The 144179-nt window shown below is 39.8% G+C and overlaps 1 protein-coding gene and 2 pseudogenes across 9 annotated transcripts; 2 read left to right on the forward strand and 1 right to left on the reverse strand.

The window, feature by feature from the left end:
- Positions 1–6627: 6627 nt before the first annotated feature.
- On the reverse strand, positions 6628–82819 carry Phf3 (PHD finger protein 3). 9 transcript variants are annotated; one of them, XM_076557967.1, is made up of 16 exons: positions 82530–82818; positions 71363–71631; positions 49035–49196; positions 41477–43202; positions 35728–36037; positions 33013–33196; positions 26410–26554; positions 26174–26330; positions 23074–23190; positions 19724–19855; positions 18655–18790; positions 17387–17582; positions 16347–16494; positions 13804–13893; positions 10445–10640; positions 6628–10230 (listed from the first exon to the last, which is right to left on the reverse strand). In XM_076557967.1, the coding sequence occupies exons 2-16, from the start codon at positions 71604–71606 to the stop codon at positions 8132–8134; spliced, it is 6042 nt and encodes a 2013-aa protein (XP_076414082.1). In that variant the 5' UTR covers positions 71607–71631; positions 82530–82818; the 3' UTR covers positions 6628–8131. The 9 variants fall into 9 exon arrangements, with proteins under 9 accessions (XP_076414082.1, XP_076414083.1, XP_042122174.2 ...); XM_076557968.1 differs by having other exon boundaries at positions 71363–71539; positions 82530–82817; XM_042266240.2 differs by lacking the exon at positions 82530–82818 and adding an exon at positions 81907–82027.
- A 21686-nt stretch (positions 82820–104505) lies between these two features.
- LOC102913763 (large ribosomal subunit protein eL6 pseudogene) lies at positions 104506–105590 on the forward strand (annotated as a pseudogene).
- A 21928-nt stretch (positions 105591–127518) lies between these two features.
- Positions 127519–128192, forward strand: LOC102912188 (U2 small nuclear ribonucleoprotein B'' pseudogene; annotated as a pseudogene).
- The last annotated feature ends 15987 nt before the right edge of the window (positions 128193–144179 follow it).

Genomic DNA, 144179 nt, shown 5'->3' on the forward strand with positions numbered 1-144179 from the left:
CGTGGCTGGTGGCTTACCAGTGTCTTCACATGCTGCTGGTCATGGCGGCAACTGGCAGTGTCTCTCTGCCTCAGCCTTCCGCTTCCCAGAATTCTCCTCTCTCCTTGTCCCACCTACTTCCTGCCTGGCCACTGGCCAATCAGTGTTTTATTTATTGACCAATCAGAGCAACAGATTTGACATACAGACCATCCCACAGCAATGGGTGCTGGAAACTGAACTCCAGTTCTGCGACAGGCTCCCAGACCTCTTTAGACCTTAATATGACTGACTCTATTAAGAAAGTACCATTCAGGCCATAAAATTCAGCACACACTCACTTGCCAAAAGTAAAACAAGGACCTAAACCATCCAAGTCTATAGTTCTGGGAAGTCTCTAAATGTACAAATCTTGTTTTCTGTTTTTTTTTGTTTTTTTTTGTTTGTTTGTTTTTTGATTCTGTAGTTCTGCTTCTGGCTGTTATTGTTAATGTTATTGTTAACCCAGGGTATGGTTTTTGTACTTAAAAGCTAAACCCTGTCTCGAAAAAACAAAAACAACAACAAAAACAAACAAACAAACAAAAAAACCTCACCCTGAGAAAGGCTAAGGACTACACTGGAATTCAAAACATCCAGTGTAGTTGCTGTCCAGCTAAGAAAGACTTTCTTTGGTTTAAACTCATGTCCCAGTAGTCTTCTCTGGTTGATACTAGAGAGCCCACAACAGCTCTCTACAACAGTAACAATCACCTTTTTTTGAGATTATAATTATTACATTTCTTCCTTTATTTTTCTTCTTCCAAACCCTCCCATATACCCTTTCCAGCTCTCCTTCAAATCCATGCCTTATCTTTCACTAATTGTTATTAGATGAATATATGTATATGTATATATGTATGTATTCCTAGATATAACCTGTTGTCTGTATAATAATACTTTTGTGTATGTTTTCAAGGCTGAGCATTTGCCACTGGACAACCAATTAGTGTCTCTTCCCTGGAAAAGACCACCTCTCTCATCCTCAGCTTTCCTCAGTTGCCTACAGTTTTTTATGTAGGGCTGAGGCCTCCTGGGCTTTTCCTTGTCCACTTGGGTATGTCCGTTGGTGTTATCCTTGTTCAGCAGTCACATTGGTGAGAACTTATAAGTGTGGCTTCTGATATTACTAGAAGAAACAATCGCACAGCAAGCTCCCTGATCCTCTGGCTCTTAAAATCTTATGTACTCTTCTGCAATGTTCCCTGAGCCTATGTGTGGGAGTGTTTTGTAGGCATATCCATTAAGCCTCTCTCCAGCCCTCAAGATATTTTTAAGAGAGATTTTGTTGGCAAAATTAAAGATGCACTTCTTCAGGATCCAAAAAAAGATTGGGTTAATTAATCAGAAGGACATGACATTTATAATGGAGATGAACAAGATTAGGCATGGAAGTTAACACTAGAGACTTTGCAAATTATGAATAAATGTAGTTAATTTGACAATCTTGTTATAATATTAATGGGGGAATTAGATGTTTCCTATCACCCAAAGTAGTCAAAGTGATGCATATATATGCATATATATAACATATATGTATTTTATACACACAGATATATTACATACTTGTAAATTGCAGCTAAAGATGAGACTTTAGTTGTCTTTCTTACATTTGATTTCTAAATATCTTTTTTAGAAATATTATTATTATTATTATTATTATTATTATTTCTAATATTCTTTTTTGAGACAAGGTCTCTCTACATAGCCTTGGCTGTCCTGGAACTCACTATGTATACCAGGCTAGTCTCAAACTCACAAATCTGCCTGCCTGCTGGGATTAAAGATGTGTGACACCACACACAGCTAAATATGTTGCCTCAGATATTAAGATCCTTAAGTACTTATTCATCTGAGAAATTTAAGAATAAAGTTCAGATAGTAAATTAATGATGGATATTAGGAAAATGAAAAAGCAAAAATTTCTAACCAAGAAAAATTAATTATACAATGAAATGAACCCATATTATGCTGCTTAATTCACAAATGTGAATATTTTCATAATTGTAATACAGCAAAACTTGAAGGCAAAACAAAAAACATTGCATAACTAAGAAGAGGGAAATTGAGGGAGACTGAGCTAAGAGATAAATCTTTGTTTTTCATGGTAAGATAGCAGATATTGTCAGTATTTGGCAACTTTAAAAAATGGCCTGTACATGAAGACAAACGCACAAGAAATGCCTAAAGGACTGAGTAGCCTTTAATGGTGCAGAGGGCAGTTGCTGTTTATAAAACCTTCCAGAAGACCTGACTTTAAAAACCATGCACTAATAGAACTGATCAGAATTAATGTTAAGCTTTACTTACATTTGTTTTCAAGTCTAATAATGCCTCAGAAGAGTACTAAACAGAGCTGCTCTGGCCTTTGGTTGTATTTTGTTCCTGGGGATTGAACCACATGCTGGGCAAGCCTCAGCTGACTGTGCTTTTCAAAACACCTTTCTATTTAGTGTTGAGTTCATCTCTTTCCCTCCGTCAACCCATCCCCCGTGTGTGTGTGTGTGTGTGTGTGTGTGTGTGTGTGTGTGTGTGTGTGTGTGTGCTCATACAGGTCAGAGGACAACTGAATGCCAGTGGCAACCTGCCACTGACCTGGAGCACTGATGGGTAAAATAGGTCATGGCCAGAAGCAGCTTGTGAAGTTTAAAATAGAAAGTCTGTAATTGTCAACCAAGCAAATGAAAAACAAAGGACACAGAAAGGAAAAGAGAACACATGCTGAGTCTAGACTCCAGCCTGTGCAAACCAGCCAGGCAAAGGGACAGCACTTCAATACTCGAGAGTCTGGGAAATTTTATCATTGCTCTATTTGGTTTTCTTTCTTTGGGTCTTGGTATTTTAATTACTACAGTCCAAAGAGGACATTTTAGACTGTGTTGAAAGTACTTTAGTCTACACTTGTTTGGTCAGTGTACAGAACTTGAGACACTGAGATACAGATCGATGTCGTAAAGGTTTTTCAGGAATTAGAGGTGGGTCAGTGGTGGAGCACACGAGGCTCTGTGTCCAAGCACAGCAAGGGGTGAGAGTGGAGATGTATATTGTTTGGCAGCTGGTACCCAAACCTAACCACATTTCCTGAAGACAATAAATCTGTTCTGAGGAAGCTTTATAAGGGTCAAGAAAACTGCACTTTCATAATAGACTGAATGTTCTTCCCCAGTTCAGCAAGCTCTTTCTTTGAAATAACACTTCCCAAGGTTGCTGAAAGGACCCCAGGGATTCACTGACTCTTTTCAGGGGATCAAGAATCCTCCCCTTTCCTAAAGACTCTGTGTTAAAACAGATTCCCCGACCCTGCATTTCCTTTTGAGACAAGATCTCATTATGTAGACTTGAGTTGGCATGGAACTCACTATGTAGACCAGGCTGACCTCAAACTAAAAGAAATCCTCCTCCCTTTGCCCACCGAGTCCTGGAGTTACAGGTATGGACCATCATATCTAGCCCTAGATTTATTTCACATAGTGTTATATGTCACTTTTCATTTGTAAAAAATATAAAATGTGGGAGATTAAGAAAATAAGATGGCAAGACCCCATATTGAAGATACCACTCTCGTTAGATGCAGAACAGAGAAACCAACTTCAACTGTCCAGGGAACTTTCTTCCTGCTGGCTAGCTTGTATGGTGCTAGATGCAAGCTGCTGGGCTAAAAAAGATATCAATAGTTGAATCTACACTCGAATTTGCATGGTACCATACTGAACCTCCTAGCAAAACATGTCCACTGGCTCAGTAAAGGCATAGTGGCTATGAGGTAAACCAACCGTGTTCTAATTAGATATAAAGCTTACTCCAAAGGAGGGAATTCATGCCTGGTACTGTAAACCTAGTCAAAAGCCAAGAAAGGCCACTGGCCCTAGGAAGGAACCTTAAGTTTTATTAAACAGCCATACTGTCAAACTGCCTTCTCAATGTTTATACTCATGGGCTTGTGTTACCCTCAAGGTTAAAAGAACATTGCAGAAAAAGGGGGTGGAAAGAAAGAACTGGCCAAAAGGGAGAAGTGGAAAATACTGAACTCAGGACATGACATAACTGATGTATTTATCTATGCACAGCAGCTGTGATTACCTGTACAAAATCAAACCAGTCAAAATTGCAGCATAGAGATGACCCCACCCTTGGTAATTTGTAATTGATGGCTGATGACCTAGGGAATCACTCTGCTTTGAGGACATGGATGCTGGAGGCACTAAGGGGGAGTTGGGAGGAAAGTGGTGGTGATGAATATAAAATATATTGTATGAAAAATATTTTTTACAAAATCAATGACATTCTTACTAAAATTAGTGTGGAAGCTACTTTTCATTTTTAAATGAGTGAGAGATGAGTCTCATATACCCCAGCTGGCCTACAACTCACGTTTCCACTCCAAACTGCTAAGATTACAAGGGTGCAACCCCTTGTCTCGTTTATATGGTACTGGGGATTGAACTCCAGGTTTGCACATATTAGGATTGAAAAAAACAAAAAAACAAAACCACCAACTGAGCTACAGCCTCACAGAAATGCTGCATTAACAAATAAGTGGACTATAACTAAAATAATTAATCACTAAAGTGCAAGGCATTTACCCACCAACCCCACAGTTCCCCAGTTTTCTGGAGTGCGAGCAGCAGGAAATATTGGATAGAAGGATTTAGATTGTGGAGATAAACATAAAATAAAGGATAGCCTCAAGAATGAGCCCTGACTGTCTCTGCCCCAGGGTATTTATAAAAATGCCAAGGGGTGGAGCAAAAGACCTCCCCCCAGCACAGCCCAAGTGTAGACCATCTCAGACACCTGCACTCAGGCCTGTGGTCCAATCCTCCTCTCTATGCAGACCTACTTGGTAAAGCCACGAGGAATCTGAAAACAGGCTCCCACACTCAAGAGTGCTAGAGATATACCTCAGTACAGCCCTGAGTCCTTGCCTAGCATGGACATGGCCCTAGGTTCAATCCACAGCAACATAAAAAGAAAAAAGTGAAGTTTTTCACTAAGCTTTGGTGATCTCAACAAGCTCCCCACAGCTGCAGTCTCTCACTCAAATATCACTGCCTCCCACCATGTGGCAAGCTCTGCCAGCTTGGGAACTTCCAATAACACTCAGTAATAAATTCCAAGTACCATGCAAATGTCTGCAGAGCAGGTACATTACAAACATCGAAAAATTTAATGCTTCCTGGAGATGGCCCAGTAAATGGATTGGTAACTTTCACTTTAAAACTCTGTACACTTCATGTAACCATGAACATTTCTGCTTTTGCTACCATGTGATGTTAAACAGGTCCTATGTGAATATGCTTTGAAAGCATGAAACAAAAATAACTTAGAAAAACTCAACATCTTCATTTTCTTCTATATTGTTGGTATTTACAATGACCTTATTCTGTATTTCCAGGCTAACAATTCAACAACTACAATTTGTAAGCCCAGCTAGAATGGTTCTCTAACCTCAAAGATACCTATCTTCATCTTAGTCCTTGCAAAAGCTGTAAATGTCAGATTAAATAGCAGAGAAATGAGGTCACAGATGACACCCATTCAGCTTTCAGATAGAAAGGCTATCTTGGATTATTTATTTGGATGGGCAAATGAAATCACACACACCTTTAAGTGTAAGGGCACCAGAAGAGAAGGTCTGGGATGGTAACATAAAACTGGGCCTCTCTTCTTTGCCTTTAAATATGGGGAAGTGACTACGAGCTGGGGGGGGGGGGATCTTGAAGCTAGAAAAGGTAAGGAACTAGATATAGTGTAATGGCTATTCTTAGTTAACTTGACTACATCTGGCTAGGTATACTTGTGAGGGATATTTTCTTAACTTGAAGTAGGAAGACCCACTTTTATTCCAGGTCTTTTGAGGTGGGCAGAAATATCTTTAACCTTTGCCAAACTCTGCTGGCAGCCTTTTTATAGTGCCCTCCACTTGATTGCTCTCACTATAAAGTCTATCCCTTCATTAGCCATTAGAGCCTACTTCTCTGGCAAGTCTGACATCTACTAAAGACCAAGTGACTTATCTAGTCTTGTGGACTGACTGGATTCTTTAACTTTCCATTAGTAAATAGCCACTGTTGGACTAGGTGGATCACAGTCTATAAGCTGTTCTAATAAAACATACATTCTTTAAGTTCCTTTCCTCTAGAGAACCCTAATATACCGAGACCCCCCAAGGAGCGGACTTGTGGCTGCCTCCCTCTTAGATGTGTGTGTGTCCCTTTCACAGCAGGAACAACGAGCACTGCAGTTCGGCCATGTGGTTAATGTACTAGCCCGTCTGTATGGACAGATGTGTGGGCACAGTTGTCTTCCTATTCCTGTTTGAGTGAGGTTGCTGAAAGGGGGTTTGGGAATGCAATGGAACGATAGAAAGGCTATTTATGTTTTTGCTTCCCTCTCAGTCTCAATTTTCATAGTACAACTACTGAACACGTGATGGTGGAGGAAAGCAAAGCTTAACCCACATACATTAGTAAAAGCAGATTTCCTGACACATGTGGAGTAAATAACCCATTTCTTCACAATCATGTAAACAATGATTAGCCTTTGGATTGGTCTTGTGTAAGGACTTGTCTTTTCCCTAGCAAGTTAACTTCCAAAATAAAAGTAGACCAAAGTTAAAAATACTTTATTTAAATGAAAACCCTTCATTTTAGAACTTTCATGATGATGATAAACTTCAGAGGCAAAGGTGAAAGAAGTATACTGTAATCCTTGCAATTCAGACAAAATGTTTGACTGCTCTTTTCTCTAGTGAGAACAGCAAGGTTAATTCCGTTTCAAAAACCTGGTAACGCCCCTTAGGAACAATTTTCTTAATTTTTGTGGAGTTACTGGCATTCTTCTTCACGGGTACAAGTAGGTAAGAACACTGATCGCTCTTGATTGGGTCTCAAGTGTGAACATCATCTGGCAGCTACCGTAGCTTTATGTTTTAAACATCAGCACATGATGTATTTCAGGGTGTAGGTAAGTTTAGATCTGGAAGAACAACAGTCTTGTGTATTTTCTATTTCAAGTCAAACTGGCATATTCAGTTTTACAGTTGCCCTACAAACCAATCATTTTACAAAAAAAAAAAATTCAAAATACATTTCACTTAAAAGTTCTGCAGTTTTACAATGATTACTGAGTCTGTATAACAAAGTTTGATCATATATAAGTGTTCAGAGTCATAACAGCAACTTAGCGGGCTACTGCAAAGCTCCCTGCTGGCGGTCCTAAATACTAGCCTCTTTAGAAGTGGTACGTCTAGGATTGAAAAACAGCCATTCCTCTTAGGTAATGTCTGACATTATGTCTCCATATCCTTGCTGAGTAAAAGAATAATGTCTCAAGGAAAAGAAGATTTGAAGAACCTCTTTTACTACTGAATTTCAAATCACACACACAAAGTAGGTGAGAAATTCTTTTATCATATTTAGAATCAAAATATCCCTTAAAATATTTACATTTTACAGTAAAAAGTATAGCAAAACACAAGATCATGTACAAGCTTAAGTATTCAAGTTTCTGAAGAGCCAGAAAGGAAAGGAATATGGCCTACCACAAACTGCAGTACATGGTAAGAAATGCCTTCAATAAGTATAGATTAGAGCAATAAATGGACTCCTTGGGCTTCCGATTCACGGTCAAAAGCTGCCCAGCTAGGTGATTAGTATGGTCTGATTAGGAAGTCGCCTGGCTTTTGTTGCTCCTCTACATTTTCTTTAAAAAACAGTGCAATTGAAAACAATGTACAGAGCACAGATTACTTTCAAATTAGTCATTATATAAAGGACATTCACTAGAGGCAGTAAATATATTCCATTGTTAACCATATTTGCCAATTAAGGAATAAAACTAAAATTTCTAAGCTTTTATTGCATTAATAAAACAATCTTTGAATATACAGCATTGTAAAACTTTTAAAAATAGTAAATTCCTGTAAGTAGGACAGTGGTGTGAAGGATGGTGGGCACTGGTGCAGACAGAGCACTCTGCTCTGGCACAGTTTACTGCTCTGCAAACCACCAACAGTGGAGACTTAAAGATGGCAGTCCTACCAGGCAATCTTATAAAAGATACACAACATGGAACAGTTTTTTGAATGTGATGTTGAAGCAGCCTGCAAACTTCACCTTTTGCTTTTTGCTCTGTCAGTGTGGTCCCTGTCTTTGTGGTACCTCTCTCTGTCCTTCTCCCCTTCTCTGTGTTTATTCTTCTCTCGTTCCTTCTCCTTTTCCTGGTCCAGTCTCTTGTCCGTGTTCTTACTCTCTCTGCCTGCTTTCCCATCTGTTGCTCGATCACTATGGGATGCCCGTGCCCTCTCCTTATCTTTGTGTCCTTCCTCCTTACTTTTCCTATCTCTGTCTTTTTCTTGGCTTCGGTCTCTGTGTCTGTGCCTTTCGGATTCCTGCTCCCATTCTTTGTCGTGACGCTCTCTTTTCATGTGGTGGGAATCACTGTAAAATCTCTGACGGTCCCCTTTGCCCCTGTTGAACGGCCTGTCTAGTTGTTGTTGGTCTTGCCTACCCCAAGGGTCACTATGGCGCCTTTCTGGTCTCCGAATGTCTTTGACCTGATAAAAATTTTGTGGGCCCATATACCTTGATGCTTGTGAAAGGGGCCCCATCATACGTTGTGGTTGGCCTGGGAGATGAACAGGTGGCCAAGGAACCATGGGATTTTGAGGAAAGCCAAAGCCTGGAGGGGGAAGTAATGGAGGTGGCAAATGTGGTGGAAATCCAAACACACTTTGGGGAGGGAAGTTTGGAGGGCCTGGAAATGGGAATCCAGGAGGACTAGACTTGAGATGCTGGAGACTGGGCTGCTGTGGCCTCATAGGTGAAAAGTTTGCACTTGCCCTGGGGCTGGTACTCCTAGAAGTAAAGTTGATGCTTTTAGAAGGAAATTCTGATTGGCATGTACTTCCAGCTTCAAACTGAGATGATGCTGTAGTCGGTCCTCTTCTAAATGGGTGGACGGTTTCAATATTTTGTGTTAAAATATCCTCCTGTAAAGGATTGCCTTGCTCTGTCTGTGAAGAATTGAAGTTTTCTACTGAAGATGAGTTTTGTGCAGCCTCAGAATCATCATTCTGCTCTCCACATGAGTTCTTCTCTACAGAAGACAGCTTTCCCTCTCCACTGATGGGCTCTGCTAAGAGCTCCTGGTTGTGGGATGGACCAGGCAGAGCATGCTTGTCTCCATTTCGGCAGCTCTCTGCGTCTTTGCTTTCTGAGGTGGCCTGCTGATTTCGTCCTGCTGCTTGCCTAGGATCCCTTTTCAGATTGATAAACTGTGGGGACCTTGTGTTAGCAGCAAGATTTTCACTGCAACTCACATTCCCATCTATGTTTCCCTTTCCTGTACTAGGCCTGCATGGAGAATTACTTGAAGTCCGATTATCTTGCAAATTACTCTCTTGATCTTGGAGCAGCTGTCTTTTTAATGTTCTCTCTTTGTTTTCCACAGTTTCCTCTTGTTTTGATGGAATTGATAAATTTGTTAAGAATGCTTCTGTAGAAACATCTGGCGGTTTCCCTCTCAGACTAAGACTCACCAAAGGCCCTGGAGAATTGGAAGAGGATCCCACCGACGAAGATTCTTCTGCTCCTGAATTTTTACCTGTAGATTCTGAACTATTATCTACTTTAACTTTTATCTCCTTGGCTTCGCCACCTTCAGTTACCTCCACTTTATCTATTTTCTCTACTTTCGGGTTGGTTTGATCACTTATAAAAGGAATTTCTTTAAGAGGGCTTTGCTCTACAGCTGGCTGAGCCTGCTCATATACTTGACCAGTGGTGCCCAAAAGGCTCTGGAGAATATCGTCCACAGGAAGAGGCTTATTGGCTAACTCCAGAGTAGAAGGTTGATTTTCCCAGCCTATGAGGACCCCAGGAAGGAACCTTAAGGGTTTCGGTGGCTCCTGCTTACTGACTTCCAGCAGGGGTTCGGCTGTTGCTGGCAGGTCTTCCTGAAGCGGCTGCGGGGCCTTGTTTCTCTGCTTGTGTAACACAGTTGTAAAGGAGTTGAAGAAGTCACTCTCTTCCTCGGCGGCCTCCTCTGTGGAGGACTCCATTTTACCTTTTTTGTCAGGTGGCAAGGCTACTGGAGCGGTCTCTGGAGCCTCAGCGGTGTGGCCAGGGCCGGCACTAGCAATGTGCTGCCGCTTCAGCTTCTGACGAATGATCAGGCCCAACAACAGGTTAGGTCTGTGCAGCTCAAGCCCTGGAGAAAATAAACATCAACAGTCATTTTCAATTCTTTCATAAAAGGGTACATTTTACAAGCAGTTCACCCCAAGGTATCGAATGGTGGCTGGCCCTGTCACGCCGTCTCTAATGGTCTGGATTTGAAGACAAAAGGCAGCCATTCTTTTTACTCTGGACTGACCCCTCCCACTTTACTTCAATCTTATTCTGTTACCAAAACTTATACCTACCAGGTCCATCAAAAGGCACAAGAGGGTGTGGAATTTTATCTGCAGCACCCAAAGGAATAAGGTACATATCTTTAACCTGCTTCATGTTGTTAGCAGCTACACCGTAACGCTTTCTGCTACTGAAGTATGCAAACAGCAAAGTGTAAGAAATTTGATCTTCTTCAGTTACTGGTGTGAAGCGAACCACACAGATTTCCTATTCAAGAGAGTAACAAACAATTGCTTAGAATAGTAACCTAAAAAGTGGCTTAATTTTAAATACAGTTTATTAATTAGTACTAATCTAGTTTTGAGTTTTATGATGGCTGCTGTCAAGTAGCAGTCCCCAACTTAAATAGAAACTAGAATACTAAAAGGAAACAACCTCTAAGAAAATACAGTTCCTGCTTCATTGAGGATTCTGTACTATTTGAAGGCTTTCCATAACAAACTGAAACATGCCAGGGATAGTAGCATATACCTACACACCTGTACTCCCAGCCACTTGGGAGACTGAGAGGCAGAGGATCCTAAGTTTAATGCCTGCCTGGGCTACAGGGTGAGTTCAAAGTGAGTCTGGGCAGTTTAGGAGATGCTGTCTGGTGAAAAAACTGGTCTGTGGAAATAGCTCATCAGCAGAATATTTGCCTAGTATGGGTAAGGTAGAAGAGGAAAAGAGAAGGAAAGACCCAAGGCATTTGGATACAGTGAAGCTGTTCAAGGCCACACAAATTATCAGTGGCAAAGACAATGTTGAAATCCAAGTCTTTTTGTATCTGCACAATTCCTGATTTCCAAAGACATTAACCTCCGGAGAGCAGCCTGTGTTCTAAGTAATAGTGCCCCACACCACTATCCAACCATGTCATAGACAATGATCCCATATTGTGGGAGATACATCCCAAGATCCCAATAGATGCCTGAAATCACAGATAGCACTGAACATTATATAATCATTCCCTATATGTACCTATGATACCAATGATAAAGCTAATTAATGAATTAGACACAGAAAGGCATTAACAATAATGGAAAATACAAATGTACTAAAATTGTTAGTATCACTAATTTTATGTTTTGAGGCTATTAAATAAAATAAAGATTATCTGATGATGGAGATGGCTAGCATGTGGGTATCACACATAGTCTGAAAGCTAGACTGGACATGGTGACTCACATCCTTGATGGACAGAGCAGCATGCAAAAATATTTCTTTCATCATACGCCTTAGAACTAAAACCTCAGAGAGTGGAAATCAATGATAAACGTGGACTTACATACACAAACACACACAAGCCTTGTAATCCAGCCTACAGAGCCTAGACACAGGAATGAAGAAGACTTGGTTTTGACAAGACTCCAAAAACACATACACTGTATATGTTGATCCTGTTTTTAAGGTGATTGGCTAACTCAATCATTTTGTTGCCCATATCTGGAGTTCTTGGCTTTATTTTAAATAAAAAGATACTCATAATTTTGTTATTTCTTTAGTAATGGAGGTTTCTTCCTAAAGGTTTTCAGTCAAAATGGCAAAGGCCTGCTTCACTACAAAGTCTAATATAACACCAGAACAAGAAATATTAGTAAGCTAAGCTATGGCTCTGCCTAGATATTTATATACAGGTTTTACATCTCCAATCTGAAGTCAATATAAATGCTCTCAACTCTGAAATTTGGGAGGCCAACATTTAGAAAATTCCACACCTGCCTACATGTGATAAGATACAATCAAAACATGGTTAGCTAAAAATATGGCATGAAATTACCTTCAGTCTATGTTTATAAGGTTTATGTAACCCATAAATGCACTTTACATTTATATGTAAATCTCCACTCCCAAGGTATCATCTTATGTATATGCTAACATTCCAAAATTCAAGAAAGTTCAAACTCTGAAATATTTCTGATCATAAGAATTTTGGATAAGGGATATCTAAAATGTCTTAGTAACATCACATTACATATAAGCTAACTATTCTTATGTTTAAATCAGTTCAATATGAAGGCATGCTATAAAGTAGTGGGCAATAATATATATACATATATATGTATATGTATGTATGTGTATGCATAAACATACACACACACACACATATGGAAGTGATAGCAAACAATGTAATAACTGTTTTGTTTTATTTTGCTATGTAGACCAGGCTGGCCTCAAGAGATCTATCTGTCTGTCTCTACCTCCCAAGCTTAGTAACCTTTTAATTGCCTCAAAGTACTGTAACATTATTATCACTTTAATTTAAAAACCTATATTGGAAAAAGAGATCTTTCAGGGTTTAAGACTTTCTATTTTGGGATACTCTAAGGAAAAACAAGAAACTTCTACAAAGAAATTGTTTAAATTATTCCTGTGCAGTACCATTCTTTATGCGTTTAAGAAACCACAGAGAACTATTACCATGATAGAGGGTGATTATTTCCCAGTTTACAGTCTCCTCTTCCTGTCACTAACAAATCTTAATTTTTGGCTGGCACATGGCCATCCAGTAGAGATTACATATACCAGTTTCCTTTGCAGTTACATATCGTTGTTTGACTGTTCTTGCCCATTAAATTAAGTAAAATTAAGTGATGATTGTAATTTCTGGGGTTTGCCTTTAAAAATAACTTGACAAACAGCCCCCACTTATCCCCATCAGTTGCTGATAAATGAGCTTTAAACATTTTTGCCTGATGAAGGTGAACACTCTTGGAAACAATGAAGTGACAGAAGTAGCCTGGTTCCCAAATAATCCTCCCAGACCAGAGCCCCAAGCCTCACAACATCCTAACTGGCAAAAGAGGACAAGCGTCTGCAGTATCTGAACCACTGGACTCGAGTGCAGGGTAAATCTCCACATTGACTCTGACACCTTTTCTTCCACAGTGCTGACACGGCTAGGAGGAGACACGCCAGCAGCAGAGAATGAAAGGAATGTCACACCGCTCTGAGCCAACGCTGGACTTCAGTTTGTGTTCCCATGTGCAGTCCACGGGTCAAAGTGTCATTTCTAAGAAGATGCTATCGTTCTAAAAGAGTCTCTAGCTGGGACCTGGGCTCTAATTAGGCTTGGTAACTGGCCAAGCACCAAAAGTCCACACCTCTGTCTCTCTAGTGCTGAGATTATAAATGTGTGTGCGTCTCCACACCCTAGATTATTAAGTGTGCTGGGAATCAAACGAAGGTCCTCACACTTGCATAGCACCCACTTTATCAACTGAGCTGTCCATCATCCCAGGCTCTTTATCTCCATTTTGTAAGATAGATTATATACATTTCAAACTTTTATTAGCTCCCTTTCCTCAAGAAACACTGGATCCTTGTATAAGACTCTAAACAGTTTGATTCTGTAAACATTTCACATATTGGTATTATTAAATTTACACACCTTGGTTCCTGATGCTTTTATTTTTTCCACATAATCCCAAACAGTCTGTGGTGATATCCTGCCACCTACTTGAATACTATCTGGTAGATCCTATGGTTAAAAAAAGGAAAAAGAAAAAAAAATCAACAAATATAGAATATCTTCATTACAATATCCATGATACATACATATTTAGCTTTGAGAATAATTTGAATGATAATACAAACAAGTAAACAGGGCTAAGAGCACAGTGGTAGAACTTGTGCTTAGCATGTATAAGTCTCAGGTTCAATCAGTCTCCATCAGAACACACAACAGAAAATGAAACACAGCAGACAGATAGCAACTGAGCCTATCTCAAATGCCAACTTCAAATAAATAAAACTGAAAATGTAGTTTACTAAGGAGGGTAATGTTAGGCCTGGTGGTGGTGACACATGCTTTTAATCCCAGTACTTGGAAGGCAGAGGCAGGCGGATCTCTGTGAGTTCAAGGCCAGCCTGGGCTACAGAGTGAGTTCCAGGACAGCCAGGGCTGTTACACAGAGAAACCATGTCTCGAAGAACCCCCCCCCCCAAAAAAAAAAAAAAACTTAGATACAAACATAAATACAGTTAACACTAGGAAAAATATCTGAGGTCATGCCAGGTCAGACTAGACAAGCACAGGAAAAAGAACCAGCAGCCAACCCAGCACAAAGCAATTAAGGAAGAGCAGCACACTCTGGGACAGTCAGAGACAGGCTCTCTGCTCTTCAGTGGTTGGGGGGGGAGGGGGAGTGGGAAGGGGTTTTCTTTTGTTTTGTTTTGTTTTCAAAACAGGGTTACACTATGTAGCTCTGGCTGCCCCGGAAACTCACTATGTAGACCAGACTGGCCTCGAACTCATAGAGATCCTTCTGCCTCAGTCTTAAGTGTTGGGACTAAAGGCATACGCTACTATGCCTGGTGCTTTTTTTAAACTTTTTTTTTTTTTTGAGGTATTCTTAATTATTAACAGCTGAAGTTCAGATATTAGCCAACTTAATTACAATATAAATATATATATATATATATGTATATATTGGTTTTTCGAGACAGGGTTTCTCTGTGTAGCTTTGCGCCTTTCCTGGGACTCACTCGGTAGCCCAGGCTGGCCTCAAACTCACAGAGATCCGCCTGGCTATGCCTCCCAAGTGCTGGGATTAAAGGTGTGCGCCACCACCGCCTAGCTAACAAAGTATATTTTTGCAAAGAGAAAATTATATACATATATATATAATTAATAGACATTTATTCAGCATATTCCTTTTTTCTCTGAAGACCAAGGAAAATCATAAAAGTAGAATTAAGTTTAAGTTTATTTAACTCCTTAGTTGCTTTCAATATTTTGAGATTTTAGCTCTAATAAAACTAAGTAACTAAAAAGCAGAGATGAAGTTCCAGAAAATAATAACATAGAAACTGTGGCACTGAGAAAAATAGCTTCATTCAAAGTCCAGGACCTAATTATCCATGTAAAAGAATTACCTTCAAAATGATCTAAAGAAAAACTAAAAATCCAAGACTTTTTTTTCCCAAAAGACCATCACTGGCCCATTAATTTTTCTCTAACAAAATTCACATTCCTAAAAAACTATTAGTCAAGTAAATTCTGTAACAATAGCCTTGTGTATTAACTAAAAATACTGGCAATGTAAAGGACTATGGCCGTAGCTAGGTGGCAGAAAGCTTGCCATGCACACAGTGCCCTGGGATGGGCACCTAGGACACCAGGAGGAGAAAGAAGGGTGAGACAGACTCAGTACAATTTCAGCCTAATCACAAGAAACCTTAACATTATAGAGAATGGTCATGACTTAGGCTTGTGAAAATCTGAAATGAATTGTTTAAATAACTTTTGTTTTTACGATCAGAAGACTGAAAATAAATGAAAAGGCTAACCTAACTAAAACCAACAAAAATAATGTCTATAATACATGTACGCTGGTTTTGTCTCCCTTGATGTAGTTGTTTAAATGTCATACTTGGTCACTAATTACAGTATTATTCTACTACTGTTTATTTTCTACTAGTTAACATTTTCTTCCTTTGGATATACAATCTACCACAGGAACCACTACAGTGATTGGTCAGTGGTCTCCTGAGACTGCCAATTAGATGTAAGCTTTACTTCCCAGTCTAAACAGTGACAAAGACAGTACTATGATCCTGAAACATAAACAATTCCATTTAACAATTAAGACACCTTTTCAATAGGCTAACTCTGCCATAAACATGGCAGTCTTTTACATAAATCTCTACTTAAAAACAAATTTAGATAACCATGGAAACACTGGTTTTTATTCTGTCTCAGTGAAGTATGTTTTAGAAAAAGGTATCTAAGTTTAAAACTTTCAGAGTACAGTTTTCTACTAGTCTGCAAATTCATTTGTGAATTAATAATTTCATTAATTGAGCTGTTTTAAGGCTCATTAATAAATGGGTTTAGAACTTTTTAAATTATTATTAACTGTATGCCTCCCTGCCTACTGCTTTCAGAAACACATGAACTCAAGCAAGGAAAGGCGGAAAAGTTCACCGTACCTCTGTCAAGTACTCAGGGGATCCAGATACAGGGTAAGCTTTAGTAACAAACTTTGCCACTGATGGCATATTTATAAAACCTTTCCAGATGAAGTTCAATCGAGCCAGGAAGGTAGACTCAACTTCAACAGTTCCAGGCATCTCTGGACTGAAAAAAAGATACTAAAGTTAACAACAAGGCAAGCCAGGTGGTTCAGTGGGTAAAGACACTTGCCACCAATCCTGAGGGCCTGGGTTCAATCCCTGGAACCCACATAAAGGTGTAAACAGAAAATTAACAAAACTAAGTTGTCATCTAACCTCCACCTCAGTGCTATAGCACACACACACAAATAAATATCCACAAATCAGTCAATTTTCTACATAGTCATTCAAAGTATTTTATGTCAAGAAGACTATCAATAAAAGTAAGTATAAATAAAGATCAATAAAGTTTCCATTTTCAATTTATAAATTTACAATTACAACCACACAGTCATGATTTACAAATCATTCTTCTGGGCTGGCTTGAAGTAGACTATGATCCAAAGATGTGCAAGCATATAGCAAAAGCTAGATCCCCTGCTTTGTGGGACCGGCATGTCTAACTCATTTTGTTTCTGGTGTGGTTATAAAGAGTTACTTGCTCTTATTCCATGTGTCTGGGGTTTTGCCTGCATGTTTGTCTGTGTATAATATGCATGTCTATGGAGGCCGGGGGAGGGCGTCAGATCCTTTGGAACTGTAAGTACAGATGGTTACGGGCTGACCTGTGGAAAGCAGCCCTCTGGAAGAGTAGCCAATGCTGTTAAATGCTGAGCCATCTCCCCAGCCCATAATTAGAGTTTGAAAGTTGTTCCTTCATCTCTCAAATCTCTTAACTCTAAAACCCATTCAAAATAAAGTAACTTTCAGAGTCCTGTTCACTTATCTCAACTGGCCTGGAGTGTACATAATTGACTTTCTGAAAAGTCCCTAGTATGTCACTTATCGATCTGTGTTTGCACACTGGTAAGTACAAATAAGCAATGGTTATAGAATCATGACTGAGAGAAAGCTACCGTGGCGTAGGAGAGAACGTTGATTTGGGAGACTCTTGTTTCTCCTCCTCAAAGAATTCAGAAGCCAGAATATTTGTAGTTGAAGACAATGCATCTGCTAAATTTTCTGCTTCGTTGTCTGAATGTTTACGAGCTCCTCCAACAACAACTTTCACGGTTTTTGGAGAAAGATCATCTACAGGTGGTGCCATTCGACCTGAAGCCAAAAGACACCAAAACAAACTTGTTACCTGCAATTTTAAAATCTGCATTTTTACTTTTACATGTTTTTACTTTCTCAAGTGATTTAGTTTCTCTGGTTCAATTACTAAGTAAAACACTTCCTGGGGTAATATCTACCTATAATGCTTTCTCACAGAAAGCTGTTACACCAGTTCTAAGAAGCAACAAGGAATTGTTCCACAGAGAACAATTCCATCTTCCACAGAGGCCTAAGCTAACTGAAATGCAATTTCCAGCACACTCTAGGGTTCTACCTGTACTAACTTAACACCCCCTTTGACCATTTTGTAATTATTACCAATGTTTAAATAGAAAACATCACATATAAATGATGAGATGAAGGTGTTGTCCTCACTTATTAATGTGAAAAAATCAGCAAAAGAATGTTAACTAACCAAACATGTTGGCATACACCTTTAATCCCAGCATTGGGGAGATAAAGGCACGTGGATCTCTCTGAGTTTGAGGCCAACCTGGTTTACAAAGCAAGTTCCAGGACAACCAGGGGAATTAAAAAAAAAAAAAAACAAACAAACAAAAAAAAAAAACACCTAAAACAAAAACACTGTAATAATCTAAAGTAATCTGATTCCCTGATGAATTTCTATCTAAAATACTGAGTTCAAACCAGAAAAACAAATCTGTATCCTACCTGTTCCTAACAGTAAACGCATAGTGCAATGTTAAATTATTAAACAAGAACAACACTGTAATGTATAGAAAATGACGCTAATTTGGGCCTATAGCATCCAAAAGGAGAAACAAACAAATAAGAACCTCAGACTTTCTGAAAATAGGCAAGTCTAGTAGTCTTTAACAAATGTTTCTTGTATGCTACTGTTAAATGTATATTCCTGTGCACATGGGGAAAGCATAGCTGTGCCTGCTTTTATATTTGTAAAAAGAATCTAATTCCATAAAATAGGAGCAGGTAGATGCTGCACCATACAAACTGGGAAAACAAAACCTACCCAAATTACAAAAACAAGTACAGAAATAGTCCTTAAACAATGAGCGTTAACATTAGAGTGAGCAAAACTCCCAACCTATGCATATCTTGCAGTTCAGATCAAAAAGATGCTGTCTGTGTTGACTAGTGGTATCTTTAGATGTGGAGTCAACCTCTTCTTTTTGTTTTTCAGTTCCTTCTGGCTTCTCCAATGACTTATTGGCTGAAGGTTCCTAACAGAAGTGAGAATTAAAAAAAAGTTTTAGCCAATAAAATTTGGCATCAATTTTAAAAATCAACTTGTTATTTTATAAACACACTTTCCAAAGTAAAGCCATTATGTTCATAGTTTTTTATTTTCTTTTTTTTTTTTTTTTTTTTTTTTTCGAGACAAGGTTTCTCTGTGTAGCTTTGCGCCTTTCCTGGAACTCACTCTGTAGACCAGGCTGGCCTCGAACTTGCAGAGATCCGCCTGCCTCTGCCTCCCGAGTGCTGGGATTAAAGGCGTGCGCCACCACCGCCCGGCAGTTTTTTATTTTCTTTAAGAAGAAAATAACAGCTGGGCATGGTGGTACATGCCTTTAATCCAGGCCAGCCTGGTCTACAGAGTGAGTTCTGGGACAGCCAAGGTTATTACACAGAGAAACCCTATCTTAAAATAAATAAATAAATAAATATATAAAAGATGGATGGTAGATAGATAAGTAAAAATAACAATTAGAATTTATTATTTAGAGCAAAAACTCAAAACAACTCATCAAAGCTTTTAATGAGTCTTCAAATTACTGTTGTTACTGGTATTTGAAAACAAGGAAACTTAAAATAGACTGTCTCCACCTTGATCTACTTATTTCTCATTTTTCTATTATACAAGAGAAAACAAATCTTAAAAAAAAGTTGCAATCATTCTCAAATTACACTATTTACAAAGCACCGAGGAATTACTTTATCAAATACCCTCAGTATTCTACGAAGTTTTTTAAAGGAGCCTATAATGCAGACAATTTTCTGCACACTAAGAAAAATAAGCCCATAACAATCAATTCAGTAGAAAACAGGCTACTTTAAAATACACAATTTAAAAATGTTTTGCTTTAAAAACATGATGAATGCTTTTCTCCATCTTCATGTTCTAAGCTGCAAAACAGGACACATCTGTTCTTCACCTGTATTTCCATGGCCGCTTCCTGTTCTTTCATTGGGGCGTCACTCTCAATTTCTATTTCACCTTTGTGAGTTATTTTTGTGATTGGTCGTCTTTCCACTTCTCTTTGCTCTTTCTCAATCATCTCTATGGTCTAAGAGAAAATATTTGAAGAAAATATTTAAAGTATGTGCTTTAACTAATGAGGACTTACTTACCTAATAAATTACTATACATAAGTAATTTATAGCTTGTCTGTCATATAAAATACAAATAAACTCTATTAAATGTTGACAAGTCTTAAGAATTTAACTCTATGCCTCAGCCAGGAGAGGCTCACATTAACATTCTGCAAGGAGGCAACTGAAAGGTAATGTTCCGAGTAGGGAAACACAGTATTTATACTTGAAATCTGCTTGCAAACCTGTAAGTGCAAAAGGAAGCAAGAACTAACTTAACTCATCTTCCTCATTTGATGTTCTAGTATATCCCTCTAATACCAACTTATTCAATAAAAAAAAAAAAAAAAAAAGGTAGCCCCCAGTACTGTCTCCTGGCCTGCTTAGTAACACTGGTAATTAACAGCTATCATAAAGAAACTCAGCAACAACATATGAAAGTTAGCAAGTATAACAGGAATACAAGATGGGGGGGGTGGGTCCAAACAGAGTAAGGAGGAGTAAGGACCGTAAAGTGCTGGGGATGCTGTGAGTGTGTTGCTCTGATTGATTGATAAATAAAATGCTGATTGGCCAGTAGCCAGGCAGAAAGTATAGGCGGGACAAGCAAAGAAGAGAATTCTGGGAAGAGGAAGACTGAGTCAGGAGATGCTGCCAGCCGCTGCAATGAGTACCAACATGTAAGATACCGGTAAGCCACGAGCCACATGGCAAGGTATAGATTTATAGAAATGGGTTAATTTAAGATATAAGAACTAGATAGCAAGAAGCCTAAGCCATTAAGGCCAAACAGTTTAAATAATATAAGGGTCTGTGTGTTTATTTGAGTCTGAGTGGCTGCCGGCCCAGGCGGGACTGGAGATAGCTCCAGCTACAGTAAAAGTCTGTCCATTCATCCCTTGTTTGTTAGTTGTAAAATATACACTAAAAAAGTCACATAGGACCAGTGAGATTGCTCAACAGGTAAAGGCTCTTACCACATAAACCTGCAAACCTGACTTTGATCCCTAGAATCCATGGAAAGGCAGGTGGAGTGATCTGCTCACAAACTTGTCTTCTGACATTCATAAATGTGCCATGGAATACCACCACTCCCCATTATCACAGCACAATAATAGCAAATAAAATAACTTTTTAAAAAAGTCAAGGGGCTGGAGAGATGGCTCAGAGGTTAAGAGCACTGACTGTTCTTCTAGAGGTCCTGAGTTCAATTCCCAGCAACCACATGGTGGCTCACAACCATCTGTAACGAGATCTGGTGCCCTCTTCTGGTCTGCAGTCATACATGCTGTATACATAATAAATAAATCTTAAAAAAAAAAAAAAAGTCAAGGAGGGCCAGGTGGTGGTTGAGCACATCTTTAATCCCAGCTCTTGGGAGGCAGAGGCAGGCAGAACTCTGTGTCTTTGAAGCCAGCCTGGGCTACAGACCGAGTTCCAGGACAGGCACCAAAACTACACAGAGAAACCCTGTCTCAAAAAACCATGGGAAAAAAAAAATCAAGGAGAATGTCCAAGCAAAGAAAAACATGGGCTCCAATGCAAAATGACACCGGTAGACAATTTTTAAACTTCAGTGTATATTTGGAACGTGCAGAGAAAGATAATATTAAGGTTTTTTCAAAATAAAAAGGAGGCAAGATTATGTAAGATCAAAGGAAAAAAAAGATGTACATTACATGCAGGCCTCTTGACCTTGAGACCACCTCTGACACAGACCAAGGAGGGTTAATGCCTATGATGGAAGCAAGCATCATTGGCAAAAAAATCAGGTAAATGAGGCAGGGCAACACAAACCACATATAATCATTATTTCTTAAAGCAGGCAGCTAATATTGGGCACTCTGGCTAAGTCATATATTCCCTCAATCTTGCTAGACATGGTGGTGCAGGTGGCCATGCCTAGCACTCAGGGAGTACTGGGGGAAGGGAGAACAAGTTCAAGGCCAGTCTGGGCTATACAGTGAGATCCTTCCTCAAAAAGAAAAGAACTTTTTAGTTAATCTTTGAAGATTGACTTTAAAGACACTGCAAGTTTAAATTGCAATTGAAAATTCTTGGCACCTGTGACTTTGAGAAATTTTTAATTTCAAAATGAGGTACAGTACTCATATTACAACACTCCAGTTCAGTCTGCAACAGTAACACATAAACATAACAACATCTCTATGTATATTTACACATGGCTATTCAATTTATATCTTCTCAATAATAAATTAGTTCTAAAAATTCTTGACTTTCTTCAGAAATTTTGCCCATGAAATTTAATAGTAAAAGATTATAAACTTGTACCAAGTTTTAGAATTAAACCTTCTGATTCTTTAAATTTTTAATGTTCATAATACATTTGAACTGGTTACAGAAAGTACAGACTGGTTAACACTTATTTTCCAACTGTTCTAATCTGCAAGTAATAAAACAAAGTAGTTCTATAACCTGGTGACCAGCAAAAATGAAAAAAAAAACAAAAACAAAAACAAAAAAAAAACAAAAAAAACCCTGCAGAGAGATGAAGAGAAACAACAAAGATGTAAGAATTTAAGAAACAGGCTGGAGAGGCTCAGTGGTTAAGGACACTTGCTCTTGCAGAAGACCTGCATTCAGTTCCCAGAACCTACATGGAGGCTCAACTGTTTGTCTCTAGTTTCTGGGACCCAAAGCGGTGCTGGCTAGTTTTATGTCAACCTGACACAAGCTACAGTCAACTGAGAGAAGGGAACTCCAACTAAGAAAATGCTTCCACAAGATCAGGCTATAAGCAGACAAGCTTGAAGGGCATTTTTTTCATTAGTGATCAATGGGAGAGGACCCATCGCATTGTAGGGACACAATGTGGGGACACCCCTGGCCTGATAGTCCTGGGTTCTAGAAGAGAGTAGGCTGAGCAAGCCAAAAGGAACAAGGCAGTAAGTGGCAGCTCTCCATGGCCTCTGCATCAGCTCCTGCCTAGGCTTCTCTTGGTGGACTCTGACTCGGATATGTAAGCCAGACAAACCTTTTCCTCCCCAAGCGCTTTGGTTCTAGTGTTTCATCACTGCAAGAGAAACCCTAAGACAGATGCCCTCTTTAGAAACTGCATGAATGTGAAACACTTACATACAGGCAAAACATGCATACATAAAATAAAAATAACTGAATCTTAAAACAAAGACTTTGATAGCCAAGCCAAACACAGAGTTGTGGATGTCCTTACGTGTCTGTTTTCCCTTCGTCTCCATGCAGCTAACTCTTTAGAGGCTAGTTCTTCAGGACTCATTCTTATAAGATGATCAGGGGTTACTTCTCCTTTTAGGACTTTTTTAAATAATATCTATAGGATTTTAAAATGAAAAGAAAAAGAGACACAAACATTTAGAAACAAAAGAGAATGTTCATATGTGAATTTCTAATAAACAAACTTTGAAGCATCTTTTAAGCTTGATTTATAAATACTCATAATTTATATATAACTTAGCACATGCAGCCTAACAGCTTTGTTCTGGAAGAGTAAAACACTTCCTACATAAAATTCAACTTGATGCCAATATGGCAGCCACACCTGCAATCCCAGCAATCCAGCACTCAGGAGAGTGAAGCAGTAGGGTGGAATGTTCAAGGACAGCCTCAGCTACAGAATGCAGTACATTCTGTTAGGCTTCTGCTCCACACCACACCACCCCACACCACCACCAAAAAAAGAAAAGAAAATCCACATAAAAAAGCAAGTGCAATGAAACCATCATATACCTGTCCAAAAATGATATTAAGTCTATCCCAGGACAAATTATAATAACCACTCCACTATATAGTAAGGCACTGAATAAGACAGCTTTTATCAATGTAATAACTTCTCTGTTTTTAAGATTTCTACATTTGAATCGTGGCAGGCTTGAGTGGAAACCATAGCAAAGAACTAATTGTAAAGAAAAATAATCTTCATTTGATTATTGAGAAAGTTTCTAGATTATATATTTCAAAAAGTTCTTGGTCCTTGATGGACTGTACAATGCAAACTTTTCTTCAATAGGTGTTAATATCTTGAAAGTACTTCAACCATATACAGTTTGTCCATAGCATTAGGAAGATTGGTCCCAGGAACTCACCCAAATACCAAATCCTCGGATGTTTAAACTGCCAATAAGAATGATGTACTATTTGCATATAACCTACATACATGAATCCATACATAGCTCTGTGTGACATAACACTTCTTTCTACAATAGCCTAACCAAACAATGATATACAGTTAAAATTTTATTGCTTAGTGACAGAGAAGATGGCTTGGCTGCCTTAGTCTATGTACATACATTTCAATGTGTACACAATAGCAAAATCACCTAATGATTACTTTTTTTATACTGTATCAGCATTGTTAAGTGTCACACGACCATAGTGATACTATCTCTATATTTACTTATTATATATAATACAATGTTAAGAGGTGTGTACACAGTTGCTACACATACTACATAGGAAATGACAACAAGAAAAATAAGCCTGTACATGTTCAGTACACATGTAATTTTTTCCCAGTAATTTTGATCTGCTGTTGGTGGAAAAACAAATGCAGAAATGCATGAGTACTGAGGGATGACTATGTTGCAGCAAATATTACTATGTGAACTTATATCACCAACGTGAAAGCCTTCATATAAAAAGATTTAATTTAATCTATAAGCTAGATAGATTCTTTAGTCAAAATTTTTCAATGAACCTAAGTAAATTTAACACACAAAAATAATCAATCTTGTTTACATTTGGAACTTTGAAAGTGTTCACTACCTGACTTCTGCTTAGTGTGCACAGCATAGAACTTTCTGTGTATAAACACACACAAACACATAAATACACTTACATGCATTCATACAAAACAAACACACACACACACAGCTTTATGATTTTTGTTAAGTCTCAAACAAATCACAGATAATTAAGAGGTCAATAATGTTTACTCCACATTTAAAACATACTCTAAAATAAAGTTCTATTTAATTTCTTGGAGAAAGGGCAAAGTCTCACTATGCTCAAGCTCTCCGGGAACTCACAGCCTAAGTGAACTTTTCCTGCCTCAGATTCCCTAGGTAGCTGTGATGTCAAGCATATGCCACCATGCATGGATTTTTGTTTTAGTTTAGAACTAAATGTGATTTAGGTTTTTAGTAGGCACAGTTCTACTCACAGATTTAGCTTAAAATGCTTAGGCTTAACAGATTTTGAAGAACACTGAAGAATGAATTTTTTTTCAACCGGGTTATACAAGAGAGTAAAGGAAAGAAATGCACATAAATCTAGACATGTGGTTCAACAGACTCACAATACTACTCACTAATACATAGGATGCATAAAGTAGCAAAAGACCTTACTAAAATGCTATGTGCTGGGGCTGCATACACAGCTCAGTTGGCAAAGTGCTTACCCACCATGAGTACAGCTCTGGGTCTGAGCCCCACAAACATGTGAAGGTGAGCAATGTGGCTCAAGCCTATGACCCTAGTACTCAAGAGTTGGAAACAGAAGGAACAGAAGTTTAAAGTCATCCTCAGCTACATCTAAGTTCAAGACCCTGTTCCCCTTCTCTGACAGTGAAAACTGACATGCTCTTAGTGAGTGTGGCAGTTTGGATCAAAAATGTAGGATTCTCAGCTCCTTCTCTAGCACCATGTCTGCCTGCACGCTACCATGTCCCTCTCCATGATGACAATGGACTGAACCTCTAAACTATAAGCAGCCCAATTAAATGTTTCTTTTGTAAGAGCTACCGTGATCATGGTGTCACTAAGACAGTGAGGGGAGGACGTCAGTTGTAGAGAACACACTTCATGACATGGGGTCAAATTCAATCCCTAGCACGACAAGCAAATAGACCAAACAACAAAGAATACTGTATGAGCTGCCCAGGGGTGCTCAACATTTTCACAATGTGACTCGATGTCATCTACAAGTGTGTTGGATCACACCAACAGCTATTTGGGGATGCACTCAGGCTATGGACCTCTTGCAGGACGTACTTGAGATAGTCTCACTTCATAGTAAATTGAAGAACTATTTGATTACAATCTTGGATTCCTATTCAGGAAAGTGGCGAGCATAAACATTTATAAGACTGGTAAGATGGTTCGGTGGGTGAAGGTGCTCACTACCAAGCTTGATGACCTAAGTTCAATTCTCTGACTCACACTGTAGAGAGAACTGACTCCTGAAAGTTGTCCTTTGACAAAAGAGCCAAAGTATACAAGTGCCCACCGACACACATGCACACACTTACAAAATTAAATAAAATTTAAGAAAATTCAGAGACAAAACAAGTTACTTACATTGTTTTTAGGATCTTTTAGATTGAACATCAAGCTTCTATATTTATTCTTATACTTGGAATCCGTGTCTCGAAAAAAAGAGAAAAGCTCTTTTTCAATTTTTGTGGCAACCTTTGCTGCCTTTTCCTCTGGAACCTTCAAATTTGAGTCTATAAGTCTTAAAATTAAAACAACTCAATTATTTTCAAATACATGGAATAAATGCCATTCAACCTTTTGTGATAACAATATGTTACCTTCTCATAAGAATGTCTTTAAGGGAATGCCGGACGCTCTGTCTGATTTGATCCGCAGAAGGTTTGGAAGCAGCAGCAGGGGGGTGCACATGAGGTCCTCCTTTTTCAACTTTCTTCTTTTTCATCTCTTGCTTCTCATGAGTACCTAATTTTAAAAAGTATCGAAACTCATTAAACTGTTTTAAAGAGACACTTTCTTTTATAATACATGATTTAAGTTTAAATCAAGGCAGACTAAGTCACTACTTAGAAATAACATCAGAGCCCAGTCCATTATTCCAACGTCCTGACACGAAAATACTAAAAGTCCAGTGATCAAGAGCAGTCCTAAAGCCATAAATTGTACACACCTGCACTCTTTACCCATTTCAATAAGGGTTTCAGAGACAGTTATTCTTCATATACTATTGTACTTTTTTTGTTTGTTTTTGGTTTTTTCGAGACAGGGTTTCTCTGTGTAGTTTTGATACCTGTCCTGGATCTCGCTCTGTAGACCAGCTGGCCTCGAACTCAGAGATGCGCCTGGCTCTGCCTCCCAAGTGCTGGGATTAAAAGTGTGTGCCACCACCTCCACTACCCAACTATTCTTTTAAGAAGCTACTTAGGAAATCTGACCCAAATTTACAAGGCAAACAAATAATGTGATGACTTTATTTAATGAGTAACAGAATCGACTGAGCCTTGTGTTTGACATTAGCTGAATACTAATGCACTCCATTGGTTTTTCTTTCTTCCATTACTAATTCTCATACATTTTCAAAATCTCAATGTCAAACAATCTACGACTTTGACAACAGCTCATTTATTCTAGAATCTTCTTAGACCAATAATTCTTTTCATTTCTGTTTGTTGGCATTCAAAAAAGTATTCCAGGCGGATTGAAAGATGGCTCTTCTAGGATCATAGTCCAGTTCCCAGCACCCATGCCAGGCTACTCACAATCCCCTCTAACTCTGGCCTCCAGAGGCACTTACACGTACATACCCACACACTGACATGCGCACATACACATCATTAGAAATAATAAAAGTAAATCTTTAAGAATGAATTTGACAGGGTTAGAGGGATGGGAACATGAGGTTGGGAGTGGGATGGAAAGGGAGAGTAAGGAAAGAGATATTTTGATGAGGGGGGTGCAATTCGGGGTTAGGGAGAAACCTGGTGCCAGGGAATTTCCCAGGAATCCACAAGGATGACCCCCAGGCAAAGACTCCCAGGAATAGTGGAGGGGATGCCTGAACTGTCCATCTTCTGAAATCACATTGGTAACTATCCTAATTGTCATCAGAGAACCTTCATCTAGTAACTGATTGAAACAGATGCAGACATCCAGAGCCAAGAAGCCCTGGGCTGAGCTCCAGGAGTCCCGCTGAAGAGGGAGGAGAGATTATACAAACCAGGGAGTCAAGGTCATGACACAGGAAATTACAGAGATAGCTGTCTTGAGCTGGGCAGAGTTCATGGACTCTGGACCAACAGCTAGGGAGCCTGCATGAGACCAATCTATGGGGGTTGTGTAGCTTGGTCTGTTTGCGGGGCTCCTAGCAATAGGATCAGGACCTGTCCCTGACACTTGAGCTGGCTTTTGGGAACCTATTCCCCATGCTGGGTTGCCTTGCCCAGTCTTGATGCAGGGGGAGGAGCTTGGTCCTGCCTCAACTTGATGTGCCATGCTTTATTGACCCCCATGGGAGGCCTGCCCTTTGTGAATGGAGATGGAAGAGGAATAGATGGGAGGGAATGTAGGGGTGTAGAAAAAAGAGGTGGGGTGAGGGAACAGGAGGGAAAACTGCGATCAGGATGTAAAATAAATGAAAATATTTAATTATTTAAAAAAGAGTGAATTTGATATATTAAAAACTGTACTCACTAATGGAGTATATTGTTATGATACAGATAAACACCATGCAATGCATAAATCACCTTAAATTTATCTCATCATTTATCACTTCTATAAATGGTGAAGACATTTAAACTCCTAAATTTTTGTTATGTATACAGCATGTATGACTGCAGGCCAGAAGAGGGCACCAGATCTGATTACAGATGGTTGCGAGCCACCATATGGTTGCTGGGAATTGAACTCAGGACCTCTGGAAGAACAGTCAGTGCTCTTAACCTCTGAGCCATCTCTCCAGCCCTAAACTCCTAAATTTTTGAAGCATACATTATTACTATCTACAACCACCTTGCTATGTAATAATATACCAGAATCTCTTGCTTCTAACTTAGCCCATTTTATAAAATTTCCCTATCCAACTCTCTCCAACCTCTGGTAGCCACCAGCTGATATAACTGCACATCTATTCTCAGCTTCTAGGAAATCAGCATTTCAGACTTCACATATAATAAATAGAGTAGACTCGCCACATGCCTTTAACCCAAGCACTTGGGAGGCAGGTGGATCTCTGTGAGTTCCAGGACAGCCAACGCTATACAGAAAAAGAAAAAAAGAAAAAAAAAGAGTAGACTCTATGTGTATACTATGCACCAGTTGGCAGACACTTTGGTAGTATCATTTATCTTCTGTCCTTCCCATAGTAGTCTTTCCTAAAGAGATAAACTGATATCCCACTGTGGTTTGATTTGGACTTCCTAGATGACTAATGATATTTTTCACATATCCACTATTCTAAAACTCTTTAACTCTATCATTTTTACCATCTTCATAACCACATTTCCAATAAAAACCGAATGAGACAGTACACCACTGTTGCTCATAGTCTACCTAGCACCTACTCTCTCTGTTAGACAACGCCCTCATCTACTAATTCTGTCTTCCCAGGAACTCTGATATTCCCTCGGAGACATCTCACACTTTCCCTTCTCTTAACAAAACACTCCCTTACCTTCCAGTTTGACTTATTTCACATTTTACTGAGAAAACAGAATCTCAGCTAATACCTTTTTCTATCACAAAGTCACCCCTACTTAGTTTTTCTTCTGTTACTGCACCCAACATTCTCTATTACTGATTGAACATCCCTAATCAGTTTTTTTTAAACATGATACTCAAAAAAAAAAAAAGCTTCAAATAAGAGACATTTAAACAGAAAAGGGGGAGCTCAAATTATCTCTCTTGCAGGAGATACGATGTCATATATACGAAAAGAAATATTCCATAAAATAACACAAACAACAAACACCCAACCCTCTTAGGAGTGATCAAATTCAGCAAAACTGCAGAATATAAAACCAATATGCCAAACTCAGTAAAATTTTTAAAAAATAGATCAATAATGGAATTCCTGAGAAACCAGGAAATTAGCTTCACTGCTAATAGCCACAACAAAATAAAATATTTAGGAATACATTTATCTAAGTGCAAATTTTAAAACCATGATAAAAGAAATTAAAATACAGAGAAAGTTATCCCTTATTACAAACTAAAAAATACCATTAAAATATTCATTCTATTTAAAGCAATCTATGGTCAATATAATTCCTATGAAAATATCACCACAAAAATAGGAAAGAAATTTGTAGTGAACGACCAAAGATCTTACACAGGCACAGCAATGCTGAGCTAAGAAGCTGAAATCATAACAATATTGACTAGCCTAAGCAGCATGCTACCGGCATTTAAAAAGAAAATGCAGAGCAATAGAAAAAAACAGAATACAGAATAGATCAACAATTTACAAACAATTGTTTTTCAACAAGGCATCAAGAACTTACATCAGGGAACAAAAACCACGCCATATCTCAAGTAAAATTCCTTAACCCTACCACCACCCTACCTACTACTACATTCCTGCTCTCTTGATCAGCAGATGCCCTACAAGAGTTACCTGCAATGAATCCTTCCAGTTCCTCCATCATATTCTGCCATAAGCTACAATTGTTTCTACCTGACTGTTCTCTGAAAGTATTCTTGTCAAGGTCATCAGTGACCTACTTTGCTAAGTTTGCTAAGAGGTTTAATACCCAGGTGGCACCTGACAGTTTATCACTTCCCTTCAAGCGCCGCAGCACCACAGTACACTTCTCCCCATCTCACAGGCCTCCACCTCTCAAGTTACCCTCGCTGGACCCTTTCCTATTCCCAGGCTGTTAAAAACAACAACAACAACAACAAAAAAAAAAAAAAAAAAAAAAAAACCTGGTATTTTAAGGACTCTGCTTCTGCCTTGCTGTGGAATGTTCCTTTACACTTTACACTGTGTGAATATATGTCACTATGATTGGTTTGATAAGCAAACTGACTAGCCATCAGGTGAACAGAAGGAAATTAGGCAGAAGAGTCAGACTAGGAGAATGCTTAGAGGAAGAAGGGCAGAGTCTAGAGTCGCCAGGCAGAGGCAGAGGGAGCAGGAGATGAATGTGCCATGTTAATCGTTACTGCCATGTGGCAGAGCATAAATAAGGAATATGGGTTAACTTAAAAAGTAAGAGCTAGTTAGCAATAAGCGTGAGCTATTGATTAAGCATTTATAATTAATATAAGCCTCTGTTTGAGAGAGGCTACAGGACAGGAAAACTCCACCTATAAATGGTACCCAAACATTCAGTGAGAATTTCCATATAAAACCTGAGAAAGTTTAAAAAAGGTTATAAATTGCACAGAAACAAATGCAGCTTCTTAATCTCAGTCTTATGCCAGCTGCAGTGCAGAGATGTCTCCCCGGTGAGATGCAACCGGCAGCTGGCAGCCAACCGTCAATGCAGGTTCCTACAGTCTCTCACACAGATGGCGGTACAAAGAGCTTAAGCTACCAGCACAAGCTCATGCAGACAGAAAAGGATTACAGATACGCAGTAAAGACAGATTCAGAAAGAAAAAACCTCTAAATGGGTTACAGTGTGTTTAAAGGAGTACAAAGGCTTGGGAGAGAGAAGAGAAAGAGTATATACAATCTTAGACTTAAAAAAACAGCTTTAAAATATACAGTTTTTAAAAGGGGATATATATATAAAAGCCACATAAAAATGGAAAATACAGCTGGGTGGTAGTGGCGCACGCCTTTAATTCCAGCACTCAGGAGGCAGAGGCAGGCAGATTTCTGTGAGTTCAAGGCCAGGCTGGTCTACAGCGTGAGATCCAGGACAGGCTCCAAAGCTACACAGAGAGAAACCCTGTCTTGGGGCGGAGCGGGGGATGGAAAAATACACAGGGAGTCTGGATATTATATGTTATTGTGTTGTCTTTGAATTTTTTGACTGCTGGGGAAGGAGCAATGGCTGCTAAGAGACATGGATTAAAATGCTAGATTAAACCAACCTATATATTTTTAAAATATCTTAACTTCAAAATTTAAGTCAAAAAGTATGTTGCTTTGGGGGAGAGGTTATGCTTTTATTTCCACAGGAAATGGGAAGCTATGAATTCATTCCAGATTAAAGAAAATTTGGTTTGATGGAGAAGACCCCTTGAAAATCATGAATACAAACACAAAGAAATAAATCTAAAAGAACTACATGACACATGTACATTTTATCTGCTCAAAACATAACAAAAATCATCATTGGCTGACTTATGTACAATGCATAGTCTATACTTGTATTAATGCAGATATGTAGGTAATAAGCCTAAGCTATTGGCCGAACATTTATAATTAATATAAGCTTCAGTATTTATCTGAGAGCAGCTACAGGACAGGAAAACTCCACTTACACTGCCTGTCCACTGTGGAATTCTCAATAGCTGTTTTTTATCTAAATCTTTGATTTTGAATAACAGCTATGGACTGTTGAGTTCCAAATTCACACAACAGCCCCAAAGGCATCAGCTCCATATTCATCAGCCAAAGATTTACTCAAATATTTCTACCTGGATGTCTAATAAAATTTCAAATTTCTAATGATGAAAGCCATAATTTTTAAAAAAAATATTCCTTCTCAATTCTTTTTCTTTCTCATTAAATGAAACTAAAATTCTATCCAATCATCCCTACTTCTTTCATCTGCCTATAACTAATCCACTGTCAAGTTCTGCACTACTGTAAAAGCAATCTCAATTTGAACATCTTCACTGTGTCCACTATACCTATGCAACAAGGTACTCATTACTTTTACAGGATACTGCTGTGCACTCCTAATGAATGCACTCTTTTCTTCCTACTAGCCTGTCATCCAAAACCACCACGGTTATCTATTACTCCCTTGCACAAACTCCAAAGGATTCACTTATATTCAGAATAAACTACATCATCTTCCATAATTTCCTTGAACCTGCCTTCTAGTACTAGTCTCTTCCTCAGCGTTCATACACTGCTCCTGACCTCATCTCTCCTTCAGTGTTTTGTATTCTCCAAATTCCACAAGTTACTTCCCTCTTTCTACACCAGTCTCTCCCACTCCCCAACCGTGACTCTACACCTCATTTTCACACTTTTTCTTAAAGCCTGATATCATTTTCTTACTTGTTAGTTTACTGTCTATCTTCTTCCACAAAGACTTAAGTGCCAAGAAGACAGGGTTAAGGTCTACTTCACTAACTAGCTTCACCAGTATCCCATAAATTTAAAGCAATGTTTTTCATTACAAATATAGTCAATAATTTTAACTGTCATTTAGATGTTCATTTTTTTTAAAATTTCCAAGATACACTAACCTGTGAAATAAACTAAATATATAGTACGTAATTCTTAGTAGTCTCACTACCTGATTTTGATGCTTTTTCTACTGTGCAAGATATAGATGTAGATTCTTTGTGTATTTTTTCACTCTTTTCTTCTGATGATCTCCGAGGTAAAACTGGTTGTCCCAACTTCCGAAGAGGTGCTAGCTGCCATTTTTTAATTTCATTATCTCTACTGTCAGATGAAGTTTTTCCCTCACTGGACTCCTGGAAAATAGAATTTATTTCATTAAAATGAAAACTACTATATAAAATAAATTTCAATAATATGTAAGTGAATGAAACTAAATCTAATTAACAGTACAAACTGCTGAGATGAAACAATTTTCAGTCATCATTTAAATGATTTTAAGATATACAAAAATATATGATTATTAAAAAACAGAGGATTCATTCTTTCATTCAAAATCTATTTGTTAAGCACCTACTCTGCACAGAACACATAACATCCCATAAGGAAGAAAACAAGACAGAGATCAGTGGTGAGGCCCTTAGTTGGCTGACAATGAAGAAGGCAGGTACTATGGAACACTGAGCTTCTGCATTTGTCAGTGCTTCTAAAGAACAAGTCAGTCACACTAACATCAGCCCAGGGATCAGTTAAGTTCGCACTAGGTCAAGAGGCCATTTTAACTCCCTGCGTGTACCATCAATGTACTTGTTACTTGGTTCCTAACTGAAACCTACAAAGAATTCCTAGTGAAAGGAGATTTCTCAGATGAGAGAAACTAATCACATTACACAAATCTTGAAAAATGGAGAATAACTATGCACAGATAGACAAAGTATCAAATACAGAAACATGATATTTAATGTAGGAATCCTCTCATTTTTCAGTTTTTTTTTTTTTTTAGTTTTCTAACTAGACATAACATTGAGAGTAGAAATGTGGTGGTGTGTTTGTTTTTAAGACGTATTTTTGTTCTCTTTGTATGAGTGCTTTGCCATGTACGTAAGTGCACCAGCTGTGGAGGCCTGAAGAGTGCGTCAGACCTCCAGCTCTGGAATTACAGACACTGTGAGCCACCATGTGGACACCAGAATTACACCTGGCTCCTCTGAAAAAGTAGCCAGAGCTCTTTACTGCTGAGCCACCTCTACAGCCCAACATGTTTTACTATCACAGATCTGGTAATATTCCTAGCACACAACAAAAATACAATGACTATTTCAACATAGAAATCGGTGATAGGAAGTCATATATGAAAAGCAGACATCATAAATTGCCACCAGATTGACCAAAAGATTCAAGAGTTCACCATCAGCCAGGCATGATGGAGCATGTAACAGTACTTGGGAGCAGAGGCAGGCAGATCTGTGAGTTTGAGGCCAGCCTGGTTTACATAGCAGTTCCAAGTCAGCCAGAGCTACATAAAGACCCTGTCTCAAAAACTTAAAAATAAAACAAAAGGAGAAAAAAGAATTCACCATCAAAAAAGAAAACCAAGCAATGATAGGCTGAATGCTGCACGCATCTAGAAACTCAGACCAACTTCTAGGATTTCTAAAAACATCAACAATGTTAACGTTTTATAATGTCTTTTCAGGTAAGAAAGAGACAGCTCAGCCAAATGACAATATAGTAAGATAATTTCCAAATAGACAAGAAACTGTACACAAAATTTAACAACCAACAGTTAATGACATACAGAAGTTTTCAGAGAACATATTGTAAAATGTTAATATAGCACTCAGACATAGCATCAATTAAATTTATGTTAACCAAAAAATCTAACTCTCCAAATATCGTGTCAGACAGAAATGCTAAATGTCACAAAGATTTGACAAAATGGAAATCAACCAAGATTGGCCACAAAAGAAGTGTCTGAGAGAGCTGAGTTAGTAGATAATGGAGGAGCCCATCACAAGATACTCAGATTCTGGTGAATTATTTTCCCTGCACAGTACAAAGCCCGGCTGTGCTCGGGAGCTGTAGAGGTTCAATGCCAGCTCACCTGGAGACCTTCCTAACAGAGCTGTACTCCCTCACCATCCTTTTACACAGAGGCTACAGCTTCTCCCCCAGCAATGTGTGGCTTACTAACAGATCCAAATGGCTGGACCAAAAGCTTCCAGTGTTGCTTTCAGCTTCTAAATCAGTGTTTTCAGTGCCTTTTAGATGACATATTTGCTTATTCTTATACACTTATTGCCACTACATTTTTTCCTCTCCAAGATTCTACTACAAATCAAGAATGAGAAAAATCACCAGCAATGAAAGAAAACTTGATCGGAAAGTACAATGCATCTTTTCTATTTTTTCTTCTTTTAAACATAAAATATTTTAAAATTTGTTCAGAAGATACTTTTAGAAGGTGGTTTAAAATGTCCTATCAGGGGAAACGAACTTTTAGAAGTCTACAGTTCAACAGTAGAAGTGAGAGGAGTGACTTCCAAACAAATAAGATCAAAGGTTACAATTTTTTGTAATTCTTAAAGAAAAAATACAAAATGGTTCACCTAAAGAATTAGTAGATATTTGTACTTAGGTCACATAGACACATGAACATTGTAAAAACAAAAATCAAATATAAAACTACAGCTTAGATAGCACAAAAAAGCTGCTTATGTCAGAGTCCCTACTTTTCAGCAAAACTGCTCCCAAAACTTCAATTCAACTCATTCTTATGAGAAAATAAGAGCATACATTGTAACAAACCTGCAAGAGAAATTTTTGAATCACATTTAGGTCCATGTAAAGCTTTTGAAATAATGAATGTACTTTCCGGAAAGCTTACCCGTTTTAAAATTTTGACCTTGTGCTTTACAGTATCATCCACTGATTTGTTTTTATCATTGGCCACCATGTGCTTCGACGACCCAAGCTTTTCACACTCCATTGTTTTCTCTTCACTGTGGGCTTCAACTGCAGCTTGGTCTTCCAAAATATCTGCATCTAGTATATCAGTCTTTTTATCTTCTTCAGCACAACATCTTACACAAACATATTCTTTGTCTTCCTCTCCCATTTGTTGTGCTTGGGAAAGACTTAACCCAACACAGTCACCATGAAACCAGTCATCACAGCGCCCACAGCCAACCATAAACCTGGAAGGGGGCAGGAAGGGGAAAAGTGATTTCATGAAAAACAGTATTTATTCTCAAGTGAAAACAATATTTAATGTTCAGATACTTTTCATATTTTCCACTTGTGCAATAGTTCAACATGGAGCACGTTCCCAAGGAATATTCCATGAAAATGCAACTTTTAAATAACGAGATTCTCCTCTCTAGTTGTAGAACTGATAGAAGACACTAGGGGATGACAGGAATGAGGATACAAGGTGGTTTCAGATGAAAACTGGTCTCCCATAGTACTTTGTTTTATAAGTACAAAACTTTAACAGTGAGAAGATGTGTGAGATCTTATCCACAATCTATCCTAGAGCTGAGATCATATAGAAAACTGGGGGATTTGACTTAAAAAAAAAATGCTTTAAAGGGGGAAAAAAGAAGCAAAGTCTCTTTCACACTCTAACCAGTATGTAACCTGAATTGTTCTTCATTCTGGTTCAAGGTGTCATATTGATTCAGCTGAAGAATGTGCTTATTTTGGGGTGTGGGCTTTCTTAGTTAATGCCTATGTGTTTCGGGTTATCAACTTATTTCCCTAAAAAACAATGCTCTCTCTTAACATGAATGCATTCACATTTAGGTTTTATTTCTAATATTCTGTTTGAAGTTTTTCCTTTATTACATTCTACCTAAGAAATCACCTCATGTATTGGTAGTCAAGTCCAGTGCAAAGTTTCAATATAAAAAAAAAAAAAAACTGTCATTCACCTAAAAAATACTTGCAACTACTTAGAAATAAAGTAGCAAATAAGACATGATCATATGATCAGCAATATTATCAGCTCACCTGGATATTCAGATTTCATCCCCCTTTCCCTTTCAGTCTGGCAATTCATGGCATTTGAAAGACTTAGGGATAGCCTTTTATCATGCAAGCACTTCACAGCACTGATGTTAATAGTGGCACCACCAAACATGTCCTACTCCTTTTAAAATGTGTGGTCTAACAGATGGAATGTTGAAAATTATTAGCCTAGGTGGCATGGTCCAACTCTAAATACACCTGAGTTCCTATTTCCATGTTGGAAATATCAAAATTAATACTACATTTAGGAGGTGTTTTTCAAGTGGCTCCACATCCATCACTCTTCTACAGCAGCTCTTTACCCTCTTTGTCCTGTGTGCATTTCTGTCTGCCCAACTACAACTGTGACTGCCAAGTCTTAAGGAGATGAACACAAATGGTCATTATCCTCAGCGGTCTATCTGCCCCAGTGTTGCCAGTCTTCAGCTTCCCTATCATACTCTTGGTTTGAGAAATAAGGATAGGTAGGGTTTTTATTCACAAGTCGAGATCATTTAAAACAATGCAACATTTGTTTATAAGAAAAGTTTCTGTTTGAGATTTTTGATGGTTTTGTGATGTTTCAAATGACAGCTGTTCCACAGGGTAGGGATTTTGAAGAATTCTTTCATGTTCAATACCTTAATGTTCTTTCCTTGCTCCATACAAAGTACACACATTGCTATTTCCTGAAACCAACTGTCTAGTATACACAGCTTTGAGATTTTGAAGGCAAACAACTGGTCACTTCTGTTCCACAGCCACAGCTGCACTGACTCGAGGCAAGTCTGCAATGGTTCCATCTTAAATGTCAGATTATGTAACACAGTGAAGTGTTTTCAACCTTCCATTTGATGTAACCAGACCACCTCACTGATGGATGACCATAAAATTTATCAAATTATTTCATCATACCTGATTTCAAATGCCTACACTCAAATGTTGACATACTCTGAAAAACAAATCTCTTGTAATCTAAAGATGTCACCTTAGTAGTTTAGGTTTGGTTTTAAAACAATGTATTTAGATAAAAACTTTCTACAAAATAAAAAATAGTAAAACACACAAACAAAAACCTCCTTAGTATCTGGGAGTGGGGGAAATCTACTTTAATATAGTCAAATACTCATAACTGTTAACACCAATTTCTCAAATCAAACCTTCTAAGTACCATGAACTTAAAAAAAAAAAATTCTGAAAAGACAGGACACAGAAACAGGGAATGGGAGAGAAGAAGCAAAGAGAAGGAAAGAGAGAGAAGAAAGAGACAAACAGAGACAGAGAAAGAGAAAGAAAGAGTAGAGATGGACAGACGAAGGACCTTATCTTCTTTCTGGCTATCATACTGCTTTATAGACCATGGACAGCTGGGCGGTGGTGACACTCGCCTTTAATCCTAGCACTTGATAGGCAGAGGCAAATGGGTCTCTGTGAGTTTGAGGTCAGCCTGGTCTACAGAGCGAGTTCCAGGACAGCCAGGGCTACACAAAAAAACCCTGTCTCAAAAAACAAAACAACACAAAAGATGCAAGGAGAGGAGGGCACAGTTGGGAGCAGCGCAGAGGACTCACAGCAGGGGACAGCCAACTAGTCCTCCATTTCCTACCCTGTTCTTGAATTTCTGACTAACAAGAGGAGAAATTTCCTCATGGAAAGTATTAAGTCTCTACGTAAAAAGAAAGAAAGAAATGCTGTGTAGAGCTTCTGAATCAGTTAACTCAAGCAAATCAGTATGAATTAGTTATGTGAAAAGATGCAGCAATACTCACATCTTTTCTCACTATGTTCACATACAAACTAACAGTAAAAACAAAAATTAGTCTACTGAAAAAAGAATAGAAAGCAATTTGCATTTCTAATCTTAATTCTTTATGGTATTAGTCTGAAAAGATTCTTAGAAAACTTCAGTTGTTAAAGTAAACTATAGAGTTAATTCTAAGAACACTTGCAGTCACAAAAAAAAAAAAAAAAAAAGAGGGGAGGTCACAAATTAACACCGAAGATATTACAAGTTCTGTTAGTTTTACTGGGTCTACAGTTCTATTAGGCAATTTAAGTGACAACCTAGAACGTACTGTCATTACACACGAGCTCACTCTTCTATATTTAAGATTTTATTTCACATAATCATTAAATCTTAATAGTTAACCTAGTCTGTGAGGAAAAATAGTCTATAAAACTTACAATGAGAAAACCAGAACTACTTATTCTAAAGAATTATGTCCTCAGAATTAAATGTTCTTTTCTAAATATAACACTATGAATTAATGCTGCTAAGGAGACTTTTTGCTTCTCAGTTTCGAAATTTTGTCCAATCTAGAATTAGGGTCAAGAAAATGCACTACAAATTAAAGATACAAACATCTTCCTAACAAAGGAAGAAAGAGAAACCCAAGGTAGATAATATGAAGAGACTAAGAAAATTTCCATTCAAAATGCCTGCTGGTGAAAAGGTAACATTTATGTAAAAATAAATAAAGGTCTCATTTTAAAAATATACTGAATAATTATGATACATGTCTGTATCAGGAAAATAAACTTAAGAAAAAATACACTATATTAAAAGACTTATTGTCTCTAGGACAAAAGAATTTTAACATGTTATGCCAAAGTGTAATACAAACCATAATGTCCAATTGGATATATATACAAAATATATATGTCCAGCTGCAATTTGTGTAAGATACTGATTAACTCTACTGTCACAAGTACTATAAACAAAGAGATTCCAGTGTGACTAACATATAAAATCAGACAATCTTTACACATTTTTCTCATAAATCTGTACTTATACATGTACATTAAAAGCGGAAAATTACAGATTGTGTGAAAAGCATGCTTTAGATAGTCAATGAATGCAAGGACAATGTTAGCAATATAGCAGTGAGTTAATAATATATAAGGAAAAAAACCCAACCAATTACTTAGGCTTCTTTATTCACAGACTGAAAAAAAAAATTACTGAAGGTGTCTGAAAAGCTAATTTAGAAACTAATTGTTTCCAATGTACATCATCAAGATCAATTCCACAGGGTCAACACTCCAGTCCCCAGAACTAATATTCTAAGCTGTATTCTAGACTGAAGCAGAAAAAGTCCGCATTTTATATAGCAGGCTCAAAAAGTATGTTAAAGTAAGTATTAAGCAGAATATGTAATCTTCACTTTACAAAATAACTGCTGGTGTTAGGAAGTGACAGTCACACTAAAGAGCCTGGGTGAACTCCTGAAGACGAGGCCATTGGAACAAAATATCTATTAAAAAGCTAATTTTAACATACTGAACCTGAGTTCTGAGTCCTATGCCAAAGTTGTTGTTGAGGTTCCTAATCCATAATTCTTAAACACATCAGTGCCATGAATTTTTGAAAGATACTAAGAGACAAAGGACTGGCTTTTATTTTTTATTTTTCCGAGACAGGGTTTCTCTGTGCAACAGTCTTGGCTGTCTTGGATCTCGCTCTGTAGACCAGGCTGGCCTGGAACTCACTGAGATCCGCCTGCCTCTGCATCCCAAGTGCTGGGATTAAAGGTGTGCGACACCACCACCCAGCAGGGCTGGCTTTTATGAAATTTAATCCTTAGGTCTCTGAGATATGAAAAGTAAGCTCCCTTTAGAACATATGAACATATCATGAATGTAAAAGTCATTGAAAGTATGTAACTGTGATAAAGGTAGCATTATATTCAAACATTACAAAATTTAAAAGCAGGAATATACTTTTTTATAAAGTAATTCCTCACATTAAAATAGAATATAAACAGTTTCAGTCCTATAAAAGCTGAGGCAAGAGGACCACCCCAAGGTCAAGGACAGCACAGGTTACATACTGAGCTTCAAAACAGGCTCTGCTTCAGTCTCTGTCTCAAAACAAACTAATTAAAAACAACTCTATGGCATAAAACTTAGTTTAGCAACCCCCAAACCTCCCCCTTACTCTCCCAATTAAAATGATGTATACAACACCATTTACTGACTGCTTCTCTCTAAATTTAGTTTCTTTTTTATGTAATCTAATAGAGGTGGGAAAGGTAACTGCCATTTAACTTGTCCAAGTTTTCTTTTCTTTCTAATGTATAATCTGTCAACAGCAACATAATGATCAGCACCATCTGCTATTTACTTCCAAGATCAAATCTGTTGGTTCTGAAATGGCAGTTGGGTTTAAAGTGCACCATTAAAAAAAAAAAAAAAAAAAAAGCTTCAAAAGAAAAAGAGCAATTCCATTACGACCTTCACATTTATTACTAGTTCTTCTGCAGTCAAATAAAGTGACATATAATCTCCAGTCCTGAGGCAGCATGACAATTCTGATTAGCATAGGAGTTTGGGTTTTTTATCAGAAGCAATGACTACATTAAATCATGATTGGTTACAGTAGCAAAACATGTCCATGCATATCAGCTATTGGTCAGACTAAGCTTTTTAAAAACATCCTAGGATGATCTAGTTGTAAATTCAGTGGCTCCAAGTTTCTATCATTTATCCAGGATTGGTATGGGGCTTTTGGAAGTCTTGTATATCAAAGAATTTCTTTTCACATTAGAAAGTTCTCACATTGATCTCAATCCTCATCCTACAAGTTTATCAGTGTACACACCCATCTACACATACACACGCACACACACCTGTTGCCATGTGGTTTTTTACAAAACCCACATTGCTTGCTGGGAGTCCACATATATTTGCTTTCAACTGCGGAGGTCTGGTCTGACCCTTCTCTTTTTACAGTGGCTATGTTGTCTGGAATGAACAAAGGAGGCTCATCCAGAGAAAAACTTCTGCTGCTTCTCCTTTGGCGAGGTTGTAGGTTTTTCTCAGGTCTTTTTAGTTTCAGTTTCTCCTCCTCCTTCACATGCTCACTGCCTGGATGTTCATGTTCATCCTTGATATGGCCAGTGACCTTCACTGCTGGTGCCTGTGGCTGAGGCTTATGGCTCTGTTTCTGGCTGGAATGGAGTAAGTGTCCAGTTTGTACAGGATGATGCGGCTCCTTAGAGCAGCCAGAGTGACCATGAAGCTTATCACTAAGAGAATGAGTTACAGGTTTGGAAGTGTGCGTTACATTTTGATCTTGTGAGGTTTTTTTCAATACAGAATGAGCTTGGCTTTTCACAGATTTAACCCCAGAATTACAATTCTGGTTTTTCAAATCCTTATCAAGCTGACCTCTCCTCACTTTGACTGGCCTCTGAAAACCATGCTGTGGATCTGACTCATCAGCACTTCGCTTCACACTCTTGACATTAGATTTAGTTCTGCTAGGAACTACGTCATGCTTCACCGAAACAGTTTTTCTTGGAGTCTCTGTGGTCATGCTTTGTTTAGAATGAGTTATGGATTTTGTGTGTTTAGATTTTATATTTTTGGTCTCTAAACCACTTCTATCATCCTGAAGATCTGCTGTTTCATGAGAATCCATTTTACTACTTTGAGTAATATTCAACTGCTTTGAATTTTGGTCAGGAACATCATAAATAATATTTTCAGAAGTACTAGTTTCTGGTTCAAAAGTACAAGTATTAACCTCCTCCAAATTTGATTTATTTAACTCTGTGCTCCGTAAGTGAACATCATTAGACTCCATGTCCTCACAATATCCCGATGTTTCTATTTGATTTCTTTGAAGAGAGTTCTCAGCTTTATCTAGAGTATCTATGGTACTCTTCAATTCCAAATTACATTCAGCCGCTTCATTTTTTTCTGTCTTAATTTTCTCTGTGCAAGCAGAGTCACTGGATACATCAGAAGACTCGGGTTCCTCGGTCATCTGGTCACCTTCACAGGGGAACTTTAGCTCCTCTGATGCTTGTTCAAGTTTTCCCACTGCTCTCCTTTCTTCAACAGCATCATCCATTTCACCTGAAACAAGATCATTCTGCTCATCTTCCTTATCTGAAAACTTAAACAATGGGCTACTGTCAGTCTTAATTTTACATTCCATCAGAGCTTCATTTTTCTTTTCTTCCAGACTAACACAAGTCTCTGAAAGAAGTGAACAATTTAACTCAGGAGATGGCACGTTTATTTCACCCTGGTTATTACATGCATGTTTGGGATCTAATTCAGCTTCCTCCTTCATTTCAACACAAGATGACAATGAAGTATCAAGAGAAGATGCTGAGACTTCTGGTACCACATCGACTGGTTCAGCATGTCGGCTACTCCGTCTACTCTCCTTAGGGTAGTCGGATTTCAGGGACGTGTATAGTTCTTCTTTACTCTGACACTTTTCTGAGGGTTTCGCCCCTACTTTAGGGGTGGGTACGGTCTTCCCAGAGGGCTTTTTTGTGCTTAGAGGTGCTGCACTTGAACGCTTGGCAATAGTGCTTTGTCGCAAACTTCTTACTTGTTCTATCATAGGGGAAAAAATAAAATAAAATAAAATAAAAACTTAGCTACTTGCTGTGTGCTTTTTATTTTAGTAGAGTTTAGAATATATTGCTTCCTTACTCTAAACTATGAAACTTACCTGATCATATCAGTAAAAATTTACTGACAGCTACTCATGATGATCACATATACATTAATATATATATATATAATTGAATATTAATTTACATTCATGAGAGTCTCTTGAATACTGGCAGAAGGGATAGAAATGCAAATTTCAGACTAATTTATAAGAAATGTTTTCAATAAATATCTTTTCTATATAAAAATAAAAGATGGAAATCAAATTAAGCAAAATGAACATCCATTACCACTAATAACTGTCTTAAAAAAGATTACCATACATTCCTAAACACCAAATATATCTAATTATATAAAGCCAAGTTAAATCCACTTGGCATTGTAAGTTCAAATGCCAATGAAGTCTTAAATGCAAAGGAAACCATGTTTTTCTAACATGGTTTCTAAACATTCCTAAACAATATCTGTTGCTTTAAGATACAACCCTAAAGACCTCCAATCTCCATTTTAATATATTTCCCTTTCACATTGAAGTTATTATTTTTTTAAGTGAGACAGGTCTCGTGTAGCCGAGGCTGGATTCAAACTCAAGGAGATCTTGAAGTTGATCCTCTTGCCTCCACTTCTCCATGGTGAGATTTGTAGGCTGTTGGCACAAGCAGAACCCATGTTTGGTTCTAGTACAGGCTAGGTAGGTAAGCACTCTAAAACAATGGAGCTACATATATCTCTAGTCTCTATACTATTCTTATGGAAGAAATCAAAGCTTGCACCAAGAGTACCACATACCGACTGCCAAATGAACCAGTAACTTAAGCTGATAAAATGTGCAAGGAAAATAACAAAAAAAAAAAAAAAAGGTAACCTCCTTCTTTTAACAGTGCTCATAATGGAGTCTACAAATAGGGCTTTCCCCCCCGGCCCTTTTCCCCCCGAGCTTAATAAATCTTCTAGAGAAAGGAAAAACATATAGAAAAAAGAACTGAAATTAAACTTTAAAGATTCACTAAATAGAAAAGCAATTCATAAATTAAAATTCAAAATACATGTCTGATGCTATATCTATCTTGTTCCTCTAGACCAACTTCACATGAACACATCAATTTCTTTTAAAGTTACCCATTCAAAATAAAATCCTACAATGCTACTGCTTTGAATCTTTCCCCCAACTTGTCACTATCATCAGAGGATGAAACTGTTAAAAAATGTCCTTCTTACATCTGGAACAACCCCAGGTGATACTTCAGGTCCTGGTATAACTTAATAGCACTCTCATTCTTCAATGTCCCATTGGAAAATAAACTAGAGTTATCCCAGTCTTTGGGGACCTTTCTATTCTCCCTAGGCCTCCCAATCTCTATGCATTTGGGACACACTCCACAACTTTAAAAAATTATGAGCTGCAGAGATGGCTCAGTCACTAAAGTGCTCATTATGCATGCACAAGGATCTGAGTTTAGACTCCCAACACCCATATAAAAGATGGGCATGGAAGCATGCACCTGTAACCCCAGTGCTGGAGGTAGGACCGGAGTGCTGAGACAGGAGGATCCCTGAAAGGTACTGAGCAGCCAACCTACTTCAATCAAGGAGCTCCAGGTTTTTTCTGTGAGAGATACTGACTCAAAACATAAGGTAGAAGGTGATGGAGAAAGACAACTGACATTGACCTCTGGTCTTCATACTCACACACCTGGTATGCTCATGCACTCAGATCCACAAATGTACATATATAGCACAGAAAGACAAAATCAGTAATAAAATATTAGTTAATGCATTGTGAATTGTTCATCATATGCTCAGTTATTTTTAAAACAACTCCTGAAGTCTTATTTCTGTATCTAGTTGATGTTTAAGCTCTAAACTCTACACATCTGTGAAATGAAACCACTGAAAAACAAAAAACTTTTAGCTTTGAAGTGGTTGCTAAAAAAAGAGTGGCAGTTAGTTGACTCGGAAGGTATTCTGATGAAATTATTTTCTAATCATAAATTATCTATTAAGCCATGGAAAAAGCTACTTTTGCTTCTCTAAATATAAACTGCTTTTTTTTTGCCTTTCTATAGCCAAAGAACTTATTTTCTACATTAATTCAAGCATACATGTCAAGTAACTGATTTTTAAAAACTGATTAAATATATATTTTAATACAACCTTTATTCCCTTAGATATAATAAAGGATCTTTTTGAAAGGATATGAATCCACAGAAAGTAAAGAACAAGAGAGGAAACAATGACAAATTTTGTAAATCAAACAAGGGACAATTATGAAGTAGTCTCCTTAACCTGGGCTCATAGGAACTCGGAAGCCAGCATGGAACTGACCTAGGCCCTCGACGTCTGACATGTGACAGCTGTGCAGCTCGATCTTCTTATGGAACTCCTAACTCCTAACAGTGGGAGCATGGGCTGTCCCTAATGCTTCGGCTGGCTTTTGGGAACCTATCCTCACACTGGAATGCCTTGCCCAGTCTTAGCACAAGGGGAGGTGTTTAGTCTTACCACAACTTGATAGGCCATGCTTTGTTGATACCCATGGGAGGCCTGTCCCCTTCTGAACAGGATTGGATTTGGGGAGGGGGGGGTGGCAAAAAAAAAAAAAAAAAGTAATATCTTTGAGACAAACACTAAGCTGGCAAGTTTAGCAAATCTCCCACTGATACCCTGCCCGAAACTGGTAGCTGATCCCCCAGAGTAAGAAAGGGTTTTTCAAGACTAGGAATGTCATAATTGAGAGTAGAAATACAAGCACTAATGATAGTTGTGAGACAAAGAGAATTTATATGTACTGAAAGTTGAGATATTCCAATCAGCTTCCTTCGTAGGGTACCAAATATGTTAACAGACTGCAGAAATAATCTGAATTCTGATGAGAGCTTTGTCAAAGAACAAGTAACACTCAGTTCATAAACTTACAAGCTCAAGTTCCCAGTGCTAGTTTGCTGAAGCAGGAGCAAGAGTCAAGGGTCAAACACCTTAAGAAGTCTGGCAGGACACACGTAGTGCTCCTGTGTACTAGCATTTCCCAAGCCCCGTCCACTCCCCTTGGAAATGCAAGCTTCTGACTCAGTGATCCCTCACAGCCTGTCCCTCACCGTGTCACTGTAACGGCAGGCACTTGCTCCTCCTCGGAAACAAGTATGACAACAAAATGACTTCTGTCCTTCCAGGCTAGAAATCCCTGCCTGAGTCCTACTCACTAGCCCAAGCAAACTCCATCTTCTAATGCTTAAGTCTTGCTGGCAGCAGCCAATGACAAGCCCTGTGATGTACGGATTTTGTACATCTCAAGTCTGCTCAGATTTACAAAATGAGGGAAGGAAGCTTTCTAAATGAAAAAGACTAAAACTTTTCTCTTGTAAAGCAAAATGGAGAAAACAAGCTATTAAAGGAGATAAACTATTTTGAGTATCTTACTAAAGACAAAGGTATCAATAACTTAAAGACAAAGCGATTATGGACATTAAAAAAGAGACGACGAATGCACTGCTGCCATCACAGCCACTCCCCAAACAAACCCAAAATATTGGAGCATTAGGACAGAAAGGTCAGGGGAAATAAAACAATTTCAAAAGATTAAGTTAAAAAAGATAATATAGGAACGTATATAAAAAAGAAAGAAAATGAAAGGCCAGCATCTTTTACCAGACATGAATTCAAGAAAGCAAGAGTTGACCAACTAATGAAAATGAGTAAAAGTAATTTAAGAAAAACTTCCAGGGTCGAACCATAGTTTTCAGACTCTGAATCTAATCAATGCTAGCTTAACTTTAATGCATAAAATATACCAAATACCAAGATTTCATGTCATAAAAATTTTTTAAAAATAGTGGAAAAGATTCTACAAGCTTCCTACATACTGCACTGCCAATACCTCCCCCTGCACCAAAACACAAACAAAAAACAGAGAAGCGTCTTAATAAGTCAGTGAATGAAGTCATATTTTCGAATCAGTTCCTATGGTAATTAATCCTTGCTAAAGCAAATTTTTCCCCAACCATGTCCATGCAAGCAACCCTAATTATTGGTTGTGGACACACCAATAGAAACATTAAATAGAAAAAACACTAGGCAAGAAGTATTTGCAGCAGGAGTGGAAGGAATTAAGATAATAATAATAATAATAATAATAATAATAATAATAATAATAAATAATAAAATAGGGGAGAGATGACTAATGTATATAATGTATACATGCATTTATGAAATTGTGAAAAAAAAATGTTTTTAAGTATACATATATTGTTTAAATAAAAATTTCCCTCCCAGAGTCAAAGACAATCTAATAAAACTCCCCCAACACAAGGCCTGAGAAGCCCTCTTTTGAGTTGTTAGTCAGGGTTGTCAAGGAGACTCCCAAAATATTATAGCCTATTGCTACTACCTTAGGTTACCACCCAAAAGTAGAAGGTAAGTCCCTACTGCTGAAGGTACCATGCACTTCAGACACAGGGCCCAGAGGCCCCTGAGCAAGAATGGACCTGTAAGCCTCCTCCCTTTGGACCAGCTTTCATGATACCAAAAGGTGCCATGCAAGCTTCCAAAAGAAGGAAGATGCAACCAACAGTCCTACCCAGTTATAACAACTATGATCCACATCAACCACCAGCATAGCACAATACTCCTAAGGATGCAGTACTGGCACATGTAACTTGACAGTAACAAACAGCTCTCTAACTGGACTTAACACCTAGGTAACAAAAGGGTAACTATGTCTGGTACTAAAAACCTAGCCAACTACCCAGGGCTAGTGAAGTCATGGATCTTGCAGAACTTACAACCACCACTTTACTAAAACCAGCATCATCCTTAACTACATTCTAAGTATGTGTCCTTATAGCCACAGCTAAATGTGGCACTCACCCCTCAAACTTCTTTCTAGCAGATGGAGACCGCTACAGAACAACACAACCAATCAAAATGCTATTGTGGAGCCCAGTCCCAATGGATACACCTACAAAAGAATTGCAGCACTTAAAGGCTCAGGAATCACTGCAGAAGAGAGGGAGGAAAGACTGTAAGAGCCAACGGATCTGGGAGTTTGTTCTAAGATTGCAATCCTAGTAATATCAGAAGCTACACCCATAAAATCTCATGAACATGACTGCCTAAAAATGAGCTGAACAAGGACAGCAACAGTAGACATGCTAATATGGAAAGGGGAAAGCCCAGGAAGTCTCAATCCTACACAAAGAACTAGAGACAACTGAGAATGAGAGAAAAAGTCTTCCCTAGGGAAAAGCTCACCAATTGGTTATCCACTACCAAATGGTCAGCCCTGAAAACACATACAAGTAATATTATACAGACTGAGCAGGCTGTATGTGTGTATTTAGACATACACACACAATACAATTAATGAAAAAGATGCCATGAATTTGAAAGAGATCAAGGAGGGATATATGGGAGAGTTTGGACAGAGGAATGGGAAGGGAGAAATGATGTAATTTTATTATTACAATCTCAAAAAAACAATAATTAAAAATGCTTACATCACAAAATACATTTTAAAAAACAATCTTTCAAGCCAGACATGACTAGAATACTCCTGTAATCTTAGTACTTGGAAAATGGAGTTAACAAGATAAGGAGTTCAAAGCTTCACAGGGTGTCTGAAATCAGCCTGGGCTGTAAGCGACCATACTGATCAGCTGGTTGGTAGGTAGATAGGTGAGGGGATGGATAAACAGATAATCTGCGTAGAATGTGTACAACCTAACATCCATGTTTTATGCATCTGATTTTCTAGCTTAACCTCTTGGGAAGGATTACCTTGTGCCATTAAACGAGGTGATTTTCTTGGTGATCTCACTGAATTGTCTTCTACTCTGTCCCTCAAATTCCTGTTAGGTAAAATCAATTCTTCTTCATCAATGGTATCATTACCACTTTCTTTAACAACTCCTTCATCCATAATATCGTCAAGACCAACAACTAGAAAGAGACAAAAACAAAAATTATTTTAAAAAATATTGGGTGTATTATAAATTTAAAAGGGAAAAAATCAAAATGTTTTAATGTGATACTGCATAGTCATAAAAATCTATGCCTATTGATAATCTATGTGATCCTGTTACTAGTAAGCACCCACATCAATTCCATTTTACAAATGTCTACCTTGTGAAGTTATTACTCAGAGAGAATTAGCAATGACCTTTTCTGATTTGATCTCAACTACTGCTCTGCTACCATCTGCTTCCCCTTGAGACTGTCATAGGCAACTACACCTGGAATACTCAGTTATCTCAATTCTACTGAGGCAGTATAAAAGTGTTCTATGTCTTGAGACATTATGCTGCATAAGTGGGAATGATATAGGTCAGTTATAGATGGTAAAATAAATAAGGAAGACCAGACAGAGAAAGAAAATCAAAGTTGTATTTCTTCACCCAATGGTGAGGAAAGCAGTGGGTAGTTACAGTTAAACAATTAAATTACTTTCCCCTAACCAGTAAGACAAAGCCATTGAACTCAGGAAGGATGGAAAAGGTCTGGGGGACACTGAAGAAAACAGTTAACAGTATTCATATTGTTACTAAGTTTATTTCTATACAGAACAAATGTCACCTTAAGAAGTCAATGTGTATAAATAATCTTAAAAGCACACTTGCTGAAATCTTGTACAAAGAATGTTACTATTTTCATTAGATGGCTTGGATGCGAATCTCTGGCAGAACACGCACATGAAATGTGACTAGGGCATTGACCCTCTCTACTACTTTCCTCTATCTCTGAAAGGAGAGTAACAGTACCTGTCCTACCTACCTCACAGGCTTGTTGTGAGGATCAAGTGGGATGATGTATGAAAACTCACTCTGTAAACTTTAGAGTACTATACAAATGTTAGTTAGTCTCTTCATCCTAGGGGTTAGAAGGAACCTCAAGAAGTTATCTAGTCCTCATCTTTGTATCCAAGTAGAAGAACTTCAGTTAAAAGAGCTCAACAAGATAGTGGTCTATCCTAAAATTTAAAGAGAACAAAATTCTTAATAAATATATTTTCAAATAACACAATCTTTTTTGAAGAGCAATTCAGCAATCAATAGATTCACAAAACTGCTCAAACAACCCTTCCCCCAAAACCATAAAAAAAAAAAAAAAAAAAAAAAAAAACACACAGAGGAAAAGAATGAATTGAGAAGAAAATGTTGGCCAGAAAACATTCTAATCTTTGTTCAAGAAGTCATATAAACGAAATGCATATCCATGTACATTTAGACAGGGAAAAAAGACTGACAGGATACAGATGAAAATATAACATTAGCAGTAATATTAATTCTTCTCTATAAAAGGTAAGGTTCACTTTTCATCTATTTTCCAAGTATCTTAATACAAAGCATGCACTACTTTCAAAGAGTTCACAGTCTTAACCACTATGCTATGAGCTACAATACACTTCAGGAAAATTAATCAGGACTCTCTTAAGACAGAATTTGGATAGAGAGAGAGGTGGGAAGTCCAGTGAGGCTATTCTATCATGAGCAAATATTTATGTCACTGCACATACTCAAAAAAGAAAAAAAAAGTTTATAGTAAGTACTCTAAAAAGTAAATTAATAATATTACTTTTTCTCAATTCTATATAAAAAAAATCACTTAAATTATCTATATATGCATTGGGAAGATGCATAAAAGGCACAGACTGTAACACTGACTATTACCACCAATTATCTCTAACAGTTAAGGTGGCTAAGGAAAAGATGTTATTCTAGTATCTTAATTTTTCCTATACTTTGTCAGCAAATGTCAACAATAAGCACATGCCTTAGATTATTATTAGGAAAAAAAGTTGGGGGGAGGCGGGGGAGACGACGACAATCTGGAAGAGTAAAACTGTCCAAGAGAAAAGGCTAATTAAACTGGTTTGGGAAGATTTAGTAACTCAAATCCACAGGCTAATTAATGAGTCTTGCATATTGTGAGTGTGTGTGTAAATACTATAGCACAAAAGTATGCAAGTCAGAAGGCAACTTGCAGAAGTCCATTTTCTCCATCCACCAGTCCCTGGGACTGTAAACTGAGGTCTCTAGGCTTGGCAGCAAGAACCTTTATTTGCCATAGCTAATTGGCCATTAATGGTACCTCCCATGCTATACCTCTCTACTAACCTACCTATTATACTAATATAAATGTTTTACTTGACTCAGCAAGTCTTTGAGTTAAAGTTAAATGTAATGATGAAACTGAAAGGGGATACAAAGAGAAGTACATTTAGCAGCATTACTTTTATCCTTATTTATGTTTAGGAACATAATAGTATCTAAAAATCAAATTCACTCCAAAGAAGTTAATTTAATGTATGTAAGATACAACTTGATAAAGCCAAACTGGTAAGTCCATACATATCTCACAGAGAGAGACTCCTGTCTCAAAAACAAGATTAATGGCTCCTGAAGAATAACACTAAGGCTGACCTCTGGCTTCCAAAGGCATATACTACCCCTCATACACATAAACATACTTGAGAGCTGAATCATAACAGTTTTTAATTTTATTTAATTAGAAAATCAAGTGACATACCACAAGGTGAGTATAAACAGAAGAACTGTTTAAAATGTGAACTCTGTGACACTCCAATATTTAGAAGTCAGTAAATGAAGCATAAAAAGAAACAGACAAACAAGCTGGAAAAATAAAGAGATCTGAGTGAGACATATGAACCAGACAAGTGAAAAAATATTTCAAAAAAGCAGAGAGAGATCAATTAAGTTAAATGTCTTGACAGGTGAAAGAAAAGATAAATGGCCTTGATCTGGTATCATGATAGCTACTGGTGCAACCTTAGGAGTGGTAATAGTGAGGTAGACTTAAAGGAGAAATATTTTGGTAGCGGGACAGAAAAGTGAAATATAGATGTTGAAAAAAATAAATACAAAACAGTGTGTGTTGACAATGAAATTCAACAGTAAAGGCCCAGACAAAAAAGAATGCACTTCACACTTCATTTTTTCCAAGTATAGAAAGGGAAAAGAAAAGACAGGTATATTCTGCAAACCCCACACCTATGGAAAACAGATGTGGAAATCTAACTTTAAAACACCATCCTATAACAAATTTCATGAAATGAGTAACGCTATCCTATAACAAATGACATGAAATGAGTATCTAACTATGGGACATCACAAGAAAGGCTAAACGCAATGCACCAAAGGGCGTTTTTTAACCAACTAAGCAACATTATGAAACTAAGGCACATGCAAAAATACACACTGAAATTTTTCATTTCAATTTGTATTCTGCCCCATGCTTCTGAAAACATGCAGGTAAGAGACACATGTATTCACAGGTCAATTCCAAAATGCCTAATGATGAGATAAACACTCTTGAGTGGTAGCTTTTGGGAGAGGAATACAGGGAATACTTAAGGGCTGCTTCATTTTATTTCTATTATTCAGGTTTTTCTTTTCTGCTAAGATAGATCATGTGGAGATCAATGTCCTAATTCATTTGAACAGCCTGACTGTTACACTCATATAAGTGGAAAGCTGTAAATGATTATAAAAATGTAAGAACTCTAGGCTTGACTAAAATTACTGATTTACAGCAAATTACTTTAACAAAAAAGCTGACCAATCACACCTCTTTTCATATGCTTTTGTTACAATGTACTTTACTTGCACAAGATCTTCAAAAAGCTGGCCACTACATGTCTCCCCCAATGCAACTATTTGTCCTTGTTTTTGTATGTATGCTTTGTACAGTTATGTGCACCTATGTGCATAGGCCAGCAGAGGTCAGCAGTTTTATCTTCCTTGTGCCTTTTCTACCTAGGAGACAGTGTCTCTCACTGAAGATGGAGATAACCAAAACAACCAGTTCCACTAGAACAGCAGGACTGCAAACCCTAGGGATCCTCTTGTCTGTCTTCCCAGAACTGGGATTATTGGGGTACACCACTGCACCCCGCTTTTTAAAAAGTTTTACTGAGTGATTGATTGGGGGTGGGGGTGTGTTGGGAGTGGGAGCCATGTGCATTGTCTGGCCCATGTGTGGAGATCTGGACAATTTGTAACAAAGGCTATTGGGGTCCAGCCCGAATAGCCCTCTCTAAGTCCACAGGAGAATCTACAAAAGCTGGAGAGCTAATCTTAGGAATAGTAAAGAATCTATGCACACTGTGCTCTTTCAGTCCATCACTTTATTGTTCTAAGTTAATTCTAAACCTACAGCTTCTTTTCACCTCTCTCCTACATTTTATGACTCAAGGAGGGGTGGCTTGTAAAAGCCTCAGTGAACTCTTACAGGGAACAGGTTAAATGAGAGGGAGTGAGACCTTGAATCAATTAAAATCTAAGAAGGGAAAAAAGGAGAATTCGTGTGTAATACTGCATTCCTAAGCGTGGTTAGATAATGAGCTGATTAGTAAACCAAGGTGAAAGGAAAGGGAGTTACGAATTTGTTAGTGTGAGGTTAACTTGGGGCAGCACTTTCCTATCTGCAGGTGAGGTGAGCCCAGGGCACACTTGTTCTCTATCTATTTAAACACTGTGAATCAAACAAACTAGACGTGTTGTTAATCTGTGTCTTTGGGTGTCTGAGAATGTCTCAAATGAGATACTTTTGCCTCCAGTGAGATACATTTGGTCACTTAACACTGACCAAATGCCTGTCAATGAAGGTAACTGCAGGAAGGCAGACCTCTAAGTTTATACTGGAGAAAGGAACAAAGACCTGGTTGTGGAAACAGGTTTTGACTGTGTGACCGTCTTCACACATAGCTGGGGGATATTATCCAAATACCCCAAATGTATAGGGGAAGTTGTGCCCAATAAATGATCAATCACACTGTTAGAAGTTCTTGAGAAAACAATCAGATGGGAAGGCTACAATAGCACACAAGAAATTCACTGCAGGAAACAGCTAATAAAAACCAATATCATCAAAACTCTGAGTTTTGGCTTCAACCTCCACTAATTTTGGCTCTAATGGGTCAGTCAGCCTTGTCAGTGCCAGCTGAGTTCCTGCTTCACATTTCTGTGGCTTGTAGCAAATTTGCAATAAGCTGTTCTCTCTTCCTAACAATGTGGGTTCCAGGGATCAAACTCAGGCAGTCAACATTGGTAGCATGCATCTGTATCCGTTGAGCCACCTCACCAGCCCAAACCTGGTTTTTTATGTAAATTCTGTGGATCTGTGGTGGTTTGAATGAGAAAGCATCCCATGGCTCCTGCACTTTTAAGGATTCCGGTGCTAGATGATGTTGCTATTTGGAGGTGTTTTGGAGGGGTGCCTTGCTGCTGAAAGTATGTCACCAGAGGCAAGTTTTGAGGATTTAGATTCTGGCCACATCCAGCTTGCTCTGTTTTGTGCTTATGTTTGAAAGTGTGAAATCTCAGCTTCTGTTCCTGCCACAGTGTCTGCCATTTCCCTAACATGATGTATCCTTATCCCTCTGAAACAGTAAGATTAAGTAAACTCTTCCTTCTTTAAGGTGCCTAGGTCATGATGTTTTAACATAGCAACAGAAAGATAACAGGATCAAAAATACTGGATCAGGGGCTGGAGAGATGGCTCAGTGGTTAAGAGCACCGACTGCTCTTTCAGAGGACCCGGGTTCAATTCCCAACACCCACATGGCAGCCAACAACTGTCTGTAACTCCAAGATCTGATACCCTCACACAGACATGCATGCAGGCAAAACAACAAATAAATAAAAATAAATAATTTTAAAAAAAATAAACTGTTTATTAAAAAACAGGCAGGTCTTCATGCTTGCATGGAAGCATGCTACCAAATGACCCACTTCCACAGCCTCCAAATGCTGCTCTTAATAGAACACACTCAAACCACGTCTTTCACTATCTAAGAAAAAACTATACAGAATAGATTTTCAGGTAGACCGAGGAGCAGGTGGTGTCGAGAAGTGGGGGGGGGGGGGAAAGGGGGGCATTTTGGAGACAAGGTGAAAACTTAATGCAATGGGAACTCCATGGAATCTACAAAAGTAACCCTAGCAAAGACTCCTAGTAATGGGGGACACAGAGCCTGAACTGGCCATTTAAGGTAACCAGGCAAGGCACCAAGTGGAGGGATTGTGTTGAGTAGTCCTTCATTGAGCACAGAGTTAAGATGCTAGAAGTTTAGAAACACATATTAGAAGGCATAGACACATGAGGGGAAAAACACCAAACCAGGCACAAAACCTTTGACCTAGTTTGTCCTGCCTGCAGTGTTCTGGGACTGGTTATGGAAGAGATCAGAGAGACTTTTTCCAGCAAATGATGGGAGCAGAAGCAGAGTCCCACAGCCAAACATTAGGCAGAGTATGGGGAGTCCTGCGGAGAAGGATCAGAGGAACCAGAAGGGTCAGGGACACCATGAGAAAAGAACCCACAGAACGAACTGACTGACTGGAACCCACGAGGACTTGGAGAGATCAGGGAGCCTGTAGGGGTCTGACCTAGGTCCTCTACATACATGTTATGGCCAAGTATGGGCAAGTTATGGCTTAGTGTTTGTGGAATTCCAAAGAGTGGAAGCTAGGGCTGTCTCTGACTCTTTTGCCTACTTGTGGGATCCTTTTCCTCCTATAGGGTTGACTCGTCCAGCCATGATGTGATGTCTAATCTTACTGTAGTTTGTTATGGTGTTTGATTGATGTCCCTGGAAGGCCTACCCTTTTCTGAGGGAACTGAAGTCAGGATATAACATATGAGAGGAAAAAAAGGAAAAGGAAAAGAAAGGAAGGGGGGGGGGGAGGGAGGGAGGGGGAGAGACACAACTGTATAATCTCTTATTATCTTACAATAATAAGCTCCATGAGGGCAGGAACTTGCATCAACTATCACTGCACCCCTAGTACTTTAAACAACACAGCACATGACAGGTATATAGCATTTTTAAAAAGAGTGAGCGGCTGGGCAGTGGTGGTGGTGCACGCCTTTAATCCCAGCACTCGGGAGGCTGAGGCAGGTAGATCTCTGTAAGTTCGAGGCCAGTCTGGTCTACAAAGCAAGTTCCAGGAAAGGCACAAAGCTACCCAGAGAAACCCTGTCATGAAAAAACAAAAAACAAAACAAAACAAACAAACAAACAAAAAAAGAGTGAGCGTATAGTATCAACCCCTTTTAAGTCAAAGTAAACTTTAATTCCTTAGATAGAATTTCCAACCATGCAATATATTGCTAATGCTTGGAATGTTATGTAATCAGACTCATGCTACCATAAAATAGGAATAGGCTTTTAAATTTAAAAACTCAGCCCTCTTGTTGAAACATAAATCATTTTTATTCATTGAGTGTCTCATTTCAATGAGTCAGTTCTCAGACTCTGTTCTGTAATTGCTGTAGCTTGGATCATAGATGGTTCCCTACAGTTCATGTGTCAGACTTGGTCTCCAGGAAGGCTCTAATGGGAGGCAGTAGAAACTTGAAGAGGTGGAGCCTGGTGGAAGGTCTTCAGGTAATTCTGAATGTGTTCTTGAAGGGTGTTTGGGGATGAAGGCCCCCTCCTCACCCTACTCCTTCCCAGCCATGAACAGAGTTCTTCTTTTACTACAGAACACACTCTAACCACGATACACTGCTTCTCCAGATCTGAAAGTAAAGGGTCAACTGACTGCGGCCTCAAACTGACAAAACTGTTAAGCAAAATAAAGTTTCTCTGTGTTATTTGGTTACCTAAGATACTTGCCATAGTGATGAAAAGTGGACTATAACATAAACAAAAGAAAACAAAGACAAACAAGAAAGGCTTCAACTTCCTAAAGAAATGTATTCTTCCCCTAGGAAATAAAGGCTGAGCACTGAAGACCACCCCAGGAAAGAACTTTGGTGGTTGTATACACACACAGCTAAATAAAATATAGAATCCATGAGGGTAAAAATTTGTGCTTATGCCTTCTGATATAGTATCAATGTCCAAACAGCTGCAGAAGCATGCACTGTTCAATCTTAAGGACTAATGGGCACAAAACATCACAGATACCAATTAGCTACCTCAAGAACTTAGAACCTTCATGTTCAACTAGACTTAGTCAACTCAGCTTAATCAATACAAATAAAATACCTCTACTAAATTACAGAAGTGTTGAGTAGTCCTTCATAGAGCACAAAGTTAAGATGCTAAAAGTTTAGAAACACACATTAGAAGGTATAGACACACGAGGGGAAAAAAATGACAAAAAGCTGCTCTCAAAAAAAAAAAAACAAAATAAAACAAAACAAAACACAATTACTATTTTTTAAAAATGGATGTCTAGAAAACAAATCCACTTTAAAACTACAACTGAAAGACTAAAGACAGGAGCCTTGACAGAAAACAAATCCAAGTCTGCATTAAAATTTAGCATGTGGGAAACTGTTAGAAAGTGGAAATTAAGAAAATCCTGATAACTGCAATAAATATACTGATAAATATGCATGGGCATGGGCCATAGCTTCATGAAGAATAGGTAAGTTATTCAATATATTTAGTTGTGAAGCAACTGTTCATACACATCTTGTACCATCCATTCCATAGGTTTAGAAGTCAGTATTTCTTGATAACTTTAGTACTTTCTCTGACCTTTTATGTGTACCGCAATAATAATCCTATCTAGTTCATTTCAGTAAAGATGCTCAATTCCATAGTTTTAAATGCATACAACTTACTTTTATTCTACATAATTCTATTCATCTGTTTCCTGGCCTCTCAGCTAGATAAATGAATGGAATATAAAAGATGCTCGAGGTTCTAAACTATTAAAAAGATGAAAAATGTATCATTCAAGAATTATTCTCTTCTTCAAGTATATTTGTCTCAAGCCCAACTGAGGGACCAGAAGCCTTGCTTACTAAAACAGTAACTGACAATATCACTAGTAAGGGCTGATGCAAAAGCACTGAGGATATAGCTTGGTGGTAGAACACCTGCTTCACATGTATAAGGACATGGGTTTTATCACCAGCACCACTACCATGGCGGGGGGAGAGGGGATGTATTTTCTAAAACAACAGTTAAAAGCAAAATTTTCAATATACTGCTTCATAAATGAAGAGCTATTTATTGTAACATAAGTTTTTAACTCCCAGTTTTATTTATATGGAATAATTATTTTCTAAATTGTCACAAAAGCATTTCCTTATCAAAGCCAATGAACACTATTTATTCACTAATCCAGGTCACCTGTCACCACTGTGCATCAAATCTGTTTTATTGACTGGTCCTAATGCTAGAAAATATTTTTGAGCAAATCTTATTACCAATTTAATTTTCAAGCTAACCTCTTTTTATGTATTTAACTTTATTTTGGGGACACTGCATAACAGGAAATCTTTCATAATGAAACTGACAGTAACCATAGCTCAAACAGAGAAAAAAATGGCTGCAGCCAAAGTGAACACAAAAATCCTCAGATTTTTAAAATAATCAGAAAGTCAAAAGACACTTTAAAAAGTACTGCCTCTACAACAGTAACACACATACAACTAGACATTCATCTCAAAACAGTATTAGACATATATCTTACTGACTACTCGTGAGATCATTTATATATAAGAGAGAAAAAGAACTTGGAACATCAAAACCAAGTTTGGTGATGTATGCCTATAAAAACAAGTACTCAAGTGGAGCAAAGGATCACGTAACCACAGATCCACAGACTCCTTGTGACAATCAAAAGGGATAATCGTAGCCCCTCCAAGAAATCGGATATAACTACTTCACCAACATAAACTCTGAAACTGCTAATTAAATGCCAGCTTTCCCCCTTTCAGCAGTCTCACTCACAGGAATTGTCTACTACCTTGCAGGTAATGGGACAAATTTAATTTCACTAAAGAACGCCAACAAATAAACATGAATTAAAGTAACCAGAAATAACCAATGGTTACAATTGATGCCAACAAGCATTGCCAATGGATACATGAAACCCACTAATGGAAAGCCTGAGAAACTGAGCATTTCAGGTTAGCAAAGTTATCTTTTTCTCCCCCCGCCCCCCCCCAGACAGGGTTTCTCTGTGTAGCTTTGCGCCTTTCCTGGAACTCACTTGGTAGTCCAGGCTGGCCTCAAACTCACAATGATCCACCTGGCTCTGCCTCCCGAGTGCTGGGATTAAAGGCGTGCGCCACCACCGCCCGGCCTGGCAAAGTTATCTTAAGTCCTACGAGATTTATTTTTATCTCTTACTACCTTAACCTGGGAATCAAACTCAACATTTAAGAGTTCACATGCAACCATAATAAGATTTCTGACATTATACAGTATTAACTGCAAAGCTTCACCTATTAAGAATTCTTGTAAATATGTTTAACCTTAACTCGAATCAAACTTTTAATTCACACTTCCAATGTGGAGGAAGTAAAGGAACAGACAAACAAGCCAGGTGACTTTATCAACAATTTAAAAATACCTGTAATTTGGCTCATTCTTGGAATAGGAAGTCTTACTAATTCTTCAAAAAGTATCAATTTGAAGACTAGCTATGGATGTAGTAGCTCAGATGATAGAGTTCTTGCCTAGAATACACAAAGTTCTAGATTTGATTACCAGCAACATGGAGCATGTTCTACTAGGATTTGGAAGGTGGAAGATTATCAGAAGTTCAAGGCCATCCTCAACTACAAAGGGAGTTAAAGGCCAGCCTAGGCTTGCCTCAAGAACAAGGGGAAAAGGTCATCAATGGGAAAGAATGACATCAGAAACGTTATACCTACACCCTGATTTTAAAAAACCAGATGAAATGTCTAACTTGAGGACAAATAGTACATTTGATTCTGGATAGGTAACTAGGTAATATTATATAACCATCTAGGTGTAGGTATAGAGTAATTGTGCTTAAGCCCTTTCTGTGGAGGTAGCTCATGGCTGGAATAGATAAACTAACAAATTTCTTACATGAGTAAAGCAGGTAGAACCAAATAGTAACAATGCTGAATCCCAATGGAAGGCACATGTTTGAGTACACACTGTATTATCATTATTGTTATTGTGAAAATTCCAAAATATAAAATTAAATTTATAATGAAAAAACTTATTTTTTAAAAACTAAAAGGTATCTTTACCCAGATATCTAAATGGGATACACTTGATTTCCAGTCCATTTTATTCTAAAACACATTTAAAATGTCTTTTTAAAGATACCCAAGTAGGTATATTTTAAAAGTTGAAAAGCTAAACAAAAGAAAAAATAACTAACATGAAGCCAGATTTGGTGATATATGCCTGTAATCCTAGCATTTCCACTGCAAGATGGAAAGATGAGTGACAAGTATCAGCTAACAGCTCACATGCCAGCTAGCTTAGAGTCTGGAAGCAGCAGAAACAGGTTCCCAAGTTGTTCTCTGACCTTTACAGGTATACTCTGGCACAGATGTACCTACACTCATATACTCAGTAACTTTAATTAAAATTTTAAAAAGACACAAGAACAACAAAAACTTAACATGGGGAAGGGATAACGCTCCCATGCAGAATGAGGTGGAAACATGTACCTTCACCAAGAGTTCCTCATTTTGTAAGGTGTACAAATCAAAATGTTGGGGTGTGTGTAATCCCAGCACTTGGGAGGCTGAGGGAGAAAGACTGCATGCCTTTGTGGCCATTCTGGTCTACAGAGCAGGAGAGGTCCTGTCTCATAAAGGGAAGGGAGCATGTCATGCAGGCAGAATAAATGGCTCAGTAAGGTCAAGTCCTTCCTCCAAGCCTGATCACCGGAGTTCAATCCCTGGAACACTTATGATGCAAGAACAGAAGCAACTCCTAAAAGTTTTTTCTCCAGCCTCCACATGCACAGTATGCATGCGCACGACAGTGTGTGTGTGGTTGTGTGTGTGTGTGTGTAAATAAACTTTTTAAAGTCAATATCAATCAAGTATTTAGCAAAATTTAGGGGGATAATATATGAAGCCAGTATATTAAAATCATACTCTAAATAATGTCATTTTTAATACAATGTATTTTATTTATAATTCTGTGCATGCACTGTATGTCTGTGAAGGGAGCTTTACATCCCCTGGAGCTGAATTTACAGGCAGTTACAAGTGGCCTGACATGAGCGCTAGAACTCAACTCGGGTCCTTTATGAGCAAGTGCTCTTAACTGCTGAGCCAACTCTCTACTATACAGCAGCTTTAAAAGTATACACAAGAAGCTGTTTTTGTTCCCCCGAGAAAGTATCTGCAAGTAGATAATCAATGACCTAGAAAAAAAGCTTGTATTAACTTACCTAAAATGTAAAACAAAATTAACTTTACCAATATTCATTCAAACTAAAACTAGCATCCTTGGTGGATTAGTCTCAGCCATAACATATCCTGATGAGAGACTCTATGAATCAGAACTTCCTAGAAGAGAGAAATTGATACCTAAAAATGTTTGCCTTCAGTGTTCTGCATTACAGTGTTATTAATACACAGTTCTCTATAGTTTAAAACCTTAAACCATTAGACTGCTTGCAGTAATAGAATGAAGTGACTATAAAGATATATCACATCAAGTTTCTGTATTAATTCACAGCAAGGGCCTTAAAAGTTATTACATTTAAAGATGAGTTAAACATTTTGTTTTACAAAGCAAGCTAAGTGTTTTACAAATAAGACAGGTATTACAAATATAATGGCCTCTTCTATTATGAAAAGGTCTAAGCAGTGAGTCATATTAAAAAATGAATACCCTTAGTCTGTCTCTTCCATAAAGATGACATTTTAGTAATATATAGCAAACAGGGTATTATAGTGAATGCCTATACTCCCAACAGCCTGAGAGGCAGAAGAATCAGGAATTCAAGATCACTAGGCTACCTAGTGAATTCAAGGCCATCTTAGGCTAACCAAGTGGGATTAAAGAGATGGCTCAGCAGCTAAAAGAACTGGCTGCACCACCAGTGCTTCTGGGTTTGGTTCCCAGCACCACATGGTAGCTCACAACCAAGGGATCAGCACCCTCCTCTGGTCTCTGGGGGCACAGTGTGCTTACATTCAGCAAAAGCACACATCCATATAAAATTAAAACAAACAAACAAAAAAACAAAGTGGAGAGTAACCAAGGAAGATACTTGACATGCACATGGTCTCTCTTCCTACACACATACACACACACATACACACACACACACACACACACACACACACACACACATACACACACTTACACACATACCGACCTCCCACACTGACACATCCACAAAGAATGAAGCCTCAAATAAGCAAGCAGTAATGTTGACACCCACCTTCAGGATTAAACACTACAATAATTTGTTTTCTCCCTAAATCATAACAAATGATGATGGATACTTATGATCCATCAAGGAAATGAAAAATAGAACAAGCATAGAAAGTCTTAGACAAGTGAAGCCGGGTTAGCTCGGAAAATAAGCCAAGTATCCCAAACACTTTGGGTGACATACGAGTGTGAAGAGGCATCAGTACATACCTGCATGACATGTATGCTTGAAATTACTAACGACTGCTCAGGATCACTCAGCTAATCGTTTGGAGCTAGGTACATGTCACTCATAGAGATTGCATTAGCCACCCAATCCACCTTACTACAGATGTGAGTACTAGCTAGGCTGTGACCCACAAGATCTCCAATGTCAAATGTAGTTGTTTTCACTCTCAGGTGAACCTAGTCCTATCTAAAACTGTAATCAATATTCTGGGTCCACATAAGCCAGTAAGTCGGAACCTAGAAAAGAGCAAAGGCTGGACAATGGGGTTTCTGGAGTCAGCAGGAAGGCATCAAGAACAAAGAAAAGGAGGCAGAGACAAGGCCTGAAACAAGACTCTCCCTCCAGGCCGCTGGAGCTGCCAGTCCCCATATCACTTGATCTTTAGTCAGAACTCTTCTGCTCAGAATCCTTAAGATGTAACACTTAAAGATTTTTATTATTCGTTGTTCTTGACAGAAAAAGGTCATTATGGAATTATTTAGACCAAGATAAATACAAGTTCAGAAAAACATCTCATGAATCCCTCATATGAAACAGCCAACAAGGGCAGAGAACTAGCTCAGCAGATGAAAGCACGTAAGCTGCAACCCTGACACCAGAGTTCGGTGCCCAGAACCCACGACAAGGCTGAAGGAGAGAACTGACACTACAGTCTTCTTCAACACAACTGTGCACCGTGGTACACATCCATATCACACACCCACTCACACCCACTGGGTTTCCTGGTGGCTTTATCCAGCAGGTCTGCATAAAGAGGACAGTTGGACCACAGGCCTGAGTGCAGGTGTTCGGAAGGGTCTACACTTGGCTGTACTGAGCAAGGGGGAGGTCTTTGCTCTGCCCCTTGGCATTGTGATAAAAAGCCCTTTAGAATCAAGTTCTGGGCAGACAGGTTCAGACCCAGGCCCTCCCGAGGCTATCGTGTGTTTTATGTCTTTCCTCTCGTCGTCTAGGTATCTCTTTCTAGCTAATATTTCTCACTTCTCCCTACTCAAGAGTACCCTGGGTCATAAAAGTGGCGGCTGGTCCACCACAACCCACAATGATAAAAACCAAAGTAAGAAAGAAAATTATAAACTGCTCACTGCTCTGCCTAAGAATGCCCATCACCTACATACATGAACACGGGTTCTAGATTCTTTTACTGTTCTTCCTGGGGAGTAGTTTTATTTAGAAGAGGTAGGTTTTTTATTTGTGTGGTTTTTGGTTTTTGTTTTACTATGAAGGCCAGGGTGGCCTCTAACTTGCAGCAATCCTCCTGCCTCAGCCACCAGAGTGATAAGATAACAAGCACCAAGTTCAGTGCCCATAAAACTTTTTATCTTTATTACATTTATTTATCTTGGGGGGGGGGTGTGCAAGCAAAGGTCAAAGGACAACTTGTGGGAGTCTGTTCTTTCCTACCACATACGTTCATTCCATGGATTGAATTCAGATCATTAGGCTTGACCAGTGAGTATCTTTACCCATGAGCTCTCACTAACCCCCATAAATGTTATAAATGTTATAATTTCCACATGAAAGTGTTTAAATATAAAATTATATAAAATTACCAAACAATTGAGTTAGAACATTCTCTCATACTATAAGCAAATATGATAAACTTACTTAAAATCTAAGTTGAGAATACAGAGCATAAAAATAAAATTTGGTGAGTTAGAGAACTAGTTCAGGGGTTAAGACCAGCACCGCTCTCCCAGAGGCCCAAGTTCAAACCCTAGTACCACATCAGGTGCCTCACAACCACTCGTAACTCAAGCGCCAAGAGGATCTAACAGCTATGACTTCTAAAGGCAGCTGTACCAACATGCAGATGCAGACACACACACACACACACACACACACACACACACACACACACACACACACGAAAAGTAGCAGAAAAAAAGAAAGAATGAGACCAAAGCCAGGTGCTGTGGTGCACACTTGTGACCTAGTATCTAGAAGGCAGATGCAGGAAGGCTGTGGGACCAGTAAGCATTTTTCTTACTAAAAGAGTTAAGACTATCAAAATATAATCATTTTACATAAAACAATTTTAGAATATGTTAATATTGACTCCTCTGCACTAGTATTAGCTGCTGTCCATTCAACACAAGGGAGTACTTTTTGCGTTTTGTTACTGGAGTTGGCATCTAATGCAGTACAACCACACCAGGAAAATGCTTCATCTTATCTCAAGAGTGGTAACAGGAATTTGGCTTTACCAGGAAAAGAGGGCCTACATCAATTATCACTCAACAATCTCATCATTTTAGATATCTCAGACTTTAACAAATGTCTATATAAATAACTTTGTGGCAGTTTTCCTCTTCTAAGCACACATTTAATAACTATCACAATGCACTTACAGCAAAGATTAAAATTCTGCAGCAAAACATCAGAACTAACAGAAGGTAATTTTGAGAGATGAATGGACAACAAAGCACAGTATTCACACCAGAAACTTCAGTTGAGAAATCTATGGACAGAAACTCTAGTTTAGTGTCTGAAATAATTTTCCCTGAGGCATCAGGTTTTGCTCCTTTACATTGAAGGTTTATATACATACTTTGGTTAAAATCTGCAGCAGGGCCAGATGCAGCATACCTACAGCACACCTGCTCACTGCCTGGCCTCTTGGTCCTACATCCTGTCTTTTCTCCGGTTAATTTTTTCCAAATCAAGATTACTAAGTGCCGACTTCTCTACTGCATATGTGAATAACATACATAAAATAGCCCTGCTTTCATAGAAGCAAATTTTTTCATTTAAATTTTGTTGTCTTTATCAATTATTTGAAGTAGCCATGGAGTGAATTATATATGGGATTAAACATAGAAATGTTACAAAGTGTAAAGGGGCTAGGATTTGACTCCACTTGCAAACCAACCAACCAGATCCTCCCTGATTCATGGTTGCTGGCCAAATCCACAAAACTAGCAGGACAAAAAAAAGTCTTCTTTGTAGCACAGTAGGCATCAGGGATCATGATGTCAGTCAGTGCCTCGACCTCTTCCAGTTTCACAGGAGTGACACACAGTATGCCTATCTAAATGTCTGCATGCTCAGTGAACTACAGTAAGAAACTGGAATGATATATGAAGAGTATTTACTGCTTTTGTAGTGAACATCGAACATCTTTGGGATAAAAGATGGGATAACATCATTTTATTTCATCATTCAAGGTAGTTTGCTGAAATCACAATCCTGAGAAATAATCCAAGAATTCTTGGCATAGTAGCACAGCTCAGGAACATTTAAGGCCATTGCTACACTATCTCTTCCAACAAATGAATGCTAAATACATAACTAGCCTTATGAAATATACTCAGACCATCAAAAATTGTTATTTCTATATTAAATGCAAAGCTCCATGATAACTGAGGCAAATTTTGTTTTATTCACCTTTGTATATTTGTAGCCTGGTACATGGCTAGCACAAAACACACATTTGGTAATGAATACAGCTCAAAATACTTCATTTTAAACAAAAATGCTGTCCTTAGGAGGCTGAGGCATGACAGCTGCAGGGACAGCCTGGACCACACAGTGAGGACAAGGCTAGACAAACTCTACACAGCAAAATACTATTCAAAATACACAGTAAAAAGATTTAAAAACTACACACACACACACACACACACACACACACACACACACACACACACACACACACGAAGCCAAAAGTAAGGGGGTTTTCCTCCATATAGCTAACTGAATTCTACTCTGAAATAATAGGTCTGATGCAAAATGTTTAAGGCCGCTTGTAGTATACTTCTATCCACTGGTACTTATTAACTGCATATATTTAAGAGCATCTATTTGCACAATCAACTGAATCACTAGCCAATTGTTTTATGTTATTCCTCTCCCCACCTCCCTTTCTGAACCCCTCAGTCTTTTTAATAATTATGAGCCATTACAGAGCCTAAGACATCTCCCCTAAACCCAGTTTTAAAAACAAATCTAGCCTCTTTATTCTTCTAAAAACAACTTTTAAAACTTCATCCTCACTGAAAATAAAACTAAATAGAATTTGAGAAAAAGCTTTAGAGCCCTGAATCCAAAAGCATTCAACTACATAAGCAGCAGAAAACTTAAGACACTATTCCAATCTTAGTACTGTGGCATTTTTATTAAAGAACTTGAGAAAATAACCATCTAGAAACCTGTTGGTAACTGCTGTGGTCTGCATGAAATGAGTATTTAAACCCTTGGTCAGCAGTTGGCAACACTGTTTGGGCCTGGGAGATTACAGAACCTTTAAGACTGTAGCCTTGCTAGTGAAAGTACATCACTCAGACAAGTTATGAGGGTTTAAAGTCTCAGCCCTGCTTCCTGTTCTCCTTCTCTGCTTCCTGTATAGACTTTGTATGATAAGCCACCTTCCTACACTGGCCCTCAACTGCCTGTCATGTCTTTCCTACCATCACAGACAGACACTCTGAAACCAAAATCAATCAATCTTTCCTTCCCTAAATTGATCTTGGTCCTGGTACTTTGCCACAGCAACAGAAATGTAACTGACACAGTTACTGTATGTACAGCTACAGCTCTGAAGATGTGATAAGTCCGGTTAATCACTTCTACAGAGTATCTGGTACATTAACATGCAAGCACTAACTATGTATCAAGTTCCTTCATTGACATCCTCTGTGCAGAAAGAAGTAGGACTTTCTTCATAAGCTGCCTCTGCCTGCAAGCTCCCTTTGAAAACACTGCCCCCAACTTCTGAGACTGAAATGACTCCTGACAACAAATACAAAGCAGTAATTCCAGAGGAAGTTATCATGTTTGCCAAGTTTAGTGCCTTGATGATTAATTTTGTCTAGGATATGATACCTAGATATTCAGCTAAATAATACTGAGTGTTGGTATTTTTTTAAAGAGAAGATTAACATTTAAACTTTGAGTAAAACAGGTTTCCCCCTCAACTTCATCACCTATCTATACCTAACCACTGACTTATAAGGAAATAAAAAGCCTTTCCCTAACCTGAAACCAAGTGGAGGAAACAGGACAGATACTACTTACTAGTAAATATTTCTCAATCTGCTATTTAGTGTTTCCCCCAAATAACTGCAGAGCTATCTGGCTAACAATCAATTATTCCACAGTAAAACAGCACTAAATTTCCTACTTAACCATCAAAAGATCAACAAAAAATAACCCAACTTTTGGGAAATGTTCACAATACTACTGGAAAGGAAAAATAAATGCAGAGAAAAACTGCTTTGTCCCTATGACAATACAATGCCATTGTAAAATGGTACACACAGAATGCATTAAAAGTTCTTAACAACTTCCACAATTAAATTTTCAGACAAAAGAAACTATGACAGTGTATGTTAAAAAAGCAACTCTAAAACAAACTTCTAAAGAAGTAAAACAAAAATGATGTAAAAAGTAAAAAAAAACGATGCTGAATACAGAGAGAATATGGTGATATGGAATAAAGTGAATAAACTTGTCAGCACATCAGTCTTTAAAGGGATGTATCTGATTATCATGTGTACAAATATTGAATTACCACACTAACCCGTGAAAATGCATAATTATGCTAATTGTGAAAAGAAACTGCCTAGAGTGGTACTGGAGTGCACTACCGCTGAGGACCTAACAGTCACTGTGACCAGCACTCTGCTCAGAAGGAAGCAGCACAAGCTAAGGTTCCGACAGTCAGCAAACGGCGTCTGACTCTGTTTCCCTAATTGGACTGGAGCTCACTATCTAGCCCAAGCTCGCTTGGAACTCTTGACAATCCTCCTGCCTCACCCTCTTAAGCATTCAGATTGCAGGCATGAAGTTTCTCGAGACCACAAAAATATAATACAAACCATCCAACTATGTCACCAATAAAAGAAACCTGTAAATAGCTACAGAAACAACCTGGTTCTGCAGAACAAAGAAAAGACTTACTCCATTTGCTAAGTTTACAGAACTATTAAAAAAAAGAAAGAAAGAAAAATCCAAAGTTATAAAATAACCACAGTATACATAGCCTTCACTGTCCTGAGAAATACAGACAAGAACATTTCTCTGTTTAATTCTATTCAAAACCATCAGTAAAAACCTGATGGAACCAGGTACAAAAATCTGGATAGAAACTACGTCACACTTATAACAAAAAACCCAAAGTAATTTACAAATAGCTGGAAAAGTTACTCTCCACAAAGTATTTTCATTAAGTTACAGTAAGATTTCTTCTTTGAAACTCTCTTAAATCTAGTATCATTCCAAAATAAAAATTAAAAAATGTTTTTCCATTTTGCAGTCATTAGAAAACAAGCCGGGCGGTGGTGGCGCACGCCTTTAATCCCAGCACTCGGGAGGCAGAGCCAGGCGAATCGCTGTGAGTTCGAGGCCAGCCTGGGCTACCAAGTGAGCTCCAGGAAAGGCGCAAAACTATACAGAGAAACCCTGTCTCGAAAAACCAAAAAAAAAAAAAAAAAAAAAAAAAGAAAACAAGTGAGCTTTTTCACTATCTCAAAAGACAAAAAGAAACGTAAATCACATCCACTAACTGACTGGCAAATAATGAAATTTAAACAATCCTAAACAGGAGCTTTAACATTACTGTTAAGTGTCCCTTACACATTCTCTTGCATGTCTTAAAAGAGTATATACCATACAAATATGGATACGAAAACATCATTGACTAAAGACCTAAGATAATTACAGCCAACAAATTAATGAGAACATTTCTACTCAAAACAGAACCATTACAAACATTAATAAATAATCCTCAAAAATAAGTATTTCAATAGAGGAATTTTAAGTATTTAACTAGAAATGTTCACCAAAACTGAAGCCGTTTTACATCAGTAAAAACTTTTACATCAACAGAAATTATCTTTTAAAAAGTTTTTTTAATGCCAGTAGAAATATTAGGATTACCAATGAGCCAGAATTTGTAAGTAAAAATTGTCAAGCAAGATGCTAACCATGCTGATTCTAGACCCTTCAAAACATTATCAGTGGTGACTGTAATTCCAACAAGTGCACAGGGATGAAATGTTTTTCCTGAATGTGGACTAAACCAGCCGATAGTGTGAGGACAAGCAAAGGCTACCACAGCATTTAACAACAGGCATGTACAACTACCCACAGACACAGGCACCAAGGGGAAAAAAAAGAACAAAAAACTTGTACAACACATACAGAAAACAAGTGTAAAGTTCTGAAACATTCAGTAATACAAGCAACAACGTGACCTATGTGATAACACAACACAATATGAATCATTTCAGAGATACACCATTAACAGCAATTCAAAACACTTCAGTATTAAGGAGTGATTGAAATCAGAGTCCTAGTAGTAATCAGTGTTGAGATCTTCCGGCAGCATGATCTGAGTCAACAGCAATCCAGACACTCCAAACCTTCAGTTACTATATAAATTTAAAATATTGGACAAAAAATATTAAAAATAAATAATGAATATACCGAAAACAGTATTTCAGGAGCAGTCTAAAGTCACTAGCAAACAAACCAGCATCACATAAACCTGTGAATTATTCTGGGGAACAGTCAGGTGTTTCCCAGCCTTTTTTTCTTCCTTGACTTTGAGACAGGGTCTTGATATGTAGCCTAGGCTGGCCATGAACTTAAAATCCTCCTCCTTTAGCTTCCCAAGTGCTGGGATTATAGGCATGCACCATTATACCCAATTCCAAAGACACTTCTCATTAATACTTTAGCCTGACAGAAAGTTACTCTCCTTACTCTTTCAGCTACTTCAACTATGAATATTAGAGCAGTGCTTTCCAACAGTTCAAGCCACATGAGTGATTTCAAATGTTCAAGTAGTCAATTGTTTATAAACAACAGGCTAGGCTTACACCTGACTAATGGCAGATTATTTGTCTGGCATGTGCAAGGCCCTGAGTTCAATCTCAGCAAATAAGTAAATAAATATCAGCAGAAAAAGTAAGTCAGGCACAGAAATCCTCTACTCCGGCAAAAGGATTTCATGAGCTAAGGAGGTGGAGGCCAGCCTGAGGCAACACTTGGGACCCAGACTCATAAAAATAATTCCATAATGAGGAAAAATTAATTTTCAAAATTTATTTAACCACATATCTTCAAAATACTGCTTTAACACATAATCAATAAGTTAATGAAATAATTTGCAGTCTTCTTTCATATCAAATACCAAAATTTAATGTGCATTTTACAGCATATCTCAACTAGAACTAAGTTAGTTTGGGGTAATAATTATGTATGGCTAGTGGTTACTGTACAGGACAGCACAGACCTAGAGTTCTTTGTCTAGTTTTGAAACAGACATATAAAATATATCTGTAATTCCAGCCAAGAAAAGCATGAAAGCTGAAGACATACATCAATTCAGCTTTAGTTCTTGACTAGCAGGCAGGCCAAGGGTGACAGTGTCCCATTTGCCAGGCAACCTCTATTTCGAGCATGAGTCCCAATTTTCACATGTTATTGAAATAATTATTAACAGCAACCCTTTAATCCTCATAAACATCCCATCTGATATGACAAGTTACATGGTCATTCTACCTAGATCCATAACATCCTTGAAAGTAACTCTATATACTGCTTGGAAGAAAACTTAGTTGAAATTCTCTATCTAATTCTGATGCCTGGAAAAGAGACTCTAAATTTAAAAGAAAGAACCCTAAATTCACTACACTCGTTTTTAAAAAAGAAAAGGAAAAAAGATGCTGCTGAAAAGTCTTTATTTTAAATTGCAGACTTAAAAAAAAAAGTAAGAATTACCTGTTGAACAAGGCATCTGGAAATTGGGATCATTGCTATCCAAAACAGGCAAACAGAACTGGTTACTTGCAGATCCTAGCATAGGATCCTTATCGCTGAGCATGTTCTTCAGCGAGTCCTCTAAGACAGTTTGACTTGTACTAAAATCCTCACAGACTTCATTCTCCAGGTTGGATCCTAGAAATAGGGCATCATCTAAGTGTTCAGTAGGAATTAAATGATTAAATGTATCAACTATATCCATGAAGACTTCTGTGTGTCTTTCAACCCTATAGAAAGACAAAAAAAATACCATAAGAAATAAAGCTATCAATTGAAAATCACCTAATACCAAATTATTTTAATAGTTTTGAATCTAAGAACACACTTCTGAATTTGTTTTTTTAAAAAACTTCACTGTTTTTTAGAATATACATTTGGAAATGTGGTACAAATCTTTACTGAATGATCTTTTTTTATCATGCATGTAGAATATTATTTTACCAGAAATCCTACTAAATGTTTACTCAATTCATTATTTTAGAAAAATAATTATATAGCCCATTAATTTGACATATCTGAAAGAATTACATGGTTTACACCACAAAGCTGTATGTTTTTAACCATAACATTTTCATAAAGAATCAAACAATGCTTTTACAGTAAGTCCACATAAAAGAACTAAAATTCAATTATTTAAATTGTGGTCCCATATCTACAAGAAACCACAGATAGCCTTGTTTTATTTACAAAGCATTTAAATTATTCACATATAACAGAAAAAGACAAGGTTTTCTCCACCTCCCCACCTCCCCCATGGAATCAAAGCAACTATCAACTAAACCCAACAAATCACAAGTTTACACATGCACACAAAGCTGTGCACATATACACATATTCTCCTAGGGTCTTCTTTTAGGAGAAAACAAGATAATTAACAAGAAAACAATCACATCACATATTCAGATTTTATTTAGTGAGTTATGTGTGGTTTACACAGATGTTGAATTAGTCTACCCGAACTGCACCTACACACTAACATTAAACAAAAGGTATCTGAAGCTCTCAAGGTTTATCAAAAACTGAATTATTTTTATGAATGGTTTTAAATAAAAGTGAACCAGTTAAGAAACCACACTGATCACCTAGATTATCTTTTACTCCATATTTTCAAAATTTTACAGAACTCCAAATCTACCAAAATTTTCTTTTTTTTTTTTTCTTTTTTTTTTTTTTTTTTTTTTTTTTTTTTTTTTTTTTTTGGTTTTTCGAGACAGGGTTTCTCTATGTAGCTTTGCGCCTTTCCTGGAACTCACTTGGTAGCCCAGGCTGGCCTCGAACTCAGAGAGATCCGCCTGCCTCTGCCTCCCGAGTGCTGGGATTAAAGGCGTGCGCCACCACCGCCCGGCCTACCAAAATTTTCTTAACCTGGCTTAAGCTTTTCCCCCTTAAAAAGGAGAGGGAAAGCTGTATGTGATGTTGTGCGCCCATAATCCCAGATTTTAGGAGGATCAGGAGCTTGAGGCCAGCCTGGGCCACATGCTAAGATACTATCTAAAAAAAAAAGGGAGGCAGTGTGGCATTCCCATATATAGATAACTACTGGGTATAAACTATATGAGATACTTCGGTGAGCATTTTATCCGAATATGTATGACTTAATCCTTGATGATAAAAATGATTGGATAATATGCTTGTTTTACAAGGAAAATGCATTCAAATAATTTAATTTCCTCAAAGTCATCCAACTCCATAGTCCATGTCTAATACCTATTCACCCTTTAACACTGAGCTTAAGGGCTCGAAAGACTTGAAGGCTACTGAAAAACAATTTCCCAGCAAATTAGTGATTGCCTGGGGCTAAAGAGAAGGAAGAATGACTCTGAAGAATAAATGGAAACTTTAAGGAATGGGGAAATGTCCTAAATCTTAATTATTTTTATAGTTTCAGAAATAACCCATCACGCTGGCTGGGCAGTGGTGGCGCACACCTTTGATCCCAGCACTAGGGAGGCAGAGGCAGAAGGATCTCTGAGACTTTGAGGCCAGCCTGGTCTACAGAGTGAGTTCCTGGACAGCCACAGTTGTTACACAGAGAAACCCTGTCTGGGGAAAAAAAAAAAAAAAAAAAAAAGAAAGAAAGAAAAAGAAGAAAGAAAAGAAAAGAGAAAAGAAAGATCTCATTACTCTTCAAATGAAAAGTCATGAGTTCAAGGCCAGTCTTGGCTTACATAAAGAGGAGCTTGAAGCCACCCTGGGTCAATAAGGCCCTGTCTCAACATATTTTCTTCCGCCAAAAATGAGCAATTAAAAAAAAAAAAAAAAGGAAAGAAAAGAAAGCAGTTAAGCATATTGAACTCTTTAAGATTGATAAACTTTCCAATACGGCTCTTTAATCCAAAGTGTATGACTAATCGTTTTGCTGGATTTAGAAAGCTAGCTTATCAAGGAAAAGAGTCTATGATCAAAAATTGAGAGAGTGGGTATAATGAGGTTCCATATCTTTAACAGTATTTTCTGTTATAGTCATCGAATATTTACTATGCAGCTACCACTGCATAAGACACCTCAGCAGGTTAGTAAGAATGAAAATCTTTTAAGACAGAAAAGAAAAAGATCCCCATATTTATGGGTCCAAAAAAGACAATTTCCATAGGACATATCACAATACTAGTACTCTGGGGAACATTTTTTAAGGGAAATTGATATAAATTAATAAGGCTGCTTTTTTTTAATGTGGGTCCTATTAGATTTGTACACAATTCAATAAAGAAAAAATAACCACAGTGTACTACCATCCAACATTCAAGCTATGTGGAAAGTAACATTTATCACAAGTATAAAGAAAAAAAAAAAACTAGTTTCAGATAGTAAGTACTTAGTATCAAAACTAACTCATGCTAGGGTGGAAGAGATGGCTCCTGGCTAAAAGTATGTGCTGCTCTTACAGGAGAAGAAAATGTGGTTTCCAGCACCCAGGTCCCTCCCACAAGCTGCAGGAAGATGGGATCTCCATGAGTAGTCAAAGACTGACATAAAATTTAAAATGCACCTTAAAAAAATAATCCATGCTAAATAGTAAAATAAGTGTTAGTTAATTACAGAAATACTAACTTAAAAAGACACATTAAGCTAAGTTCAACGTGGACTGACAGCAGAACAGAAAACATACATTACTGGTAAAGCTTGTAAAATCTGAATAAAGTATGGACTTCAGTTAATAGTTTTCTGTTTGCTCTGATAGAGGCACTATTATTACATCATAAGTCAGTAATAAGGGGAAATGAATTGAAGACATAGACAGGGTATGTAGGGACTCTTTTCCTGCTTTACAGCTTTCCTATAAATCTAAAATATTCCAAAATAAGGCAGTTTTAAAAAGAAAGAACATTGGGGATACCAAGTAGTGTAAAAGACAAAGACAAGCAGGTATAATTAAAAAGATATTTCCAGTCTCTTTGTTAACTATATAGCTGCTTGATATAAACAAATTTCTGTTTCTTACACTAAAGTTTTACTTAAGAACTTCCTTACATTTGGTATTTTAAGCAAAACACACTATTGTCTATTTACAGTGTCTCATGGAATTCATACATTTAAATCATTATCAATAATTTGAGGTTATACATGTTAAAATCTGAAATTTTTTCTGGAATCACAATCAAACCTAATATTTACAAACAGTAAAATACACATAGTTGTCACAGAATTGGATCATCTTAATTCAAACAATTCATTCATTCACTCATGTATTTACTAAACATCTACTACAAAGAGAAACCAATTATGGTCTCAAACTTAAGAAATTCACAATCGAAGACAGATTACAGACATACAAATACAATAAAATATAAATATCAACACACTACCAATATTTGAGGGCTGCTAATAGGGTCAGAAATGAAAACTCAGGAGGTAAGTAGATATGTGACCTGAATCCTAAAGGTTCAGAGGGTAGACCAAGAGAAGGAAAACAGTGCTAATTAAACAGTAAGTAGTGTTCTGTTCTACTGAACCATTTAAAGACTCAGAACATAATTAAAAATATAAGTATTAAAGTTGTAATATTTAATCTTATAATTAAATTTAATGTTGTAAGTAAAATTAAATATCCAAGTATATTTCCAATTTTAAAATACTTAACTTTGAGAATGAAACTGTAGTTAAATTTAGATTATAGTAAATAAAACCAAAATATGTAATTCTGTTTCAAGTATAAACAGAATGGGGGACAAAGTGCCATAAAAATTACTTTAAAAAACTGACTTGTATGACTAGATTTTAAATGTCTCACTTTTAACTTGGCCTGGTGGCACAGGACTATAATCCTGCCTACTCTTGCAGGCAGGCACTAGATAATTACACATTCAAAGCCTGCCTGGCCTACAGAGTACATTTGTGTTCAAGGCCAACCCAGGCAACTCAGTGAGACTCTGTCAGTCATTGGGAGAGCTCTATCTCGATACCATATACTTTAAAAAAAAAAAAGGTCTCAAACAAAAATCTCTAAAGCAAACCTACGTAAAATATATTTTATCAAATATTACTTTTTTAAAAACCTAAATAAATACATTGCTACCAGTATCATAGTTAAGTCTACAGAGCAAGATCCAGGACAGGCACTAAAACTACATGGAGAATCCCTGTCTCAAAAAACAAAAAACCCAAAAACAAAAAGAGACCAAGAGCTGGGTGTGGGTACAGGCTTGTAATTCGAGCACTAGGGAGGAAGGGGCGAATACAGAGCACAAGGCTAGTTTTGACTAAATATCAAGCTTCAAGACAGCTTGGGACCCCCAGTAATTAAAGGGGAGGGGGCTGAAAATACTGGGAGATTATATAACTTTAAGACGGCTTTAACTGTCTCATATAGTGTACACATGTGCATGCACACATAAAATGGGTGACATGAAGAATCAAAAAACATCCAAGCTGTCTAAATGAGAATGGCTCCCGCGGGCTCCTATGCTTGAATACGTGCCCCTCAGCGGACTGTTAGGGAGCCAACCACCAGGTGTGGCACTGTTGCAAGAGGTGGGCTTCAGGTTTCAAAAGCTCAAACCATTCCCAGTTACCTACCCCTCTCCCTCTCTGCCCCCTCCTTCCTGCCTCCTGCTTTTGTATCAAGATGTCAGCTGTTCCTGTACCATGCCTTTTTTCTTCCATCATGGACTCGTAAGGCCAATCAAATGCTTTCTTTTAGAAGTTGCTTTGGTCAAGGTGTTTTGTCACAGCAAGAGAAAAGTAACTAAAACACAAGTAATCATAAAACCTATGAAATTTTAAACAAGGTAATAGTAATTGGGTGGGAACATTTTATGTATGCTAGTGAAGGTCTTACTACTAGGATAACGTGTTAGTGAAAACCTAAAGAGAAGTAGTGATCAACTATGTGTAAGAGAAATCCAGACAAAGCCCTAGAAAGGGACCATACTTGATGTCTTCCAGCCCTGACATAACAGTTTAAATTTTAAACTATCTAAACTTGATTTAATCTTTAAATCAAGCAATTTGATCAGGCATATTTAGCAAAAAACAAATTTCTAACAGGCAGCTGTAGTAGAACTAAAGTACTGCTGCTATTAGCAGTAAAACAAAAAACTTAATGTCTAGCTGCCCAGAAATCCCACCACTTCCCCACCCCTTGATGATCAGATAAGGTCTCCTGTAGTCCACCCTGACCTCACTTAATCATCCTGCTTTTGCCTCCCAAAACTGGGGGTTCCAGGTGTGGATCATCAGGACCAAATTATTCTTAATTGGAGGCAGTTATACCCATCTAACGAACACTTGGCTATGCTTAGTTAGATGCCTTCACTGTCATGACAGTTGGAAAGGGTACCTCAAGTATCTAGTAAATACATTATAATGCACTTAAAACAAGTCCACATTGCACAGGGGGAGGGAAGCAATGGTGTGGGCCAAGAAATGCTCCTCTATAGACATCCATTTAACAAAACAACTCTATATTATAATGCCAATTTTTAAAAATTGATTAGCAAAAACCAAACTGCTTGCTAGAGTAAGCAGTGGAGCAAAAACCTGAACCCAGAGAAATAGCTCACTCAAGATTCAATACACTTACCACTACACTATATTGTTTTTATAAAATTAAATTCACTGAATATTTACTAGTCAGGACGCTGTAGTTAGTAGCTCATTGATATTATGTCATTTAATTATCACAATTATACTTTTAGGCAGGCACAACTGTTATCAACAATTTATAAGAAAGGTGCTACAGCTTACAAGTTACACCTCTGGTTCAGCAAATCAAGTACAATACTTAAACTCACGTATATGACTTTAAGGTCTTCTCTTAAAGATTGGTACAAAAACATGATAGATAAGGATGAGAGAGAAAGTTCAGTAGTCAAGAGCATGGCTGCTTTTCCAGAGGACCCATGTTCGATTCCCAGCACCCACATTCTTGCTTAAAACTGTAACTCAAGTCCCAGGGTCTTCTGAGGCCCTTTTCTGGCCTCTGTGCAAACCAGGCACACATGTGCACAGACATACATACAGACAAAACACCCATACAGGTTTAAATTATTTTAAAATTTTAAAAAACTATAGATGAACCCTAGGTTATCTTTCTAGGACAGTCAAGGAAAACGCTTAAGTACAATCCCACAAGTTAACTGTCCACACACATTCTGTTCTAGTTCCATGAGTTAGAGTCTGCCAGCAAAACCTCATAAAGGAAAACAAGGATCATGAAGTTTATGTGAACTTATCCAGTAAAAGGCACCCTGCCTACAATGACACCAAAGACTCAAGCAGATTTTTGAACTTAGAAAAAGAACTAACAGGTAGAAGCTGAACCTGCAAATGCAGAACTGGACTAGTCAAAGGTAGTAAAAGAAAAAAATTCGTCTCAAAATCTAGTCATTTCATATTCTAAGTAGTATTAAACAGCAGTGGAATTTTGAATTAACCACTGAAGTGTCGCCATAGCATAGGTACTCACAGTCAAACAACATACTCTTAGCACTTACTGAACATCAGGCATTGTAAAGTAGGTGCAATTATTATCTCTTCTACAAAAGAGCAAATTAAAACTCAATAGTTATTTAGTTGTCCAAAGGTCACATATCCAATATCTTCAAATCACAATACAGGCGGTATGATTTCTGAGCCAGCACTTCTAAATTTTATTTTATGCACTCTATTTACAAACACATTATTCTTATAACTTTAATTCATAATGATAAAATCTGTAAAAATGCTGAATAAGTATCTCACTTTTCTTTCAAAATAATGCAGAGACTATGTACTTAGTCACATTATACAGATAAAAATAAAATAGCTAACCTCAATGTATATGAACATGTTATCTGGAGGAAAAGTAAACTTACCAGCTAAAAACTTTGCAGTGTAGTTCACAACCTACTGTTTTGTTTCATGGGTTCACCTCATACAAACTGTGAATTACAGTATTATGCTTAGCCTTTCTGTATCATCTACCATGCCATTCAAAATGTCTGATAAACTTAAGATTACACCAACAGATTAAAACTTCTGGGTAAGCCGGGCGGTGGTGGCGCACGCCTTTAATCCCAGCACTCGGGAGGCAGAGCCAGGCGGATCTCTGTGAGTTCGAGGCCAGCCTGGACTACCAAGTGAGTCCCAGGAAAGGCGCAAAGCTACACAGAGAAACCCTGTCTCGAAAAACCCAAAAAAAAAAAAAACTTCTGGGTAATATTCAAGTCTCTACTACTTTCTTAGATCCCTTCCTTCACTGTGTAAAAGGTCAAAAAATTTAATTCCTGAGCCAGGTGTGGAGGTACCCATCTTTAATCCCAATACAGGAAGAGCTCTCTCTGTGAGTTCAGGGCCAATCACTCTTCATGTCAGCCAAAGCTAAAGAGTGAGACCCTGCTTCAAATAATAATTATCTCTGACAAAAAACTGTCTGACATTAAACACATAAAGAATGACACTTAGCAACTCATACAATGCTTTCCTAACACTTGAATTCCCTTCTAAATTTTAATACATGGACTTCCGATCTAATGTCTTTAAATTCTGTTTTTCAGTCAAAACTCCATTCCCTCAGAGCACTTTGGTTTCAGATACTTTTCATCAATGCCCTGGTATCTCCTATGTAACCAAACAGCAACAATTAAACAATATTTTTCTTTCCTGCTCTCAAAACTGTAAATTTTTAATCGTTTAAAAGTCATTTTTGTAGTTTTAAAAAATAAATCTCTTACATTTCTATAAAGGTATCTCAGATTTCTCAGAGGATATGCTCAGGCACATGCACAAGGCAGAATATTAAGCCCAAGATATTTTGTTCCAATTAAAAAAAAAAAGCTAGCAGCCGTTTGTCAACAAAAAATTCCTGAAATGCAGATGAATAAACATATTTAGCACTCTACAAAATTTCAACCTCTTGAAACTGAAGTAATTATGTACATTAGAAGAGAAAAAGGACAGCCTAGGAAAAAACTAAAATGCAAAAAGTACTTTAAGGGAAATAATAGAATTTAATCTGGATTTTCTTCAAAAGTGTACTTTTAAGAAAGCAAAATGTGCCCATAGAGGTGGTGCACACCTTTAATCCCAGAGGCAGGCAGATCTCTGTACATTCAAGGCCAGCCTAACCTATATAGAGTTCCAGGACAGCCAGGGCTATGGGTGAAACCCTGTGTCAGAAAAACCAAAAGGAGAAAAAAAAAAAAGCATCACAAAAATAAACACTAAATACATATTACTAAATATTACCTTGCCACGGCATCAAGTTATTACCTATTTTGACACCTGAGACATAAGAACTGTAAGCCTAATTTTCATACAACAGTTTTTCCAAGTATGCCCCACACTAAATAAATACCTCTACTCTTTTTTTAGTTTCTCTCTGTCTTGGACCACATTTGCTGCTTTCCTCAGCCATATGCAGCCTGTGTGGACACATCTGCCAGAGTGTGAGTTGTTATTTTCCTGCCTGAAAACATGGCCTTCTGCTTCTCCATTCCTTTCCTTTTACATTTATTTGCAAGTTCACTTTCACCCAGGGACTGAGGGTGCTGTTTCCTTGGGGGCCATAAACAATCACAGCAGAGCTCTCCAAGTAGTGCTTTCCAACTTTTTGGCACAACATCCAATGTGCATGTCTGAGTGCTGAGTGTCTGTGTATGTGCTTATGTGTATGTGTAGTTCTCCAAAATCTCAAATTCTTAAGGTAATTTTATAGCAAACCATTACTTGCTGCCTTCCAACTTTTATCAATAATATATAGATCAAACTTTTCTTCGATAATTCCAAAACAGACTATGTTAAATTTTAATAATGAGGCTTTAGATGATTAAGTTGCAATTTCTCTATCCTAAAATTACTAAGTTGGTCTAACCTAGTTCCCACCTATGCTTATAGACCATTTTTCTCTTAGAATGCATGAGAATATCCAGCATTGTGTACAAGAAGCTTATACATATATAAATTCGGTGCAACAGATAAACTCACTGTTCTTCCACTAGGATGCAAGAGCACTGGAACAAATTACACCACTCATGCTCCTCAAGAAACACCCATAACGTGTAAAAGGGACAGGAGAAAACTTCAGTCCCACCACTGAGTCCTTTAGCACCTTGACACATCTCTAGTACAACTATAAATTAAAGCTTAACAATTCCGGTCTTAACTCTTTTCAAATAGTCCATTTCATCTATGCAACAAGTCTCTCTGCTGCTAAAGAATTATCTGAATGTGTGACTTCATCAGAGCTATGACAACTTCTCAACGTCCTGTCTACATTACTCCTATCATTGGAAAATAGAGTATTCATTTTAAAATAAGTGATAATGGTAATGATGATGAAGGGAAGAATCACTGTGAACATAAATGACCGGCAAAGAGAACAGTGGGAAAGAGAAAAAAAAAAAAAAGATCTAAGTATAGCAAATGCTAAGGAGTACTGATTTTTCTCTCAACATCTTCTGTGCTCTGGAATAGCGCTATAAATGAAAAACATAAAGATGCTACACCGGAACACTTGTCTCTTTCATCTGTCCTTTTCTATAAACACACATCATCCACATTTTCAAAATACCAAACACTTCATTCAAAAAATTTTAAAAAAGGTAGGAACTGAGATGTAGGTCTGCACACTGAAAACACAAGACCAAGTTTGAACCCAAATACTAAGTAGAGCAATAATTTGCTGTGATCAATTTAAAATTTTAGCGTAAAATAAGGTGGCAAAATTCATAATGTGGGGGGAAAGTCCTAATTGTTCGATCCTTTTTTAAAAGATCTGTACGAAGAGTGAAGATAACATCAGGTAGACATTACAACATTGTTGCACTTCCCTCGAACCACAATCATGCTCTACTAATGACTACCGACTAGCAATAATAAACACGCATTCGAATTGTAACGACTAGGAAATGTCATTTAGCTACCCAAAGACAAGGAGAAGGTGCATCCGAGGGAAAAATGGGCCATCTAGGGAAAAGAGCCTCGGGCTGGAGGGTGCAACAACACTTTCTCCTCTCCCTGGGTCCCCTACCCCCGCCCGCCCCGTGTCAGATGATCGGTGCTTTAGCACCATTAACACCTACTTATCGACTAGTGGTTCATTAAATTACAAGTCCTGTCGGCAGGCAGGACTCTAGGCTTCCCATTTCAAACTAGGCAATAGGAGTCCGCTGTCTGGGTCCCCAGCACAAAAGCGCGCGTCCCCCCCACCCCCGCCCCGCGCCGAAGATCTGCAGCGCCAGCCTCCCCACCCCGAGGCGGGGGCAGGGACCGGCCTCGGGCGCGGGCCGGCCTCGGTGCGGTCCGGCCTGCCGCCGGGCTCCGCGAGCCGGCGGCGGCGGCGTCCGCAGCGCCAGGCCCAGGGCCTTTCGAACCCGGCCTGGCCCCGCGACGCCCGCCCGCCCGCCCGCCCGCGCGGCGGCGGCCGAGACCCGGCACGCTCGCCGGCGAGAGCCGAGGCTCGGCGGTCGCGCCGAGGCCGCACCGCCACCGCTGCTCCGGGGGCCCCCGGCGGGCCAAACGGTGGGGCAGGCCGGGGCGGGGCGGGGCCAGCCGGGGAGGCCCCGGGAGGCCGAACGGCCCGGGAGGAGCGGGCGGGCGTCCGCCCGCCGCGCGAGGGAGAGAGGACGCGGGCCGCCCGCGTGGGGGTGGGGGAGGAGAAGGAGGAGGCCACCGAGTGCCCGTCGCGGCCGGCGCCGCCACTCACCCGCTCCGCAGACGAGCGCTGCCACCGGCAGCCAGAGGAAGATGGAGGCCGCGGGGGCCGCGGAGGAGGGGGCCGCGGAGGGAGGGAGGGGGGTGCGCGCAGGGCGTCGGCGTTGCTGCCTGGGCTCGGGGGGCTCCGGGGCCCGCGCCGCCGCGGTGACGACACTACGGCTGGGCTGCGCGCCGCCCTCCCGGTCCGAGCTGCAGCCGCTGCCTCCCTGAGCCCTGGGGTCGCTCGCCTCGTGGAGCCTGTGCGGCGCCGCGAGAGCCCGCAGCCATCGGCGTGCGACGGCGGCGGCGGCGGCGGCGGCAGCAGCAGCGGCGGCGCGGGAGCCAGGAGCGGGGCCGCGTCACGTGACGCTACTGTTTACCGTTCCGGGGGCCGGGGCTGCGTGCGCCGCGCCTGCGCGCTGCGGCCTGCGCGCAGCCGCCGGGAAGGCTCGACCCGGCAGGCAGGGCCCCTGCGGCCGCGGTGGTGGTGATGGTGATGGTGGTGGTGGTAGTGGTGCTGGGAGCGAACGCTGGTTGCCTACCGGGATAAGCAGGAAGCCAGACAGCAAATGCAGAGCTGACCCCTTCCCCGGCCTTCTGCTTGCTTGCCTCCTGGGTGTGACTTGAAAATGGAACCATTAGGCCTGGCCCTTCCGAATGGTGCTGCCCTCCCCAACACTGCGGCGGGCCAGATGAGCCAGGACCATCTCAGAACTCGAACTGCCCCCATTGCAAGAAACAGTCCTGGGAGCTAGGCGTGGTGCTGGAGGCCGGGGCAGTCGGATTTTCAAGAGTCCTCGGCCAGCGTGGTCTACTAGAGCGAGTTCCAGGCCAGCCGGTGTGACATCCTGTCTCTGAAAAAGAAACATTCCTGCATACCAAATATATATATTCTTGGTAAGCAGTTTTCAAAACATGATCCGCAGCCCTTGGACGCCACACTCCATTGCTACCTTTCAGAGAGACCTCATTCCTCTGACAATAGCACGTGTCTAAGTTTCTTGTCACCTTAACAAAGAACTAGTAAATACACTTAAAATTTTTCAGTCTTCATTACTTTATTGCAGAATCTATCATAACATTTGTGACATGCAATGGAACTTGCGGTTATTTTTTTTTCTTACGTCTGCTTTCCAGAGTATCGATAGATACAACTATAAAGTAAGACCCCTGGAGTTCCCTCAATTTTTAATAGCTTGTAGAAGTCCAAAGAGCAAACACTGAGACTCCACAACACTTTGTAACCCGTCCCAGCCTTTAGTTAAGTGCTATGGTCTAACTGTTGCCTGTCAGTCACTGTAACCAAAACAGAGCCCCTTAACCGCGATTGTGTTTTCTGTCTGCAGAGACAATTACAGTGTTGTCCGGACCTGCCGAGCACCTTACCATAAGGTCTGCACGCTTCCTTTTAAAGCTTTTAAGTTAAACCTCACACCAAGCACACTTCACATAGTAAGGTCAGCCGGAGGTAGAACAAGCCACAGGCATGTGGTGACCTGTTCTTTACTTTCTCTGTCTTCCGGTAACTTCACCGCCAAAAACAAACACTTCTGCAAAGGAGGCTGGGGTTGTCCGGAGTGGAGTTCTAGGATGCCATCCCTCTGCTGTAACGCATCAATCCCTCCAGTCTTTGTTTCACAGTCAAAAAAAAGGAAGAAGGAAGGAAGGAAGGAAGGAAGGAAGGAAGGAGGGAGGGAGGGAGGGAGGGAGGGAGGGAGGGAGGGAGGGAGGGAGGGAGGGAAGGAAGGAAGGAAGGAAGGAAGGAAGGAAGGAAGGAAGGAAGGAAGGAAGGAAGGAAGGAAGGAAGGGAACTTTCACTTGAGTTGTTTGGGAAGGAATTGCAAAAACTAAATACTATCCTAACTCTTAACCTCAGAGTAAAATAGGGGGAAGGAGAATATTAAGAGTTGAGGAAAACTTATCTTTTCAGAGAAATCTCAGTAAATTCAGGACAAAACACAAAATGAAGATAAAAGTATGAGTCATAGCACTGCTGCAACAAAGATTTCTGATCCAAGCAGAGTCAGCAACCTCGCCATCCAGCATGGTACTTTGAGCCTGTTATTTCAATCAAGCATCCAAATCCATATCTGTCCACTCCGGGGCTTTTCTTGTTGCTTCTAAAGGTAAACAAGAGTATTTGTCTTTTACCCAAAACACAGGTTACAAGAAAAAATAAATAAATGAGAGCCCTGGGAATGGTTATAACTGCCCACGGGTCATTTTTAAGTAAAATGTTTAAACACTTATGGGGAAAAAATCAGATAATACTGGTAGCATTAAAAGTCCAAATTAACTTGGGGAAATTGAATTTAGTAGAAGAGCAACAAAAAACTAATTGTGTATTTATATTTGACTGAAATTATGGGGTGGGGGGAATGACACAGTTTGGATCTTGCAAAAATGTGGACCCAGGAAAACCAAAGTCCACCTAAAATAAAGCCATGGGGGACAGTATTAAATGCAAATATCCAGATCGGTTTTGATTGCCCAACTGAGGAGCCTTCTGGGGCTCCTCTACTACCTTTTGAACAGCTAAGCTGCAGGCAGGGGACTGGGCTTGCCCAGCCTTAGGCAAATGAAGGTTATGTTTGTCTGAAACACCATTGTTGCCATAGATAGAACAAGCTCCTGCAAGTCCCTGTTGGCTGTCCTGTTTGGTATCCTGTCCTGAATCCTGGAGCGAGCTGAGGCCTCTGGGGGCCAGAGTCTTGCATCACAGTGGTAGATGTGACCCTTGCTGCTCCTCCTGCAACTGAGGCTCTCATTCTAGGGTGAGCTCTGCTCTTGCTTTCCTCCTATTGCTGACCTGCATCTAAGGCACACGAGGGAGGCCAGGCAAGGCTGGGGACGGAAGACACTGGTGTCAACTTTCCAGTATCTTGGTGCTGTAACAAGGAAGGTCCCAAGTGCCAGACCCGGTTGTCTCTGTTGGCATCTTGACTCTCTCTGGGTCAGCAGCTGGCACTTTCCAAGGTCTGCCTGCACCCAGGGGTATCCATCATTCAGGATTATTCGAACAGTCAGATTGGAGAAGGTTCAGGTCTCATTCCCTCATATGTTTCTCCAATATTAGGACTCAACTTTTCTAAGAATTTCGTTGTGAGCTGGAAAGATGTATCAGTGGGTAAAACTGCTGCTCTTCCAGAGGAAGACTGGAGTTCAGTTCCTAGCACTATCCACAGCAGGCAGCCACAACTACTCATAATTCCAGCTCCAGGTCTCCAATACCCTCTTCTGGTTTTGTGGTTACCTGTACTCATGTACACACACACCTACACGGAGACACACACATATAAATAAAATAAAAATTTTAAAACAATTAAGTTTGATATGAAAAGTATCTTCACTGAAACACTGGTCTCCATAGTATCAGCTCAGTCAAGTGGTAAAAATGGGAAAATTTTGAGTTGCCCATTATGAGCAGATAGATGATTTGGCATTTGGGGCTGGCAACAGATGGCTCGGCATGAAAGGCACTTGTCACCAAGCCTGACCACCAGAGTTCAATCCCTGGTGTAACACAAATCTTAAAAGGTCTTATAATTAAAAAAAAAAAAAAAAAAAAAAAAAAAAACTCAGAGCCAGATGTTGGGGTGAAAGCTGAAGAGCAGAGACGCAGAACAGCCAGCCACTAGCTTAACTCTACAAAATCTCAGCCTCAAGGGAGCAAATTCCTGTTTCTTCACGCCTTATATACCTTTCTGTGTCCTGCCATATTACTTCCTGGGATTAAAGGCATATGTTACCACTGCCTGGTTCTGTTTCTTTCATGTAGCCCAGAGTGGCCTTGAACTCACAGAGATCCAGACAGATCTCTGCCTCCCAAGTGATAGGATTAAAGGTGTGTGTCACCCCGGCTTGACCTCTATGCCTAATTTAGTGGCTGGCTCTGTCCTCTGATCCCCAGGTAAGCTTTAATGGGGTATGCAATATATCACCACACCCTGGGGTCCACATAGTAGAACCTGTGTGTCACAACCCCTTTGGCAGACTTCTATCTCTGAAAATACTAAATTATGGTTTATAACACTAGCAAAATTACAGTTAAGAAATAAGAACAAAAATTATTTTATGGTTGAGGGCCACCACAACACGAGGAACTGTATTAAAGGGGTGCAGCATTAGGAAGGTTGAGAACCACTGTAGTAAGAAAGAACCAGCTCCTGCAGGTTGACCCCTGACCTCCACACATATGCCATGGCATACATGCCTCCCTCTTCCTGCAAAACAAATAAATATAATAATTTTTTTAATGACATTTATGTAGTAGACTTTTCCCTAGAAACTGTGTTTTAGATATACAGTGTCCTGTTGGTTTAGAAAAGGTTGAAGTATTTTTATGTTTCACCATATGATAAAAACAGAATCAAAATATCCAGAACTCTTTTTATTGTGATTACCAATGAACATCTAAGCCTAGCCCAGAACACTGTATCCCTTATATTGATGGGCTTTCTGCCATCCACACATTCACTCTTCTCCTGAACCTGGCAGGCCGTGTTAGCCTTCAGCATAATTAATGGGCAAAGTGCCCTCCCTATTAAGCATGAATTAATTGCTATCACATGTAGTGGTATTGTGTTCCCCAAAATATTGTGTACCCTAATAAACTTTTCTGGGATCAGAGAATAGAACAGCCACAATATTAAACATAGAGGTTAGGCAGTGGTAGCACACGCCTTTAATCCTAGCATTCCAGCAGAAATCCCTCTGGATCTCTGTGAGTTCAAGGCCACATTGGAAACAGCCAGGCATGGAGACACACACCTTTAATCCCTAGAAGTGAGCCTTTAATCCCAGGGAGTGATGGTAGAAGGCAGAAAGGTATTTATGGTGTAAACTAGACCAGGAACTAGAAGCATTTGGCTGGTTAAGCTTTCAGACTTTTGAGCAACAGTTCAGCTGAGATTCATTCCAGATGAGGCCTCAGAGGTTTCCAGTCTGAGGAAACAGGATCAGCTGAGGAACTGGCAAGGTGAGGTAGCTGTGGCTTGTTCTGCTTCTCTGATCTTCCAGCATTCACCCCAATAACTGGCCTCAGGTTTGATTTTATTAATAAGACTCTCTAAGATTCCTGCTATAATCACATACTAGGGGTCAGGAAAGGGTAGCTAGGAAGGCTAGATCAAATAATAAAATAAGCTTCCATTTACCCGAGGCCTTTGTAGGCCATCGGAACCTTTGAAAAACCACAATCACGAGGCCATCTCCTCTGCATTAGTTTCCCTACCTACCCCACAGCTTTTTTCATTTGCTCGTTTGTTTATCCATTACATACACCAGGAAAGAGCACTACTCCTGCCCTGAAGGAACTCTTCAGAAGAGTGGGAAAGATGAGCAGTCGGCAATTACGTGTAGCACGGGGCGACATTAGCAGGCACAGAAGACAAATGTTCATGTTTTCTGGGACATTCCCAGGGTCTAATGGCGAGGCTGCCCTCAACAATGATAAAGCAGCAGAAAAGTTGGTGTATTTCCGTAATTCTGAATGATTTGCTATCTAAATTGTACGTATTACCACTGTGTTAGCAGGGTTCTCAAGAGGAACAGGACTAATAGAATGAAAATTGGAAAAAAAAAATATGTTTAGGGGGTTTATTAGAATGGCTTACAGGCTGTGGTCCAGCTCATCCAACAATAGCTGTAACCAAATACAAGTCCTAGAATCCTATAGTTGTTCAGTCCACCGGGCTGCACGTCTCAGCTGGTCTTCAGTATCTGCTGGAATCCTGAAGAAGTAAGCTCCAATTCCAGTGAAGGAAGGGACTGGCCAGAAAGAGTGAGGGCAAGCAGGCAAAGCACAAGCGCTTCCTTCTTCCTTACGCTTTACACAGGCTTCCACTGGAAGGTTTGGCCAGACGTTAGGTGGATGATCCCACCTCAAAAAGAGCCAGACAGGGTGGATCTTCTCACTTCAGATAATTCAATCAAAAACTCCTCACAGGTGAAAACAGCAACTCGGGGTTTAGTTAATTCCAGAGGTCGTCAAGTTGACAACCAAGAATAGCTATTGATGGGTATGAAGAGCCCAGGAATATAAAATGGTAAGCCTGCGCATTCTATCGAGATGGGTGCTTACAGCCAGCAGCCACTACCATGGACTAAGGTTAACCTTTAACAGGTGCTTGCTTCTCCATGACTCCCTATCTCAATATTTCTTTAACCTTTAACTGCTGCCTCTACATGACCTTCCGCCTCGCATTGTCTCGTGTTCTTCCCAGCTATGGGGAGAACAACCGTGTCAAGATAACTAAAGGCTTTTGCAAATATCTTAAACTACCACCCTGTAAGCAAAAATTGGAAATCTTAAAGTGTAACATGACCCTAAGCCTAACCTCAAGATTGTAAGAACGCTCTTTGACCCATACCTGATACTTAGTTTTCACTCTAAAAAGAGGCTCGAAAAACCTGCCCCCATTGTCACATTATCAGAAGCCAAACCCTGGCTGCGGCCCCAGCTAGCTGGAAGCTTCTTTTTGCCCAGTGGTGTCTTTTGGTTTGCTCCTGGTTCATAGACGTCGGTGGTCTGTTCCCCATTATTTGCACATTCCCCAGGACCCAACAGGTATTTTTGAATCCCTGGTAGTGGGTTTCTCCGCCGATGAAATAAGCCAGATCAAGCCAAATTGAAAGTCCAGGTTTAATGAGCCAAGCACTCTTGGGTGGACTCTCAAGCCCCCCAGGAGTGAGGTGGGGGAAGGAGGAAAAGAAATCACATGACAGGTCTAGGGATTGGAGCTTACATACCCTGTAGGGGGGGGGGTCTTGAGCTTCAGGGGAGGGGACTGGACTTTTGGGGGTCTTCCTGAGGGGGGCAAGGTTTGGAGAGGGAGGAATGGGACTGAGGGGGAGCTTCCAACTGAATAGCTATCACAGGCACCATAAATATAACTACATTTTTAAATAAAGTGTTTTTATAGTGTTCCTCTATGACAAGCTCAATGATAATACTATTTCCTCCTACTAAAACTCTCCATCGTTTTCCCAAACAAAGTCCAATAAATTTCTTTGTATTGTTTCTCTTGGTTTTGTTTTTGAGGCAGAATCCTACTGTGAGCCTAGAGCTCCGGGTCCTACTGCCTTGGCCTCCAGAGCACAGGGGTTGCATGCAGCTAAGCATTCACCATCACAGCAGGCTCCAAACTTAATGTAGTAGCCAAAGCCTGTAGAGTAGGTCTTGCCTATCTCTTCAGCTTTCCATGTCCCAGGATATTGCAGACCTAAAAAGGTAATTTAACAGGAAGTTTGTCAATGTACAGCAGGAGAACATACACCTTCTAGGCAAGACAGCTTCAAAATGAGGGTTAGAGAATTAACTCCTCAGGGGGATAATCATGACCTAGGTTGCCCATGCATAGTTCGTTCAAATGCTATCTCTGAAGCTAATAGCTAGGCCACCTCCTAGTAATGTCATATTATAAATCTGTCAAGGGATTAATCAATATTCTTAGGTCAGAGATGTGAGAATCTAGTCATTTATCCAAAACCCATCAGCCGGCAACCAAATCCCAGCACTTGAGCTTTGGGGCCGGAGCATCTGAGATTCAAACTGTACAAGTACAAAAAAAGGATGACCCAAGTGCTTGCTTCTTATCCTGTTGGGTACAAGACATAAGTAAGCATGTGATGCCAGGCAAGCTAGCCCTTCCTGATTATATCTTGAAAGTGAGGCTCTAAAAGGATCCTACTTCTGTGATATGGTACAAAATAGGAGCGTGAAAAATAAGGCCAGTGTCTACTTAGCAGTCCCTGGAATACTGTTTCAGAGAAAGAGCAACAGATGAGCTGCCTTCATTTATACAGTAACTACTTTGTAGAGTTGGGTTTTTGTTTTGTTTTTGTCCGTGTCCTGTCCTGTCCAGTCCTGCCACCACCGCCGCGCCCCCCCCCCCCCCCCCCAGCAGATTCCCTCTGTGTATCCCCGGCAGCAGGTCTTGAACTTGTGATCCTCCTGCCTCGGGTTCTCAAGTAATAGAATTATAAGCATGCATCACCATGCTGCATGTTATGGCTAGCATCTGAAATATCCCCCACAAGCTCAGGAGATGCAGTGGGTGGTGCTGTGCAGGGAGGCTGTGGAATCTGATATAAGGCCTGGCTGGCAGACACAAGCCACTGTCCGTAGGTTTAAGGATAATATGGAGCCTTGCTTCCAAGCTAGACAGAACCGTTTTGGTCTGCTACACTGTTGTAAGGCTTTTTCCTCCCGTTTGCAACATGCTCTCCAAATTGAAACATCTCCTCCCAGAGAAAAGAGGCGGCTTTCTGAGCCTCTGGGGGCGAACAAATGGTTACATATGAGAAGAACAAAAACTTGGAAGAATCTTTTTTTTTTTTTTTTTTTTTTTTGAGACAGGGTCTCAACTATGTAGGCTGGCTGTCCTGGAACTCACTCTGTAGACCAGGTGGCCGTCCAGCTCACAGAGATCCGCCTGCCTCTGCCTCCCACGTGCTGGGATTAAAGGTGTGTGCCCTCGTGGCCAGCACTAATTTAGAGGTCCCTTTCCCTAGAGTATAAAAAGTAACAAACTGAAGGGACTCTAGCCAGCGGGTGCATGGCTCTGGCAGGCCTTGCCTTTCTCTCCCATTCCCTCTGTCTTGCTCAAACCAGTTAGATTACATTCCTGAAGCTAGCCCGGAAGTCCATTTCCTTATTTGGCCAATGCCTCCTCCTGAGGCTGACTACCAAGGTCCAGCTATCAAAGTATTAACCAGCAATCAGAAAACCCTCTTTGGTTCACCTAATTAACATGCCCGATCAAAACGTCCCACCACATCCTAGCCCATTCTAACACAGACCCCCGTTTCTCCTCTTAAAAATTACACCTGCAAGGTCATTAACGACTGTTTTCTGCCTGCCTGGGTCAGAAATCAACCACTTAAAAAAATTTTTTTTTTTAATTTTTTTTTCTTCTTCTGGACTCTATGGCCATCCACATGCACAATTTAACTTTTTTTTCTCACTTAATAAAGGCTCTCTCTGTGAAAATAGGTGTTTGGGTGTGGTTCGTGCCTCATCAGGGGTCCAGGAAGGAGTCCCCTCATTGTGTGGGTTCCTTCATAAATAGTTGCTGCTGCGGGTAGAGAGTCTGACCAGCCAAACTGCAGAAATAAAGGATAAATCAGTGGGTAGAGAGCTGTGTTGGGGTGAGTTTTTGGTGATACACAAGCTTTTGAGATCTCCCTGCTCCTTGTAAATAACCTCTCACCCATACTCCTGCTCGTATTGTTAGCATTGGCCATCTGTACTGGCCTACCCTTAGGGTCCTTACGGGATATCTCCTCAGCTGCAGCCAGGAAGGGCACCTCCTGGGCGCATTCGCTACCCTTATAAAAGGCAGGCCATGCCCACCGACCCCCCACCTTTTCCTCTTCCTTCACTCTCATCCCTAGGGACTGGTCTCTGCCTCCTTCTCTGCCCCTTTTTCTCCTTTCCCCTCAATAAACCTCCCACGTGGGCCCTGTTGTACCGTGTGACTCCTTCCCACCATTTTAAAAATACAACAAGTATCACCAATAAAAAATTCATGGGCCCGGGCGGTGGTGCACACGCCTTAAATCCCAGGACTGGGGAGGCAGAGCCAGGCGGATCTCTGTGAGTTCGAGGCCAGCCTGGGCTACAGAGCGAGATCCAGGACAGGCACCAAAAACTACACAGAGAAACCCTGTCTCGAAAAACCAAACCAAACAAACAAAACCACAAAACAAACAAACAAAAAGTGAGTTCACTAAATTGGACACTGGTGCAATTGCAACTCTGGTCTGTCCTAGGCTCCCCTTTGGGGGTGAGTAGGCCTGTTGTCTCTCCCCAGGACGTCTGTCAAACACAGGTTGTAACCAACTGCATCATGCTGCCACCACCATAGCCTGAGCTGATTCCACTGTTACACCTTCTCCGCCATGACTGACTCAAGTCCCTGCAAACTTCAGCCAAGGTAAACCTTCCTCTCTCGAATGGTCCCTGTCACGTCTTTTGTCATGGTGTGGAGAAAAATCACTAACATCTAGGCTGGCTTTTCTTGGAAACCTTCAGCCTTTTCCTAGCTCTGTCCATTGTAATTACTTAACTAATCAGGTATAAATTCATTATTTAATCATTTTTTTCTTACAGCTTGTAAACTATTAAGAGAACTGTAAGCCAGCCGCTTAGCAGGTAAGCATTTCTCACCAAGCCTAATGACCTGAGTTTGATCGCTGAGACTCACATGGTGGAGGAGAGAATATATGTGTGGAATATTCTTTTAACTAGGCAACCATGTGTTACATTTGTTTAGGCTGCAGAATATTACTTCAGCTGTGTAAAGGTGTGTTACCCTTGTTTATGCTGTATTTGGTTAACGATGTGAGGATGTGTGTTTAATTATGTAAAGCTGTGTTGCATCTGTTTCATTTTGCCTGCCTAAGGCATCTGATTGGTGTAAGAAAAAGCAGAATGGTCAAAAGCTAGGCAGGAGAGGGATAGGCGGGGCTGGCATGCAGAGAGAATAAATAGGAGGAGAAATCTAGGCTCAAGAGGAATGAAGGAAGAAGTAGAGGAGGAAAGAATGAGAGACACACCTGAGGCAAGAAGCCAGGCGGATGACAGACAGACATAAAGAAGCAGTGAAAGTAAAACATACAGAAGTAAGAAAAGTAGACGAAGAGAAACATGTTAATTTAAGTTAAAAGAGCTAGCCAGAAATGTGCCTAAGCTAGGCCCAGCCTTCAAAACTAATAAGTGTCTGGGTCACAATTTGGGAGCTGGTTATTGGCCCCAAAGAAAAAAACCCTGATACAAGAATGGACACCCAAAAGTTGTCCTCTGACTTCTACACACAGGGTATTTCATATCTCTACCCATCACACACACACACACACACACACACACACACACACTCATCAATCAATAAAACTTATATGCTTTAAAACAGCACAGACCATGGATTTTGTTCAAGCTTTATCCCATAAACCCATTATGACACATGGATTTACATTCAATAAAACATTTCTCATCTTGATGGCCTATATTTACCAATGGTGGATTTGCAAGAAGACTTTAGCCTCTAGGAATTTATTCCCCCTATGTTTCAAAGAATAGAAGCTGAACAGCGTAGATGTTGGCTTAATGTAATTTTATCCTAACGTCTTGGTAGGCAGAAGCCTAGATTTACGTTCACTGAAAGAGTTCATTAAACATGCATGCAAAACACTTGCTCTATTGGTACGCGGAAGGCTGAGAATGGTATAGAAAAGGAAGTGTACTGGCTGGCTTTGTGTGTCAACTTGACACAAGCTAGAATCATCATCGAGGATGGAGCCTCAGTAAAGGAAATGCCTCCCTAAGATCCAGCTGTAAGGCATTTTCTCATTTAGTGATCTATGACGGAGGGACCAGCCATGGTGGGTGGTATCATTCCTGGGTTGTTAGTCCTGGGTTCTATAAGACAGTGGGCTGAACAAATTATGGGAAGCAATGGAAAGCAAGCTGAGGAAGAGCTCCCCTCCATGGCCTCTGCATCAGCCCCTGTCTCTGGGATCCTGCCCTGTTTGAGTTCCTGTCCTGACTTCCTTTGGTGATGAACAGCAATGCTGAAGTGTAAGCCAAATAAAACCTTTCCTCCCCAACTTGCTTTTGGGTCATGGTGTTTCATCGCAGCAGTAGAAACCCTAAGACAGGAAGGATGCCTTTTCCTGTTTCTACAGTAGAACATAGACAGTGGTAGCAGCTACCAGATCTCAGAAAATGTGGTATTCTGTTGGCACCTGTCTTAGGGTTTCTATTGCTTTGATAGAACAGCCAAAAGCAACTTGGAGAGGAAAGGATTGATTCAGCTTACAACTCTCAGTTCACAATCCACAGCTGAAGGAAGCCAGAGTAGGAACTCGGAGCAGGAACCTGAAGTCAGGAACTGAAGTAGAGGTCATAGAGGGGTGCTACTTATTGGCTTCCTCACTCATGCTTGCTTGTAGCACCCAGGACCAACAGGAACAATACCACCACAATAGACTGAACCCTCCTACGTCAATCATTAATTAAGAAAATGCACTACAGACTTGCCTACAGGGCAATATTATGGGGATATTTTCTCAAATGAGAGCCCCTCTTCCCAAATGGCTCTAGCTTGTATCACATTGACATGAAACAAACAAGCCTAGAACTTCAAGAGTTGACAGTTTGGGTAGCTCTAAGAGACATGATGATTCAGTCTGGCCATCACCACAGTCCTCTTCCTTCCTTCCTTCCTTCCTTCCTTCCTTCCTTCCTTCCTTCCTTCCTTCCTTCCTTCCTTCATTCCTACTGATCTACCTACCTACCTACTTACCTACCTACCTACCTACGTACCTACAGAGAAAGAGAGAGAGAGAGAGAGAGAGAGAGAGAGAGATAGATTTATTAATTGTTGAACATATGACTAAAGGAAAGTTGGAGCAGAATAACACAAGCAGACTTTGAGTTCATGAGAAAGAGTAATCTTCCAGTTAAGGGACACATGGAAACAACAACTTGAATAATGATACTCCTCATGTGATCTTTGTAGTTACCCCCCTATTACCAGAAAGGTGTCAGAAGGAATGTTTGGCTTTAAAATGGTAGCACTGATCTGAGCTCAAATTGTCATATGTTAAGACAGTTGGGGGCATGCCATTTCCAGCTGGGGTAGGTAGAGGCAGGCACCCTTACATTATAATGAAATAAGCAAAATACATATAAACAGATTTGACAAAATTACAGGCTGCTTAATGGTAAAGTTAATATCAGGCAAAACTAAAGTCAAACAAAATGTTACTGATAATAGAATAAATCGCTAGGTGTGGGAGTTTGAATATAATTGGCCCCCATAATCTCACAGAGAGTGGCACTATTAGCCAATGTGGCTTTGTTGGTGTGGGTATGGCCTTGTTGGAGGAAGTATGTCACTGTGGGGGCAGGCTGTGAGGTTTCCTATGCTCAGGATACATACTACCCAGTGTCTCAATTGACTTCCTGTTGCCTGCACGATGTAGGACTCTCAGCAACTTCTCCAGTATCTTGTTTGCCTGCATGCCACCATGCTCCCTGCCATGATGATAATGGACCGAACCTCTGAAACTGTAAATAAGCCACCTCAGTTAAATGTTTTCATTTATGAGAGTTGCTGTGATAATGGTGTCTCTTCAGAGCAATAGGAAACTCTAACTAAGGAGACACTAGGGCGTGATAATTAAGTTGAAACTTTCAGCAAAATTTATTATTATGCATTTATTAAAACTATCAGGAGTCCATCACTTTTGGCTAAGAGCAAGTGTAAAAGTTTCAGGAGTCCAAATTGAACAATTAAATGCACAAAAAAAAAGGTGTTCAATGGTAGTACCAAGTTTTGTGTAGCTGCTCAAGAAGGCATTGTTAAACATTTTCAATACTCTCTAGGGTGTTGTACTCTTTATTATAAATATACAGTCAGGCAAGCTCAGTATATGGAAACTTCTAAAATTCAGATTGCCTAGTTTTTTCAACAAATCAATAATTTTTTTTTTTTTTGGTTTTTCAAGACAGGGTTTCTCTGGCTTTGGAGCCTGTCCTGGAACTCGCTCTTGTAGACCAGGCTGGCCTTGAACTCACAGAGATCCGCCTGCCTCTGCCTCCCAAGTGCGGCGTGCGCCACCACCGCCCAACCAGTAAATTTTTTAAAAAAGAAATATTGCCAGGTGGTGGTGGTGGAGGTGGCGGCAGCGGCAGCGGCGGCAGTGCACGCCTTTAGTACCAGCTCTTGGGAAGCAGAGGCAGGTGGATCTCCATGAGTTTGAGGCCAGCCTGGTATACATGAGCAAGTTCCAGGATAGCCACAGCAGTTACATAGAGAAACCCTGTCTCCAGAAACTAAAAAGAAAATAAATATTATAGATAAAAGGAGACTTTAAACACTCATGATGTTGGGTATGTTGTCATATACCTACAGTCTCAGCATTTTGGAGGTGGAGGCAGGAGGCTAACCTGGGCTGTTTGAGACCCTGTTTAAACCAATCAACCAAACAAACAAACAGAAGAACAAACTACTGTTGAAGGGAGAATAAATTTTGCTTTTCAACTTAACCCAGAATGAAACCAGTAATGGTGACTCACACCTGTAACTCCAGCCTATGGGAGGCTGAAGCAGAGGGATTGCTACAAATGCGAGGTCATCCTAGCTGTACAGTAAGACCATGTCTCAAGAAAAAAAATAATAAAAGTACATGAAACAAAAATATCAATATTGACTGGATTTTGATTTGAACAAAGAAGTTAGAAAACCAATAACTGACCAACTTGATAACTGAAACACAAAGATATTCTAAGACAATCACTTCCAAGAACAGAGCCTGGCTTTGAAAGATATTTTACATTTTTTGTTAGTGTGATACTGAACTTTTTTTAAAATCTAATGTAGGAGCTAGAGAAATGGCTTAGCAGTTAAGAGCACTTTCTGCTCTTGCAGAGGACCCAGGTTCTGTTCTTAGCACCCACATAGTGGCTCAAAACCATCTATAACTCCAGTTTCAAGATATCTGAGACCCTCTTCTGATCTCCACAGGCACCAGGCATGCACATGTTGCACATACATACATGAATGGGGTCTTAGGATTTTACTGCTGTGAAGAGACACCATGACGACAGCAACTCTTATAAAGGAAAACATTTCATTTCAGCTGGCTTACTGTTTCAGATATTTAGTCCACTGTCATCGAGGCAGGAAGAATAGCATCATGCAGGCAGACATGGTGCTGAAGAAGGAGCTGAGAATTCTGTATTTGGATCCACAGGCAGCAGAAAGAGAGGAAACCACTGTGCCTGGCTTGGGCATTTGGAACTCCAAAGCCCATCCTCAGTGACACATTTCCTCCAACAAGGTCACATATACTCTAATAAGACCACACATCCTAATGCCACTCTCTAAGCATTCAAATATGAATCTATGGGGCCATTCTTATTCAGATCACCACAGAGGAAGAACAGTAATACACATGAAATACAAATCTAAAAGTATTTTGCAATCTAATTTAGACATACATATAGAAATGCATATGGATTAAACTATGAGATCTGGGAATTAAACTATATGAGATCTGGAAACTCTCATCCCTCTTTGTGTGTTTGTGTGTGTGTGTGTGTGTGTGTGTGTGAGAGAGAGAGAGAGAGAGAGAGAGAGAGAGAGAGAGAGAGAGAGAGAGAGAGAGAGAGAGATACGCTTGTATGAGCGTAGGTGGGAGGTTATTTCCCGGAGCTTAGGCACCCTTTCAGTGACTACAGGACTGAAGAAGTGTGATGATATATTGTGTACCCTAATAAACTTACCTGAGGATCAGAGGCATAGAAATCAGGCAGTGGTGGCACACACCTTTAATCCTATCACTTGGGAGGTAGAGATCTGTCTTGAAAGAACTAGACCATTAGGAATGTATTGGTGGGATATATATACTGTCTGGAGCCCCTCTTTGGTTGTCTCTGTTTCCTTATTGCCCTAAGGTGAGTATCTATGTTCCACCACATCCTTCCTCCATGATCTTCTGCCTCACAGTAGGCCCAGAAACACTGGAGCCAGTCAACTGTGGCCCTGTAACCCCTAAAGCAGTAAATCCTAAAAAGCATTCCCTCCATGTATTTATTTTTTGAGATAGCGTTTTACTAGATAGCCAAAGCTGGCCCTAAGTTTGTGATCCTCCTGGCTCAGCCTCCCCAGTAAGAGGATTAGAATCATGCACCATCAGCATGGCCAGCATTTTTATTGTTCTTAAGTTTCTCTCTCACACATATTCATCACAGCAAGTGATACTGACTACCACCTAAATTATTTGGCTACCCAGCACACTGTGGAACATCTGTTGTTTACCTTCATGAGCTCATGGCTGGCTGCAGCTCGTGACACTGCCCAGCACCTTGAAAGAGTATCATAGTATGGATCATTAGCACAGGAAAAGATAAGAATTCAAAGTGATGTTTCCTCTGAATATGTGTCACATAAACATCCTCATCAAACTGAAAAATTGTAAGTCCTAGGCCATCTGTATTTTCCTCCAGAAAGGATCCACATTGGTGTCTGAGGCTGTTAAAAGTCTTGGACCACAGAAAACCAAGTTCAAGTTTTAGGTTTCTCTGGATAGTCCAAGATTCAGCAGGGTTATAATTCTACATAGGTCATTTCATTTCCAAGTCATCTTTAGTTTATTGCAGGAAGTACTGACAACCCTTATGTAAGATATGAGCTTGTGTATCTCCTCTGTGGTTCATAAATACATCAAAATCAGCAATATTCTTCACCAATGGGAACATGTCATTAGCCAAAAACAGTACTCATATTAGAGCAATTCTCTAGTCCCTTTTCATGTAAGTGTGGTCTAGTAATTCCTTAATGTTTTATCTTCTAGTCTTTGCTCTTAAAAGCATGTAACAAACCAAACTGGAAGAAAGGGGGAGACTGAGAGAAGGATGAGAGCCCTAGGAGGAGGTGCAGAAGGAGAAGGAGTTTGGCTTCTGTCTGGCATTCTGCTCCATATAATTTTCCTCCAGTATAGGTGTGGTGAGGGTCTGGGTCCCAAGGTCATGAGTCTTACATACATGAAATAAGAAAAAAGAAAGTAGCTTTGCAATATCTCCATTCTTAGAATGGAGGCTATTTCTAAAGAAATAGAAGAACTATTTCTAAAGACTTTCTAATGGGGCTAAGGTTTCTACTGTAACAAATACACCCAGAGCAAAGGTTTCTGTGGTTCTCCAAATTGTCATCTTGCTCTTTGCCAGAAAAGCTTGCAGAAGGTTAGCCAGTCAATGCTTTTTACTAATTTGTATGCACAGTACTGATGGTTCCAGGGTAGGGAAAGACTACTTGAAAAAAAAAAAATAACAAAGAGTGCAGACACCTGCTCTGAATAACCCATCTTTTATTTTTGTAAGTATAAATTGGTGCACACGTATACCAAAGATTTTGAAGAAAATTAATAATTTGAGTGGAAAAGACCAAGATGAGCACAACAAAAATAAGTGGAAGTAAAACCAGTTTGAGAAATAGAAAAGAACCTGCAACAAGGATAAAATGATATTTTCTGAAGAGTTCAACACAATGTTCTATCTATAAAACTATGTTAGATATTCTACTAGTAACTATGCAAAGCAAACCATGGGAAATGCAACAGATATCTGAACACACACACACACACACACACACACACACACACACACACACACAAAATGGTTAGAGAAAATCCATTAGCAGTACTAAAAGGTTCTGTAGTGGGGCCCATGACAGGTTGCCCACACTCCAGGGGATGATCCCACATTCATGGGCATACAGGCAGTACTAATTGGACTCGTGAGTTATAAAAAAAGAAAACAAAGATGAAGAGGAAAGCATAAAGTTGGAGGCATCTGGAAAGGGTCAGAGGGAGGAATGAATGATAGATAAAATCTAAATTCATCGGATTCATGCATGAAATTACCAAAAGACAGGTTTAAATATTGTAAGGAGTCTCCTAGATCAAAGAAGGAAAGTATGAAAGGGAAGGTGATATACAAACAGAGAAGGTGTGCCATAGAGAAGGAAAGCATGAATGGGAAGGTGGTATATTTGTTTTAAGTTAGGAAACTCTCCCTCCCTCCCTCCCTCCCTCCCTCCCTCCCTCCCTCCCTCCCTCCCTCCTTTCCTCCCTTTCTTTCCCTCTCTTCCCTCCCGCCTTCCCCCTTCCCACTTTATTTTTTTAATTAATTATTTATTTCATGTGCATCAGCGGTTTGCTTGCATGCATATCTGTGTAAGGGTGTCAGATCCACTGGAACTGGAGTTACAGACAGTTGTGAGCTGCCATGTGGGTACTGGGAACTGAACCCAGGTCCTCTGGAAGAGCAGCTAGTGCTTTTAACTGCTGCACCATCCCTCCAGCTCCCTTGCCCTTCCCCCTTCAATAATAAAACTTTTTGCATGAATGGTCTTGGATGGTGTGAGTGACTTCCCGTTCTGCTTCTTGGTCCAACCTGCCAAGGCCGCTGCATGCTGTTTTTAAAATACAACAATAGTAGCATGTCATATTATATACTCTATTGTATAAAATTTTATTTTTGGTTATGAGCCTAGCCTTTAATGGCTGAGCCACCTCTCTAATGCCTAATTTCAAAAATCATTCTACACAAAGTGCCTAAATTTAATTTCCTTACACAATGGATTAAGTAATTTTAATGTAATGAATTCAGTTAATTAAATTATTTATTTTTCATAAATTAGGAGGTTAAAGATTGGGAGGAAAGGAAAACGCAAAGGTACCTTGCAGCACAGGAAGTCATTGTATACTATCTACCCCAATGGGATGCTCAAGAATATGTTCATTTACAAATGTAACCACTTGAAGAAAAACAGCAACAGTGGTATTACATTCCACATGTAATTCTGAACAACTACATATCTTAGTCCTCACCACAATCCTTTAAAGTGCCAAGACCTTTTCCTTTTGAAAGGCAGAAAAACTAGATCATGTAAAGTTAAGTATTTTTGTCTGTTTCCATACCTAGAAATGGTGACTGATGACTGGAAATCAAACAGCTATTTGTTTAGAATATATGGGTATGAAATGTAGAAAATATGAAAAAAAAAGTTCAGATTCGGCATCAGTATGTAGCATTTAATATCTCAAATTGACAAATCTATAAACTATGTGCTACTTAGACCTGTATAGCTACTACAGTAGTTACTAGGAAAATGAGACACAGGAGGCAGATGTGTTAGGTATCTGCTGAAGGTGGGGCCACATTCCGAGAAATGCCTGGTTAGGCAGTCCTAACTGTGTATAAACATCACAGTTACATCTGTGTATAAACACCACAGATTCCTCTGTATTTGCTATGGGTCCTTATGGACTTTGGGTAGTCTCATTTGCTTCAATGGAGTGGGTGCCTAAACCGATTACATAACTACATTCTTGTTCTTTATGATTGTAGCTAGGACTCAATGGGACATGCTTAACTGGCAAGAAATAACCAGCACTGATGTTCTCACCTTTGTGGTTTTCAATCATCTTACTTTTTTTTCCCTAGGCGTTACCCCTCTTATTTTCAACATGGGCAGTTGATTTTGCATGCTCAGGAGCTACACCAAGAAAATACAAGATTAAAGTGAACATAAGGGGAAAAAAAGGTGAACAAAATATTTGAGGTTGTTTTTGAATAGCACAGCATACTGTTTCTAGTAAACATTTAAAACACTTATTTTATTTGATTTCTTTTCTTATTTTAAAAAATCATTGTCAACTGATATAAACCTCAGTTTAACACACCTTTAAAAATATTTATTTTTATTTATGTGTATTTGTGTTCTCCTTGCATGTGTGTCTGGGCATATCTGAATATATATATATACACTCAGTGCTCCCAAGAGGCCAGAGAAAGCATTTTATCCCCTGGAACCAGAGCTACAGATGTTTGTGAGCTACATGTAGGTGCTGAAATCAATCCTGAGTCCTCTGGAAGAGAAGCCAGGATTCTTAACAGCTGAGCCATTTCTCCGGCCCCCATAACTTGATCTGAAGCCAGAAACCCAGAGTAACTGTAAGACTGAGAAACAAACACCGTTCTGGTGGTCTACAACCTGTCAGACTGGGGCAACAGCAGCCAAAGAACTGAACACCTACCCAACAAAGGCAAGACCAGTTATTCACACCAAGAAATACTGCAAATGATATGACTCCAGACTCCTAGATCCCAGCTCAAAAACATAAACATGAACAACCATGACAATATGCCTTCTCCAGAAACCAGCACACCTATTGTAACATTCCTCAGAGAAATAATTTATCTGAAGAACAAGACAAAGACTTCAAAATGACACTTATGAATATGTTCAAGGACTTTAAAGAGGATAGGAAGACCATTAAAACACAAATAGTTAAAGGTAATGTTGAAAACAATTCAAGATATGAAAATAGAATTTAACAAAGAAAGAGAATCACCAAAAAAAAGCCAAACTAAAATAAAGCTCAGAATGAGAACCTCAGAAAGTCAAACAAGAAGCTCAGAGGAAAGCTTCACACAAAAAAATTGAATGATTAAGTCTTCAAGATAGAAGAAATGGATATCTCAGTCAAAGTAAATGTTAAATCTAAAACAAAGAAACAAAAAACTCTGGCATAAAACATCTAGAAATGAAAGTGGGGAAAAAAGTCTAAAACACCATGGAAAGACAAACCTACAAATAATAGGTATAGAGGAAGGAGAAGAAACCCAGGTCAATAGCACAGAAAATATTTTAAATAAAATCAAAGAAGAAAACTTCCCAAATCTAAAGAAAGATGCCTATCAAGGTGCAAGAGGCATATAAAACATCAAATAGACAGGACCAGAAGAGAAATTCCTGTGACATATAATAATTAAAATATAAGAATAATTAAAATACAAATACACATAATAATTAAAAATATAGAACAAAGGAAGGATAGTAAAACCTGCAGTCCAGTTAATCCAACAATGGCTGGCTGTGAACAGAAAGTCCAAGAATCCAGTAGTTGCTCAGTCCCCAAGACTGAATATCTCAGGCTGGACGGTGGAGGTGGTGCACGCCTTTAATCCCAGCACTCCGGAGGCAGAGGCAGGTGGATCTTTGTGAGTTCGAGGCCAGCCTGGTCTACAGAGTGAGATCCAGGAAAGGCACAAAACTACACAGAGAAAACCTGTCTTGAAAAAAAAAAATAAATAAAAAAAAAAAAAAAAGAGACTGAATATCTCAGCTGGTCTTTGGTATATGCTGGAATTCCAAAAAAGTAGCCTCCAATGTAGTGAAGGATGGATGTGCTAAGAAGGCAAGGGCAAGCAGGCAAAGAACAAAAGTTTTCTTCTTCTATGTCCTTATATAGGCTTCCAGCAGAAGGCATGGCCCAGATTAAAGGTGTCTTCCTAGCTCAAGATCTGAATTAAAGGTGTATGTCTTCCTGAAGAGCTCTAGCATGGCGAACACAGGCCTGAGCATAGCAAACATGGCACTGGTGGGTTTTGCCTTTTCCCATTACCTCTCCCTTGCTAAACAGTCAGATTGCATTCCTAAAGCTAGCCACCAAGGTCTAGTCCCTTATTTGGCCACTTTGTTAAGCCTGACTCATTCCAGAGACTGATCACCAAGGTCCAACTATCAAGACATCAAAGTCCAGCAATCAAAATTCATTATTTGACTAATTAAATATCCAATCTGAAACATTTCCTAGCTCATTCTAACACAGACCTCCCTTCTTCCTTCTTGAAATTAACACTTACAAATTCAGCCACCTTGCCTCTCTGCTTTGCTTAATAAAGGATCTCTTTGTGTTTGGTTTGTGCTTGGAAATTGGTGTTTGGGTGTGGTCTGCACCCAATCAGGGTCCAGAGGGGAGCACTCCACAGTACTCCAGTTGGTCCCTTCACTTCCTGACTCAAGATCTGAATTAAGGGAGTGTCTTCCCACCTTAAGATCTAGAACAAAGATATGTCTTCCTACCTCAAATATCCAGACTAGAAGTGGATCCACCCATTTCAAACCAAACAACAAAAATCTCTCACAGGTGTGCCCTTCAGTTCATTCCAGACATAGTCAAGTTGACAACCTCTAATAGCCATCACGAAGGGAATAAGACCAAGTCACATATAAAGGCAGACCCCAATAGAATAGTGCCTGTCAGTGGAGACTTTGAAAGCCAGAAGTACCAGGACAGATGTTCTACAAGCTCTGAAAGGCCACAGATGCCATCCCAGACTACTGTACCGAAGAAAACTTTACATCACAATCAAAGACAAAGGAAAAAAACTATGAGAACAAGTTTAAAAAGCAAATCCACTCTACAGAAGACCCTAGAAGGAAACTGTCTGTGTAAAGAGGTTAACTACACCCAAGGGGACAAAAGAAACAATCCCAGAGTAGTTAACCCCCAAAGGTTCAAGCAACAACAAAATAACAGGAATTAACAAATACTATTATAATAATAGCTCTCAATGATTTCGTACAGGCCGGAAGTCCGGACCTTAGTTCTCTTTCCCATCTTGCAAGATGGCTGGTAAGAAGAAGATGGAGGAGGAGGAGGAGGAGGAGGAGGAGGAGGAGGAGGAGGAGGAGGAGGAGAAGGAGAAGAAGAAGAAGAAGCCTGACGCAAAAGAGAGGAAACCTGCAGCCAAGAAGGTTGGCGGTGATGTGCCTGCCGGTGAGCCATGAAGGACGACCCTGAGCTCACAAAGTCCAAGAAGGGGAAGCCTCATTGCAGCTGAAACCCTGTCTTGGCTAGAAGAATTGGCAGATATCCTGATCTGCTATGCATTCCAGAAAGACCGTGTACAAAAAGGAAACACTCAGCTGCAAAATCCAAGGTTGAAAAAGAAGAATTAAAAAGAAGAAGGTCCTTGCTACTGTCACAAAACACAGTTTGTTGGAGGTGACAAGAATGGTGGTACCCGGATGGTTAAGCTTCACGATATTATCCTACCAATGACATGCCTTGGAGGCTGCTGAGTCACCGCAAAAAAAAAGCCCCTTAGTCAGCATATGAGACGGCTGCATGCCAGTATCACTCCTGGAACCATGCTGATCATCCAAACAGGGGTGGGGGGTGGCAGGGGGCATAGGGGTAAGAAAGCGATTTTCCTGAAGCAGTTGTGCAGTGGTTTGCTACCTGTGACTGGACCTCTTGTCCTCGACAGAGTTCCTCTGTGCAGAACACACCAGAAGTTTGTTATTGTCATCTCTTTTTTTTTTATTATTATTATTTTACAACACCATTCAGTTCAACATAATAGCCACAGAATCCCCTGTTCTCCCCCTCTCGCCCACCCCTCCCCCTAGCCCACCCTGTTATTGTCATCTCTTAAAAAAAAAAAAAAAAAAAAAAAGTTGATGTCAGCAAGGTTAAAAACCCCCAACACTTGACTGGTGCTTATTTCAAGAAGCAGCCGTGTGAGCCCAGAAACCAGGAGGGTGAGACCTTCCACACAGAGGAGAAATATGCGATTACAGAGCAGCACAGAAAACTGTGGACTTGGGAGATTTTACCAAAGATCAAAGCTGTTCTTCAGCTTCAGGGCTGCTTGTGATCTCAATTCTCTCTGACAAATGGGATGTATCCCCCTCAACTGGTTTTCTAAACTGCTAATAACATAATTAAATAGCTTCATATGTTAAAAAAAAAATAGCTCTCAACATTAACAGTCTCAATCCCCCAATAAAAAGACACAGACTAACAAAGTTAATTAGAAAGCAGAGCCTATCCTTCTGCTGCCTCAAGAAATATACCACACAATCAAGGGCAGATACCATGTTTGGGTAAAACGATGGAATAGGTACTTCAAGCAAACAGAACCAAGAAATTAGCAGACACAATAGACTTTAGACCAAAACTAATCAGAAGAGATAGAAAAGTACACTACATAGTCATTAAAGGGAAAAACCCCAAGAGGTCATTACAAGTCTAAAATTTATGTAGCAAATACAAAAAAGCATCCAGTTCCATAAAGGAAACACTAAAACATCTAAAATTGTATTTATCTTTTACACAGTAATGGTTGGTGACTTTGGTATTCCACTCTTGGCAGTAGACAGGTTGTCCAGATAAAAACTAAACTGTGAAACTCTGTAGCTAAATAACATTATAAATCAAATGGACCTAACAGACATCTACAAAAAATTCCATCCAAATTCTAAAGCATATTCTTTCTTCTTAGTAGCCAATGGAACTTTCTCCAAAATTTGCAATATTTTTTATAGAAACCAATAATTAAAAAATATAGGAAAACTGAAATAAGATTCTGCATCCTACCTGACCAACACGGCTTAACGCTGGATATCAGCAACAATAGACACAGTAGAAAGCATACAATTTTATGGAAACTAAACAACCCTTTACTGAATGAGAACTGAGTCAAGACAGAAATCACAAAGGAAATTAAATAACTTTTAGAGCCAGGCGGTAGTGGCGCACACCTTTAATCCCAGCACTCGGGAGGCAGATGCAGGTGGATCTCCGTGAGTTCGAGGCCAGCCTGGGCTACCAACTGAATTCCAGGAAAAGTGCAAAGCAAAGCTACACAGGGAAACCCTGTCTCAAAAAAAACAAAAAACAAAAAACAAACAAACAAACAACAACAACAACAAAAACTTTTAGAATTGAATTAACATGGAAACACAACACACCCAAACTTATGAGACACAATGAAGGCAGTTCAAGAAGGGAATTTCATAGCATGAAGTGGCTACGTAAAAACTGAAGAAATCTCATATAGATAACATTATGTTACATTCAAAATCTTTGGAAAAAGAAACAACACCTGAAAAGAACAGACAAACCCAACTGAAGAACACATCAAAAAGATTATCCACCATGATCAAGTTGGCTTCCTCCCAGAAGCTCAGCAATGATTCAGTATGCATAAACTAATAAACATAACCCACCACATAAACAGATTAAAAGACATGATCATCTCATCAGGTACAGAAAAAGCCTTTGACAAAAATCCAACATCCCTTCATGATAAAATTCCAGAAAAAGCCTTTGACAAAAATCCAACATCCCTTCATGATAAAATTCCTGCAGAGACCAGGGAAACAAGGGACATATATCAACAAAATAAAGACAATTACAGGAAGCCCACATCCACCATCAACCTAAACAGAGAGAAACTCAAAACATTCCCATGAGATCAAAACAAGACAGTATGTCCATTAATGCCATATCTGTCAAATATAGTATCAAAGATAGAGCAAGAAGACAACTAAGGAGACCAAGGAGATACAAATAGGAAAGGAAGAAGTGAAATAATCCTTAATTGCAGACAATAGGGTTTTATATATAAAAGACCCAGAGGACTCCACTAGGAAACTTTTACAAATGATAAATACTTTCAGCAAAGAAGCAAGATAAAAATTAACACACAAAAGAAGCTAGCCTTCCTCTATACAAATGACAGACTGATAAAGAAACTAGGGAGACAATACTTTTCACAATTGCCTCAAAAAGTTTTTGGGAATAACTCTAATAAGTAAGAGAAAGATTTATATTATAAGACACATAGGACATTGGAGAGATAAATTGAAGAAAACACCAGAAGACAGACAGATATCCCATACCCATGGATGAGTAGGATTAATATTGTGAAATGGCCATCATACTGAAAACATTCTTCTATTCAATGTAACCCCCATAAAAATTTCAACACAATTATCTACAGAAATTGAAATAATCTTAAACTCTATATGGACACATGCACACACACACACACCACACACACACACACACACACACACACACACACACACACACCACACACATGAACAAAAACTAACCAAACAAAAACCTTACAGGACAGCTAAACCCATCCTGGAGAGCTGGAGGTGTTACCAACATAGATTTCAATTTTTCATACAGAGATATTGTCTTAGTCACTCTTCTATTGCTGTGAGGAAACACCATAATCAAGACAACTCGTATAAAAGAAAGCTTTTAATTGGGGACTTGCTTATAATTTTAAAGGGTTAGTCCATGATCATCATGGCAGGAAGAAGATAGGCATGGCATTGGAGCAGTAGCTGAGAGCTTTACAGGCAGCAGGCAGAGAGAGAGAGAGAGAGAGAGAGACAGAGAGAGACAGAGAGAGACAGAGAGACAGACACGGAGAGACACAGAGAGACAGACACAGTCACAGAGAGAACCCACTTCCAGTGATACATCTCCTCCAAAAAGGAACACCTTTTAATCCTTCCCAAATGGTTCCACTAACAGGTGACTAAACATTTATGGATATGAGTTTATGGGGGTCATTCTCATTCAAACCACCACAACTATAGCAATGAAAACAGCATGGTATTGCCATAAAACCAGCCATATTGATCAATGGAATAGAGTTGAAGACCCCACAAAACTCCACACACCTATGGACACCTGGTTTGCTTTCCTTTTTTTTTTTTTATAAGAACATGATATCAAGAAAACTAATAATACAATTGTGGTGGTAATCTAATTGTATTGAAATATTATTTTGATTTGTACTGAAATATTAATTTGATTGTATGTTAATAAATAAAGTTGTCTGGGGGTCAGAGCTATTAGAGCCATAGCAAGAGTGTGGCGGCGGTGGCACACGCCTTTAATCCCATAGATATCTGTGTGTTCAGGGTCAGAGCTATTAGAGCCATAGCAAGAGTGTGGCGGTGGTGGCACACGCCTTTAATCCCATAAGATCTCTGTGTGTTCAGGGATACAGCCAGCATTGGAGACATATGCCTTTAAGACCTAGGGGGCTGTACATTCAGACAGTGACGAGGCAGTCATGTGTTTGGGTTTACAACCAATGAGAAGGCAGAACAACATACTTTAAAAATACGAACCGAGAGGAAGTAGGTCTCTTTTCGCGAAGCTGGGACAGCAGGAGGAAGGGTGAGATTTTAGCTCTGAGCTCTGACCTCTCGGCTTTCTCTTTTACATTGTTTCTGTGTTTCTTATTTAATAAGACGGTTGGTTACATCTACATCTGGCGCCCAACGTGACAAGAATCCATTAAAAACTGCTTGGCTTGGCGGCAGGTCCGCTTTCCCGCAAGGGCGGCAGGCGGCCCGCGGCGGCGGCGGCGGCGGCGGCGGCGGCGGCACACGGCGGCCGGCGGCGATCGGCTTCTTAGTCCGAGCTGCTGGCGCCCTAGTCCGGGTAGCAACTTCTAGCCCGGGCCTAGGTCTGTGAGCAGCTTGCCTAAAGCCGGTGCTACAAACAACTCAGACCTGCCCTGCCGAACAGGGCCCTGCCTGTAAAGCTAACGCACGTGGTCAGAGCTTAAGGAAGCCAGACCCAAGTCTTGACTCGGCACAAGAGGGAACACGTGGCTGCATTTAAGCTTTAGCCGGCTACGCTTTCTTGTGCGTTCTTTCTTTCCTCTCTCTCTCTCTCTCTCTCTCTCTCTCTCTCTCTCTCTCTCTCTCTCTGGATTTACACCTGGGACACTAGGTGGCTGCTTTGAAAATCCCCTCGGATTTCTACTGTTCGACGCAGATTTGGTAAGTCATAATATATCAGATATTTTAAAGGAAACTATCTAAAAGAGAATTTTTTTCCACATTAAAAAACAAATGGGTTTTATGTGTACATTGGAAGAAAATTGGTTTTTGTTCGAAATTTTAGGCAGTCTGGCAATGGAACAACTATATAATATTAGTATTGGTGGAATTATGCACCTCATCACTATAATAATCCACATTTTAATATTTAAAAAGATAGTCAATTTAAGTGCCAGGATAACAGCGTTAGAAGAACTTGTTAAACCTGTAAAAATTCAGACAGAAGAAATTAACAGTGAAGTTGTTTCAAGTCGGGATCATAAGGTTGCAGAAAGAAAGCCTGTTTTCACACAGTCACCCTTAATTTATCCTGTAACAGTACAGCAGATGCCTGATCAAATGGCTACACAAAATACTTGGGCTCCAATTGAAATGTTGGATTTAAAAAGGTTTAAGGAGGCAATAGTATCTTATGGCATGCATTCCCCATATGTAAAGCAAATGTTAAACACTTGGTCAACATATAATAGGATAGTACCACAGGACTGGCGGGACCTCGCACAAGGTGTTCTGGAACCCAGCCAGAGACTTCAATTTCTGACTTGGTTTAAGGAGGAGGCTAAAAACATAGAAAAACAATGGAGGGATAAAGGAGTACAAGTTTGCCAGGATCAGCTTATGGGCGAAGGCCAATATGCTTCAGCACAAGCACAATGTTTATATGATGTCCAAACCCTAATTTTATGTCGAACGGCAGCCTTGAATGCATGGGACAAAGTTGAGGAACCAGGAAAAAAATCTGAGTCATTTACAAAGGTGAAGCAAGGCCCAAAAGAGTCTTTTACAGATTTTTTACAAAGACTGGCTTCAGCAGTAAAGAGAACAGTCTCGGATTCAGAAGCTGGTAAGGCAATAATTGAATCTTTGGCCTTTGAGAATGCGAATGCAGCATGCAAAAGAATAATCAGGCCATTAAGGGCAAGATCTGCACCTATGGAAGATTGGATTAGAGAAACAATTAATGTTGAAGCTGATGAGCATGATGATACATGGGTAGGAGAAGTAATTTCAAAAGGTTTGAGGAGTGTTAGATGTTTTGGATGTGGAAAGCAAGGACATTTGAAAAGGGACTGTAGACAGGTCATTTCCAGAAACAATGTTTCTTCAAGGAACAATGGCAACAGAATGCCCCTTCCTTCTGGAGTATGCAGAAGGTGTGGTAAGGGAAAACACTGGACCAACGAATGTAGATCAACAAAGGACAGACAGGGTAATCCTTTGCCTCAGTCTTCGGGAAACTCCCAGAGGGGCCTCAGGCAGGCCCCCAGTGCAAATCCAGTTCAAACCTTTCCGGCAGCCATAGAGGAAATGCCTGCTCTGGAGAGCGATTAAATAACCAAATGCCTATTGGAATGAATCATGCTGGTCAGAATGATGAAACAGAGAGAATAGAAAATTCAGGAGAAAACATAAAGAAAATTTTTTGGCAAACTTCTATTAATGAACAAAGACCAAAATTAACGATAAAAATAAATGGTGTTTTGTTGTCTGGTCTGGTAGACACAGGTGCGGACGTTACCATAATTGCACCAGAATTTTGGCATCCAACTTGGCCTCTTCAGGAGGTAAACGTTCAACTGTTAGGAATTGGGACATTATCTCAGGTGAAACAGAGTGCAAGATGGCTCGAATGTATAGGTCCAGAAGGACAGAGAGGAAAATTAAAACCATATGTGGCTAACATAACTATGAACCTGTGGGGTCGAGACTTGTTGCAACAATGGAATACTCAGATTAACATCCCTCCAATCTCAGAAACAAATCATAAACTAGCACATGTTACTGAGAGAAATATTAGAAGATATTGTTCTAATGAGTGGTCACCAGCCATCCATATTATACAAGAACAGGGCACAATAACTGATGATCTTCCAAAGACACCAACAGCTCTACCTTTAAAATGGTTAACAGACAAGCCTGTATGGGTCCAGCAATGGCCTTTAACAACAGAGAAACTCCAGGCTTTAGAAGAGCTGGTAGAAGAACAGTTAAATGCTCAGCATATTGAAGAATCAACCAGCCCTTGGAATTCTCCTGTATTTGTTATTAAAAAGAAATCTGGTAAATGGAGAATGGTAACAGACCTTAGGGCAATTAACAAAGTAATTCAGCCAATGGGTTCTCTACAATCTGGGATGCCTTTGCCTACTCTGTTACCAAAAGGATGGCCTCTCATAGTTATTGATTTAAAAGACTGTTTCTTTTCAATACCCTTACAAGAAAAAGACAGAGAAAGATTTGCTTTTACAGTGCCTACTTATAATAATTCTCAACCGGTTAAAAGATTTCAATGGAGGGTCCTCCCACAGGGAATGTTGAATAGCCCAACTCTGTGCCAATATTTTGTACAACAGCCATTGGAAGTGATACGTAAAAAATTTCCTAAATCTATAATTTATCATTATATGGACGATATTTTACTAGCTGACTCAAATGCAGATACTTTAGAAATAATGTTTGAAGAAGTAAAGAAAATTTTGCCTCGCTGGGGATTACAAATTGCTCCTGAAAAGATACAAAGAGGAGATTCTATTAATTATTTAGGATATAAAATAGAGCTACAAAAAATTAGACCCCAAAAGGTGCAAATTCGGAGAGATAGACTACAGACTCTTAATGACTTTCAAAGATTATTTGGAGATATTTCTCATCTACGAACTATTGTTGGGGTAAAAAATGATGAACTGACTAATTTGTTCAAAACCTTAGAAGGTGACAAGGACTTAAATAGTCCAAGAGAATTATCACCTGAAGCTGAGAAAGAATTAGCCTTGGTAGAAAAGAAAGTGCATGAAGGACACGTGAATCGTATTGATCCAAAGCTGGATTGCATTTTGGTTATCTTACCTTCTAGGCGTTCTCCTACTGGAATATTAATGCAGAGGGAAGATATTATATTGGAATGGATATTTTTACCAAATAAACCAAATAAAAAATTAAAAACTTATGTGGAAAAAATCTCTGACTTGATTTACAAAGGAAAAATGAGACTTCGTCAATTAGCAGGCATAGACCCAGCAGAAATTGTCGTACCATTAACTAAGGAGGACATTGAAAAATTATGGACAGAAAGTGAACCTTGGCAAAGAGCTTGCAGTAATTTTTTGGGAGAAATTAACAGCAAATATCCCAAAAGCAATAGAATTGATCTTATAAAGAGAGCTGAATGGATCTTGCCTCGAATTGTACGGCAAAAACCCATATCTGGAGTTCGTACATTTTATACAGATGCCAACAAAGAAGGAAAGGCAGGTTACAAATCAGAAAATTTAAGTAAAGTGGTTCAAAGTCCGTATAATTCAGTGCAAAAATCAGAATTGTATGCTATTCTGTTGGTATTAATGGATTTTTCAGAACCTCTCAACATAGTAACTGACTCTCAGTATGCTGAAAGAGTGGTGTTACATATTGAGACTGCAGAATTTATCCCTGATGCTTCAGAATTAACTTCACTATTTATTCAATTACAAGATACAATCAGGAAAAGGAATCATCCTTTATATATAACTCACATTCGATCCCATACTGGTCTGCCAGGCCCTCTAGCACAAGGCAATGATGAGATTGATAAATTATTGATAGGAAATGTGCTGGAAGCCTCAGAATTTCATAAAAAACATCACGTTAATAGTAAAGGTTTAAAAAAGGATTTTTCCATAACCTGGCAACAAGCCAAAGAAATAATAAAGAAATGTCCTACTTGTTCCTTCTACAATCAGACGCCATTACCAGCAGGATGTAACCCAAAGGGTACTCAGAGAAATGAAATCTGGCAGATGGACGTGTTTCACTTTGCAGAATTTGGAAAATTGAAATATGTACACCACACTATCGATACTTATTCAGGATTTCAATGGGCAACTGCTTTGAGTTCTGAAAAAGCTGATTCTGTAATCACTCATTTGCTAGAAGTTATGGCCATCATGGGTATACCTGCACAAATCAAAACTGACAATGCTCCATCATATGTCTCTGTTAAAATGAAACAGTTTTTTGCTTATTACAATATAAAGCATATTACAGGCATACCACATAATCCTACAGGTCAAGCAGTTATAGAAAGATCAAACAGAACTCTAAAGGATATGCTAAATAAACAGAAATGGGTAACAAAAACCCCCAGAAATAGACTGCATAATGCTCTTCTAACTTTGAATTTTCTGAATGCCAATGAGAAAGGAACAACAGCTGCAGAGAGACATTGGATAATAGAAAAAACTACAGAATTAAATCAGCCTATATACTTTAAGGATGTGCTGACCTCAGAATGGAAACCAGGGTATGTATTACATTGGGGACGTGGTTTTGCTTTTATTTCTACAGGAGAAGATAAGCTGTGGGTACCATCAAAATTGATAAAGGTTCGATTTGAACAAGAGAGATCTCTTAATTAGAGGAGGTGATAGTTCATCAACCAGCATGAACATCCAATTTAAACTAACTTGTATCAATAACACATGCCTTTTCATTTAATCAGATAATAACTTGTCAAAAGGAAACATCCCCAAAATTAGTCTTGGGGAAAGGTTTTTGTTTTTGTCTTTTAGGAGAATGAAGGTTAAGGAATCTGAAGAACACTGGACAAATGAGACAACTGAAGAAAAGGGACAAATCATCTATCCCAAGAAACAGAGTGAAACGGTGTATGGGTATATATTATCTAAAAAAATTTTATGTCTTCCTAAATGTTTGTTTCTGCTTTTCTCTAAAGATTTAACACTATTGGTCTTCTAACAGTCCCAGTTCAATTAAAATTTAAAGCTGACTTTGGAGTTGGAGAATGGCTCTCTCCTTCTTTAAAATCAAGCATGTTGTTAAAAGGAAAATGCAAACTCCCTGTATCATGCCAGAATAAGAGCCATTTCTGCTATGGTACAGGACAAAAGCAAAATTAATTAAGGGACTATTCTATTACTAATCTCAACTCTTTGATTCTATTCTGATTCTTTAAACTGTTCTCAAAGTATAAATTTTATATCAAAATTTACAAGATTAATATATATATATACATTTTAAACTTTGTTAAGATATGAATGGTCACATAGAGTACTAACTAATTCTAGAAAAAAGGCTAGCTGCATATATATGTTTTTGTGTTCGAGTCTCTTATCTCTGCAGGAAATCACGGCCTGGCCTAACATCAACTGAAGTCTCCAGAAAGAAGAAGGGGCCCCACAACAACAACAATTCCACGTGGACAATAATAATATCATTAAGCTGACAAACATCATCCACAGATCAGCTTTGAACTACAAGGTGCTCAGAGCAATTTTGAGATGAGTAGCTGAGATGATCCAGTCTCAAAGACTACTTGAATAAGGACTTGAGATAAACCCTGAACTTTGGCATTATACACAGACTGGATAGTGAAGGATATAGTTACCTCTCTTAGAATTTGACAATTAACCTAAAATTTTTCTTTCAGGATAAAGAAAACTTCGCCCATACCCAGCAGGAAGCAATTTTAAGAATACGACGCCCACATTCCCAAAGAGGTGGTGTGGGGCGGGTGGTTTTTTGGTCTTTTTAATGGGTTTTGGGTCTGGGATAATATTCAGTATTTAGGGGGGTTGGTTACAAGTTATTGTCAAGGGTTAGGAAAAAGGCTAAGCAAAGGAGATTAGATTTAAAGTTCTTGTTTAAAAAAATAAGAAAGAGAAAGAAAGAAAAGAAAAAGACAATTACTAGTTTTAAATACTTTACATTGGATTGAATTGTTTTATATTGTACACAAATTTGAAACTGATATTGTTAGAAAATGCTATATGTATATTTCTAATTGTATTTATTCCATCCATTTAACAATGTAATGCAAATTTCTGATCCTTGAATGTTATTATTATCAACTATTAGGATATAAAGAAATGAAAGCTAGTAGTTAGACATTATCATAGAACTTGTAGTCATATTAGATATGTTTTAAAAATTGAGCAGAGATGTTTTAGACAGGTCATCTTCAAACCCTTCAGAGATCTACAGAATATGGCATTTACAATGTTTTAATAACTTAGAAAATTTTTCTTTTTTGAGACATGTCGGCTCCTGGCAGTACCAATCTACTTTAGAGAAAATATGGGCATTGAAGAAACTGCATATGGAGTCAACTTTCATTCTGGCAAAAGTTAGCCACTGGACAACAAAGTATCCTCGAATCAACAGGACAAAATGGACAGACAGATCACGAAACAAGGGACTACTGATTCTTGCCAAAACAAGTGTGGTTATGGCTTTATCAAAAGGCATCTTCTGAGGCCAGGACAATATGGCCCCATCCCTGAAGTGGCCTTCGCATCCGGAAAAGGTACGGTGCCCTTTTCTTCGAAGGCAGCTTAACAGGCAGAGGGCCGATGGATTCTGTTGTACAATGGAACAGCAGCTGAAAGCTCATGCCTCTCAAAAGTAGACTGGCATTTAATAGAGGGATGTGGAGAAGAAGGGGATGCTGAGATGAAGCCATATATACACAGCCAAGAAGAATGGACAGCTGAATTAAAAAACGGTCAACAATTTCCAGAATTTAAAATCCTGAATCATGACAGGACACTAGTGGAATTCAGGTGTTTCTGGTATGTGGACTGCTCTCACCCAATGTGAGGTTGAACTGTTGACCTTGTGTACATCCTACTTCACAAATGAGTCTGTCAGATACACTAAGCCTATAGGCTGAAGATGATGCCCCAACACTGCGGAGAAACCTCAGGTGACTGCCCAGGCAGCTGGCTGTTTCTGTCAACTCACAAAATTTTTTTGGAAGTTGCTTGCATGCACTTCCTGTTTTTATTTTTGTTAGCTAATATTATTCCCTTCTTGGGTCTCTGAGGGAGTTGAAGATTAGTTAGTTATGGTTGAAGATTAGTTAGTTATAGTTGAAAATTAATTAGGATAGAAAGTACATTAGATACATCTTGGAATTATCAAAATAGGATAGATAATGGAATTATTTTCTCTGATTCGTCAAATACCTGTTTAGGTATTTATTACTTGTATATATTGTATATAGTTATTGTACTTTTGTATATAGTTTTTCTTTTGTTAGTCATAACCTTTTGCTTTTTTTCTTTTTATTAAAATAGAAAAGGGGAAATGTGGTGGTAATCTAATTGTATTGAAATATTATTTTGATTTGTACTGAAATATTAATTTGATTGTATGTTAATAAATAAAGTTGTCTGGGGGTCAGAGCTATTAGAGCCATAGCAAGAGTGTGGCGGCGGTGGCACACGCCTTTAATCCCATAGATATCTGTGTGTTCAGGGTCAGAGCTATTAGAGCCATAGCAAGAGTGTGGCGGTGGTGGCACACGCCTTTAATCCCATAAGATCTCTGTGTGTTCAGGGATACAGCCAGCATTGGAGACATATGCCTTTAAGACCTAGGGGGCTGTACATTCAGACAGTGACGAGGCAGTCATGTGTTTGGGTTTACAACCAATGAGAAGGCAGAACAACATACTTTAAAAATACGAACCGAGAGGAAGTAGGTCTCTTTTCGCGAAGCTGGGACAGCAGGAGGAAGGGTGAGATTTTAGCTCTGAGCTCTGACCTCTCGGCTTTCTCTTTTACATTGTTTCTGTGTTTCTTATTTAATAAGACGGTTGGTTACATCTACATACAATTTAAAAATCAAGCATACAACTGAATAAAGAGTTTTCAATAAGTAAAACACAAATAGATGAGAAGCACTTAAAGAAATGTCCAACATCCTTAGCCACCAGGAAAACTCAAATGAAAATTACTTTGAGATTTCATCTTACTCAAATTAGTATTTCCAAGATTAAGAAAATAAATCACAAAAGATTCTGGTGAGGATGTGGGGAAAGGGGAACATTCATTCATTGCTGATGGTAGTGTAAATGGTATAGCCATTAAGGAAATCAGTGTGGGGCTACTTTTAAAAGCAGAAAATAGACCTACCACAAGAGCCAGCTGTACTACTCTTGGTAATATACCCAAAGGTCTCTACATCTTACTACATAGTACTCACTCATCTGTATTCAGTGCTGCTATATTTATAATAGCCAGAAATTGGAACTAGCTAAGATGTCCATTAACTGCTGAATGGATAATGAAAATGTGGTACCTTTACACATTGGATTATTATTCATCTGCTAAGAAAAGCTATATTATGAAATTTGTAGGTAGATGTATGGATCTAGAATCATTCATCCTGATTGAGTTAACCCAGAAACAGAAAGAAAAAATATGACACATTTGCTCTTATCTGTGCATATCAGCCCTGAAGCTTTAGAGATGTATGCTTCATTCAGAATATCCACAGAGGTTAGGTAGCTAGTAAGGGACCAGGAAAGAGGAAGAGGGGCTCTTCCAATGAAATGGAGATAGAATGTAGTATTATAAGTGGACAAAGCATAAATTAAAATAAGAAGATTAAATGGAGAGGGGCATTGGAAAGCAGGACAGAGGTGGGGATATGGGGACGGATAACTAACACTAAAGGCCTTTTGAAAATGCATATCAAGACCTTCTACTATCAAAGCTTCCTAAATATACATACATATAAAAGTAACTTAAATGGAATTACCACATAATGGAGAAAAAAATTCCCCAGTTAGACATCATATGCCACCAAATAAAATTATTGTTAGCTTGCAGGGTTTATAGCTCTGTGATATTGATAATTACTTTTCTCCTCTGGTATCATTTATAGTACATTCCAACACTATAAATACTAGTCAATAGGGGTGAATCTTCTAGTTGAGTGCCAGTAGTAGCACAAGTGTTAATGGGAGTAACCAAACACTTTTTAAAAATTGGAGTTAAGACCCACTCCATGAGATAGAGCCTATATCTGACACTGTTGATAAAGCCAAGAACATGAGACTAGATAGGTCATAGGCCCGAGGGAGAAACTTACTAGTATTATTCTACTAAATAAATGTAGCAATAAAACAACTTCTAATGACATATTGCTATATCCACAGATCAGGGCATTGTTCATCCCTCATCAGAGATGCTTCTTCTTGCAGATAATTAAAACACAGGCCCACAACTGGACATTGTGCAGAGAAGGAGAGTCTTTTGAGCACTTGGCCCTACAAGTGCTATCTTTATTATATCCTTTCCCTGGGGGCTGGCTGGAGAATCTGCAGCACCTCAGAAGCTCAACATGTTTATTATTGTCTTAGTTAGTTAGGGTTTCTATTGCTGTGAAGAGACACCATGACCATGGCAACTCTTACAAGGAAAACATTTCACTAGGGTGGTTTGCTTACAGTCCATTATCATCATGACAGGGAGCATGGCACCACGCAGGCAGACCTGATGCAGAAACAGGAAGTGGGCTATGACACTGAATGAAGCTTAAGCAAAAAAGAGCTCAAAGCCTGCCACTACAGTGATACATTTCCTTCAACAAGGCCACACCTACTTCAACAAGGCAACACCTCCCAAAAGTGCCACTCCTTATGAGCTTATGGGGAACAATTATATTCAAACTATGATTATATAGAGTTGAACAGAAAGGTGGGATATTGCATATAGCTGAATAAGGAGGTAGGGTTATTACATACAGATAACCAAGGAGCAGGATGCATGTTGTACACCTCAATCAAAGAGGTTTAGCAAGTCTTGGCAGGAGCAGTCTCTGAAGGGCATCAGTCTTCACACTAAGAAAATCTTAAGGTTCATACAGAATCACAAAACAACAGCAACAAAAAAAATCCCAAATAACCAAAGTGACCTTTAGTAAAAAGAACTATACCAGATGCATTATCATACCCGATTTCAATCTATACTAAAAAGCCATAGTAACAGACAGTATGACAGTGACATAAAAAGATATGTAGATCAGTCAAATAGAGGACCAAGAGTCAAGTTGATACAACTGCAGCTACCTATTTTTTTTTCAGAAAAACTATATAATATTTGTGTGTGTGTGTGTGTGTGTGTGTGTTTGTAATGTCCATAGAAGCCAGAGTAAGATATGAGAGTCTTTGGAACTGGTTGCAAGTTGTGCGATGCCCAAGATGAGTCCCAGGAACTGAACTCCAGTCCACTGAAAGAGCAGTAAGTGCTCTTTCTTAACCACTGAGCCATCTCTCCAGCTCCCAGCCACCCGATTTTTGGCAAAGGTGCTCGGTGGGTTATCTTTTATCAACTTGACATAAGCTAGAGTCCTCTGAGAAGAGGGTGCCCCAATTGAGGAAACCCCTCCAACATACTGACCTTTGGACAAATCTGTGAGGACCTTTTCTTGATGAATGATTGATGTGGGAGGGCCCAACCCACTGTGGGTGGAGCTATCATTGAGAAGGTGGTCTACGGTTTTATATATATATATATATATATATATATATATATATATATATATATATAAATGCAAGCTAAGTGAGCCACGAGGAGGCAGCATTGCTCCATGCCCTCTGCTTCAAGTTCCTGCCTTGACTTGCTGCCCTGACTTCCCTTGGTGATGTAAGCCAAATAAGCCCTTTCCTCCTCCTTGTATTGGTTTGAATGAGATGTCCCTCATATTCTCAGGTATTTTAATACTTGTTCCCACTTAGTGACACTGTTTGGGTATGTTTATAAGGTGTGGTTTGGCTGGAAGAAGTACATCATTGAGAGTGGCCTTCAAGATTTCAAAAGCCGTGCTGCATTCATTTCCAATATGGTCTCTCTGTTTCTTGTTTGTAGTTTGAGATGTGAGCCCTCAGAGTTCTTCTTCCAGCCATGTCTTGTAGCAGGATTCTTAAAAGTTCTTATTAATAAAATCAAACCCGAGGCCAGTTATTGGGGTCAATGCTGGTAGATCAGAGAGACAGAACAAGCCACAGCTATCTCACCTCGCCGGATCCTCAGCTGGTCTTGTTTCCTCATACTGGAAGCCTCTGTGTCCTCATCCCAATGGCTCTCAGCTGATTAAAAGCCTGAAAGCTTAACCAGCCAAATGCTTAACCAGACAAATGCTTCTAGTTTCTGGTCCTCACGCCTTATATACCTTTCTGCTTTCTACCATCACTCCCTAGGATTAAAGGCTTGCTTCCTGGGATTAAAGGCGTGAGTCACCATGCCTGGCTGTTTCCAATGTGGCCTTGAACTCACAGAGATCCAGAGAGATTTCTACCTCTGAAATGCTAGGATTAAAGGCACGTGCTATCACTGCCTAACTAGGGGCTTTTCTGTTCTCTGACCCCAGATAAGTTTATTAAGGTACACAATATTTTGGGGAACACAATACCACCACAACGTCTACCTTCTGCTGTTATGCTGTCTCCATCATTATGGACCTTAACCCTCTGGAAACATTAAGTCCCGAGTAAACCCGTCTTTCTTTAAGTTGCCTTGGTCATGATGTTTTATCACAGCAATAGAAAAGTAGCGAATAGACTTCCAAGTTACTTTCAATCACAGCATTTATCATAGCAATAGAAAGACAAGGCAAAAATTGGTACTGGAGTGTGAACTGTTGGTGTGGCAGACCCAACCATGTTCTTTTCAGGAGGATTGTGAAGTGTTAAGAACTTTAGACTGGAAAAGCCATTGTGTGCTCAGAGATTAATGAGCTGCTCTTGTGGGAGCTTGAAGATAATTCTGAGGAGTGCACTCAGTGGAGGCCTTCCTTGTGAAATTTCAGAGGGAAGTTTGAAAGCCTCTCAAATACTCTGGTAAGACTATTGGTGTGATAAATTGGAATTATAAATCTGTGGCTTCTGATTAGCTGGGGCTGAAAAATCAACTGAGATTAATAAGAGATCAGCATCATTGAGATGAAATCTTCTGGGGAGTATTTTCATAAGGTCAGCACATAAAGTTGTGGTCCAAGGGGGCCATTGCTGCATCTTAAGCTGGTAGCCAAATTTGGTGACACATAAGAATGTTATACATGGTACAGTTTTGGAGAAATGGAGAGATCATAAGAAGAAACTGAGGCTTTGTACCATGTGTCAGGGTTGTCATGCCTGAAGAGAGCCCAGGAGGAAAGGTCATTCATAAAAATGAAGCCTCTGTTGCAGTGCAGGTCACAACATGTTGGAGACACCAGGGCTGAGGAATGACTGCCAAGGACATCAGGTATGAGTGGAGTTGGTCTCAGCCTATGGTTCAAGCTGAGTGTACTGTGAATGGCAAAGCCAGAATGATGAAGGGCTACCCAAGTCCTTTAGATCCCAGACGATCATGAGGGAACCCCACACGTGGGATATTGAGTTACAGGATTTGATTTACACTGATGAATACTGGCTTTGTTTTGTTTTGATTGTATCTATGCCCTGGCTCTTCCCTCTCGGACTAAGAAGTATGTAACGTCTTTTATTTTACAGAAGGAGCCCATCATTGAGAGACTCTGGACTTTTAAAGAGACCTGGATTGCTGGGTGGTGGTGGCACATGCCTTTAATCCCAGCACTCGGGAGGCAGAGGCAGTCAGATCTCTGTGAGTTCCAGGCCAGCCTGGGCTACAGAGTGAGTTCCAGGACAGGCTCCAAAGCTACACAGAGAAACCCTGTCTCAAAAAACCAAGAGAGAGAGAGAGAGAGAGAGAGAGAGAGAGAGAGAGAGAGAGAGAGAGAGAGAGAGAGAGAGAGAGACCTGGATAGTTAAAAAAGACAGACATTTTAAAGTGTTTGGGGATAAACAATAAAGGAAAGGTTAAGGCTTAATAGTGATGGATTTGTGTATCAAGTTTCCAAGAGGGCAATTATGCTGTTTAGGTTTTTTGTTGTTGTTGTTGTTGACTTGACACTAGCTAGCATCATCTGGTAAGTGGAAACCTCAATTGAGGAAATGTCTCCAACTAATTGACCTGTAAGCAACTTTGTGGGAGAATTTTCTTTATTAGATTCAGGTGGAAGGACTCAGTCCACTGCTGGTAGTGCCACCCCTGAGCAGTTGGCCCTGGGTTGAATAAAAAAGCAAACCAAGTGAGCCATGAGAAAAAAAGCCAGTAGGCAACATTGCTCTGTGGTCTTTGATTCAGTTCCTGTTTCCAGGCTCTTGCCTTGAGTTTCTACCCTTAGTTCCTTTGATGATCGGCTGTGACCTGGGAATTTTAAGACGAAATAAACCCTTCCTTCCCTCAAGTTGCTTTTGGTCAGTGTATTTTAACACAGCAACAAAGAAACAAACTAGGAATGATGTTGCACACACACTGGAGAAAAGACAGCATCTTCAATAAATGGTGTTGGAAAAACTGGATGTCCAAGTGAATCAGAATCTCAATGTAATAACTGAAAGTCAGAAACTGCCAGATGAAAAGGTAGGGAGTACTTTGCAAGCTATAATCATAGGTAATGACTTTCTAAATAGGTCTTCAGTTGCTCAAGAAATAAGGCCAACGATTGACAAATGGACCTCATGAAATTAAAAAGCTGCACAGCAAAAGAAACTTAAACAAGGAGGTAGCCTACAGAATAGAAAAAAAATGCCAGCTATATATCTGACAGAAGGCTTATTGTTGGTTGCTTTACTCTTTATTCTTTGAGAGGCCTGCCACCCAGCTCCTGAATAAATCACACACAAAGGCTTATTATTTCTTATAAATGTCCTGTCTAACCTTGGCTTGTTTCCAGCCAGCTTTTCTTAACTTAAATTATCCCATCTACCTTTTGCTTCTGGATTTCTTCCTTTTCTTACTTCTGTAACCTTACTTTCACTCTTACTCCCTGGCTGGCTGTGTGGCTGTGTGGCTGTGTGGCTGTGTGGCTGGCCCCTTCTTTTCTCACTCTTGGATCTCTCTTATTCCCAGTTTTCTCCTATTTATTATCTTTGCCTGCCAGCCCCACCTATCCTTTCTCCTGCCTCGTTATTGGCCGTTCAGCTCTTTATTAGACCATCAGATGTTACAGACAGGCAAAGTAACACAGCTTCACAGAGTTAAAAAAATGCAACATAAAAGAATGCAACACATCTTTGCAACATTAAACAAATGTTCCACAGCATAAACAAATGTAACACATCTTAAAATAATATTCTACAACAAAGGCTAATATATAGGATACACAGAGTACCCTAAAACTAAATTTCAAGAAAATGAACAGAACAATAAAAAAACAGGCTACACATTTCTTAAATTACTTCAGGGTTACCTCTTCAAAGAGAGGAATGTTACAGTAGCGTTGAGGGCTTATTTAGAGAAAGCTGTTACCTCCTATCCAAAATAATAGAATCTGCCTCTGGGTGGAGGCATGCCATTGATTTCTGCCTATATGAGTCAATCAATCCAATTAGGTAGATCTATCACCAGGATACAGGGACCACCCCTTCAGGAGGCAGATTCACCTAAACCTATGCTAGAGAGATGGGAGGAGACATAATTAATTATAATGTGATAATGTTCTTTTCCTTTCCAGAAAATATGTCCCTGATGAAGTTGCTACAGAGCTGACTTGTGATTCTGTTAGGTGCACCTGCCTTTCTAAGTCCTAATTAAGAAAAGTATAGCTGGGCGGTGGTGGTGCACTCCTTTAATCCCAGCACTCGGGAGGCAGAGCCAGGTGGATCTCTGTAAGTTCGAGGCCAGCCTGGTCTACAGAGTGAGTTCCAGGGCAGGCTCCAAAGCTACACAGAGAAACCCTGTCTCGAAACACCAAAAGAAAGAAAGAAAGAAAGAAAGAAAGAAAGAAAGAAAGAAAGAAAGAAAGAAAGAAAGAAAGAAAGAAAGAAAGAAAGAAAGGAAAAAAAAGAAAAAAAGAAAAGTATAATTTTCCTCCTTTCTTCTCACCTGTTCTTTTCTTTTGAGGGCTGGCCAGAGCCCAAGCGTGTTCTTCAGGTACTTTGGGGTTTTTCACTCTTTCTCTGAGGCCCTCCTCCCTGTAGTATGGCTGACTTCCAGGCTGGCTTAACTCAGCTGACATGGCTTCTTCTCTTTTTCTTCATTACCCCTGTTGTCTAGGCAGCTGCCAAGATTTACAGCTTGACTTCCCTAGGATTCTTCTTTTAAACTCAAACAAAACCATCCTTTCAAACTTAAAAAGAGAGCCAGGCAGTGGTGGCGCGCGCCTGTAATCCCAACACTCGGGAGGCAGAGCCAGGCGGATCTCTGTGAATTTGAGGCCAGCCTGGTCTACAGAGCGAGGTCTAGGACAGGCACCAAAACTACACAGAGAAACCCAAAACAAACAAACAAACAAACAAAAAAAACAAAACAACAGCAACAACAACAACAAAGAACCTTAAAAAGAGAGGAGGCAGGTATAAATCTGAACAGAGTTCTCAAAAGAAGAACTACAAACAGTTCATAAACATTTTTAAAAATGTTGAACATCATCAAGCATCAGCCAAATGCGAATTAAGTCTGCATTGAGATTCCATCTCACACCAGTCAGCATTGCTGTCATCAAGAAAATAGGGGGTCCATGCCAGTGAGAATGTGGGGAAAGAGGAATGCGTGTTCACAGCTGGTGAGAAAGTAAATTGGTGCAGCCACTATGGAAACTAGTGAAGATTCCTAAAAAAAAAAATCTCGAATTAAAAGACAACCATATGACCCGCTATACCACCCCTGACCATATACCCTAAGGATTCTATGTCATACTAAAGAAATAATTGCTCACCCACGGTCATTATTGGGTTATTCACAAGAGCTAAGAAATAGAATCAACCTTGATGTGCATGAACTGACTGGCAAATAACGAAAATGAGGTTCATACACACAAACTCAGCTGCAGAGAAAAATGAAATTTGCAAGTAAATGGATGGAACTGAAAAAATTATACTGAGTGAGGTAACCCGGGCCCAGAAAGACAAATGCCGAGTGTATTCTCTCCTATGTGCATCCTAGGTCTGAAATTTTAGTTGTGTGTGTGCGTTTAACTCGGTGTAGCTGTAGAGGCCAAGAAACTAAAATGAGGCCTTAAAGGAGATGGCTAGTAGAACTTAGGTAACATGCAACTAGAGATGGGGATGCAGAGGCTGTAAAGGTTCAAGTAGGGGTGGGAGTGGGTGAAGGGGGTCTGTGGGGGTGGGGATAGGGCTTGAACAAAATAAATAGTGCATGAGAAAAGCCATGTGGAAACCTAATATTTTGTAAACTAATTAAAAAAAATTTTTTTGGTTCCCTCTGCTCCCCTTTCTGGATAATGTCATTCCTAGAAAGCACAGAGTTATTACAAAACAAACCACAGAGCCAGATTTGGGAGACCACCTTATGAGTTGTTTGTATGGGAGGCCCCAGAGGGTTCCAGAATAATACAGGCACTTCCTGTTCCTCATGGTTGCACCTCAGGACTAGATAAGACCCTTTTGCTGATGAAACTTCACACTTCGGTGCCAAGATACTGAGAAACCATGCTGGAATTGGGCTGGATGCTTCCTCCCTGGTTTTTGTAGTGTCAGAAGGAGCTACTGGGGAAAACGTAAACAACAGTCTTACCAAGCTCTGAACCCTGTGAACACAATCATAACCTGCCAAGCAAGATGTGCTCACTGCTGTAATACTGGAATGGTGATTATAGGGGTAACCAACCACATTCTGATTGGATTTGAGGCCCAGAAAGAACTTACACCTGCTGCAGTAACCTTTGTTAACCCCCATGGCTAGGGAGGTCTTAGGCACTAAAGAAGGCACCCACTACTGTAGATTTTCCTGAATGGGCTGTTATTAGTTATTTTTCTGTTGCTGTGATAAACCACCATCACCAAAAGCAAAGGGAGAGAGAGAGTTTATTTTGGCTAATAGTTCTAGAAAGATGAGTCTAAGCCAGGCGGTGGTGGCAAACGCCTTTAATCCCAGCACTCAGGAGGCAGAGCCAGGTGGATCTCTGTGAGTTCGAGGCCAGCCTGGTCTACAGAGTGAGTTCCAGGACAGGCTCCAAAGCTACACAGAGAAACCCTGTCTCGAAAAACCAAAGAAAGAAAGAAAGAAAGAAAGAAAGAAAGAAAGAAAGAAAGAAAGAAAGAAAGAAAGAAAGAAAGAAAGAAAGATGAGTCTATCACAGTGGGAAAGCAGGGCATCAGGAAGCAGACATCACAGCAAGGACCAAGTGTAGTATTGAATTATAGCTTTATTCTGACATTTTATACACATATTATACTTTACTCATACTTGCCTCCCTTATATATGTGATTAATATATATCAAGTGTTTAACTTCCAGGTTTAATCACAAATTGAACATGCAGCTTGCACTTAGCTTATAGTATGACAGCGAATATAAAGGTTACCTGCAAATGTCTATAATATATGAGAGAAATTGTTCAGCAAAATTCAAGCGGTGAGAATTCGGTATAGTTACAAAAGAAAAGTTCTAGAGAAATTTAGTAATTGTGTTTTGTGCTCCACAACAGCTGGAATGCAGGCAAAGACATAGGCTCATCCCTGGAGTTGACCAGTGTGGGTCGAGGGATAAAGGAAGCATTTGATGTTATTAATGAACTAATCCTATGTAAAAGTGACCTTTCTTGCGGCTTTGGCTTCAGGGGGCAGTGCAGCCTGCAGGGGCTATTACTATTAACAGTTTGTAGATGAGGACTCGAGACTTGAAGAAACTTGCCCCTCAGTGAAACAGATTGTAACAGCAGAGACAGAATTTAAACCCAGATCTCACTGGTGCCAGAATTTGAGCTAACCATCATTCAAAATTGTTCTTTCATATCTGTTAGAGTGGTAGTCCTTAACCTTCCTGATGCTGCAACCCTTTAATACAGCTCCTCATGTGTGGTGACCCCAACCATCATATTATTTTAATTGTTACTTCATAATTGTAATTTTGCTACTGTTATAAATTGTCATCTAAATTTTTTTTTTTTTTGTTTTTTTGAGACAGGGTTTCTCTGTGTAGCTTTGCGCCTTTCCTGGATCTCACTCTATAGACCAGGCTGGCCTCGAACTCACAAAGATCCGCCTGGCTCTGCCTCCCGAGTGCTGGGATTAAAGGCGTGCACCACCACCACCACCACCACCACCACCACCACCACCACCACCACCACCGCCCGGCTCATCTAAATATTTTTGAAAATCGAGGTTTGCCAAAGGGGTCGAGACCCACTATGTGAGAGTCTGTTTGAAGGGTTTTACCCAAACATGACTATCAAACCAAATCAAATGACTTATATCAACAATATAAATGACAAAATTGAAAAAGAAGAGATAAAGAGATCTCTGTATGCCCCATTTTTCTTAGTTTGAAAACATGGTAGATATTGTGTCTTCAATAGCCCTGAAGATGAACAGGGCAGGCTTTTGTTATATTTAAGGAACTAGATTCATTCACAAATGCTTTGAGACAGTTACAAAGATTCCCATTTTATGGCAAACCAATGTGAATTCAGTGTGAAAAAACAGATTCTGATACAATATATAAAATGTGTGGCACTGTCACTGACAAGGAAAAGAAGAAAAGTAAAAGCGTGGAACAGACATAAACAGCTGCAAACAAAAAGCCAGATCAGAGAACTCCAAATTCAGCTAACACCCAAGGAAATACAACACCAAATCCTCAGGTCCCCGGTTACCCTCCAGGGTATGCCTTATTCCTTAATAACTTACCAGAAAAGACTAATGAGATGATATTATCCATGCTGTCTAATCAGCTCCATGATTTCAGGGAAGTTCAATTGGTATAGGAGAGGCACAGCACTGCATTTGTATAATTTGAAAATGATAGGCAGGCAGATGAGCTGCCGGAGACGCTTTGCAATGGTTGGTTTAAGATCACGCCATCCCATGTCGCAAAGATTACCTATGCCAAAAAATAACATTTGGAACAGCCAGTTTGAAAGGACTCGGTGTTATTCATGGTGTTTGTTTTGTTGACACTTGATCTAAGTCATTCAGATGGTTGAAAGTGAAGATGAAATTTTGGAGAAAGAACTACTTTTTCTTTAGTTTGGTAAATTATGAAATACGAAGCCTGATTTTATACAATAAACTTTTATCTATATTCTGTATACTATAAACAAACAAATAAACAAATAACTAACTATGTGGTTTAGGAAAGAGGTCTCATCTCTTCCCAACCTACTATAGGGCAGCTTCTAAAGCTCTGCTGAGCTTACCCCACTCCAAGCCACAGAAGTACAAGGACAACATGACAGAGTAAAACCAAGATACTCTTTAGCAAAAATGAACATGAGATTTCAGATTCAATGATAAGTCTGTCGTTTAATGATTTTGATCTTGGGATGAAGGTAGGTGGTGAGTTTTCCCTCCTTTTCACTATGTGTAGGTTTGAGAGGCTTTGCAGCCTGTCACTCTCCCCCCCTACCCCCCCACCCCCACCCCCATCATCTTCCTCTCCTACTCTCTAGCCTGGGTCATTAGACTGACAGAAACCTAGGCCATCAAACAAGGGAATAGAGATGGGATGGAGAGGTGTTAATACTGACCATGACCTTGCCAGATCTAGAATTACCTAAGAGACAAACCTCAGGGCATGTCTGTGAGGGAGTCTCTGTGTTGGGTTAATTGAGATGGTCCTCTCAGTTGTAGGGGAGATGGGGGCACGGTTCCACCTATACCAACAGCTGGGATGGAGGCAGAGTTCTACCTACTCCAACAGCTGGGATGGGGGCAGAGTTCCTCCTACACCAACAGCTGGAATGGGTGCCACGATTCCACACACCAACAGTGGGATGGGGGTAGAGTTCCGCCTACTCCAACAGCTGGGATGGGGGCAGAGTTCCATACACCATCTGAGAACTTGTGTGGGGCCCAGTGAAATGTATCCTGAGAACTTATGTGAGACCTGGTGAGATGTGCAAGCCTAATGACCTGAGTTCAATCCCTGGAACCCATTTAAATATGGAGATGATGCCACGTGTCTGTAATTACTGTGTTCCTCCAGTGAGATGAGAAACAGAGATGGGAGAATCACCTGGAAACTCATGGGCCAGTGAACCTAGCAAATATAGCATGGCGGAAACAAAAAGAGAGGACCCTGTCTTTAAAATGGTTACAAGGGAGGGATTGGCAGAGGGCTCAGTGGTTAAGAGCATTAATTGTTCTCCCTTAGGACAAGGGTTCAGTTCCCAGCACCCACATGATGACTTTGAACCATCTTTAACTAGACTTCCAGGGGAATCTGATACTCCCGTCTGGCCTCCACAGGCACTGGACACACATGGTACACTTGCATACATGCAGGAAAAATACTCATACACACAAAGTAAAAATGATAATTTTTTAATATGGAAAAAGAGAACCCACTCCTGGAAAGTTGTTCTCTGACCTCGACGTGTGTACTACAGCACACATTGACCACACATCATACACAGCGATAATTATTTATTTAGTTTTGGGACAGAGTCTTACTATGTAGCTCTGCCTGTCCTAGAACTCACTATGCCTCAAATTCTCAGGGATCCACTTGCCTCTACTTCCTGAGTGCTGGGATTAGTAGCTATGTCTGGCTAATAACAATAATTTTAAAGAGAAGTTGAGTGAGGCTGAATACAAGAGTATTGGAATAATTTGGTGGATGAAATCTCAAAACATGATATCTTTAAGGCTGTATAATGGGAACTGCTCATCTCTCTTACTGGGGTCTGCAGTGAGAGGTAGCAACAAAAGTGAAGTGAAAAGATATGAAAATGTGTTACATTTGTCTGGGAAAGGACTGACTTTGAAGTTGCAAGGAGGTAGAGGAAACAGATGTACTTGTGAGAGAGAAACATGTTGCTCTGCACTAGGGTAATAAAGACAGGTTCCCCGAGGCTAAGATGCCATCCATCAAAGGCTCCAATTAATGAAAATGCAAGTTCACTTGAAAGGAGAGAGCCTAGGCCTTGGGATACAACTCAGTCTGTGAAGTGCTTGTCTCCCAAGCATGAGGACCTCAGACTACCCAGAACCCACTTTAAAAAGCCACATGTGGTAATGTGCACTTTTAATCCCAGAACTGGACCTCAGAGGCAAGCGGATTACTAGGGCTTCATGGTCAGCCAGTGTGGCCTACTTGGCAATTCTAGACTAGTTAGATAACCTATCTCAAATACACACACACACACACACACACACACACACACACACACACACACACAATACTAGAGGTTGACCTCTGGCCTCCATATGTCCCGCCCGCGCGCCCCCCCCCCCATACATATGAACATACACATGCATACAAAGAAAGAAAGGAAGGAAGAAGGAGAGACAAAGAAGAGAAGGGAGGGAGAGAGGGAGGGAGGGAGGGAGGGAGGGAGGGAGGGAGAGAAGGGAGGGAGGGAGGGAAAAATAAAGCAAAATGGAGAGTCCGGATGGAGAATGCCGCTGAAGTGGGTCCTTGCTCAAAAACCTTAACTCCGGGAAGTGTCTCCCCAGGGTCATCACACAGAGGTGGATGCAACTGTGTTCAAAGGAGGCCGAAACATCTCGAGTTGGCAGCAGAACTTGGCAGCGTCGTCCATGAGATACTCGTTTTAGATACATGAAATACCCAAGAGTGAGAGGGTGCTAGGAGCTCGCACCAAGATTCTTAGAAGCTCGTCAAGCCAGGCAATGTGTATCAGATGCGAGAAATCTGGTCTTTTCTGTCATATACGTATAGCGTTTTTATGCCTGTTTTCTGTGAGGTCCACTCATTCACTTTGTTAAAAAAAATACATATGTTTTCGCCTGAATTTAACCAAACTGCTGAAAGATCCACAGGTCTAAGATCCAAACTCATTGCCGCAATACTTAGAATGTTTAAGTCTCCTCCTGCATTCCTTCTTTGTTTTCCTTTCCCACCATTCCTCGGGATAAATAATCAAGTACAGATTGTGAGGTTGGACCTCAGCCAAGGAGTGATAGCCAAGATCTCTTTGCATTAGGGATGAAAGGCAGAGCCCAGAATGACATGTTGTTTTTTTTTGTTTGCTTGTTTTGTTTTTGTTTTTGTTTCCCCCACCCCCACCCCACCCCCTGAGACAGAGTTTCTCCATGTAGTTTTGATGCCTGTTCTGGATCTCGCTCAATAGACTAGGCTGGCCTCGAACTCACAGAGATCGACCTGGCTCTGCCTCCCCAGTGCTGGGATTAAAGGTGTGCGCCACCACCACCCGGCCTTCAGGTTTTTGTAGCTACGTACCCTACTGTTCAGAAGTAGTTTGCGCTGCCATGACACCCAAATTTGAGTTGCAGTCTATTGGTGTGTGACTTCAATCTCACTCTTAACAGTTGGGGGGAGGGCTCCAGGAATTTAGCCCACCTGAGGAAACCCCCAGACTCCCTTCCAGAGGAAGACACATCCTACAGCCTCTTTGTGGTGGCCCCTGGGTACTGAGTCTTTGGTGCCTCCTGTGCTGGTGAGGATACCCAGGACCAAAGATCTCTGGGCAATGCAGTGAAGAGCCCATGTAAGCACCTGGCATGACCGGTTAACTCTGCACAGACCAATGTAAAAACACTAAGAAGTATCCCTTGGTTGTCAGGCCATCCAAGAGGATGAAGGAGAGAGCAAATGAGACACACTGTTGACATGAAGCAAACGTAGAGTCCTGATTTACAGTTTCATACATACTTTCGTGACTTCATACAACTCCCCAGAAGTCTTTGGGCTCAGGTCTGGGATTTTTACTGACTGTTACTATGAAGCACCAAACACAGGATGGCAGTGTAAAAGGAAACTGCTAAGTCAGAAACCACTGCAGAAGCAGGGCAGGGAGTGTGGTGATCCTCAAAAGGACTACTGGAGTATAAAAAGCCCCTAAGGGGGAAGGGGTTGAACCTTGGAGGGACTCACAGAAGGCCAGGGTAGGAAATAATGGAGGCAAAAATACCTGTAAGGAAAAGAAAACCAAGACTAGAATATCCCTGCCCTCCCCTTTCTTGGGCTTGTGCCTAGACATTGGGTAGAGTACGCCTTTACCCAAAGTAAGAAAAACAAATGGCAAGAACGCCACTCCTTTATTTGAATGAAAGCCAATCCTAAAATCCTCAGTTATTTCAAGCATTGAGCAGTCCCTCAAATGTGACTGAGGTGGAATGGTACCCATTATCTGAATCAATGAACATTATGTTTTAAGTCATTATTAGCAGTTTATAGTAGCCCCAAGAAAAGGTATCTGCTAGACTCAGTGAGTTAATCAACTAATGATCAACTATTACCAGGATGTACTTCAAGTGGTCAACTTTTGGCATTTCTGTATAGTCAACAGAACTAGAATATGGTAGAGAAGATCAGTTATAGAGACTGATTTATTGATTCATTGAATGATTTACTTAAAGCATTGCTTATATTGCTTATTGACCAGCATGACTTCACTTTGCTACCTGGAATAATAGAAGGACCTGGAGAAATAGCTAAAGCACAATGGGTCATTGCCGTTAGCAACCTGACCACAGGCTGAAATAAGTCCCTTTCCATTCGCATGGTCCTCTGACCCAAAAGGTGTGCATTGCATCATTGGTATGTATTGCATCATCATTCTCTTAAACAAAGAGGCAATGATTCCTGCCAGGCCTTGTCAGCAGTGTTTTCTCCACTTAAAGACAAGAAGCATCATCTGCCTCCAGGGGCCATAAAGCCCCTTCTGCCTGCAGTAACTTTACTCATGCCTCTCTGTGTGGGTACAGCAAGTGGTTCCAACGGGCAATGTAACTGGGGCCATGAAGGCCAGTTTCTCAAAGAGATGCTGTAAGAGTGCCCTGGGGAGTCCCAAACGAATTCAAAGCTCAAAAACAAACCACTGGCACTTTCAAGTCAGCTTTGTTCTGGTGAGTGATTGCTAATCAAATTGTCGATCAATTATATTTAGTACAACCAACGAAGATTTGTTAATCATACCCAAGATGCTGAACAATTGAGCCCCACTAGCAAGATGATTTGGGAGAAAAAAATTATGTTAGATGTGATTTTGGCTGAAAAAGATAGTCTATGTAATTCTGGGAAGACAATGTTGCCCTTCATCCTATATCAACACAGCTCCAGCCTGGACCATTACCAGGTCTCTCCACGGTTTTAATGCTTGCTCTAATGAACTAACAGAAAATTCAGGAAGACATAGTCCTTTCACTAACTTAATGGAATGGTGGTTTGGTAAGTGGAAGGAATGATTACTTCTTCTCTAATATCCTTAATTACAATAAGTGTAGTTACGGCTCTAATAGGCTGTTTTTTAATTCCCTACATTAGAGGCATAATCCAGTGGCTTAAAGAAATATCTATCATCAAACAATCTCCAACATACACCCACATGGCCTTTTTCTTTAAGACGCTCAGGAAAAAGAAGCCTAGCACCCTTTAATGGGATTTGAAGGAAAGGATGTGGAATAAAGTGGAAGAGTGGGGAAAACTTGAATAAACCTAGTCATCTCTGTCAAATGAATCTAACTTCTGTATGTCTGTTTTCCTTCACACCTGCTCGGTTCCTTTGTTATGAAATTTGTGTGTGTTCAACCAAATTTAACCCAATCCTTAAAAGATCCATGTGTGTAAAATCCAAACTCAATCCCACAATCCCTGGAATATGTGTTATAACCCCCTTCCTGTACTCCTTCCTCATTCTCCTTTTGTGCCAGTCCTCAAGACTGCACAGATTTTGAGAGTAGACCTCAGGTCCAGAGCTGCCACGTTCCCTCTTGCATTAGGGATAAAAAGTAGAGGCCACTGGGACCTTGTGCAATCACTCTCCAGCTCTCTGCAGCCATGGACCCTTCTGTATGGAAGTCAAGTTTGTCTTGCTGAGACCTCCTAAGTTTGAGTGGTAGCCCATAGCTTTGTGACCCCATTCATATCTCTAACAAAGGGTTGGAGTCCCTGCAATAAAGCCATTGTGTTTGTCAGGGATGCTGAAGCCTGAATCACAAGGGAGTCATCATGATGTTGGAGATGGTAGAACCATGGGCTGTCCACTGTGGACACCTGCATGGAAGGATGAAACCAGGCCAAGAAAGAGGCTGCTGATGCTGCAGGCAGCATCACTTCAGGAGTATGGCTACCTGATGCCTTTGGAGCCCAGAGGAGTCCACCATGAGTTCCAAATGCTGGACAGCACAGAGCTGCAGGACTTGGTGTTTGCCTTGCTCGGTTTGGGCCCAAGCTATGCCTTTATCATTCCCTATTGGAATGGAAATGCTTGGTCTCTGTTACTGTCTCTTGGATGTTTGTCATTTGTTATTTTAATTATATAGGTACTCACAGCTAAGGCATTGCCTTGAGTGTCGGAAGATACTTGGACTGTAAGCTCTTAAGCAGTGTTGGTACTGTTAAAGACTATGGGAACTTTTGAAGTTGGACCGAATACATTTTGCCCAGTGAGAGAGCCATGAGTTTATGGGGCAAAGAGATGGAAAGTGTGACTTAAAAGTGATATTTGGCTGTCAGATTGACGGGTGTTGACTTGTGATGGTTAACACTGATTGTCACTGTCAACTTGACAGGATCTAGACTTACCCAGGCAACCAATCTCTGGGCATGTCTGTGAGGAGCTTTCTGGATTGCATTAATTGAAGTGGGACCATCCACACTAAATATAGGAGGCATCATTCCATAGGCTGGAGCTATAGAATGAACACAATGGGAAAAGTGAGGTGAATGCTACCTTTCATCTCTCCCTGCTTCCCCACTGTGGTTACAATGTGATCAGCTGCCTCACACTCCTGCGGCCATGCCTTCCCAACCATGATGGACTGTGCCCTCAAACTGGAACCCAGAATAAACCTTTCCTTCCTCCTAAACTGCCTCCAGTGTATTGACAGAAGTTTATTGACAGTCTAGGTGTGAGAGAGGGAGAAAGGATGGACACCAGGAGAAGGAAGGTTTTAAGCAGATCTGCTACAAATTCAGGTGACGGGGTTAAACTCTCCCATTTTCACAACTGAATTTAGGTTCTAGTTCTCTGTGAAGGACAATCAGGTGTCTTGCCATCAAAGGACCACTTATCTACAAGGCCCTCACATTCAGGGTTGAGGGATAGAACGAACACAGAGGGTCTAAGTCAGCCTTACAGTGTCTCAAGGACAAACCCAGTAACCCCCTTCTGAGTCATGTCAAAGCTTGTGCAGATGTGTCCAAAAATGGTAAGACTAAACCTCAGCCAATTAAAAATATACTGATGTAACCTCTTATGTAACCAATTATGTTGACCCTGAAACTCCCCTTAGCTGTGCTTAAAAGGAGCCTACACATCCCTCTTGGGGTTATCGTGGCCATTTTGTACAGGCAACTGACCCCACATGCACGTGGTATAATAAACACTCTTTGTTCCTGCATACTATTTGAGTCTGGGGTCTTCCTTCAGCGTTTCCTCAAACTCTACACAGGATGAGTGATTATAAAAAAGTGTATCCTGCATCCTGATGTGCTGAGAGTCCCTGAACAATTTTCACTTTGTGGAAGAAAAGAAGGCAGAATGGAAATTGATCAGGACACGTTAAGAAACTGTTGCCAAAAGAATTTATTTAGGTGAAGTTAGCCCTATGGTGCGGAAATTGATTTTGGAAAAATTAAAAGAGGTTGCATAGCATGAGCCCAAACTTTCAGAGTTAAGATTAATTAGCTTTACAGAGTTGAAATTGATTAGTAGAGTAGCCTATTGATTTTGAGGTTAAACATAGCACTCAGTCAATTACTCATTGTATTTACTGCTCTAAATTACAGCTTGAACTGTTGAAGAGTGTTAAGAATAATAAGACAAACTCAATAACTATAGATAGGTTTGCTTTTTAGTTGTCAATGCCAGCCATTGATCTGTTTAAACAACCCAGTCCTTTTCGTTGTTGTTACTGTCTATTACAAACAGGAATCTGCACGTCTTAGCCAGTACTCGGATTGAACAGTTCTTAAAAATGAAATAGCTGACATCAAATACTGGAGTTATGCAGAGAAAAAAGAACTCTCATTCATTGTAAGTGGAATGGCAAACTGGGACAACGACTATGGCTGTCAGTATGGGGAATTCTCAGAAGGCTGAACTATAAACCTGTCATATGGCACAGCTATAGTCACTCCTTGGCATTTACCCAAAGGACTCAGCATCCTACTTCACAGACACTTGCTCAGCCACATTCATTGCTGCTCTACCCACAATAGCTCCGAAATGGAAACAACCTAAATGTCTTAAAATTGATGCATTAGTAATGAAAATGTGGTATAGATAAACTCAGGAATGTTGATTGCTGTAAAGAAAAATGAAATCATGGGCTGTGCAGGTACATTGGTGGAACAAGAAAAGATATTGAGTGAGGTAACCCAGACCCAGAAAGGCAAATATTACATCTTCTCTCTCAAAAGAGGCTCCTAGCTCCGAATCTTCAGATGTGAGGACATAGCCTGTAGTAACTACAGAAACCAGGAAAGAAAATGAGACCATTGCCAGGATAAGGCACTGAGGAGTAATTGTAATCAGACTTTCTTTGGATCATCAGCTACTGAATAATGACATGGAGACTTACTATTAATTATGAAAGCTCAGCCTGAACTTGGGCCTGATCCCAACTCACTTTTATAACTTAAACTAACCAACTTATATTAATCTACGTTCTGCCACATGGCGTTACCTCTCCTCCATACTGTCTGTCCAATTTCTTTTGCCTCTTGCTGGTGAATCTCTTGCCTCTCAGATTCTTCCCAGAGTTCCTATCTCTGCCCGAAAGTCCCGCCTAGCCTCTCCTGCCTAGCTATTGGCCCTTCAGCTCTTCATTAAACCAATCAGAAGTTGCTTTAGGCAGGCAAAGAAGGACAAAGACACATCTTCACACAGTGTGATCAGCTATCCTGCAACAAGTAATAGAGGGGGAACAGCAGGGTACAAGAGCTCTTACTCGGCAAATGGGAAAATGGGGGGGGGTCCTTACAGAGGAGGAGGGAGACGGTCAAATAACAATAAGGATGTCTGAAAAAGCCACAAGAAATCATATTATTAATTATTTACCTTAAAAACCTACAATACATATTCACTGCAGATAAGCACTGGAGGGCTCCTGTTGCAAATCACCCTCTGGAGCAATGGAAGGATCTTTCTACTATCATTTGGAGGAGAAGCGATCTGGTGTTGGTGTGGGCCTGGGGTTCTGTTTATGTCTTTCCTCAGGACAATGAGGTTCCTCTTTAGATTCCTGAGTGCACCCTGTTGCTGCTGCTGAAGCCCAACATGGCAGAGACCTATTGGGCCTTCATGAAAAACTCTCCCCTTCTGATGCCAATGGGGATTGAGAGCCCAATATGACCAACTTTGGCAAGCATTAACATAAGCCTAGGAACTGTAACCATGAGATTGGATTCTCCAGAAGGTAATGTATGGTAACTGCTTTTTCAAGTGTGTTTGAGAACGTGTCACACAGACACCTTGGAGATTAAGGATAACCCTGAAGGTCACTGACCTCTATTTGTTAACAGTTGCATGCCAACTAAGCCTTTTCATTTTCAAAATCCTCTTCAAGCTGATGTAACACATACTTTTCAGGAGTGGCTCTGTGCAACATTTATTGGCCTCCTGAAATTCATTTAGCCCCCTTTGAAGATACCTTAAAATTTATCAGCCTAGTTGGGTGTTGGTGGTGCACGCCTTTAATCCCAGCACTTGGGAGGCAGAGCCAGGCAGATCTCAGTGAGTTCAAGGCCAGCCTGGGCTACCAAGTGAGTTCCAGGAAAAGCACAAAGCTGCACAGAGAAAGCCTGTCTCGAAAAACCAATATATATATATATATATATGCCTAAATGTAGCCATTATAAGACCATTAGTTGTATTAGTTGTGCTCCTTGTGAGCTGCCTGTTTTTTCTTTATGGTTCTTAGTTGTTCTTTTGCAAAGCTGCCTGATTAAGTCGTGCTGGCATCAAGAAAAATGGACTTTGGTGGTTCGTGTTCCTGGAGTTGTATCCATGTCAATGGATGCCCACACACTCCAGAAGAGAATTTGACATTGCTGCTGCTGTTGTTGCTATTATAGCAGTGGTGGCCACTGCTGCTACTGTTTCTGGGATTACCATTTCATAATTGCTTACTACAGCTAGCACAGTGGAGACCCTGGCAGCAAAAATAGCTACCACAGTTAGTTTATCTTTCATTCTATTGGGCATGATAAATTTAATTCAATGGTTATATACATTTCAATTGGCTTTTAAAATTATAAATTTATAAACTCAAGTTCCATTTGCTTTTGGGATACCATCTTACAAGGACTCCAATTTGCAGTAAGGCTCGTTAAGGAAGGGAATGGCTCATTTGCCTTTAGCCTACTGGCTATGGGTGGGTTAGGACCTCTGTTGGTCTTTTCTGTGTCAAACACACAGATTGCAAGCCCAGCGCCACTTTGAGATCTTTGGCAGCAGTTAACTCTGCAGCTCACACATGACTGAGCCTGTATGATAATGAGTATTCAGAGATGGGTAATACCTGGGGGGTGCTCACCAACCTAAGACAGAGTGCCTGTGTGGCCTGGATAGGCGTCTCCATGATGGATAAGGTGACCTGCTGATGTTCCATTGTAGCTGGAGGGCTTCTCTCCAGGTTCCCCAAGCCCCGCAGTCCCACAATCCACTTATAAAATAATCACTCAGACGCTTATATCACTTATAAACTGTATGGCCGTGGCAGGCTTCTTGCTAACTGTTCTTTTATCTTAAATTAACCCATTTCTATAAATCTATACCTTGCCATGTGGCTGGTGGCTTCCCGGCATCTTCACATGCTGCTGGTCATGGCGGTGGCTGCAGTGTCTCTCCCTCCTTCTTCCTGTTTCCCCAATTCTCCTCTCTCTTTGTCCCGCCTATACTTCCTGTCTGGTCACTGGCCATCAGTGTTTTATTTACATAGAGTAATATCCACAGCACTTCCCCTTTTCTTCTTTTTTTAAAAAGGAAGGTTTTAACTTTAACATAGTAAAATTACATATAACAAAACAATTATCGAGCAAGAATTACAGTTACAATATTAAAGAAGATGTCCTATCTATCTTATATTTGTGAGTTTAAGGTTTTATATCTAACTTATCTTTTATCATAACTGAGGAAATTACAATTATCTAGTTTTCAACCACATCAAAGACCTGAGAAGGAACATAATGGTACCTGAGAAATGGTAGATGGATGCAAGCAACTTTCAGGAATCTTGCAAAAGTAGACCAAGACAGCTGGCAGCCTGGACAGTTATCTAATGTTTCTCAGCATTGTTGGTGCATTTAAATTGGCTACAGGACTAGAGTATCTGACAGACCATTTTTAGAAGCAGGAATTCTGAGAGACCATCTTACCCTGTCTTGGCAGAGTACAGTGGTCACTTTCCTTGTGTCCCGCTTGTCCAGAAAGGACAGCATTGCATTTGTACTGTCAGCCGTCAAGGCAAGGGCAGTTCTTTGTCTAGTAGGCCATTTTGTGCCAAAAAGACAAACTTCCAAATGGAAATGTCTTAGAAGCCCAACATTCTCTCGGGATCAATTGGTGCAGCCAGGAGCAATTGTGTCTCACGTCAACAGAATTTTAAGTTATTTAAATGCCATATTCTCTAGGTCTATGAAGTGTTTGAAGAAAAGGGGATATGATATGGATATATGGGAGGATATAGAGATGATAAGATGAAGGGATAGATTGGTCGGTAGAGCATGAGACTCTTAATCTCAGGGTCGTGGGTTCGAGCCCCACGTTGGGCGCCATTTGTAGCTGGAGGGCTTCTCTCCAGGTTCCCCAAGCCCCGCAGTCCCACAATCCACTTATAAAATAATCACTCAGACGCTTATATCACTTATAAACTGTATGGCCGTGGCAGGCTTCTTGCTAACTGTTCTTTTATCTTAAATTAACCCATTTCTATAAATCTATACCTTGCCATGTGGCTGGTGGCTTCCCGGCATCTTCACATGCTGCTGGTCATGGCGGTGGCTGCAGTGTCTCTCCCTCCTTCTTCCTGTTTCCCCAATTCTCCTCTCTCTTTGTCCCGCCTATACTTCCTGTCTGGTCACTGGCCATCAGTGTTTTATTTACATAGAGTAATATCCACAGCATTCCATGCAACCTAAGTCGGAAGCTCATTTATTAGTAAAAGGGGGACCTATAGGGCCCTGGCCCCCATTTTGGATAACTTTTGCCTTGTTTGATAACCTTGACCTTGATATCCTCCCAATGCTAATCCCCCCCTGCCCCCCGGGTTTCACCCTCCTGAATGATTAAGGGAAGTTCCTTGTCTATGTATCCTGAATAATGAGTGTTAACAGCTTAGATGCAAGATTGTAAAACATCTGTAGCAAACTTCTGGCCTCCAGGGTTCTCCCATTGTGCTGTAAGCCTGTATTTAAGATCTTCTCCCTCCTTCAATAAACAGCATTCAGCATTAAAGAAAAAAAAAGAATTTGTACTGTATCAAGCTGATAATAGAAAAAAATAAATAAACAAAAATAAAAAGAAAGAAAGAAAAAACCCTACAATACACATAATATGTATAAATGCCCACATATAGTTTCAATAGGCTTTAAAAAAAAAAACTGGGATGATGGTGCTCCCTACAAGAGCCAAAGAACACACCCAACAGAAATCCCTATACCAGACAGGAGAAGCCCTCATTTGAGTTGTTGGCCAGGAGACTTTCCAAGAAACTCCCCCAAAATGCATCCTGTTGCTGTTGCTCTGGATTGCTCCTCAGAGGCAGAAGGTAAGTCCCTATTGCTGGGACACCATGTGGTCTTCTCCAAGGAAGAGCACACCAATTGGTTGTCCAGTGCCCAATAGCCCTGAAAACATACCCATAAGAAGCATTATACCAACTGAGAAGATTATATTTAGAGGCCATGAATTTGGAAGAGAACTTGGGAGGGAGTATGTGAGAGGGTTTGGAGAGAAAGAACAGAAGGGAGAAATGTTACAATTACATTATATATTAATTATAATATAAAAAGTAAAAATCTAGCAATGATAAGGATATGTAGCTTAAATTTAATCAATTATATTTCTTATATTATTTATCTACACTTTAAAATCAAAAGAACAGCTATATTAACTATACCAATATTGTCTGCAGGCATAGCTCAATTATTGTATAATTTTGTCACTAAACACTTGACAGGTTGAGCCAATATACTACATTTGAGAAATCTCCACCTATACTTTACTTTTCACAAAAGCCTTAAAGCCGTTTTCAACCTACATTAGCTTTTCCTCTCACCTTGGAGGCAGGCAGGAGGTAAGAGAGATGCTGAGCAAGTGCCCGAGCATCAGCATTCACTCTTGCTGGGTTTGCAAAGAATGCAGTTTTAACTGTTCATTGCCTGGGACATTCCTCAGGATTGTTTGCAGTGAGCACGTCTGAGGATATTCCCAGATTGGTGAGTTTGAGCTAGGGGCTGCCAGACCACACTTTCCTGTAATCTTTCAGTTGCTAGAGGACATCTCATCAGGAATAGGGCCTGCGAGTTTGTGACGGGCTCCCTGGGTGCTCTAGACTTCAGGAAAGAAATGCTAACTCCCACAGGTTGGTTCAACTGCTTTCTGGATCTCTCTGTTCTCAGCAGCCAAACCTCAGAGTCGATTCTGGGATCCCTTCTGCCACAGGAAGAGGTCAACAGCCTGTCTGAGTCTGTAAAGAAAAAGAAAAGCAGCTAAACAAGCCAGAAATCAGCATTCTTCTGTGGGCTTTGCTTCAGTCCCTGCCTCCAGGTTCCTGCCTTAAGTTCCTACCCTGGCTGTCCTTAATAATGGATTGTACTTTGTAAGAAGAAATCACCCCTTTCCTCCCCAGATTGCTTTTGGTCATGATGTTTATCCCAGCAACAGAAAGCAAACAGGACAATGCCTTTTCCCTACACCTCTCTATTCCTTTCTCATTTCCTCAGAGTGCAAGATGCTCCCCCTTTCCCTTTCCAAAATGCCTTAAGTGGGCCTCTGATGTTTAGGTGCTCCAAAACACCTTACCCCTCTTCAGACCCTGCCACACTTTGTTTTGAGTGCTCCGGCATTCTTGCACTCAGGCACCTAGCCACTACACCTCTTAATGCCTTCCTGCTCCAAAGGTAAGAAAGTAGCTGTAGATTGCCAATGATGTGGAGGTTTTGTGAAAAATAAAGTAGACCTGGCAACTTCTCAAATTTAGTATGTCTCAAACTGTCAGTGTTTACTGACACAATTAAAGAATAATTGAGAAATATGCCTGCAGACCATATAGGCATTAAATGAATCCTGTGGTCTCATGGAACAATCTCTGTTTGAACGTCCTCTCTCAGAACCTTTCTGGGATGTCTCCCTCCAGAGAAAGAGCAGCTTCACTTACTGTTTATAATAAACGTGGCCGGCTTCCTGAGCACAGCTCCAAAGCAAGCTCTTCTTATGTATTGTCTGTTTGACCTTCATGCTCCCTACTGCATTGTAACGGAGTCTTTGCCCATCATTCACAAAATAGTGCTGTGCTAACTGGCTGCTTTGTACAAAAGATAAAATCAAGTCCCCAAACTTGGATGTCAATAGCACAATCATAATCACTCTTGCTTGTTCATCACTTGCTAAGGCCTCAAGTCACAGATGACACTGCGTTGACTCCTCAATGACAGTTGTACCTTAAGGAGGACAGGAAAACTATAGTGATCTACTGAGCTCCTCTTTGTCCCGGGTCCTGGAAGAGGTGGCAGTGGTTACCATCATCATCATTTTACAAACAAGAAAACAAGTATCCCAGAGGCTAGCACTCTTCATGGCTTGCCGTTGGTGCAGCAAGACTCCAACCACAATCCCATGCTTTTAGCATGTACAGATCATTGAACTAGAATAAAAACATGTCCATTGAGACAACAACCAGCATGGCATGATAACCCTAAAGGTGCAATAGTGGTACACACACCTTGACAATACAACAGCTCTCTAGTTGTACTTAAGACCATTCAACGAGAGGGAAATTGTGCCTGGTTCTAGAAACCTAACCAACTACCTAGGACTAGTGAAATTGTGGATTTTTCAGTAGACCCTACAACTACCACTATATTAAAATCAGCATAATCCCTAACCAGATTCTAAACATGTATCCCTATACCCACAGATAAGTGTAGTCCCCAGCCCTCAAGTAAACTTCTCTTTGTAACAGACAGAGACCCCTACAGAACACCCCAACCAATCAAAATGCAGTTTTGGAGTTGGGAAGTCTGGTCCCCATGCATACATATGCAAAAGAACTGCAGGACTTAAGGCTCAGGGAACATTATGGAAGAGGAGGCAGAAAGATTGTAAGAGGCAGAAGACCGGGGAGTTTGCTATAAGACTGTGTCTCCTAGGAATGTTAGAAGCTACATCCATAGAGTCTCACCAACATGATTGTCCAAACATGAGCTGCACAGGGACAACAACAACAGACATGCCAAAGTGGATGGGGGAAGCTCATGGAGCTTCAACCCTACTTGATGAACTACAGGCAGCTAAGGGATATTGAGAGTGAGATAAATAGTCTTTCCCTCTTTCCCAGGGGAGAGCAAACCAGTTAGTTATCCAATACCAAATGGTCAGCCCTGAAAGCATACATACAAATAACAATATATAGGATGAGCAGGTGTTGCATATATGCATGTAACAACAATTAATGGAAAAAGTGGCCATAAATTTGAAAGACAGCAAGAAGGAGTATGTGGGATAATTTGGAGAGAAGAAAGAGAAGGGGGAAATGATGTAATTACATTACAGTCTCAAAAGATATTTTTTCAAAAAAATTAGTGGCCATAGTCACATTAGCTTGGTAAAGAATCTATCTGACGTTTCGTTACTTGTAAATTTGGAGATTATTTTGCAGTGTTCATTGGGAATATAACAGCTAAAGTGTAAAGAGTTAACAAAAATTTTTAAGAAAAGATTGGTCTTAATTTT

Source organism: Peromyscus maniculatus, chromosome 21 (assembly GCF_049852395.1).
Source record: "Peromyscus maniculatus bairdii isolate BWxNUB_F1_BW_parent chromosome 21, HU_Pman_BW_mat_3.1, whole genome shotgun sequence".
NCBI lineage: Eukaryota > Metazoa > Chordata > Mammalia > Rodentia > Cricetidae > Peromyscus > Peromyscus maniculatus.

Bases quoted from the DNA above. Each gene is read 5' to 3' on its own strand.
- Phf3 (XM_076557967.1), bottom strand. From the start codon at position 71,606: ATGGATATAGTTGATACATTTAATCATTTAATTCCTACTGAACACTTA. The intron at 26,331-26,409 runs GTAACATATTGT...TTTAATTTTAAG, and splicing joins AAAGACATTCTTATGAGAAG to ACTTATAGACTCAAATTTGA. The intron at 16,495-17,386 runs GTAGCTTTCTCT...TCTTTTTTTCAG, and splicing joins ACGTTCTCTCCTACGCCACG to TCCAGAGATGCCTGGAACTG.